This window comes from Phaseolus vulgaris, chromosome 9 (genome assembly GCF_000499845.2).
Source record: "Phaseolus vulgaris cultivar G19833 chromosome 9, P. vulgaris v2.0, whole genome shotgun sequence".
NCBI lineage: Eukaryota > Viridiplantae > Streptophyta > Magnoliopsida > Fabales > Fabaceae > Phaseolus > Phaseolus vulgaris.
Window position 1 is genome coordinate 5,752,820 of NC_023751.2, and position 111,302 is coordinate 5,864,121.

Consider the following 111,302-nt stretch of genomic DNA (forward strand, 5'->3'; position numbering starts at 1 on the left):
AACTTCCATCACTCTCAACCAAATCTTCCCTTTTACATTGCTCTTCGTTTCTTTTAACAATTTTTTCATCCCTTTGCTACATTAAAGAAACGTATTCAAATATTATTTATTGAACTTAAATTTGAATTATAAACATTCAACGTGATGCTTGAATTGTAATAGTCTTCAATAATAATAAAAAATATATACTTTGATCGGTAAAACGTGACAATATTAGTGATGGCATCATCACATATGATGGAATAAATGTATTTTACTTAATTTTTTCTGCTCCAATTTTAATACTTAATTCATCACTATACTTTTTTAGTAATGAGATGTATGATACAAGGATAATTATGCTGATTTCTTTTCTTATTATTATGTTCGATCTTCACTATATATAAAAATTTATTGACTCGTTCTGATTCAATGCGCTTAGAAAACCATAAAATATAAAACAAGATTAATTAAGTCTATTTTTTTACGGTTCAGATATTTGTTCTTCACATATATTTCTAAATACTTCTCTTTATATATAAACATTTTACGTTTTTTTTCATGTTAATGTCACATAAAATAAGAAAAAATGGAGTGTACTTGTTAATTGAGAAAAGTATATAACTATACTTAGCATTAAATTTAAGAGGAATGATATAATTAGTTTCATAAGAAAACGTGAAACGTATATTATTTACTAAGATTTACCAGAGTTTCGCATAATGATAGAACATTTTTCTTTATCATGCACCAAGTGCATACGTTACAAAATAAAAAAATAATAATTTCAAAAACCGTAGTGTACCAAACTCATGAAATATTGTATGAAAATATTTTTTAACATATTCAAATATGAATGTGGTAAATAAAAAAAGTAGATAATATATATGTATTGAAAACAAATACATTTGTTGACGTTATTTTGTAGCTTATTAAAACTAATTTTAATATGTACTTTAAGTATATTTTATTTTTAACATAGCCATTTTATAACTCAATATTAAAATAAATTTTATATTTAAAATTCAAATAGATTAAATAGTTAAAATTTTTAAAATGAAATAAATATCACTAGCCTGTTTTAAATAAATGTCTTTTATTTCTAACATGCGTTTATAATTATTAATATTTTTTTATATCTTTTAATATGTCAAGTGTTATTTTTTTCAATTTTATTTTCTATAATTTAAAAGTAAAATATTAATAATTAAAACATTAGAATATCATAAAATAAAATCATTACATAAATTCAAAATATTATTTATATCTATAAATAATTATTTATTATAAATTTTGATAAAAAGTAATTCATCTTAAATAAATAGATTTTCATAAATTTAAATATATAAAATAATTTTTTGTATTTTTAATATACCGTCTAAAATATTTGTGCCTTTAAGGTGACGAGTGCTACCTACTCTCGTTTGGTTGTAAATCTAAAAAACGGTTTTAATGGCGGCCACAGACACAGAAAATTAATAATAGCATTATTTTAATCCACGACGCTTACTCTATATACTAATTGTCGGTCTTCAAATCTTTCACTTTTATTTGTATACTTATAATGTCACATTTTAAAAAAAATAATTTATTTTTTATAGAAAATTTAAAATAGTTTATGTTAAAATATATTATTTAAAAGAAATTTTTTTAAACATTAAAATTCTAAAAATTAGTGAGAATAATTTAATTGTCCAAAATTATAAAATTTTAAACTTTATTTTAAGTAAAAATAAGAATAGGAGTTTCTTTTATTTAAAATTTGGTTTAATTACCTTATTCGTCTCTACATTTAGGACCAATAGTCAATTTAGTAGTGGTTTTTAAAAAAATCAATTTGGTTCCTATATTTTTTTAAAATGTATACAAATTGGTCATTTTTGTTAAGTTGTTCCTTACTATATTAAATGTTGTTTAGAGATGTGGAATCGAGAGATGACGTGTCAAGTGGGGCATCCCCTAATGCCTTAACCCTGCTCCTCCACCGTTATGGTTCCTGCTCCTCCAACTAAGCCTCCAGCAACGTCTCCTCCAACTGCAACGTCAATGAAATCCAAATGTTTTCCCAACAGGGGGCTTGCGAGTTCGTGAACGAGACCCAAATGCTCTCGCAACTTCGTCACTGGTCTCACTCATGGATTACAACTACTATAACAAAGAGATAAAGATGTAACATTTTAGACCCAAAAAAAACATAAAGTCACTCTAAATAGAAGAAAAGGTAGAGCGGCGGTGGAACGAGGAAATAAAGAAGTGGGAAATGTGAGGGACGATGGTGGCGGTGGTGACGACAAGGGTAGGGGAGGGTTGTCAATACAAATTGGGGCTTTACAATTTACACTATAAATCCTTTTTCCCTTTTTTATTCACTTTTCCTACTTGACTTGGGAAATTGGATGACAATGGATGCATAAGAAAACATGAAACTGGACATTATGATAATGAATAATAATTTTTTATGATTGGAAAGGTAGCCTAAACCTCTCACCACATGTATAAAATGGTGCGAGATTCTTTGACCAAATTCTTGGAAGATTTAATGCCTAAACACAAAGAAGAAAAAAATCAAACATGTTGTGTTCGACTTAAAAGAAAACGAATATGAGCATGGAAGAGCTCACCGGAACTGGAGGCGGAGGGAGCGCCGCAGTTGGAGGAGACGCGGGGTTAAGGCATTAGGGGATGACCCACTTGACACGTCATCTCTCGATTCCACGTCTATCTGCCACGTAAGCAGCATTTAACGTCGTAAACCGCAACTTAACGGAAATGACCAATTTGTATACATTTTAAAAATCATAGGGACCAAAATGATTTTTTTTAAAACCACTATACTAAATTGACTATTGGCCCTAAATATAGGGACGAATAAGGTAATTAAACCTTAAAATTTAGATAGGATTGTGTTTGATTTATATTAATTATTTTTATTCAATAATATATTTATTTTTATTTATATAAATTATATCTATTATTAATACTATTAAATGTAAATTTTAAATTTAATATATTATGAGATGTTTTATATGAAACGTTTTATATATAATTAATCTGAGGTCTTCAATGACATTAATTAAAATTATTTTTTCTATCTCTATTCTTATAATAATAACTTTTTAATGACTGTTAGGTAGATTTTTTTTTTTAATATTCTCAAATGCATAAGACGGTTTTATTTGTTGTCGTTTTTTAGAGTTATATTTTGTTAATATTTATGAGATTATTTTTTAATCAACTTCATCAACGCTATTTTAAAAAAGTCCTTCAAAAGTTTGTTTCTAATATTGATTAGCTATTTTTTTACTGACCTTAATAGTTTTCGTTCAATGTTAGTGGAAGGAATTTTTAAACTATATTAGGTTAAAAATTTATCTAAAAATAACTTAAATCAACCACATTAAAAAAAGCTCTAACTAATATCATTAAAAATAATTATTAATTAATATCAAGTAAAAAATAATCTAAATTGATGTGAGTCAACATAAATTCTTATTAACAGAGGAAAAAATCTTGATAAATTTTGGTAAAAATGATCTAAAAAATATTCATTAAAAAATACCAATTAATGTTTTTTTAAATATTAAATATAATTTGATGTTAAAAATAAAAAGTATATTTAGTGATAATTGAAATACTTTATGAAAAAATAATTATTTATCTAAATAAAAGACTTAGAAGTAAAATAATTAGAATTTAATGTATTTGAATTTTCCTAAATTGAGAATTTTTTATCCAGATATATTATTAATATTTTTGGAATGGAATTATCAGACACTTACCATGGGACGTGTGATTGATTTAGATGTAAGATGTCCTTTATTGGGGTGAGACAAGGGAAGAGTGGTCACCTACTTGCATTCTGCCCTATTAATTGTGACCCTTTTAAACCACTTCTGCTCATTTTCATGTCTATGCTATCATACATTTATATAATAATGAGGATTTTAGTGAAATCAAACACTGGTCCACATTGATGTGATAATAAAAATATTCAGTTAATTCATAATTCACATAACATAGCATTACTATAATACTATTGCACTGCGTTTAGTGTTTATTAATTTTTTAAAATTTTTTTTACCGCTAGGACCCAACATATACCACTACCTTAATGAATAGCGTACAATAAGAGAAGTCAAATTAAATAAATATAAATTAACATAAGTTAAATTTAGTATCGAAATGAATCATGATATATTTATTTATCATAGTTCAATAAAATTTTATAACTAAAATAATTATTATAACATTTATTACATCAGATTACAAAATATTTACTTGATAACATCTTATGGATAGACTTTTTTTATAGATTTTCGACTGAAAATCTTCAATTAAAAATCAAACATAAAAAAGTAAAGAGTTGAAGGAAGATATATCTTATTCTATAAAAAAATTATTAAATAATAATTAAATTTAAAAATAAAAATAATTAATCATTATATTAATTTAAAGATTAAAAAATTATTTATATTTATAATAGTTTTTATTATTAATAAAATAGGTTATAAAATTATTTTTAAATTGATATTTAAATTAACTACTAATATTTTGATTATTAATATTTTAAATTTTAAATTAATATCTAAAAGATTAATAAAAAATAATTTAAAATATAAAATAGTAAGCGATTAAAAATATTAAATAGCAATTTAAAAATTATTTTTAAATACTAATAATTTTTTAATTTATAAAATAATTTTTAATTTAACTAAATAATAACTCATTATTTTGATTTTTTTAAATAATTTTTATTTAATATTTTTTAAATGTTAATTAAGAGATATTAATATAGTCCGAACCCTATAAGAAAGTTATTTTATTGGTTTCTGAAGGTACACCATCATTGCTTCTGTTTTATACATCTATAACTCTTTGTTAATAATACTTATCTCATCTAACATGGTGCCAACTAGTTGGACTCATCTCTATTGAACTACTTCCACCATGATACCCTGCATCTTCTAGAATCTTAATTATGACTGCATACTTTACTTCTAAAGTTTATCATACACGAAGACACTTTTTAAATTCACATGCTATTAAACAGAAGAGGAAGAGGAAAAAGTAAACTATTCCAAGAGGTGATACAATATTCATTCATTCACCTACCTACAACTAAGAATCAACTTAATAATAGAATACATTTTCTCACTAATTTAATAACTTAATAATAGGGTCTAATTTTTTTATACAGGGATTTAAGCATCTTTCTTTAATAATTTATTTTTTATCAATTATTATGAAGTGTTTATCACAATTCAAAACTATTTTAAAGATTTAATCATAAAGTTAATTAGTACACTAATTGAATGCAACTCATTTAAGTCAAACTGATTCAATAAATCTTTTGGTCTCTCGGAAAACTGGCCAGAACATAAATACCTAATGCGTTTCAAATTTTATTAAAAGATTTATTTTCTTTTATTAATTGAATGGGCGTTTATGGTTCTCAAATCCCCATTCATCTCATTCAAATATTTTTAGAAGTTCATCCAATTTTCGCATTTATACCTGCCTACGATCTAATACCATTCATAAATTATTATCAAATCACATTTCCTTTACTAAAGTTTAATGATAAAAGTTAAGAGGAATAAGACAAAATTAGTTACAATGACGATGATGTTAATATAAATACACATTATTATTATATATTTTTTATAAAAAAATAAATAAATAAATATGAATTATTTAAGGAGACTCAACTCTTATTAAAAAATAAAAATAATATATATATATATAGCTTATTAGTATATCTCAAATTTCCAATAAATCCTTAATCCAAAAACATCCAAAAAAAATTCATCATTGATAATAGTTAGGTATATATCATCACATCAAACTTCAAAGTACATTCAAACATAATCAGTTCACCAAACATTATCCTCCAAAACTAAATGCATTTTTTTAACCCGTTTACAAAAACACAACACTTTAACATATCATGTACACAACAATTACAAAAGACGTACATAACATTTGTGCGACACAATTACTCATCCAAAGAGTCACATTATTCTAATGTAAGAAGCAGATGCTTCTATTGCAAAATATCTCTTTACTTCATCCAGAGAGTGAGACTCCATACAACCAATATGCAAACACACACAACTTCTTTCTTCCTAAAACAAGGATTTAGCAATACATACCGAAGTAATGGAAGCAAAACTATTTAACAAATTTCATACATACCATGGGTTTCAAACACCAGTCAGAATAAGTGAACTTTGCATCTTTTTCTTTACTAGTAATTAAAGCCTAATTTTTTTTTGTTGGTGTCACCGTAAACACCTCTATATGGTCTACTCTTTCATTCTTAAAGACACACATGTTTCGATGTTTTCAAATTTCACCTACAATTGCAATCCACACCCATCCTCATATTTTGGATATTGATCATTTACCATTTGTTGGGCCGATCATCATGAAGTGTACCCCAGATTCTCCAAGCAACCTTACATTTAAGGAATAAATGGCAAACAATCTCCTCTTCCTCACCACACAAGCTAATTACCGGTAAGATTCATTGTCTCAGTAAATTATCTTTGTTGTTATGGCAGCACCCTCTAGACTGTAGTTTGTGCAAATGAAATAACCTTACACACATTATTGTATACACGTTGTACCAACACATAAAAGACCTACTAAGTTAGAATCACAATAAAAACTTAATATAATTTTCTAAAACTACATTCAATTAATAAAAAATATAATTTTTTTAATTAAATTTGAATTGAGTAAAAAATAATTCCTTAAATAAACAATATTTAAAAAAACTGTTTGTCTGAACACAACATTTATTTACATTATTTGTTAAAACTATATACATATCATATAACCAATAAAGAAAAACACAGAGAAGACAAAGATACATACATCTTATTATAAATTTGTGTGTTTCAACCAAGATTTTTCTACATGCGTAATTTTTTAAAATCTATCCATTTTAATAATTTTCTAAAAAAATTACACCCATTTAGAAAATTTGAGGAAAAACTCATTGGAATTAGTTTAATATAAAAATAGGTATAAAAATCATATTAAAACCTAACATAATTATAAATAATTCAGTACTGAATGGAGCAAATCGACAAATAAATGTTTATAAACCAAACGTTTGTTCTTTTTTAATAGAAGTAATATAATATAATTGAAAGACAAATATACTAATAAAGTAAAAATGTAAAAATATAAATATGTATATTACTTTAAAATTTATACAGTGAACTAATAATTATATTCCTCTATATAAAAGATTTTAGAGTTTAAGCTTTATACTAATTCATTATATCAAAAAAAAAAATTAGCTGAAACATTATTAAAAAAAAAAAACATGGATTATGTGGACATAAAATAAAAAAATAAAATGTGTTGGTCAAATGGTCACAACTAAAACTATAAATAATAATAAAAATTTAAAATTTTGAAGATTAAGCCCATGCAAACATATTATATATATATATATATTAAATTAAATTTAGATATATAATAAAATTATGAAGGTTCAACTTACGCAAAGGGGACAAAATTAAAAAGTGAGTGTTAGTGCACTGTTTTTAAGTAATTATTGTAAAAAAAAATATGAATCGTGAGTGTGAGACCGTAATTATTGAAAAAAAACTATCGTGAGTGTGAGAGTGAGACCGGCGAGAGCGTGAGAGTTTGAGCATGAGTTAAACTCTAGATTTTGCTTCTTTTTTCCTAAATGTATGTTAATTCCTTCTTTTTTCAATCTATGCGAGCGTGAGTTAAACCCTAGATTTCACTTTTTGTATTCTATTGGTTGAGGTTTGTGTTGTGTTGTCTTTGATTCTCACTACGAATTTTATTTTTGAAGGTCTAGCCCTAACGATCCAGAATGATTACAATGGACTGAGGGTTCTTGATTTCAGTGGTCTGAGGGGGCTTGAGGTTAAGACAATTTTGTGAAGGTCTACGACTTGAGGTAAATTCTTAAATATTTTTTACTCCATTTTTGAGTGGTGTCTACTTTAGAATATGAATTTGACTAGAATGCACTTTATGAACTAACCAACTATTGTATCAAAAGGATATAAAGTCATTTATCATTAACTTGAAATTTTAGAGGCAAGTTCCGAATGACTTGATTTCTGTTCTAATTGTTAAGAGTTGTAGTAATGGTTTACTACTTATCCAACAGCCTAGGCATTTTGGATTTTGGTTGTTTAGAGGATTGATAGAATTATAATTATTGTTATTTGATCTGAGTGGAATTTTGAGAATGGTATTTCAAGCATGTGTGGATTGTACTGGCAATAGGTTTTATGTTGTTTAGAGTTAGGTTTTATGTTGTTTAGAGTCAGAACAAAAAAATTGTGGTATTGTTTAAAGTTTATCATTTGGATAATGAAGAAATTGTTGTAAAACAGAACCTAATATAGCAAAATAAAAACGAAAAACAGAGTGTGTGAAACAAAAAATAGAGTGTGTGGAACGGAAAACAGAGTATGTGGTAAAACCCTAAAATTCTTCAGTGATGTTGGAGGAGATCGTGGAGGTTCGGCGAAGACTGGATCTACTCCGAGGTTATCGCACGACGTTGCCCCTTCCACCCTGAATCGTAGCCGCACGACTGGGAACGCTCACGCCTTTGCACTACTGGTCGTGTGGAATCTTGAGAACGTTGCGAGATCCGTGGGTGGTTGGCTCCTCCATTCTCGCGGGTCTTCCTCCATCTCCGACGGCCATGACCGCTCCTTTAGGGTTTGAAGATGCGGCAGTGTGTTTTCTCCATCTATAAATACTGCATCCCATTTTCTTCAGAAGACGCATCTTACACACTCACCTCTTCATCTTCTTCAAACCCACTCCGCTCACCATCCTCTTCCTTTCTCCATTTTTCACTTTTCACTTTCTCTCTCCTCATTATTTTATTATTATAATATTTTTGGGTTCTATTGGGTATTACTCTTTTAAGAGTAACTTGCTAGTTCTGATCCTCAGACTTTAACGGAAATTTCCTGTTATATCCTGAGGGACTTGCACAATACACCACAGATAAGTCCTTACGGACAATCGGGAAACCAATTTTTGTTCGTTTAAAACCTATTTTACTAAAGAAATAGATGGCGGCATACATGCAATCTTTTTTAGCAGCTTCGTGCTTAGAAAATAAAATGGAAATGACCGTTTTAATGGCTAATGGTTTATATATACTTAATTAGTCACTATAGATAGATTTTGTGATCACCTTCACCAGCTAAATTTGATAAAATTGTCATGCTTTGTATACTTTTGCAAAATGTGCAAAGTGTGACATTGTTTGATAGTTTGAGTAAAACTGGCTGTTGCATGATGGTTTGTTTCCCTACATACAGTTGAAGCATCAGTGACTCATTGCTATTCAAACTTTATATGACACAAATTTATTGAATAAAAGGTTACCTCTTTGGTTATAAATTAACACTTTACATTAGCAAATCAGCTAAGTTGCTTCACTCCACATGGTGAATGCCACTATTTTTTTTAGAAAATTTTAAAGATCAATGAGAAAGAGAAGTTAGAAAATGAGAAAGAGAAGTTAGAAAATATTTGTGTGGTAGGTAACCATATTTACTTTTAAGGGAAGCTCTCTTTCTTAAGGAATGTAATAAACTATAATGTCAAATAATAAAAACTTCCATTGATTAACCAAATTCTTGTTGTAATAAATGTGTCCTTGCCAACTACTTCTACAATGATTATAAAATACCATCACAAAAATATGATGTATCCTAACTCTGCGCTTACTTAGATAAATAATATAAAATATAATTTTGTGTGAAAAATATATAGATTAAGTCCATGTTTATTTAAATAAATAATATAAAATATAATTTTGTATAAACACTACGTAGGTTAGAACTATGTAAAAAACATATCACTTATATCTCACGTCTATCACTAATTTTACGTCAAACTAAATTATATTAATTACATTTTTATGTACATTATTTATTGCTAGTGTAACTTTTTGTCCATCCTCCGGATAAGTATATTCTTTTTAGTGATTTAAAGTAAAAAAAAAAAATTGTCAAAAATTCATTTATCATTAGAATAATATTCTAATTTTCTGTATATGCCTATTATCTATAAAATAAAATATGAATTTTATAATGATAATAAGAATTAAAAAAATCTGAAAATTAATACTCAAAAATATTAAAATATTATAATAACTTTTAATAGATATCAGTTGTTGTTAATTTTAATTAATATGAGAAATATTAAAATGCAATAATTTAAATATGAAAGGATCATTGTAGATATAATTTTAAGTTAGTTATTATGAAAAAAATAATAAATAACAGTGTTATGCTTTTAGTGCATAAACTCTTTAGTAAAAATATATAAATGTGTGGAGAACGACTTTATAAAAAGAGAGTAAAGAGACAATGTTAGTGGTACATCTCAGCATTACTTTGATGGGATGTCAGCAGCCAAATCATGATTACGGATATTGAATTATAGGTCTAACTGTATATCACATTAATACTAGGTGCCGATTTCATAATAAATTGCTAGACTTAGAAAAAACTAATTTAAAAAAAATAAAAATATTTAAATAAATTACAAACATAATTTAATAAAAAATAAATATGACTTTTTAATTTTTTTACCATTTAAGTAAAACTGGGTATAAATTTATCAAAAACTATTTTATGTATTATATTGTAAAATTATATAATGTATAATAACAAATGTGTGTGGTATTTAGATATAATAAGAATGAAAACTTGTACTATTTATATAATTTAGAATAAATTTATATTAAACATAATTAGTTTTTTTAATTAAGTAATAGAAGGGTTGCTTCTCCGTGAAATTTTCTCTGAAACAAGCTATTAATATATGTGTGAGTAATTTAAGAAAAGAATAAAATATTGATTACTTGATTGAATTGATCCTCTCTGTTCAACCACCAGTAAACAAATAAATAATAGCGTCACTGAATTGGAACAAACTTTTTATGAACTCATATTATTATTTTTTTGGTTTTTAATGGAAATTAGAAATGAGATGGAGTATCATATTTTATTTTAGAGTATAGTTTTATGAAGTATATAATCTAACCCTTCCATGTTTTTATTATTAGGTGTTAAGTGAGATTACAACACATCCACTTCAATTATGCATCTCTAAGTAAGATTACGACTCTCCCAACACAAATCACCCATTTCTTAATATAAATACAAAATTCTTTCACCTTTTTCCTAATTTTATCACCAAAGTTTATGAAGGAATTTAGAGAAATAAATTAGTTAGGTGGTTGAATTAATAAAATGCTAGAAGCTAGGTCGGAATTTATTGTTGTTCAAGTCGAATAAGTCTTTTACGTGCGCGAAAATTTCCTACACAAAAATTAAGTAATATTTAACTAAAAAATTAAGCTAATAATATTATCTTACCCGAACAATAACCAATTAGTCATCTATTGGTTTAATTGTAACTAACATGCTTTTAATATTTTTCTCACGCGCTATTTAACTGTATTATTATAATTTTTTTTCCATGATTTGATCAATTTAATATGCTTAGCTCATTTATGTAAAAACAAATGTTACGAATGAGCGCATATTCTAGAAACTCAACGCTTTTGATAACAATGGTCAAGCTCCTTTGGTATACTGATTTTTCTTCAAAGAATATTTTTAAAAGTCCTATGAAAATGATTAACAACTATAAGGTGTTTGGATTCTTCTCTATTTAAGGGATAGATAATCAATTTTGGTGAGTTTATTAAAAGAAAATGACATTAGAACTTTAAATGGATTTTTTAATGTCTTTTTTATGATTTTTTTTTCAGTATATACATTGGTTGAGTGTGTACTTATAAGTTTAATTTGATATTTGGAATCTGAAATCTATGTACAAAAATGGAAGTTATTGAAATTAATTGCATGTTCCCCATCTTCTAAATTTATTACTTCCCATTAATATATTATAAATATTTAGTTTTGTACTTTGCCTACTTCTTAAATATACAGGTCAGTTTTTTTATTTAGATTTTATTTAAACAGACTTCATTAGTTTAATTATTGTTAGAAAAAAAAAACTCCATAGTAGGTTTCAGACCTTCTAATTTGTTACTTTGGTTGATACATTAAAATGGTTTGGTTTTGGATGTTAGTCTCCCAATCTATTCATATATAATATAATTTGATATTACTCTTAGTTAATATAATTAATAATAAATTATTTTAAAAAAATACATCATTTGATAAATTATTAAACACAATTTTAAATAATGATTTTTTTTTATAAATATAGTATAATTTTATGATAATTATTTATTCTTAAAAAGTTGATTTAATATTACAAAATCAGTTTATAAACTAATATAATTGATGTTATCATATGAGATTTCAAATTGTTTTTATATTTAAGTATTGATATACGGTAAATTGACCATTTGGCTCAAATCATTATTAACACTAATCGACATGATGAGAGAAAATTCATAACAAAGACTAATCATAATCTAAGTAACTAATCACTCCTTAAGTAAGATTAAGGAAATATTAAGCTTTCATGGACCTGGAATAATCCTTCTGACAGAAAAAAGCTCATAAGAAAACTATAAATAGAGAATGACTTCAAAGGTAAAAGATAATAATTATTTGACTATAATACCTCTAATATGGACATATTCATCGTTGAAATCCAAAAATAAAAGTTAATGATTCTTTTATTATAATACCTGTAATATATACATATTCAATGTTAACTTGAATGTTGTAGTGTATTTACAAATACTCTGAATCAGATCGCAAGATAAGAAATAGAGAAACTCAAAAATCGAGAATATTAAAAAAAAATCTTAATAAAAAAAATCCGACATTGTAAAAATAAAAATTACTTAAAATTTTCATATATTGATCTAAGAAAAACCCATGATTAGATTCATCTACGTTTATGAAGTAGTAAATATCTTAGGTTGTAAGTCTATATAAAGCAAAAAAAATGAGAATAGTTGAAGTTTGTAAGAATGGTGTACTTTGGCGCGCAAATGTACAGGTTCTGAAGCAAGGTCCCATGATATACTATGTAACACAAAACATAACTATACGTGAGACAAAAGTTACCACTCAGCCACACGTTCTCTTTTATTCACTCAGTATAAATATATTTTACTATTTATCTGCAAAGGGGAAAAAACTTAATGAGTCACGCGGCTAAGAAAACCTTTTCCCCATAATACAAAAAAAATAAAATTTCTTTACCATTTTTGGACCTGCACTATCGTCCATAGCAATTTTGTCGATTTCAGTTTCAGACATGGAAGATACCATCACAAATCAACCACAATAACGGAGTTGACTTTTTAATGGACGTTGACTCCGATACACAACGTTCACAGCTTCATCATTGTAATAATCATTATCCCATTTCCTTTTTGTTGACTTTTATATATCTATCTCTGTATTTTTTGGACATATATATTTTTTTTTTTTATGGTCTTATATAATATAATGCTATCAAGAATGGTTTCGTGTTTTAGAAGTCACCAATTGTTTGACCAAAATTTAATGTGTAGATAACTATTGGCACCAGAAAATAAATTAAACAAATTATCAAGCTTTCTTCAACACACAAAGTCATTAATTTCGTATACATGAGAGAGCATTTGCATAAAGGTGGCATGGTTTTAATTAAATAAACTGTTTTAAAAATTGACTTCATTTATTCCATACACAGGTTTACAATAAACTACTAAACCAAATTTAGACTAGGCTATAACTTGAAAGGAAGACAGAGGAAACTTGTTTTGTTTTCTTGTTTCAATTCCTTGAAAATAAATATATTATTTTACAAATCATAAATTATATTTTATCTTAAACAAATGTTTTCATATAAACTAAAATAACTGGGAGTGTTTTTCGGGCTGTGTTATTTTACAAAATGATTTTTTAGAAAAAAAAATCTTAATCTCTTATTTATTTTAATTTATCATTTACAATATTTTTTATTTCTAATTTTTTTCAATATTTAAAAATATAATTATATATATAAATTATCAATAATTTATATTCAAAATATTTATTATAAATATAATTATAGTATATTTTATAGTTATATAAACTATTAGTAATAATTTATATTAAATATTTTTTTGGATAAACTTATTTTTAATCCGGATTAAAATATTTGTTTTACACTTTCTTACTCTTTTACTTCACTCCTCTAAACAAGTAAATATAAATCTAAGTATTTTTCTTTAAATAAGTAATATGATAAAAGGTAAGCTTTATTTTTTAATTTGTCTCATGAAGTGCATGAGAAAAACAAGTTTTGTAAGATTCAAATTGGTTTTTCTCTGCACATGTAGCTGTGCACCTATATAAGCTATTGTCTTTAACAAAGCAGCTAAAATCATGAACCATGAACCATGAACCATGCATACACTTCTAATGCAAGAATTCAACTACTCAATCATTTACTTATACGCGTTTCTACATCATCAAGTTCATCCACACGTTCTCCTCATTATGAGATCATTTAATTTCCTTGTATTTTTCCTTGTGGATTACTAGTGTAGGATAACAATGATGGTGGGAAAATACTAGGGTAATTAAGGTTTAAGGAAAGGATTATTGCACTAATCACCACTTAGGATAAGGACAATTGTTTTGTAACCCTAATTGGAGTAAAAGGTGGGGGAAGACGAAAACAGGAAGATCTGATTAATTATTTGTTAATAGTAACAAGTATAGCATCAATCCCTATGTATGATACTATACTAGTATTATAAACAACTGGATTATATTCCAGCCCTAAAATATTAATGCGGACCACTGTGCTATTAAAAAATTTAAAAATCCTTTTCACATATTTACTTCTAATAATGTAGTCATTTTTATTTTTAATCTACCAGCCTTTATTAAAGTTCGAATTGGAATATTTCTATGAATAACTGATATTAATTTCCACATGGTATTTCAAATTTTATGGCAAGGGGATATTCTAATTAGATTTCAAAAAGTATAAAATTATTAAACACAATAAAACGAGTTATAACTTTGGGAGAAATATCTGAAACAGTTGAGGCAAAAGCACGGAAATACGACAATTTTTGTCCCAAAATTATAAAAACGAGTAAACAAATGTTTTATTACGAAAAGAGTTAAGTACCCTATATAAAGACAATTTAAAAAGAATTGTGAAGAAATTGTGCAAGCATAACACAATTTTTGTAGAGAAAAATTATAAAGAAGTCGTCATATTTTACATAATTTTAGTTGTATAAAATTTATGTGGTGCATATAACAAGACATTTGTGTGAAAAAAAATTGTGAATAAGTCGTAATATGCTTATATGAATTTAGTTGTATGAAATTTTATATGGTGCAGAACATTATTTTTATGTGAGAAAACTTTTGAAGAAGTCGCCATACCTTATACGATTTTAATTGTATGAAATTTATGTGATCATGTAAAGTATAACTTTAACTTTGTTGAATTTGTTTTTGGAAAAAAATGTTTATTTATTGTCTTTTAAAAAATAAAATAATTAATTGAATTATTAATTTGATGAATTTTATAAAATTAAGAAAGATTTAGTTATTTTTTAATTAAAAGTTAATTAAAAAAATGGTATTAAACCCCTAATTCTTAAAAGTCTAAAATATAAAAAAAAATGTCTTAAAAAAATATTAGTAAATGATTGATTTTTCAATATTTTGATATCTCAATCCCTTTTAAAATTGGTCGTCACATTTTTTACTTCATTTTAAACAACTTTTATTTGTTACAATATTTATATTTGTATCTCAATCTCAATCTGAAATTTATATTAAAAGTTATGACAATTTAAAAAAAATCAACAAAAATTTATAAAATTTGTCAAATTCTTAATAATTTTAATAATTCAATTAATTATTCTAGTTTAAAATAAATAAATATATTTTTTTTTAAAAATAAAAATTTATGTTATGTATACACTATTAGTGTCCACAAATTTTTTTCAAGATTGTTTTTCTGTTAGTTACCTGTTTTTATAATAAAAAAAATCATTCTAATAATTACAGAACAACCTGTTTTTGTAATAACAAAAATTCCATTCTAATAATTACGGAATAAACGTGTTTTTTTTTTAAGTTGAAGGCTAAACATTTTTTTTATTAAATGACTACACAATCTCATATTTCTATATTTTTTTTAACCAAAAGAGCATATACATGAGAACGGGACAAATGAAGAATAAGCTTGAAAGTTATACAAAAGCTGAGGAACATAATCCAAAATTCTAACACCTAAATTTATTGGCTTCTCATGTGTGAACTTTCCAATTTTCTTTTTCTTGCTACGGGTTATATATGCATTTTAGCGAGGTTAAATAACTCTTGATTTTCAAGATTTCATGCTTAATATAATTTATTTTATTTATGCTTTATTACTTAAACTTTTGAGATAGGGCAATTTTAGCTTATTTCTTCTTACAACCTTCATACTTTAATTATAATACCATAACAATTAAAAGTACAATGTTATTTAACCACACAGTATTATCAGGTGTGGCAAGTTTTTGTAATTGCAAGACTCGTATATGCAAAATTAACGTTTTATAGAATTGATTACTTTATATCTTCAATTTTATTTTGCCTCCATATTTTGGTTTTTTTCACCTAAAATAGTATAATCTTATCATGAATTTTCTGATTTGCCTAAAATTTAAAAAATTATGCATTTTAATGAATAAGTCAACACTAAATTGATAACTTTATTTCTTTTACATTAAGTGATGATTTTATATATTTTTAAATGTCAATATCGACTTCTCTATTTTTTTATATTTTTATTATTTATAATGGGGTAACATTATTATAAATATAATAAATAAACTTTATTTATGTTTTAATTAAAAAAATTATTTATATTTTTAATTATATTACGTATATTACTAAAAATAATGTTTTTGTATTTAATTATTCTTTATCGGATGATATTTTTTTTAATTAAGATTAATTTATTATAGTCGATATAAATAAATAAAAATTAAAGTATATAAGTGAGTGTAAACCTCACCTTATATAAGCTGCGATTTTATAACGTTGAGTTAGACTTAAAGTTCACCCCTTAATATGATATCAAAATCATTTAGAGTCTATCATAGCGAAAGTTTGTTGGACTTATCAAGTCACCTGCTATCAAACCACTCATAAAATGTATAATCTCACGCATGTAACATGTTGATAGTTTCGGCGTGAGGGAGTGTGTTGAATATCCCATATCGATTAAATAGTATGACATTTCATAGTATATAAATAGGTGCAAACCTCACACAGGTAAAAAAAAAGATGAAAAACGGCAATCATTTAAGCATTAAAACAGCGGTTTTCTGACTGTTGTGTTTCAACGCGTATTCTATTCTTTTCAAGCAAAGAAGACAACTATTTGACCGTCATGTTACATGCAGTCTAAAACGACGAATTTTACCATAGTCGCCGTTTTAGACCCTCCTTCAAATATGACATCTATATGTCCATAGGGTTTTGACCAATTTCTTTAGCAGTTGTAGCTAAGAAGCTATAGGATCGTCAATGGGAACCTCGTGATTCCTTTTCAAACTTGGTGAAGAGCTTGTACGTGAAGGCAACAGTGAAGAGCAGCGGCGACGACGACTAAGAGCTACGAAGAACCAATGGAGGTACAAGAAAACCAACAATGAAAACAACAGTGGTGGAAAACAATGAAACAATAGGCAATGAAAACCTTCACCAATAATGGAGTACAAAAATGAATAAGAGAAACAAATAAGCAATGGTGAGTGAATGAAAGAAACTTACAATGACAATAAAAAAACTCAAAGATGAAGAAGAAGCAAAGAGAACACGAAGGCAAAAAAGGAAGACGAAGCACAAGAAGACAAAGAAAATACAAAAGCGTAATTGACGTGCTAGGAATTAGGATAGTTAAATGAGTGTAAAACGAAGACTATGAGGTAAATTTGTCGTTTTAGACTAAAGCTAAATAGTTTCTAAATTGGTATCTAATTAGCAACCAATGTTTTAACTACCAATTATTTAGTTTCTAAATTTGGTCTTTAAAACCTTGGTTGCTAATTAGATACTAATTTAGAAATTATTTAACAATAATAGAAACTAATTTAGAAACCTTTTTTTTTTTAGTTTCTAAAATAGTCTCTAATTTAGCTACTATTGCAACTAATTATTTTGGTATCTGAAAGTTAGTTTCTATTTCATGATTTTCTTGTAGTGTGATCAAGGAAAGGTAAATGTTTATTGTGTAGAGGTGAAACACGAAAACGAGACTATAAATAATAAAAACACGAAAAAAAATAGTTATACATTTCAAACTTTATTCGCAATGTAGAAAAGAATTGCGAAGAAAGTTATATATATATATATATTTATATAATTCATTATTTATAATTTACTTAATTAATCTTTATTTTAAACTTAAATTATTATTATTTTTATTAAAATAAAATTACAATTCAAATATAAAAAATAATTAATATTATAAAAAAATAATTATTATAAAATAACATAATTAATCATTATATAGATAGTAAATTATAAATATAAATAATAAATATATTTTTTAATAAAAATAAATAAATTTATATAATAATTATTTCAATTATAAAAAATAAAGATAAAAATAATAATGTTATTTAATATAAAAATAGTTTTTTTTACCAAATATTTATAATTATAAATATTTAAATATTTTTTTTCAAATTTTATATCATTTTTTATTTTTTTCTAAAATTATTTCTAATACATTATCGAAAATAATATTTAAATGGAAATACTTTTTTTAATTAAAAATAGTTATAATTTATAAATAAATCAATCAAACTAATATTTAACAAATTTTAAATATAAGGATAAATTGGTAAATTTACATTTCTATCAATTAAACAAATATAATTTTAACCACACCTATCACACCACTCACAAATTTTTATAAACTTTTTCTACATTTTTTACTCTATTTACCTTAATCTAAACAATTCCACTTTCTCCACACTCTCAACTTTAAATTATCTCAAATTTATTTTCTAATGCATACAAAACAAATAAAATATATAGAATTACAAAGTTGAGTTAGAATTCATATCTCCTTCTTATTATAGATATAGATGTTTGTAGTTTTGTAATTGCAATACAAGTATATGCATAATTAACGTTTTATAAAATTGATTACTTATATCTTCGAATTTACTGTGCTTCCATATTTCGGTTTTTTCACCTAAAAAAGTATAATCTTATCATGAATTTTTCGATTTGCCTAAATTTTTTAAAATTATGCATTTTATTGAAAAAGTCAACACTAAAGTGATATCTTTATTTCTTTTACATTAAAGTCCTTATTTAAGTGATGATTTTATGTATTTTTAAATGTCAATAACGACTTATAATGCATTTATTTCTAAACATAAATTTTTTGTATTAATTATTTTTTATTAGATGATAAATTTCAAATAGTTTTTTTCTTTAATTTAGATTAGTTTATTATAGTGAGTTTTATTGATGTAATTTAAAAAGGCAATTTAAAATTGAAATAAATTATGGTAACATTTAAAATTATGATTTTTAAATAACGATGAAGTGTAAATAATATTTAAATATATCATAATTGAAAATAAAGTATAAAGTAATTAATATGTATATTAAACTTATTTAACATTAATTAGAACTATTGATCTAACTTATTAAATTGATTTGAAATTAACTGAAATTAACTGAAATTTGTATATATTTATTATTTGTTATGTAAATTAGAAGTAAAAAAAAATGAATTAAATTATGATAGAGTCTAGATTAATTGACTATGGAAAGAAAATAAAAAGGTTATAATGTATGTAAACTTCCTTAACCAGGTAATACAGTTAACCCAAGCCCAAATTAAAAAATATTCAAAATTTATCATATAAAAAACTATTAAGTATATCTTCAAAATAATTAACTACTTAATCATTATTTTTAAAATAGAATTATTATAATTAAAAATATAAATTATAATATTTTAATTAATAACAACAATGATTTTTTTTCTTTTATAATTAATTTTTATGAACGTAGATGATAATGTGATAATAAATTATAATTATATATCATGTGATAATGTTCATCACTAAGTTATGATTTGAGATTTGAGGAATAATGATAATTAAATAATTATATTTTCTTCCGAAGTCTCGTCACTCAGTGTATTAAAAATTTTGGAAGTTTAAAGAAATAAGTTATGTTACCCAAATAATTGTGTAGTTTTTGACTGAAAGAGTTAATATTAATTATTTTCATTGAGAATTGTGACACAAATACTAGTTTGAACTCTCAAAGAAGAAAAAACCATATTAAGTATCTCTTTTTTAAAGGATATATCATTCAAGCAATATAAATTGACGCTGAAGCAATGTGTAAGCAATTTGAGTGAAATATTTTGTTTATATGAAAATATGTCGCTCAAGTAAGATCGTTGTGTTCAAATGATATATCTTTGATTGTAACTATGTGATTTAATTAAGATGTTGTATGTGCATAAATATATAAATATAAATATATCCATAAATATATGAATGTGAATTATATTATATAATGATATATATATATATATAACTTTTTAAATTAGTTTGATCTTATATTTTATATTATCATTGTATTTAATATAAAAATATGTGCTATTGGATATGGAGACGTTGAAGTTCCAGAAATATGATTGTTATTTTAAATTTCAGAAACAACGTTTATTTCAAAAAAAAAAATGTATACATTTTTTTAAAAGGAAAATATATTTTAATATATTGCGATATTTTAGTAACATCTGTAACCTTTATGATAAAATTTAATATATATTTTTAACCTTAATTTTGTAGTAAAGTTTTTAAGTTTTTAATTTTTGTAATATTGTTTTTATTAAAATGTTTTTAATCATTTATGGAATTGTTCTAATACATATTAAAATGATTGAATTCTGTTTGAAATATTCTTATTTTCTTATGAAGGTATTAATATTAAATAATATAACTTTTTTAATTATTTTCTCTTTTGTAATTAATACTTTAATTTATTTAATTGATATGGTATATAATCAGATATTTTTAAATTACTTCTAAAATGATGATATGGATATAGAAATTTGGTGTAAGAATACAAGTTAGATGAGAAAAATATGAATATTTTATTAATTAAACTAGAAAACTTAATCATTTATATTTTTTTTATTTAAAGCACTTAATTTTACACCAAATTATCGGAACCTAACTGTTATTTTGTTATTATTTGAAATAATTTTTTATATTTTAAATTTTAAATGGACACTTTTTTATTTTATTTTGATTCATTTAAATAAACTCATGCTTAAAAAATTAAGTTTACATAATATTTTAGTTTTAAACACGTTTAACATTTTTTTTTCTATCAAAAGAGCTCTGAAGATGGATTAAATAAAAATTGTCAAAAAAAAGTTGTCTTTATTTTTAAAACTCTCGTTTTAAACTTTAATTTTAAAGTGAGTTTTAAGTAAAAAAAAAAGAAGGAGAAAGTGAGGCAGACATAATTTAAATATAAAATAAAAATATCTTATTTTTTTTAGAGACATTTAAATTTCTTAAACATGTTTTGTTAACATTCATATTAGTAATTAGTACCCATTTAAATGATATAATATATGGGTAATAAAAAAGTACATTAATTGGCGATTTTCTTTTTTTAAGGTTTAACGTATTCTTTAGGGATAAAAATGCGTAGTTGGACATAACAAATCAACGACAAAACTCTGTTTTCAGGTAAAAATAACACCCAATTCTGAATTTGAAATAACTGTTACCGTGGAAGAGTACTATGTTTGGTATTAATAGTGGATTTGCTATTAGTTAAATTAACTTTTTTTTCACCACTACACATGCTTATATAAGTTGGATTCAAGGACAATTAGTAGCTCAACTAAGTAGGATTCTTTTGACACAAAAGTTAATTACGTTGACTCCATAACTTTTGAGAAAAAAAATATGAAATCAGCTTAAGTTTGAACCCTGATTAAAGTACAAAACCTACTTTTCTTAATTACTTTAATCCTTTTCTTTCCACAATGATTAAATGGCATCAAATGCTTCTTGTTTAAGATGGGTCAACAGTCAAATTTAGGAGAGACAAGAATAAAAGAATAATAAAATTAACCTTAAACTTCATATTTGTCAGCTTGTATTCAGTTTAAGAAATTCTCAGAGAGTTTACCTAAATTAATTATACAATTTTAAAAATAAATTACATATCAAATCATTAATATATAAACATTTTTATCATTCACATTCCACTATTAGTAAAGAGAAATTTAAAGCATGTAATTTTTTTTTATCTGTAATATTTTTATTTCTCACTCAAAACCAACCTTCATACAAGACACCGAGTTATTGTTCACATTCCACTATTAGTAAAATAAAACATTAATCTTGTTCAAAACTCTTTTATTTCTCGTTAAGAGTAATTAACATGTACTGAGAGAGGTAAAATTATGAGTGAGTTACATTTGTTTTCAGTAAGAGCTTCACTAAGCACACCTTTTTATAGCTTCCCTTGGGTGAGTAAAATGTGAATTAGTGAAATGCACTTAAAGAGGCACACACAATTAATTTCCCAAAAGACTATTGTAATAACACTGCAAAATAAGGAGTGAAACAGATTTTGATGATCAATAACAGTAAATTAGACCTGGTAAAATTAGTGATGGAGCGTTGAATATATATAAATTGAAATTGGCTTAAATTTATATACCAAAAGGTGGAGAGAGAGAGAGAGAGGGGGGGGGAGAGGGAGAGAGAGGGAGAGAGAGAGAGGGAGGTTAGAAGAAACTGGTGTCCTGAAACAGAGGGTACAATAACATTAACATATAACAGAGAGACAAAGGTGGAAAAGAGAAGAAAAGGGAAGAGAAGAGAGAAGAGAAGCTTGCAGATTAAGGGAAGGGATTAGAATAAATACTACTCTTGGCGGGATATCCGGTGCCGGATTCAGTGTCGGCTTGCATTCCTCACTCACTGCAATTCTCTCTCTCCTTCTCTCTCTTTCTCTTTCTCAAACCTCACAGAGAAAGAAGAAAGCAGCCGCAGCCGCAACCACAACCGCAGAGAGCTACCTACTACACTTGTGTCCGTGTGGCTAAACTATTCTCTCTCCAATTTTTTTTTTAATTTTTTTTATTTCAGGCCCCCATCGTCATAGTTATAATATCTTTCTCTTTTTTTTTTCCAAATTTAAAAATTTCCTTTTCCCTCTGTCTTCCGTCAACGGAAGGAGGATTCAGACAGAGTGATAGATAGATAGATAGAGAGAGAGAGAGAGTAGGTAGAACAATATAACCTCAGATACGGAAGAAAGGAAGAAGCACAGAAAGCGATACAGATTTGGTAGGCGTCGAAACTGCGGAGAGCCGAAATAGAACAGGCCCTGTGATTCCGGTAAGACTCGTTGGGTATTTTGTTTTTGTTTTTGTTTTTGTCCTCTTTTTTTATTTATTTATTATTTTTATTTGGGGGTATGTGATATATTAGAAATTTGAAGACTTTTCAGAGAAAGGGAAATGTAAATGTGTTGGGTGTGTGTGCAGACATTTGATGGAAATGGATGGATCTTTGGGTCAGCGTTGGTAAGAGATGGGGATAGTGTGGTTTGGGTTGTTGTTGTTGCTGGTGGTGAGTCAGGTGACATTGGAGCAGATTGAGCCACTGAGTTCCTCTGAGGAGCGAGAATCGTTACTTGAACTGAGGGCTTCTCTGGGGTTGAGGAGCAAGGAATGGCCAAGAAAACCAGACCCTTGTTTACTCTGGGTTGGCATCACATGCCAGAATGGTCGAGTCGTTGGGATCAATATCTCTGGGTTTAAAAGAACCCGAATTGGTAGGAGGAACCCGCAATTTTCAGCGGATGCTTTGGCCAATTTCACTCTCTTGCAGTCCTTCAATGCCTCCAATTTCCTCCTTCCTGGCCCTATTCCTGATTGGTTTGGTCTCTCCCTTCCTTCTCTCAGAGTGCTTGATCTTCGTTCTTGCTCCATTGTTAATGCTATTCCCTTCACTCTTGGCAATTTGACCAACCTCACTAGTCTCTATCTCTCTGACAACAACCTCAATGGGAATGTTCCCGAGTCTTTGGGTCAACTCTCTGTCCTTTCGGTTCTTGATCTTTCCAGGAATTCTCTTACTGGCTCCATACCAACGTCTTTTGCCTTTCTTGGGAATCTTTCCTCCCTTGACATGTCTGCCAATTTTTTGTTTGGGCCGATTCCCCCTGGCATAGGGTCTCTTTCCAGGTTACAGTACTTGAATCTTTCCAACAATGGACTTGCATCTTTGCCTGCTCAATTGGGGGGTCTAACCAGCTTAATTGTCCTTGATCTTAGTCAGAATTCTTTTGCCAGTGGCGGACTGCCTCTGGATTTGGTTGGGCTGAGGAACTTGCAGCAGATGATACTCTCAAACAGCATGCTCACCGGAGTTCTGCCGGGGAGTTTGTTTACTGGTTCATTGCAGTTGCAGTTCCTAGTACTGAGGCAGAATAATTTTAGTGGTTCATTGCCTGTTGAGTTGTTATCTCTGCCAAGATTGAGCTTCCTTGATGTGTCTGCAAATAATTTCAGCGGTCTGCTTCCTAATTCGAGTTTGGCTGCTAATGCTACTGTTGCGGTGCTCAATATTTCGCACAATAAGTTTTATGGAGGCCTCACTACTGCTCTAAGAAGGTTTGAGTTTGTTGATCTTTCAAACAATTATTTTGAGGGCAAGGTTCTGGATTTCATGCATAATGCGTCTCTAGATAGCAACTGTCTCCAGAACTCCACAAATCAGAGGTCAACGGTGGAATGTACATCATTTTATGCAGAGAGGGGGCTAAATTTTGATAATTTTGGACACCCGAATACAACAAAACCTCCTGCCTCCGAAAGCTCTGGAAAGAGCAATAAAACTAAGATTATACTGGCAGCAGTCTTGGGTGGATTGGGTTTAATTGCACTTTTGGTGTTGCTAGTGGTTCTGTTGCTTCTGTGTGCTCGTAAGAGGGGTAATTCAAATCAGAGAGGAAACGGTGTCGGTCCTGCTCCTGTTGGCAGCAGTCCTCCAAACCCTGGTGTACCAATCCAATTTCCAAATGTAGGTGACTCATTTACATATCATCAGTTGCTCCAGGCAACTGGAGATTTCAATGATGTAAATCTTATCAAACATGGCCACACTGGGGACTTCTTCAATGGTGTTTTGGAGAGTGGGATTCCTGTCATCATCAAAAGAATCGACATGCGTTCAGCTAGAAAAGAGGCTTACCTCTCGGAGTTGGACTTCTTCAATAAGGTTTCTCATCAGAGATTTGTTCCATTCTTAGGTCATTGTTTAGAAAATGAGAATGAGAAGTTTCTGGTTTATAAAAATATGCCAAATGGGGACTTGTCTAATTGCTTGTACTACAAAAAGACTACATCTGAAGATGGTACTTTGCAATCACTGGACTGGATAACCAGGTTAAAAATTGCTACTGGAGCCGCAGAGGCCCTGTCGTATCTACATCATGAATGTATGCCACCCATTGTTCACAGGTATTTTCAGATTTCCTTCTTGCTTGAATTTTATTTTTATTTCCCTATTGATTACTTTAACGATCCGTTGTATCGTGGAGCCTGATGCAGTGCCTAATTTCCTGAACTATGAACTCTCAACTGCTCATTCCCACTTCATCCCTGGATGCATCTTTGCTAAGGGTTCAACCTTCTGAACTGATCCCCCTTTATAATTTATATGGATCCATACTCTTATGAAACAATTCGGCCAAAATCACCTTTTTTCCATACCGTTTTGGTTATTAAATTTGAGGTTACTGTCATAAGTTTTGGCATTTGTTTTTATATCTTTTGGGCGACTGAATATAAATTTCCCTTTAGTCTGGACTTTGTCATTATTAAGTGTTACTGTGCATTTTCCATCTAATGAAGCTGTGAAATAAATGTTGTGAGAAAGTCCCACTTGTGGGTGCATTCCCTCTAATTGATTCGGGCATCTCAACCCTGCATGGGACGAGTTAGTCACAAGTTTTCATATCAAAAGTTCAATCTAAAACCTAAATGGTATCCTAGAACTGACATGTCTATCTTCTAATTATTGTAGGGATATTCAAGCAAGCAGTATACTTCTTGACGACAAATACGAAGTTCGGTTGGGTAGTCTAAGTGAAGCCTGTGCTCAAGAAGGTGAAATTCATCAAAGTAAGATCACCAGGTTTCTGCGGTTGCCTCAGTAAGTACTACCAACAACGTATTCAATGAATCTCATGAGAAATGTCTGTCAGGTCAATGAATTACGCATAGACAATATTGTGCTTCTTTTTGACTTAATCCTTTTGGCTGTTTGTTAGAAAATGCTTACACGTTGAAACTTTTTCTTTTGGATTATTTATCTATTTCAGACCTGTCATATTGTCATTTTTAATGTGGGTGTTTTTAAATAATGAATGTTTTCACTCATTTGGTTTTCATTAATGACCGTTCCAAACTTAAAATTGACATTTTTGGTCTCTGCAACTAAAAAGTCCTTTACCCTGTTCGTTCTCTCTCAGATTCTTCCACTATGTCATTAATTCATAGTTTGGTTGCATTATGATTTTTGAACAAGTTTTGTATTCCTTATTTCAAATTACAAATGCATATTATTTGTTATACATTTTTCTAATTTCTTTTTTTTTAAATGTGCAGGTCCTCTGACCAAGGCCCATCTGGTAAGTAGAAACTCAATTTTAGGTTTTGGTTTAGATTCGTGATCGGTTTTGTCCTTGATTGCATGTTTTTTCATTCATTATGCCTATTATTACAAATATTCCCTGCATGCTAAGAAAATGTTGTCACCTACCCGAAGCTCTCCAGCATTGATTCTGAATATAAGTTGTTTTGAAAACAATAGACTAATCCTAGTACATGCTTCGCATGTTGAATGGTGTGAGCGATTTCAGGAGCACACATTTTTTTGCAGCAGAAATTGTTGTCAATTAGTTTATCTTTTTACTTTGTTTTTTTTATGGACTATCAGCCTATCACCAAGGTGTGGACAGCAAGTCTCAGTAGAAATATGGGGTTTTAGTGTCAGTCTCAGAAATCCTTTTAAGCATCTAGAGTCGAAAGGGAAAATGTTTTGGCCTTACCACTTTTCCCTGATAGTTTTGTGCTAGCAAACTAGCAAAATTCATTTTCAGTAAGGCAGCTGGAAGCCGTTCTAAATTATCTAGAATTATGAGATTCTATTCATTCTGAAGTAGTTCAGTGTTCAATATATATGTGGGGTGATTGTACGTATCAAACCAATTCCTGTTGTTTTGAGAAGTTCTGCTGCTTCTTCATACGAAAAACAAAGTAGAACTCCGAGTGGTTTGTGTTGTCTTTCACAAGTGCAAGTGTATAAATTTGAGTAATTTCGTGAATCATTGATATTATTAGATTGATGTTGTGGTTTATTGTATGTGCTTATGGTTAAGTGTGTTCTCCTCATTTTTTGCTCTAGATTTGCATGAGTACAGAGAAATCTATTATTTTGACACGGCTTTCATTTACTGTCAAACAGGTTTTTCAACAACAATTTGTGCGTATGACGTTTATTGCTTTGGAAAAGTTTTACTTGAACTGGTGACTGGTAGGGTGGGAATGAGTGCAGCCAGCGATGCGGAAGTAAAGGAATGGTTTGATCTGATTCTACCTTGTATTAATATGTATGAGAAGGAGCTTGTGACGAAGATTGTGGATCCATCGATGGTTGTTGACGATGATTTCCTAGAGGAAGTATGGGCTATAGCCATTGTTGCCAGGTCTTGTTTAAATCCCAAACCTTCAAGGAGACCCCCAATGAGATATATTCTGAAGGCTTTGGAAAACCCTTTGAAGGTGGTGAGGGAAGAAAACTCCAGTTCTGCGCGGCTAAGAGCAACCTCTTCTAGAGGTTCTTGGAATGCTGCTACTTTGTTTGGGAGTTGGCGTCAGAGTTCTTCTGATGTAACAACAACAACTCCAGCAGCCTCTGGTATAAAACTAGATAGAGGTGGTAGTTTAAAACTGTCAGGAACTACTGGGTCGCAGTCACAGGGTAGTTTCCACAATGGCGGCGGTGAGATTTCGTTGTCACGGAGACGACACTCGAAGGAGATATTCCCAGAGCCATCAGGCATTCATGATGTAGAGAGGTTGGAGCTGGAATAGAGAGTTGAGTCGTAAATTTAATTGTTTTGGTAATGAGACTGTCCTTTTCTTCTTCTTTTGGTATTTGAAACTGTAAAGTGTTGATTGTACATGTGAGTAGACAAAGAAGCTCCAAATTCCTTGATCTCATGATGAAACCTCTCAAAGGGGGTCATTTTTTTTCTTTTCAGTGATTTTGGATACGAAGTGATGGAGTGGAGAGATAGAGATACAGAGAGCAAGAAGGCCAAGTGTTGTGGTAGATATGGATACTTCTTTGACTTGGCTTGTTCTAAAACAAGCCCCATTTTTTCACCTGTAATTGATTTTTTTACCCTTTCTCTCGTCTCCCCTCATGGAATGTAAATTTTAATGTCTTAGGATATCTTCATTCAGATCATATTTGTTTTTATTCTGGAAAAAAAAGGAGACACCATCAAATTTCAAAGAATGAAAAAGAAAACAGGTTATACTTGAGTTTTTTTTTTGGCTTTGGAATTAGGAGAGTCTATGGTAGAATATGCTTATTTTTGGAAATTATAATTTCATAAATTATCAAGTCTTGTTTGGATGTCATGTGTATTCTTAGGGGTTTGTTTGGTGGTTAGGGTATATGATAAGATGGAATACAAATATTATGATAGACTTTAATTTTTGGTATTTGGTGATGTGACAGAGAATACATTGATAAATCGGTGGTAATGACAAGAATTATAGCAAGGTAGAATGATAATAAAAATGAGAGAGTAATAATGAAAATGATAATAATATTAATAATAATGATAGTAAAGTGTTGACAGTGGTGAGTGATAAAAATAAAGTGGAAATATGATATTTTCTATAATAACGAAGAAGTATTAGTAGTAGTGAGAGTAATAAAAAATAAGGTGAAAGTATTGATATTTTGTATGATAACAAATAAGAATTGATAGTGGTGAGAGTGATAAAAATAAAGTGGAAGTATTGATAGTGGTAAGTGATAAAAATAAAGTGAAAGTATTGATAATTTCTATGATAACGAATATAGTATTGATAATTATTAATGATGAAAATAGTTTTAGTTATGGTAACAAATGTGATGGTTGTGTTCATTTTGAAAATAAGAAAGAAGGAGATAAAAAGGTCCTACCGAGATTTGAACTCGGGTTACTGGATTCAGAGTCCAATGTCCTGACCACTAGACCATAGGACCTTGTTGAAATATTAATTCTAATAATTTAATATAATCTGTAATCCACTAAGGGACCTTAAAAAAAAAAACTGGTAGGACACTGCATCTCTGCCAAATGTTTTTTCACATTTTATCATTTGACAATTTGTGATAGGTTTATCAGTTATCATATTTTTGTTTGGGAAAAAAGGAAATTTGTTCTATCGATTATCTACAAAAAAAATCCCGTTAAATTCTGTGCATGTGAAGATTTACTCCAATTTGGGAAATTAGTATGATAATTGCCTATAAAATGATTATTTGTTCCAAAATAAAAGGAAAATTTTACAGCAATCTGTAATTAGTAATGAAGAAGTTTCTTTACATTCTCGCAATAAGTGTTACGAATGTGTTTCTTCTTTCATTTGTTTCATCTCTTTGAAATATAAACTAATTAAATACCAGTTTCACCAACGGACATTGAGTTTATAATTTATAGTTTTTATATTATTATAATTTTAAAGATATTTCTCTATTATACTTTTATTTTAGTAGGTAGATAAATAGTTATCGAAAGTAATACAATTATAAATATATTTACATGCACATATAACTAAAATATATACATAATTTTATAAGGCATGTTAATAAATAGAGATTATTTTTATTAATATTTTAATTATTATAATTCATGTATAAACTGATTTCGTAATAGAACAAAATTATTATCATCAAAATGAGCATTAAAAATATTCAAACACAAATTTACTATCATAATAATTACATAATCCTTTGAATATATTATATTTTTTTTTTAAAATTCGAAAATACAAATATTTTTATAGTTACTCTATACATTTCATGATACCTGTACTTATGGTAACATCATAATCATCTAAATAGAAAGATTAAAAATATATAGGATAAATTAACTAAAATAAATCAATTAACAAAATAAATAACCATTCAAATACATCTCATTAATAACATTTATCTAACACGTTTTATTAATTCAATACTAATTATATAGAAATAGACTATTTTCTAAAAAAAGTATGGAGTAGAGACTAAAACATGTTTGATATAGTAGTTTGTTTCGCTATTGGGTAAAGTCTCAATTTAATACTTAATGACAACCTATATCATTAAGTTAATTTTTGAAAACTTTCACTAGACTTTACACATCTCTTAAATTCTTGTAATTAGCAAAAAATTGTAACAAATCCTATTTATTAAAATTAATCGTAGAACCTGAGATTTTATTGTTCTTAAGGCAACTAAATTACACTATATTAACAAACATAACTCATCTTATTAATAGTCAATTAATTTAAATAATTCATTTGTCATATACAACATCAATTATCCACTTGTTTTTGTTGGGTATTGAGCTCCCTTTCTATATGAAGAAAAGATCCAAATTTAGAAGTTCACGTAATACCTCATTTCACTAAGAGCGTGTTTAGATTGTGGAGGGAATGTGTGACGATTTGAAGGAGTGTATGTGTGAGAATGTGAGAGAAACCTGAAGATAGTAAGATTGTTTGGATTGAGATATGTTAGAGTGGATTTGTGAGTGTTCTTGTCGGTTGACTCGATTGCCTTCGTACGTCTCACGATACTCCTACGCCCGATTCTCTGTGCCTTCCTCTCGATCTAACACATGAAATCACAAAGACAAAGGGTGCCCTAGAGGTCGTTTACACTCCGACGCTCAAGTCAATCTTAGGGCTAGAAAACACCAAAACTGTTAAGCGTAAAAGCTCTGTGTAAACTGTGTGTGTGAAGCGGCGCAAATGAATCACGTACCTTACTAGGTTTGTTACTACCCTTTATATAGTCCAGGGTTTCCACTGTTTCCATTACCCAAAATAGGCTTTCTGAGGGTGGGCCTTAGCGCCGCTATTACCCACTCTTAGGGCAATCAAGCGCGTGAGGTTCCCTTACTGGAGTGCAACCTTTGACGGGATGACCACCTGGGTACCATCTCGTGCACCTGGTCTCTGGGGTTACCTGTCCTGGAGTGCCCTAGCTGCTCACGCAGTTTCACCCCTGGAATGTGGCCCTTACTGGTTGTATCTTTTCCAGTAGCTCTTTACTTGTGTTACGCCTGAACGCGTCATCCACACCACACGCATGGACTCTCATGACCTAGGCTTCTCCCTAATTGATAACTGGTGTGTGGTCCGTGATCCACCTCTCGTGGCGCAACTCTGTTGTTCAAGTCACCGATGTCCGACCTCTCATCGACCTCATGATATTGCCGAGGACACATCAGTACATCCTAGTGATCGACGTCTGACCACTCTTCGGCACCTTGGCTCACGTGCTTTGCGAGACACTGACCCACGCCACTCGTGGGACCCCTCTTATGCGGGCCCACCATTACTAGCAGTCAAACTACTCCCGAGGACTGGTCGGTACAGTGAGAAAAATTTATGTGAGTTTGTGAGTGATGTGATGATTGTGAGAGAATTTGGAATTTTTTTTTAAAGATGTAAAATGTTACTTTATAAATTTACCCTTACATATTAAATTTTTTTAATAATGAAATATTTTTCTTTGGGTAAAACATATTCATAAATAAAAAAATTATAATTAGAAAAATAAATAAGTGGAGAGGATTTGAAGTCAACGAGAGAGTAAGAGAAAATGTCTCAAGTCATTCAGAACACCAATATTTTGAGAGATAGGAAGAGAGAAAGTCATTATCAGTTTCTCACAAAGCTGCAACTGCAAAAACATTATTGCAACTTCATTCATCGTTAGATAAATTGAAAATTTGACAGCTTGTTTAGAACACTTGATTCTTCATTTCGAACAGTTGGATCAGTGATACAAGGGCTGAGTAAAGAGATATTCAGTTTGCACAATACTTGTGTATTTGAGGTTTTTATCTTCCTTGTTTTTTATTTGTATATTTTATTGCTTTGTTATTTTGTCGAGTGTTAACATTATTTTATGAACTTTATTGAGACTCCTTTGTACCTTTATTGATCATAGGAAAACTATTTTTCGTGATTTTTACCATTCTTGTTCATTTGTGTATGTTCCTTATAGATTTTTACAACTTAGGGGATTTATTTATATTGTATTAAGTATTAGAGTGTGCTCCACATTTTTATTGTGTTGTTGTTTTCCATCAATATTTTTTTTTTATAGTTCAACACAACATTCCAGAGATTATTTACCCACAATAATATTTTTACCTTTTAATTTAAAAACAAATATTATTTTCTAATAAAATGTAAAACTAATCCCCGTACACATTAAACATATCTAAATTCATAATTAAAATTTTAATATACATTTAAATTTATTTATCATGACAAATGATTGTTGTTACTTAAGGTGTCAGCATAACTGAGATGTCAAGTTGCATAGTGATGCCTAACATGAAAGCTTTTATTTTAAAAAAATATTAAAAAACATTGCAGTAATGGAAAATAAAAAATACTATATCAATAGAATAAATGAGGGTAAATTCAGAAATAATGCATGTTGACGGGACTTTCCCTTCACATCTCTTCATTTTGAGAGGAGAAGATATTTACTGTTTATAGGTATATTCTCTCATTCTCTTCCCCACAAAACAAAACCCTGGATCCAAACAATTGATATCCCCTCACTTCTTTGTTTGTGAGTACATCCACAAAAGCAAACAAACCCTAAGTGGAGAGGATTTGAAGTCAACGAGAGAGTAAGAGAAAATGTCTCAAGTCATTCAGAACACCAATATTTTGAGAGATAGGAAGAGAGAAAGTCATTATCAGTTTCTCACAAAGCTGCAACTGCTAAAACATTATTGCAACTTCATTCATCGTTAGATCAATTGAAAATTTGACAGCTTGTTTAGAACACTTGATTCTTCATTTCGAACAGTTGGATCAGTGATACAAGGGCTGAGTAAAGAGATATTCAGTTTGCACAATACTTGTGTATTTGAGGTTTTTATATTCCTTGTTTTTTATTTGTATATTTTATTGCTTTGTTATTTTGTCGAGTGTTAACATTATTTTATGAACTTTATTGAGACTCCTTTGTACCTTTATTGATCATAGGAAAACTATTTTTCGTGATTTTTACCATTCTTGTTCATTTGTGTATGTTCCTTATAGATTTTTACAACTTAGGGAATTTATTTATATTGTATTAAGTATTAAAGTGTGCTCCACATTTTCCATCAATATTTTTTTTTGTATAGTTCAACACAACATTCCAGAGATTATTTACCCACAATACTATTTTTACCTTTCAATTTAAAAACAAATATTATTTTTTAATAAAATGTAAAACTAATCCTCGTACACATTAAATATATCTAAATTCATAATTAAAATTTTAATATACATTTAAATTTATTTATCACTTTTCAATTTATCCTACCTACTTATATCAAGACAAAAAAACATGGATTATAATTTTATGATCATATATTTAAGTAGTAAACTAGATGTGCTAATTACGATCAATGTTAGTCTATTTAAGTTATAATTATACTAATAAGATTCTCCACTTATCAAAATTGTATATTTTAGTTCTATTAAATATGTCTGGAGTAATTGTGACATAAATAATTTCATGGTTGAAATCACACAATTGTGATTCATATAGATATAATTGACCTAGTTATAATTAAGACATTAGAATCTGTGTTGTCGAGACTATATCGTTAAAATGGTCGATATGATTTTAATTGAATATAAATATGTGAGGTAATCAAGAAAATGATTGTTATTATTTAATTTGTTGTGATATTATTTTAAAAATAAACTATATGAGTGTTATTATTTAGTCGGTTACGATATTATTCTAAAGATAAAATATATGATTGTTATTATTTAGTATATTGTGATATTATTATGAAGATAAAAGATATCATTATTATTATATAAATATGTTGTGATATTATTATAATGAAAAACTCTATAAATAGAGGATGACTCCAAAAAATAAAAATAAGTATTATTTTATGCAATACATACTGTTGGGAAAAACGGGTAATTTTCCCACTAAAACAAAACCCTAACAGAGCTACCCGACAAATAATATTGAATAAATAAAGCGAAATAATAAAAGAGATAAAGAGGAAAGAACACACCAGAAAATTGTTAACGGAGTTCGGCCTGTTTAGCCTAATCTCCGAGCATAGCTTAAACAACTCACTTTTATTATTATGGGAAGATATTACAAATTGGGATATCTAAGAGTGAAGGAGGAGATGTTAATTTATAACCCTCAAACCTCATTCCCAAACAATGAACCCACCGATGTGGGACTTGGGATTAAGCCAAAATCAACAAATCTCCACCTTGGCTTAATTTCAAGTCCCACCTAAAACAAATCTTCTCAAAACATAACAAAAACAAACTTTGCAGTGCTTCAAATTTGCGCCTCCGGGCGCCAACTTCAAATGTGCAAGATATTAACCAAGTCTAAACAGTGTTCAAACTTGGTCCTTGTAACCACCTTGGTGAGCATATCTGCAGGATTCTCCGTAGTGTGAATCTTCTGGAGAATAATCTCCTCTTCTTCGAGAATCTCACGCACAAAGTGATAACGAACATCAATGTGCTTCGTTCGTGCATGAAAGACTTGATTCTTTGCTAAATGAATAGCACTCTGACTGTCAGAATATAACTCAAGTTGTTTCTGACCAACTCCCAAGTCTTTAAGCAACCCATGAAGCCAAATTGCTTCCTTCACAGCCTCTGTAATCGCCATATACTCTGCCTCTGTCGTAGACAAAGCCACCGTAGACTGCAAGGTAGACTTCCAACTAACTGGCGCTTTTGCTAAAGTGAACAAATAGCCAGTTGTAGACCGTCGCTTATCCAAATCACCTGCATAATCAGAATCACAATATCCAACTATGCATTGACCAAGTGATTCATCTTGCTCAAATGTCAATCCAACATCTAAGGTATTTTGGAGGTACCGTAGAATCCATTTCACAGCTTGCCAATGACCCTTGCCCGATCATGCATGTACCTGCTAACAACACTCACAACCTGTGAAATATCTGGTCTCGTACACACCATTGCATACATCAAGCTTCCAACTGCATTTGCATATGGGACTTTCGCCATGTATTCTCGTTCTTCATCAGTCGTCGGAGATAAACGGCTACTCAATTTCAAATGAGGAGCAAGTGGGGTACTTACAGGTTTTGTATCTTTGTGTATACCAAAACGTTGTAGTACCTTCTGCAAATACTGCTTTTGTGACAGCCAAAGTTTTCCCCTCTCCCTGTCCCTGTTTATCTCCATGCCGAGAATCTTCTTGGCTTCCCCCAAATCCTTCATCTCAAACTCTTTACTCAACTGAGCCTTTAACCTGTCAATCTCAACTTGGCTCTTTGCTGCAATCAGCATATCATCAACATATAAGAGTAAGTAAATGTAGGAACCATCTTCAAGTCTGCGCAAATACACACAGTGATCATATTTGCTTCTCTTGTACTTCTGATCCTTCATGAACTTATCAAATCGTTTGTACCACTATCTCAGAGATTGTTTCAGTCCGTACAACGATTTGCTAAGTTTACAAACCCAATCTTTTTTACCATCAACCTTGTATCCTTCTGGTTGAGTCATATAGATTTCCTCCTTCAAATCACCGTGTAGGAACGCGGTCTTTACATCAAGTTGAGCAAGCTCCAAATTCAACTGTGCTACCAAGGCCAACAAAATTCGAATGGAGGAATGTTTAACAACTGGAGAAAATACCTCATTATAATCAATTCCCTCCCTCTGAGCAAAGCCTTTAGCAACCAACCTTGCCTTGTAGCGAACATCTTCTTTATTAGGAAATCCTTCTTTCTTTGCAAATACCCATTTGCACCCAATTGCCTTCTTACCTTTTGGTAATTGTGCCAGCTTCCACGTCTTGTTCTTCTTCAAAGACTGCATCTCCTCTTCCATCGCACCTGCCCAATTACCACTCAATGAACTCAGAATGGCTTCTGGGTAAGTGGATGGAATGTCTTCAACAACTGGAAGTGCATAGGCAACCATATCCATGAAACGAGCAGGCTTCTGAATATCTCGTCTCTGTCTTCTAACTGCAATGGGCGCTGATTGTTGTTGAGATTCTTGGGTAGGAACCTCTTCCTCATCTGACTCTTCTTCTGCCATAGGAGAGTCACTTGTGGTATTTCGTGTTGGGATCACCACTGTCGGCTCAAACTCCACCTGCTTCCGGGCACACTCCACCTGTTGCGGAGTACTATCAGCTTCTTCTGGATTTACCTTCTTTAACATGGCAGATTCATCAAAGGCAACATCCCTGCTGATAATCGTCTTCTTTGCCTCTAGACACAACAAACGGTATCCCTTCACTCCAGGACTAAAGCCCATGAAAAGAGCCTTCTTTGCCCGTGGATCCAACTTTGATTCAATCACATGATAATATGCAATAGAACCAAAAACATGCAAAGAATCATAATCAGTTGCAGGTTTTCCAGACCATACCTCTAACGGGGTTTTGCCATCTATAGCAGATGATGGCAAACGATTGACGAGATGTTGAGCGTATGTCACAGCCTCAACCCAAAACTCTCTGCCTAACCCAGCATTAGACAACATACAACGAACTTTCTCCACAAGTGTCTTGTTCATACGCTCCGACACCCCATTCTGTTGTGGTGTTTTTCTAACAGTGAAGTGTCGAACTATGCCACAATCTTGGCATACCTTCAGGAACGGATCACTCTTGTATTCTCCTCCATTGTCTGTTCGGAGAATCTTAATCTTCCTTCCTGTCTGGTTTTCAACTTGAGCTTTCCACTTAAGGAAAATTTCAAGCACATCATTTTTGTTCTTCATAGTAAACACCCAAACTCTCCTGGAAAAATCATCAACAAAAGTGACAAAATAATGCCTACCTCCAATTGACGGAGTCTTGGCAGGTCCCCACACATCTGAATGCACATAATCCAAAATACCCTTGGTATTGTGAATTGTAGTGTCAAACTTCACTCTTCGTTGTTTTCCCAGAACACAATGCTCACAAAATTCAAGTTTGCAAACCTTCGTACCTTTCAACAATCCCTGCTTGGTAAGAATTTGCAAGGATTTCTCTCCAGCATGTCCCAACCTCATATGCCACAACTTTGCTGCCTCAGCATCCTTCTTAGAGCTAGAAGTTGCTGCCGCTACTGTCCCCACCACTGTACTACCTTGATAGTAATACAAATTGTTCTTCATCACGCCTTTCAACATCACCAGTGCTCCTGAAGTTGCTTTAAGAATTCCATCTCGCATCGTCACAACTAGGCCTTTAGATTCTAAAGCCCCCAATGAGATGAGATTCTTCTTCAACTTTGGCACGTACCGTACATCCCGCAAAATTCTGGTGGATCCATCATGATTCCGCAGCTTGATTGAACCTATCCCAGTTGTCTTACATGGATTATCATTACCCATGTAAACAACCCCACCATCAAGTTCTTGAAATTCAAAGAACCAATCCCGAATGGAACACATATGATAGGTACAACCTGAATCCAATATCCACTCATCTGGATACGATGATGCTGAAAGCGAGACAATTAAAGAGATATATGATTCCACATCACTTTTGCATTCTACAACATTTGCATCTTGTGGAGTCTTCCCTTTCTTCTGCAGTTTTGGACAATCTTTCTTCCAGTGTCCTTTCTCATGATAGAAAGCACACTCATCTTTGGCAACGACTCGACCTTTAGATTTAGACCTCCCTATTCTCCCATTTGTTTGACTTTGTTGACGACCTCTTGCCACCAATGCTTCTTCTAATGTCGTTGATTTGGTTTTCATCTTATCCCGCTTTCTCAATTCATGACTATATAAAGCAGAACAAACAACATCTAACGACACATTCTCCTTCCCGTGAAGGAGCGCAGTCTCCAAATGTTCAAATTCATCAGGAAGAGATGATAACAACATTAAAGCCAAATCTTCATCCTCAAACTTCACATCTAAATTCAACAGGTCTGCTACTAATTGATTAAACATAGTGATGTGTGCATTCATAGTAGTACCTTGTTGGTAGTCAAATCGGAACAACCTTTTCTTCATCAGGAGCTTGTTCTGACCACTCTTCTTCAGAAACTTGTCCTCCAATGCCTTCCACAGTTTGTGTGCAGAAGTCTCATTTTTTACAGCATACTTCTGCTCTCTGGACAGGCAGGATCGAATAGTTCCGCATGCCAACCGGTTGATGATGCTCCAGTCTTTCTCCTCTACCTCTTTTGGTTTCTCTCCTTCAATAGCAATATCAAGACCCTGCTGAAAAAGAGAGTCCAAGACCTCTCCTTGCCACATGCCAAAATGTCCAGTGCCATCAAATATTTCCACCGCCAATTTCAAAGTGGACACCGGGAACCTCGACGATGATGACGAGGAGCCCGACACTCTAGATACATCCTTCGCTTCTTCTTCTTGATTTGCCATTACAAACTCAAAATATAATATTCAATATTACAAATAATTTCAAACAACCCAAGGCGAACCTTCGGCTCTTGATACCACTTGTTGGGAAAAACGGGTAATTTTCCCACTAAAACAAAACCCTAACAGAGCTACCCGACAAATAATATTGAATAAATAAAGCGGAATAATAAAAGAGATAAAGAGGAAAGAACACACCAACAAATTGTTAACGGAGTTCGGCCTGTTTAGCCTAATCTCCGAGCACAGCTTAAACAACTCACTTTTATTATGAGAGAAGATATTACAAATTGGGATATATAAGAGTGAAGGAGGAGATGTTAATTTATAACCCTTAAACCTCCTTCCCAAACAATGAACCCACCGATGTGGGACTTGGGATTAAGCCAAAATCAACACATACTACAGAGATATTTTATGCTCTCACTAACATCGTCAGTCAGAGTATTAAACAAGTGAAACTGCTCTCATCTTACTGTGATCTTCAAGCATCCTAAAGTTACAATTACAAAAGATCACTTAGGAGACCACCTCCAAACTTCTGATCCAAAGTTTTGGCGAGAAGAGAATCATTCGCCTATGAAGAAGAAAAAACAATTAAAATATAATAAATTTAATAGTAAAAGCTAGTTATAGAGACACCAAAAGTGAAATTAAGAAAATAAATAAAAGAAAGACATGATTAATTTTGTTATCTATTGTTATGTTTATAATTGGGAATTTTTTTTATTGTAAATTATGATAAAAATGTACTTAATATATTAAATATTATATGGTTGAAAGACGGGGATTACGAAGTGGACTTTAAGCCTAACTCAACCCCATAAAACCGGCTCAATGGGGTGAGGTTTGCACCCACTTATATACAATGAAAGACTCTAATCTCTAGTCGATGTGGGATCTCCAACACACCCCTCACGCCGAGACTGCCAACACGCGACCAGACATCGCCTTCGCTGTTCACAATTTAAGCCAATTCATATCTGCACCCACAACTCATCATCAGCAAGCTGTCTCCCGTCTTTTGCGTTACCTCAAGGGCACCCCTGGTGAAGGACTATATTTTTCTCACACTAGTTCACTTCACCTTTGTGGTTTTAGTGACTCTGACTGGGCAACATGCCCTACCACACGCAAATCTGTCACTGGATATTCCATCTACTTAGGCGAGTCCCTAATATCATGGAAATCAAAAAAGCAGCCAACTATCTCCCGCAGCTCCTCTGAAGCTGAGTATAGAGCACTTGCCACCACCACATGTGAGCTACAATGGTTATCCAACAAGGTGCTTTCTCTTACTCTTTCTCGAACTGGTTATTGAATCCAGTCCAATGCCTTCTTTGTGTAAGATAAGTATGGCCCGAAGCATAAGGGATCATACGGGAAGATGGGCAGCTATGAAATCTTACTAAGGAGGTTGAAGAACCCGTAGATTGAATCTAAATAGTATTGAACTGTTCTGACTAATGGTTGGGTTGATGGAATTTGTATATACATGGAAGGGCTGGAACGTGTGTAGGAACTGATGGAAGGTTGAAATTTTTTTCTGAAGAAGTGGTTATAACATGGCTGGTTTATGCAGATTTCAGGGTGGAACTGTGCTCTGTTTAAGGGAAAGGCTTTCTGGACTGTTTGGTGTGATGATTTAGTTTACTGCTGTATTGATGCTATTAGTATTACGGTTCTGTTATGCAGGTGTGTAGCAAGTAAAGGTAACTATACGGAGTCACTAATGGAGTGGTAACAGGGCCAGAATTTCTGTGTGACAATACCATGCAACGAAGTGGGCTCTATTTAGAAGAAATGGGAATGCAGTGGAAATTTTGGTTTGGGGTTGGAGGCACTAAAGTAAGCAGAATGTCCTGTTATGTGATTGGTGTAAATTTTGTTGGGGTTGAATATTCTTTGCAGGGAGCTAGGTGTAATATAGCCTTGGAAGCAGCTGGTTGGTGCTAAAGTGATGGTGGAAGTGCCGTATGAGCTCTCTTTTGTCATATAGTCTAAATATGACGCAGTTGGGTGTATTTCTGGTTTTGGTACGTGGGGTTTATATCAAGTAGCTGAAGTCTTTGCTTAGTAAGGCCTAGCCTTTTTGGATCTTTAGACGTTCCAATTTACATGTTTTATGCATGTTTAAGCATCTATATTCCCGTTTGGGGACTTGGCCACGGTTTACCCATCTCTTGTTTTACTAGTTTTAGGGTTTTACCTTTTATCTGGATTTATCTTTTTTGTTTTTAAGATGATTTGTGTATAAGGGTTGAGACATCTTTAAAGTGTTTCTTTTAATTTATTTATTATTTGTTAATAAAAAATAAATAAATTAAATATTATATATTTTTCAACAAATTAATCTTTTATTTTTTTAACGATAAAAGATGCACTAATAATATTAAGTATATTTTTAATAAAGTTTTTTACTATTAATTAGTTGTTATTTTTGATGGGGGCACGAAGAAGAAGAGACAGCATAGATGATTTGAATTATTTTGAAAAATGTGGTTGAAGGAATGGGAATGCAATTCATACCAATACATTTAATATCTATGAACAAGTAGCTAACCACACCCAATTTTTTCACGTACTTCCACTTTCCTTAATTATTTGGTGACGCGCTCAATAACTTCTCCATTCTCCTGTCCCTAATATTTATACCAAATACAAATATCACTGGTATTTTGAAGCCAACCCAAATTTATACTAAATACATATATCACTGGTATTTTAAAGCCAACCTAAATTAATTATGTATTATTTATCATTGTGTTACTTATTATTTTAACTTTATTTCAGAGAGTGTGTATAGCAGCGAAAATTTAATATGTTCTAACTTGGTTATTTTATAAATACGTGATAGATGAATAAAGAATAGAATTAGCATATATATGAGGAGGAGTAAGAATTGTTTTCATGTTGTGAATATTTTATTAGTATTGAGAGAGAAAAATATCAGAATAAAACAAAAATTTACTTGAAAGAAAACAATATCAAGAAATTAAACACATTTTCTTTTTCCTTTTTGTAAAAGCATAAACATTCCTTGTGTTTTCATATTTTATTATTATTCATTTATCAATTAAAAAAGGTTAATTGTACTGGAATAGATAATGAAACTATTTACCATAATATAATATAATATAATATTAAATGATCACGTTAAAAAAATTAGATTATATATATATATTAATAAAAGGTGTGTTCTTCGTGTATACTAAGATAGTATTATTAGAATAAATTACTAGAAAAAATATGTATATAAATTGTTATTTCACTTAAGTAGAATTGTTGAAAAGATAAAACAAGTTCCTAATTAAGAATTAATGGGTGTATAAAGATTTACTTTTAAAATCTCTTTTTTATGGTGATTTGTCTCATTGTGATTCGTTCTGCATTTGATCTGTCAAAAATTATCCAGTTGATCCGCATAAGACTTATGGATTAATAAGTCTCACATTCCGTTTATAAGTGAGTTTGTGGACTAAATAAATAAAAATATCTAGAAAGTTCTTTATATTTTTTAATCTCAAATTTAAGTATCTTTTAAAAATAAAAATTTACTGCAAGAAGTATAGTAATTGAGAAAAAACTTAAAAAACTAATTATTTACAATTTCTTATAAAAGATTATAAAAAAATGAATGTTATATTAAAATGAACCATGAAATAAAATTAACTAAATAAATATATGATATTCATAAAATAATAAATGAAAATATTTAATTATATTCAATACATAAACAATATTACATAATAAAATAATTAAAAAAATAATACGAGTTGCGGCTAGTGACCAGCTCAAATGTCGAGTCTTCCCATGATCCATCTTGCATTGCTATCCAACTATTTTTATTTTTATATGGTATGTTAATATTTTAACTTTAAAAATTGTTTTATTACTTTAAAAATTGTTTATTACTCTTGAAAAGTTGTGTATCTGAAGTAAAAGAGAAGAATGCATATTGATTCATTGTAGATTATTTTAAAATTGTTAAAATTGATGCAAATGCGAGCAGGGTGTGTTAATAAGTTTTAGTTGCATTTCCATTGGAAGTTAGTTACTGTGGGTGGAGCTAGTTTAGTTGGTGGAAGTAATAGACAAGTATGAAAAGAGAATGAAATAAACAAATGGTTTGGTGGTGAGTTACATTGGATAATTACGTTTACGTGGAACACCGACCCAGTCAATTTGTCATCTACACACACCATCAACCCTCATCCTTTTCACCAAATCACAATAGATAATTCCGTTTCAACTTCCACCACCTTTTTCATTCGCTCCAATTCAAAGCAAACCATACCCATTCTATTCATTCTTTATCAAATAAATTCCCATCTTCCTATCTCATTCTACCTTATAAATACACAATACATCTTTTGCATCAATTGCATTAAAATAAACTCTAACTATCACTCTGTGTTTCTTCAAAACTGATTACAATCACCACAATAGAGAACACATACTTTAAATACGGCAATGCTTTAGTTTCCAAAGCAAGCTACTTTTATTTTTTAATTTATGAAAATATGTTAAAGCTAGTTTATTATCCTTTTTAAAAATTGCCCATTTTTAATTCGTTATTTACGAACACAAAAACAATGGTTTTTATAAAATAAGACAAAAACATGATTTTGAATATGATATGACAGTGTAAAGTAATTTAAAATAAACGAATTGTTTTTTATTATAGTTATTTCTATCAATTCATCATGCACTTGAGTCGTAATTACATTGCAGTCCCCACGGTGATGACGTGAGTGGGGAAGTTGAGGGAGCGTGTGGGAGTGGCATTTATGTAAATACAGTTCCATTTGGGCCCAAAAAGCAACAACTATAATCCTGGGTCTGTCGTGCTTTGCTTTACTTTGGTATCCGTTGATGAAAGTTGAAACCTCACACTTTTCCCAATATTCTCGCTTCTTTTCTTTTTCTTCTTTCGTTTTTCAATTCTGAAGCAACCACTTCACTCCATCACAGTTTCCTCAGCAACAACACCCAAACGCCATCAACACCGCATTCTCACATCTTCACTCCATTCCAATCTCGCCCGGAAATAAATATCAGCAATGGCGGCATCCGCCACTGTCTCCGGCGGTGCGATGCCGGATCTAACTCATCGAACCTCCTTTCTCGGCCTCAAACTCTACACCCTGCTCCTCATTTTAGTTCTAATGGTGGTGACAACGGTGCTCCTGATCCTCCTCTGCGTCCGCCGGAGCTCCAAGAAGAGGAAAATGCGAGTGAAGCACAGCTCCGGCGCGATCCCGCTGGTGTCGAAGGAGATCGTGGAGGTGAATACTCTGGAGCTGAAAATCGAAGAGGTGGAGGAGGAAGATCCGAAGAAGAAGGAGACGAAGCTTGAAGAGAGTCCGTCGGTGGAGTCACCGAACATTGGGTGGGGACGCTGGTATAGCCTCAGAGAGCTTGAGACTGCGACGCAAGGGTTCGCCGAAGGGAATGTGATCGGAGAAGGAGGGTATGGGATTGTGTATAGAGGAAATTTGCTCGACGGTTCTGTCGTCGCCGTCAAAAATCTTCTCAACAACAAGTATATATTTCTCTCTATGTTTTCTGTTTCTCATTTTCATTTTTTTCTGACGTTGCTGTGTAGTTTTTCTTATATTCGTGGGTATATAATGCAAATAAAAAAAAAAACCTGTGATGATCAACTGTTTTCTGTTCTGGGATACTACACGTGAATTATGGAATATGAGTTTCGTATGTGTTTCTAAACATAACTAGACAGCAGTTCCTTAAATAAATCTTAATATATCAAGAAATTAGAATCTGAATATCGATTAGATTAGAATTGGAGTAAACAATGAGTAGTTTTTTAGTCTCCGACAAGGATTGTCTCGAATTTATAATTATGAGTTGTTACTTGTTTTGGGGAGTATTAAGGACTAAGGTGAGTGGATGGACAATGTGCTCTTCTTCTTTGCTTTTTTCTTTGGGGGACCTGGGTGATGTTATTTTAGTATTTTACCTTTTTCTTTTGTGTACTTTTGCTTTTTGTTTATTTATTTATTATATTGTTCGTGATTTCTGATTCTCAACCTTTTCTTTTCTAGGCATGTTAATTTAGCTTAATCTGGATAACACTTTAGTTTAAAGTTTAAACAAACGTGTCAGTGGCTGTGAATTAGGTGGGCCAGCGAGAGAACTGGTGGTAATATTAATTAATAGCTTCATATTACTCTCTACAAAAATGAACTTGGATCTTCTCTCTTTTTTTTTTTCCAATTAACGTGCGATAATCACGTCAGAGAATGAGAAATCTAATTGTTGGATAAAATCTGTGTTTCTTTTCAATCTATATAGAAGAGATCTTAATCTAACAAAAATGGAAGTTACAAATTTGCATGACTTTTGAATTCGCTGTAATAAATTAAGTAGTATTGTAGAACTCTAGACTATAGGAAAATATGCAAGTTTTACCACCATAACTTTGCTATCTCATACTATAAATCTCTTTCCTGAAGTGACGGAACGTTTTTAATATTCTTTCTCCCCCACCAACCTGCCATGGCTTATTGAAATTCATGTGTTATTGTATTGTAACAAAGGGGGCAGGCAGAGAAAGAGTTTAAGGTGGAGGTTGAAGCCATTGGAAAAGTGAGGCATAAGAATTTGGTGGGGCTAGTTGGATATTGTGCAGAAGGTGCTCAAAGGTGAAATATTATGTTTAAGCATATGGCTTTAATTATTTTCTTTGAACGTCTTTCTAATGAAGAAACTTACTTTTGAATATGATACTTCTGCTGACTATTCATTCAGGATGCTTGTTTATGAATATGTTGACAATGGAACATTGGAACAGTGGCTGCATGGTGAAGTAGGACCTGTTAGCCCCCTGACATGGGATATACGAATGACGATTGCTGTTGGGACTGCGAAAGGGTGTGTTTATGGAGTCTCCTGTCTCGTTTTGTTGAACTTATAGCTCAAACCTTCACTCATGCTAGCTACCTCTAATTGTAGTATAATGCTTGTCAACTGATATATTACTATTTTTTACAATACGTACAACTCTTATCATGCTCCGGTAATATGACATTTTTATTACCTTAAATATTTTTTTGTGGAGTATTAATTAACCTTCCTACATTACGAAACAGGCTAGCGTACTTGCACGAAGGATTAGAACCCAAAGTTGTCCATCGAGATGTAAAATCCAGTAACATTCTTTTGGACAAAAAGTGGAATGCTAAAGTATCAGACTTTGGACTAGCCAAGCTCTTAGGGCCTGAGAAAAGCTATGTGACAACACGTGTAATGGGGACATTTGGGTTAGTTTCATTCTCAAGTAACATTCTCTTACATGGAGGTAGATACTATTTATCTATTTTATTCAACGGCACAAATTTTGTGCAGATATGTGTCACCTGAGTATGCAAGCACGGGTATGCTTAATGAGGGCAGCGATGTGTATAGTTTTGGGATTCTACTTATGGAGCTAATTACGGGAAGGAGTCCAATCGATTATTCTAGACCACCTGGAGAGGTGATTCAAGGATTTCTCTATATTTTATTTACTGTCTCCCCTGAAACTCCAATGACTCTTATGTGTGTGTTTTGTCTGGTGAGCTTCAGATGAACTTGGTTGATTGGTTTAAAGGAATGGTTGCAAATCGTCGTGGTGATGAACTAGTTGATCCTTTAATAGATATTCAACCCTCTCAAAGATCTTTGAAACGAGCTTTACTTGTATGTCTGCGCTGTATAGATTTGGATGTTAGTAAGCGACCAAAGATGGGCCAAATTGTTCACATGCTTGAGGCTGATGATTTTCCCTTTCGTTCTGTAAGTCCCTTATGCTTTCATCCTCTATGCTTTATAAGAAAAAACACTTGTGATGCAGCGGTACAACAGTTTTGATACTAAATGTCACATCCTAATCTACCTACCTCACTGAAAGATCCAAAGTAAATTGTAGTATAGCGTCTACCAACCGAAATGGCTTGCTTTGCTGAAATGACTCGCTTTCCTTTCTGAATAGGAACATCGAACAAATAGAGAGAAAGATCCTGTTCATTCTAAAGCAGCTGCTCCCAGCAAGATTCCATATCCAACAAGGCATGTAGAGCCCATAGATAAATCAAGCTGGAGATGATATGTTGTGTTGCTCATGACAAACCCTGAGATCAAATTATTTTTCCAACGATTTTCAATTTGTTGTAAAACGCCAGAAGCCATTGTGCATATCTTATAATAGTGTAGTTTCATCTTTGTAGGAGAGGTCTTAGCATATTCTGATGTATGGCATTTTCTTGTGAAGAAAACGAGCCTTGTAAATATGAATTTCCTAAACATATAATTTTTATTAGTCTGCATGCAGCATAAGATAATATTTCGGCAATATTGCTGATATTTATTAATATATTTGGTTGCGACTCTTGCGCTCATTCATGCATGTCTTTGATATTACATATTTTGTAGACGCATGCACTGACAACTAGAACATGTATATGGTGGTCAAAATAATAATGACCAGTTAATTTGTTTCATATGGTTTTTTTAATTGAAGTTACTTTTAGAGTGTAATGGATTTCACACATTTCTTCTTTAATTAAAAGGAAGGTAATGGTTGTTGTATCCTTCACTTCACCTCAGCTTCCGATATTTGCTTTTGTAATCACTGCATCTACGCTTGCTAGTCACCCCGCACTATGCTGTAATCTTTTTTTTCATTATGGTTATATCACATTGTATTACGTTGTAGTAGCGAGGTTTGATGAGTTTATAGTACCTAGACTTATACACTAGATGTACATATCTCGGCGGTACGAGGAAGGGTGTTTGGAAATCTTATATTAAGTAGAGATAAAGTAAATTTACAATAATTATATGCAGTATGATGAACAAGGAAGGAAAAACAAATTCTGCGAGATAGGAATAAAAGGGTGTAAAGATCATTTAATATTTTTTAAAGCATACAATAATCGAAAATTTATATACCACCGGTCACCTATCTCCACATAGTCATACCTCACTTGATAAACATGTAATGCACTTTGTTTTTTCTATGAGGCACCTCCTATTCTCACGTTGGGTGCAACCACTGTTACGTAGGTGAACCATTAATGAAGTTTTTTTTTTTTTTTTTATATTAGCACTCTCCACAATGTAATGTTCTCCACTGGCACGTTGCAATACATGTGAGGGCGGGTAGTTATGTAATGAATATCGAATGTAAACTTCTCTTCTGGGCACTTCCCATGCTCTTGTGAACTCACGTTACATTCCTCTAAAAGAATTCTTCATACATGATATCCGGCCTACTTGCTGTTTTTAGAATTGATGACTTAAATAAGAGGGGTGAATTATTTCTAAAAGATTTTCGCAATTACTTTACTTTAGAATGAATCTTTAACAATCAACTCAGATAAACATTTCAAAAAGTCAATCAAATAGTCTAACATAAACAAATATCAGAATTTCAATCGGTTAAAACACAATTTAATCGGTTGTTTATGGCAGCAAAAATATCAAACAGATAAAGTTGAGAGAAAGAGAGATTTACACATAAGGTTTATACTGGTTCACTCAGTCCCTGAGCTAGATCCAGTCCCCAGTCAAACCACTGAGCATTCCACTATGTAACCAAACACAGATTACAAATACTCACAAAGAGGTGATCCTGAAACCACAAGACCTACTCACCCTTTTGGCACACAGCACACACCTCAAGCCAAAATCACACTGACTTTACAGGATTTTACAAATACGTTTACAGAATGTAATATGAACAATTACAAGAAACTAAGAAAGGGTAGAAAACACCAGGAATAACAGTACACCAGAAACCCTATGATCAGTTCTTGAATCACAACAAAGCTCAAAAGCAATCTTGCTAAACTTTGAAAAACTCCTTTTCACAAATAGATTGTAATCTCTCTTTTTGATCTCAAATCAGAGTGTAAAACTTCTATATTTCTCATGTTTGAAACATTTTAAAGAAGGCTATATTTATAACCTTTGAAAAACTACTGTTTAAGGAAAATTTGAACAACTAAATAAGTTAAAACAGGTTTTCAAAATACTGTTATGAAAACTCACTTTTAACCGGTTGAAACCACGATTTAACTGGTTGAATGGTTTCAGCAGTTACACAACTGATTCAAAAAACAGTTTTAAAACCCCTTTGCCAGCTAAGTGACAAACAACCGATTGTCTCGAAACTTTAATCGGTTGTTTTTCCCTTTGCATGGAAAAAACACTTAGTTCTTTAAAACAAATTGAAACAAGCTTTCTGTAGGAATCAAAGACTGATCTTACAAAGATTCTAAACCTCATAACTAAACCCAAATCTAAAACGCAGCACAACTTCAGGTTCCATGAGGATTTGAAACATCAAAGCTTCCGATTCCTGCCGGTTGACTCGCTTCGCCGGTTGACTCCAACGGCAGCCTTTGGCCCTTTTATCTCCGCCTAAGAATCGTACGTTCTTGGTCAAAGAATCTCTCACCTGCAAAGACAAAGGGCGCCTTGACGACCGTTTGCACTCCGACGCTCAAGTCAGTATTAGGGCAAAGAAACACCAAGTGTATAAAGTAGTTTCAGTCTTAGAAATTGTGTACCTTGCTAGGGTTCTTAGCACCCTTTATATAGGTTGAAACTAGGGTTTACCTTTGTGCTGTTGCCCTTATCTAGGGTTCCTTGGGGAACGTCCTTGCGTCGCTATTCACATAATCTTAGCGTATCTTGCACATGAACTTCCCTTAACTGGAGTGCAACGAATAACATAGTGGCTGCTTGGGTACCAACTTGTGCACCTAATCTCTAGCGCCATCTGCTTTGTGGGTGCCCTAAGTATTCATGTGCCATGCATGCAACTTTCCATGGAAACCCTAACCCTAATGGGCCTTAGCGCCCCTCAGGGTTATTCACTCGTGCCGCGCCTTCATGTACACACCACATGCATGGATCCTTCGTGACCTAACTCATATCTTACCTGTTAACTTAACATAACTCTAGGGCCCACCTTACGTTCAGACCGCCGATGTCCGATTTCTCCCTCTGTTGGTGAGGTCCGATGTCGAACTCCAACATCGGGGTCTATGATACCAATATCCAAAGACTAACCAATCCCTTGGTAGGTGCGTTTGGAGCCCACCTTATGTGGCCCCCTTCCATTACCTAGCATCGGTGCGCGATGTCTGAGCTCAGTCCCTGGGTCGATGACCGAGGTCTGGTCGGGACACTTCCCATCTTCAACAGCTGTGAGATAGAGTAAGGAACCAATCAACCCTCTATATTTGGTTTGATCTACCTCTTTTCCAGCCACATCAACATTCATATAGCAACTTGATGGCATAGGTGTGCTAACTTCTTTGCAACTTTCCATTTCAAACTTCTTAAGAATTTCTTTGACTTTGATTGACTTAGGAAAATCCCATCTTTGGATTGCTTGACCTACAGTCCAAGAAAGAATGAAAGCTCCCCCATCATTGACATTTCAAACTCTCCTTGCATGGTAGCCACAAACTCTTCACATAAACTATCTTTGGTAGCACCAAAAATCATGTCATCAACATAGATTTGGACAAAGATAATTTCAGAATTTGACTTCTTGATAAAGAGAATCTTGTCAATCATCCTTTTCTCATAGCCATTGGATAAAAGAAAGTTACCCAACCTTTCATACCACTGCCTTGGAGTTTGTTTAAGCCCATACAAGGTCTTTTTTAGCTTATATACATGGTTAGGATGTTAATGATCTTCAAAGCCCGGTGGTTGTTCAACATAGACTTCCTCATTGATGATTCCATTGAGGAAAGCACTCCTAACATCATTTTGAAACAATTTAAATCCACTTATACAAGCAAAGTTCAGCAACAACCTTACAACTTCTAATATTGCAACTAGAGCAAAGGTTTCACCATAATCTATGCATTCCTCTTGATTATAACCTTTAGCCACAAGCCTTGCCTTATTCCTTGTAATCACTCCAGATTCATCCAACTTATTTTTGAGAACCCATTTGCATCCAATGATGTTCTTCTTATCAGACCTTGGAACAAGAAACCAGACATCATTTCTTGTAAATTGATGCAGTTCCTCATGCATGGCAACAACCCATTTATCATCCTTGAGAGCTTCTTCAATTGACTTAGGTTCAATTTGGGAGACATAAGCCATATGCTTGCAGTAGTTAGGGAAAGCACTACGTGTAGAAACACCCTTCTGGATCTGGCCAATGATGTTCTCCACTAAAAGATCCCTTGGAATTATCCATTCCTTTGGCAGCTCTTCCTGTTGCGGAATTTCAACCGGTTGTTTCGCAGAATCAATAAGTTGTTTTTCTGGACAGGATTCCAACTTTAGCATAATGATGTTTTGCTCATCTTCTTCTGCATAATCCTTTATGGAACCCTGATTTGTATGAATGATTTCATTGAACACCACATGGACGTACTGCTCCACAGTCACGAGTCTCTTGTTTTAGACTCTATATGCATGGCTAGTTGAAGAATAGCTAATAAAGATACCATTGTCGGCTTTTTCATCAAACTTGCCCAAATTTTCTTTCCCATTATTTAGAATGAAACATCTGCATCCAAACACTTTTAGGTGACTAATGTTTGGCTTCCTTCCATTGAAAAGCTCATACGGAGTTTTCTTCAAGATTGGCCTTATAAGCATTATATTCATCACATAACAAGAAGTGCTCACTGCATCAACCCAAAAATACTTGGGTAAGGAAGATTCACTTAGCATGGTTCTTGCTAGTTCTTCAAGAGACCTGTTCTTCCTCTCCACTACACCATTCTGTTGAGGAGTTCTTGGTGCAGAAAAGTTGTGAAAAAATCCCAACTTTCCACAATAGGTGCTAAATTTTTCATTTTAGAACTCCCCTCCATGATCACTTCTAATTGCAATGATGTTGCCGCAGCAAGAGTTTTGCAATCTTTTGGAAAGCTTCTTGAATGTAGAGAATGCCTCACTCTTTGACTCCAAGAACAACGTCCATGTATACCTAGAAAAGTCATCATCAACAACATGTGCATAGTACTTTCCACCAAGACTCATGGTTCTTGAAGGACCAAATAGATCCATGTGCAGCAGCTGAAGGGGTTTTGAAGTGGAAACAACATTTTTCAATTTGAAAGAATGCTTAATTTGTTTCCCTTTTTGGCATGCTTCACAAAAGTGGTATTTCTCAAACTTGAGTTTGGGTAACCCTATTACAAGATCTTTAGATATCAATTTATTCAAATGATGCATGTGAATATGAGCTATTATTCTATGCCATAACCATGACTTATCATATTTGGAAAGAAGACAACCAATATATGTAGGAGAAGAGATATCTAAAAGATAAACATTGTTGATTCTTTTACCAATCAACACTACTTCCTTTGAATTGAGTAGGCATATCTCACAAGAGTTGGGCTTGAAGGTTACTTGATAACCCTTGTCACATAGCTGGCTAATGCTAATAATACTGTGCTTGAGACCTTCCACATAAAGGACATCATGAACCAAGAAGTTGTTCTTGTCTCTAGTGATGCCTCTTCCAAGAATCTTTCCTTTATTGTTGTTTCCACAAGTCACATGTCCTTTTTGCTTGAAATTGTTGTTCACAAACTTAGATTTATCTCCATTCATGTGTTTGGAACAACCATTGTCTAGGTACCACATCTCCATGTTTTCCATCAAGCTTACCTACAAAAGAGAAATTCAAGCAACAAGATTTGGTCCCCGTGGGTCCTTTGGCATTAACTTTATCATGTGGAACCTCAGAATTCTTGGGAATCCATCTCATAACACCTTTAGGAACAAAATATTTCCTAATATTGTAGAATCTAACTGAGTGGCCTCTCTCCATGCAAAAAAACATGTAACAACCCGTTGTTTCGATTCTTCAATTTGTTGTTTTTCTGACAATTTTGAATAAGGCTTCGGAAACTCATTTTTCTTGCTCTTTGGATTAAAACTTAAACTTGCTTTTCCAAAAACACAATTTTGAGATGCCAAGACAATCTCAAAGTTGGATTTACCCTTTGAAAGCCTATCCACAGTTTTCACAAGGTAGTGAACCTTCTTTTCAAGAGATTCACAATTTTCACAAACAAGTGAGTCACACTTGCAAGAAAAGTTCTTGTAAAGCATTCTAGATTTTCAAAATCAGTTTTTGAATTCTCCAACTCTTCTTCTAGTGCCTTGACTCTGTTTTCAAGCCAGTTATTCAACCCTTTTAACCGGTTGTTCAAGAGTGCCAATCGGTTAGCTTCCTCATGTGTTTCTTTAAAAGCTTGAAGAAGTTGACTATAATTTTCAGCATTTAAAGAAGTACAAGAACTTACACTACTTGCATCATCCTATTCCTTGGCCATCAAACACAGATTAGCTTCTTCATCTTCGCTTGATGAGGAGCTTGATAAGAGACATCATTTTCATCCCAAGCAATGTAGGCTCTCTTTGATTTTGCCTTCTTTTCCTTCTTGCTTGACTTCTTCTCTTTATTTGGGCATTCAACCTTTATGTGCCCCTGTTCTCCACAACCATAACAAGTATAAATGTTAGCATTAACATCACTAGTTTTCTTGTTGCCATACCTTTCTTTATTGGAGTCTTTGTTGCGGTTCTTCTTCAAGAATTTGCTGAACTTTTTGGACAGCAAACTAAGAGTTTCTCCTTCACTCTCATCACTTGAAACTTGGTTGTTCTTGTGCTTGGCAGTTTTCAAGGCAATGTTTCTCATATGTTTTTCTTCACTCTCTTGAATGTTGAGTCTATTCATCTCCAACTCATGCTCCCTAAGCTTTCCAAACAAGGAGGCCGTAGTCAAAGATGTGAAGTCCTTTGATTATGAGATAGCCGTGACTATAGGTTGCCAAGATCTATCATGACATTTGAGAATCTTGATATTCAACTCTTCTTTGTTAAAGACCTTTCCAAGACTCTTGAAGTGATTGCCAATATGAGTGAACCGCTTTTGCACATCCGCAATTGATTTTCTCCTTTAAGCATTCTGAACATCTCAAACTCTTGGATTAGAGTATGTTTCCTTGCCCACTTTACATCGTTCGTTCCTTCATGAGTTACTTCTAGAGTATCCCACATTTCCTTAGCCGATCCGCATTGAGAGACCCTGACAAACTCATCAGAATTTAAGGCAGAGATGATAATATTTTTTGCAATGCAATCAAACTTTGCTCTTTTGTTTTTTGCATCAGTCCATTGGGACCAAGGCTTTTCAATAAAAAGGTGGTCTGTTTATTGATGCACCCTCCCCAAAGGGTAATTTTTCAACCATAAGAAAAAGAATTTTAGGACCAAACTTGAATATTTTTCAAGTACCAAGCTCTTGATGCCAATTGTTAGAATATATGGCCTTAAACAAGAGGGGGGGGGTGAATTGTTTGTGAAATATTTTCGCAAACTTTGAAGGTATAATGAAAGCCAATGAAGAATCACAGAAAAGGAAAGTATGGAAAGAAATCCACAAAGCTGTTTTAGTTGATTTCTAGAAAATCAACCGGTTGTTTTTGCTATTCAACCGGTTGTTTTTGCTATTCAACCGGTTGTTTTTGCTATTCAACCGGTTGTTTTTATCAACAGTTAATAAAACAACTTAAAATAGATATATATGAGATCAGGGAAAGAGAGAATCAGACAAACAAATTTATACTGGTTCACTTTTATACCAAAAGCTACATCCAGTTCCCAGAAATCACTGGACATCTACTATGCAATCAAAATCCAGATTACAAACACATCACCTAAGAAGTGACCATGAACACCTCAAGTCACACACTTCCTTTGGCACACAAACACTACATAAATAAGAACACCCTCTGATTCTGCACTTACACACCAGTATTCAGAAATTCAAGAGATACAGAAAGGATTACAACTGATAATGATCAAATCAAGAGATTACAACAATCCTATTCCACTTCTTTGAGAAAACTCAAAAGCTTGAATGCAAATCTTGAAAACTCAAATACGTTTTCACAGTTTCACAAAAAATCTCTCAAAATTGTATCAAACTTTAAAAGAGTGTAACAACCTCTTTAAATACTCCAAAATCTGTTAAAAAGATTTAAAGCAGGAGCCTATTCAGTTAGAAAACATTTAAAGCTAATTTGCAAACATAACAAAAATTCAGTTATGGATTTTCAACAAACAATCGGTTGAATTCTCGAAACAACCGATTGATTTGGTTTGATAGCAAAGTCAACCAAGTCAAACAGCTTCAAACCCTTATAAAAAACCTCTAAGTGTCAAACAACCGATTGAAACGATAAAACAACTGGTTGTTTTTTCACTTCTTTAGAAAACAATCTTTTTCAAAAAGGCTTTGATTCCAAACTGTTTTAGATTCAAACAAAGAGTGGATTACACATCATTCTACCCAAAATCCACCCACACAAGCAGCAACTCCAACCTTCCATCAAACACCATGGATTTTGAGACATCAAAGCATCTAGATCATCCTTGATTAACACTAGTAAGGCAATGAGCAAAAGTTGTGCAGTGGCCAAATCGGTGAAAGGAGAGGATGGTAAGTTGAGGTTTTTGGAGGGAATGAAGAAGGGAATGCTTTTGGAGACATAGAAAATGTATATTTCTGCTGGTTAACCTAAAACGTATTTGTGCGTCTACGTCACTCTCACGTCCAGAATCCTTGCGCTCGCACGTGCTTTTCCTTTGATGAATGCCTAAAAACACAAAGGCAAAGGGTTCCCTAGAGGCCGTTTGCACTCCGACGCTCAAGTCAATCTTAGGGCTAGAAAACACCAAAACTGTATAACTGTCACTGTATGTGTGTTAAGCGACGCAAATGAATAGCATACCTTGCTAAGTTTGTTGCTTTCCTTTATATAGATTGAAGCTAGGGTCTCCTCTATACCCAAAATGGGCTTTCTGAGGATGTGGGCCCAACACTATTGTTACCTACTCTTAGGATAACCTAGCGCGGGTTCCCTAACTAGAGTGCAACCTCTGACGGGGTGACCACCTGGGTGCCTCCTCGTGCACCTGATCTCTGGGGTCACCCGCCTTTGGGAGTGCCCTAGCTGTTCACGTGCCATTCATGCAGCTCATCCCTGGAACGCGACCCTCACAGGTCATATCTTTCCAGTGGCTCTATACTTGTGTTACGCCTAAACACGTCATCCACTCTACACGCATGGACTCTCGTGACCTAGGCTTCTCCCTTTCTGATAACTGTTGTGTGGTCTGTGATCCACCTCTCGTGGCCCAACTCTACTGTTCGGTCCCGATGTCCGACCTCTCCACATTGTCTAGTGGCACGTCGGTACATCTTGGTGACCGATGTCTGACCACTCTTTGGCTCCTTGGCGCACGTGCTTCGCAAGATACTGGCCCACGCCGCTCGTGGGACCCTGCTTACCTGACACCAATATTACCAGTGGTCAACAACGCCCGAGGACTGGTCGGTACATAGAGGTTTAGTGCTTTTCTCAGAAACCTAACGAACCGCAAAGAAGATAAGAAACAGAAAACGAAGAACATCAAAATAATTGCAGAAAGCACAAAAAAGAAAAACATTTTACCAAAAAATATGAAGAGGTATGATATAAATGCACAAAAGATGCAAAGGAATGATAAAAGGCTAACCTTTTATTCCGAACAATGAAAGACGAAAGTATAAATGAAAGGGTTTCTGTTTCTGAGAACTTATATAGCCTCAGAAACCCATTTTAAAATTCAAAAATCGCGTCAAATGAAACATACCTAAAAAAAGATATATGCGATGCTGGTAAGGCAAAATGACCAGAAGTTGTGTAGTGGCCAAATCGGCGAAAGGAGAGGAGGGTAAGTTGTGGTTTTTGGAGGGAATGGAGAAGGGAATTAGAGACGTAGGAAATGTAGAGGTTTAGGGCTTTTCTCAGAAACCCAAAGAACCGCGAAGAAGATTAGAAACAAAAAACGAAGAACATCAAAATAACTGCAAAAAACACAAAATATCTCAAAAAATGATTAAATAATTTCCTGTTCTTTGAAAAAGTTAAAAGTTGAGAGCTTTCCTCAGAAACCCGAAGAACAGAGAAAAAGATAAGAAACAAAAAACGAAGAACATCAAAATAATTGCAGAAAACGCAAAATATCTAAAAAAAAAAGATGAAATAATTACATGTTCTTTGAAAAAGTTAAAAGTTGAGAGCTTTCCTCGGAAACCCGAAGAACAAAGAAGAAGATAAGAAACAGAAAATGAAGAACATCAAAATAACTGCAGAAAACGCAATGAATTTGTAACTGTTGTGGACATTTTCTGCTACACACCTTTGAATATAATTGATCGTTATGGCTTCATCTTCTTCGTGTATTCTTTCTTGCTTCATCTTGATAACTTGTGTTTATGCTTTTATTCGCCCTTTCCTGCTCTGATCCACGCCTTTGCTCTTCGAATTTCTTTTGCTTCTTTGACTTGCTCATCTTGCTCTTCGCCTAATCTTCTTCAACTCTGAGGCACTTACTACCAAAGGTATTGCTGGCCTCGTCATCACTTAAGATGAAAGAGGTCTCATCTCTTCTATGGCCTCGACATCACTCAAGGGCGAGGGAGGACTTTAGCTCTTCTTCTATGGCCTCGACATCGCTCGAGGGCGAGGAGGGCTTATCTTACCTGCACTGTGTGTCCACGCTCGAGGAGAGACCCGTTGAACGCGAGGTCGTATCGTCCTCAGCGTGTCTAAACACTTGGGACAAAGTCACACTTTGGTGCCCACGCTCGTGGAGAGGCCTACTACAGCAGTGCCGTATCGTCCACGGGGTGTCTAAACACCAAGGCAACTTAGCCCCTGTCTCTGCACACTTGGTGCCCGCTCCCGAGGAGAGGCTTGCCCGAAGGCAGCGCCGTTTCGTCCTCGAAGTGTCTAAAAACACCAAGGCGGTCAGTGTTCTTGGTGCCCACGTCCGAGGAGAGACATGCTGAGAGCAGTGTCGTATCGTCCCCGGTGTGTCTAAACACCAAGATGACCAGGGACTTTGGTGATTACGCCCAAGGAGAAGGTTTCCCTAAGGATGGCACTTCTCCTACATGACGTGTCTCTGCACCAAGTCATCTGGCTCTACATTGCTCCAAACTTTCTTACTGCCTGATGACTTTTTACGGCAAGTGCACCGCGTTTGTCAAAAGTAATAATTGTCCCTAAGGACGGATATCGATCCCACAAGGAACAATGAATTATCGAGTACAATAATCGTTAAATATAAAAATAGAACAATTAAAAGAGTTTTGAATTAATTGTGTTGGCACTGATCAATAAGAAAACAGACAAAGAATTAGTTGTTTCAATTGGAAAAATAAAGATTAGTTTCATCTTTCTCACTCTCAAGTATTTTGATTAGCATGTCAATATTAAGTTCTTTGATTGAAATTGATGCCCGTATAAAAATAATTTATATCGATTCCTCGCATATAAAATCCTTAAGAATGTCCCCTAACTATAGATCCTCGCATAATTATAAGAACAACTTAGAACGAAGCTCAGACGTTTAATAGCAATTAACATTTCAAGTCTATTCCTAGCACTCAAATATGTTAAGTATTGTTGTTTAGGTCTGAACCCTAAAAATACTTCTCGGTTAGATTTAAGATTCTCAATTTGTCACGGAAAGTTAAAAGTAAAACAACAATACCAATAGTCAACCAAGAACTGAATATTAATATATAAGATATCACCTCAATACATAAGAGTTTGAGCAGATTACTCCCAACCCCAAAGGGTAGAATTAGCCACGCATACTTCTAGCACCTTTCATTCTCCCAATTGGGTTACAATTCACTCTATGGTGTTTTCCTCTCAATTTGGCACCCTAAGGTTGAGCCTCTAGCCCTCTATTTATCCTAGTTTTCTAGGGTTAGGTTGTTTATTGTGTCGCGCTAATGGGCTAAATGATAAAACATAAAAAAGGCCCAATCTTTCTTTGCATCTTTTTCCATTATGGGACCTTCTATCTTTATCTTTTTAGCTCAAATCATTCATCTTTAATCCAAATCTCCAATCTTCCTTAGAAATCTGCAATTAACACCAAATTTGGGAATAAAATACTCTTATTCAAATAAAGATCATAAAAAATGTAAAAAGGTATAAATTCATAAATTAGGGATTATTTTATATGTAAATTAGCAATAAATCCTCATAAGTGCCTATATTTTAATATGAATTATTACTGAAATTAGACACTTATCACTGCCCGACGCCCACACTCGAAGGAAACGCCTCTCGCCACTTCCTTGCGAGGTGTCTAAACGTCGGACACCGGGGCTAGCCGTTCTCACCTGGGGAGGGGGCGTCCCGAAGGAATCCGTTAACCCCTACCCAAGGACTAAACGCCCGAATTTTTGAAATTTACTATACGTACCTTCCTAACGTGTCGCCCACGCCTGGAGAGTGTGTTCCTGCCACTTCCTTTGGGGTGGCGACGCGTCCAAGCTGGCTCGTGCGCTTGGCGTCCACACCTACACCTGGCGTCGCCTGCACCTGGCGACGCCTACACCCGGCGACGCCCAAAGCAGCGGCCTTTCCCTCTAGCGTTTCCTTATATTACAAGAAGAAAGGTAAAGGGGAGATGAGACAAAGTATTCTTTGAACTTCTTTTTTACTTGGGTGACCTCATTAAAAAACCCCCGAAAGGGAAAAAGAGTGTCCCCTTTGATACTGTGTACTACATAATGTCTTTAGCTGAAATAAAACTTTAAATTGGTTGCGTTCCAGCTGCGTGGGATGGGACCTCCTTCCAGAGTCTCAAGCTTGTACGAACCATTCCCCTTGGCTTCGGTTACTCGGAAGGGTCCGGTCCACTTGGGAGACAACTTGTTCTCCAACTCATAGGGATGAGCCTTCCGCATAACCAGGTCCGCCACTTGAAACTGCCGCGGCTTCACCTTAGAGTTGTATTGATGCTCTACCCTTCTCTTCACGGCTTCAGCCTTTATCCTCGCCTCTTCTCTGGCCTCGTCCAATAGGTCTAGATTCACCCTTCTTTCTTCGTTGGACTCCTCTGCTACAAAACTTTGAAAACGGGGCGAGCTTTCGTGAATCTCTACCGGGATCATGGCGTATGACCCATATACTAGGTTGAACGGCATCTCCATGGTGGAAGATTGAGGCGTGGTGTGGTAAGCCCACACAATCCTTGGTACTTCTTCTGCCCACACCCCTTTAGTCTTCTCAAGTCTTCGCTTCAACCCCCTCAACAAAATTCTATTAGCGGACTCCACCTGTCCGTTCGTCTAGGGGTGCTCGACAGACGCGAACACCTGCTTGATCCCTACTTCTGCACATAACTTGCTCATTTGCAGGCTGGCAAACTGAGTGCCATTATCCGAGATGAGATGCCTTGGCACCCCAAAATGACATACAATGTTCTTCCAAACAAATTGTTGTACCTTGTGCGCAGTGATCTGGGCCACTGGTTCTGCCTCTATCCACTTCGTGAAGTACTCGATGGCGACTATCAAGTACTTCATCTGCCTTATCGCCAGAGGGAAAGGCCCCAGAATATCAATTCCCCATGTGTGGAAAGGCCACGGGCTGTAAATCGATCTCAGCTCTTCTGGAGGCGCCTTGTGCCAGTCAGCATGCATCTGACACTGCTTGCATCACTGGGCGTACCTTACACAATCTTCCCTCATCGATGGCCAATAAAACCCTGCGTGAATCACCTTGGAAGCTAATGATCTTCCTCCTACGTGGCTTCCGCAAACCCCTTCGTGAAGCTCCGACATGATCCTCGTACACTCGTCGCCACTCACACATGTCAGAATTGGGTGTGTGAACCCATGTCTGAATAGCACTCCATCAATGAGAGTGTACCTTGCAGAATTCTTCTTTATCCTCTTGCCTTCCCCAGGCTCCGCTGGGAGAATCTCATATGCTATGTATCGCCTATAAGGCGACATCCACGTGTCCCCTTCTTTTAGGGTACATACTTGCGCACACTTCTCTTCTTCGGGCGAGGCCGCATAGGCGCTGACACGGGGTACCCTCGCCGTATCTTGAATTAACGACATGCACCAGCTCAAACGTAGTGAAAGCTCCCTTCAACACTTGGACATACTTCAGATACGCCGCCATCTGCGGGTCTTTTGCCGGATACTCCCTAGTCACCTGCCCTGTGACCAACTGCGAATCACTCTTTGCCAAGAGGCTCTGCAACTTACCACCATGTCATTTACGTAGGCCTGCACATTCCTTCCCAGCATGGGTGCAAGGACCTTATCCATTAGTCTCTAGTAGGTGGCGCCCGCTTTCTTCAGCCCAAACGGCATCACCTTATAGCAGTAACTGCACGTCTCCGTCATGAACGTCGTCTTGCTCTCATCCCTTGGATGCATCTTTATCTGATTGTACCCCGAGAATGCATCCAACAAGCTCAGCATCTTACACCCTGAACCGCTGTCCACCAACGCATCGATGCTAGGCGAGGGGTACAAATCTTTAGGGCACGCCTTATTCAAATCTGTGAAGTCCACACACATTCTCCACTTTCCATTCACCTTCTTCACCAAGACGACATTGGCCAGCCACTCAGGGTATTGGATCTCCCTGATGTGCCCAACACTTAGCAATTTCTGCGTCTCCTCCTGCACGACGAGGCGCCTCTCCTCGTTCAACTTCCTCCTCCTCTGTCGTACAGGGCGGACCTTGGGATCCATGGTGAGGTGGTGGCATAGAAAGTTTGGGTCGATGCCTGGCATGTCCGAGGCGGACCATGCGAAAGCATCTAGGTGGCGCGAGATCACCGCCGCCACTTCGTCTTGTTCCTCCTGGCTCAGCAAATGTCCCAACTTGAATACCTTGCCACCTATCTGCCTCTCCACCACATTGTCTACTGGTTGGGGTCGCCTGTCTCGCACACTCTCCGCACGAGACTCGCCTCTGCTGCCTTCTCTTATAGGCATCACCCCATCAGGTGCTTCAGGCGTGGCCTCCTCTGGCGCTTCTTCCATGGGCGAGGCCCACTCGGATACTTCTTCCATGGGCGAGGCCTCCCCATGTGTTTCTTCTAAGTGCGCGTCTTCCCTGGGCGTCGCCTCCGCGGGTGAGGCCTCGACAGGCGTTGACTCCGCGGGCGTCGCCTCTTCCAAGGGCTCTACCTCCATTGGCGTATCTGAAACGGGCGAGCGTTCCATCACCATGACCACGCCTCCTCCTGATCGGACTTGATCACGATCACCCTGCCACTAAGGTCTAGCAGTTTCATCTTCATGTGGCGCGTGGAGGCCACTGCTCTTAGCCTATTCAGTGCTGGCCTACCCAACAGAATATTGTAAGCTGAATTGGAATTAATTACCAAGTATCGAATGCTCTTTGTACGGGACGTCGTTCCATCCGTAAACGTCGTCCTTAGCTCCAAGTAGCCACGTACCTCCACTTGGTCCCCTACAAACCCATACAAGCATCCAGTGTAGGGCCTCAGCAAGTCAGGGGATAACTGCAGCTTGTTGAAGGTCGACCAAAACATGACATCTGCAGAACTGCCTTGGTTGACGAGAACTCTATGCACCTTTCTCCCAGCTGTGATAACCGAAATGACCACGGGGTCATTGTCATGTGGGACGACATCACGTAGATCAGCTTTCGTGAACACCAAGTTTGTCTCCCACGGGTCGTCCGAACCCTCTCCAGCAACTGAATTCATTGACCTCATATACCTCTTGCACTGAGAGGCAGTGGGCCCCCCTCCTGAGAAGCCACTAGAGATGGTGTGTACTTCTCCGTGGATTGACATTTCATGCGCCTGATCTTCCTCTGGTATTGGCAAGGCCGCGGTCGTAGCAGACCCGACAAGGTAATCTTTCAGGAAATCATTCTTCACCAGTTCATCTAACTAATGGCCCAGCACCAAGCAGTTATTGATGTGGTGCCCAAATGCCTCGTGGAACTCGCACCACGAGTCTTTGTGAGGTCCCAACACTTTATCTGTCTTCACTGGTGGCCTCAGCCTGCCAGCTATATTGGGCACAACAATAAGATCTTTAAGCTCCACCACGAAATTGTGCCTTATTGGCCTATTTCCTTCCCTCACCGGCTTGTTCCCCTCTGCTCGCCCCCTCTCCTGAGACCTCATCGCCTCGTATGGGCGTCTCCTGTCCTGATTCTTCCTTCCTGTCGTGGCTTCGTTGACCCTGGTAGGTTGTGCACGCGACGGTGCTCTCGGGCGTGTGGGTGCAACACTTGTGCGCTTCTCGCACACGTCTCCCTCAGTGGCGATGTGTTCCACAGCGCGACGCCTTATCTCAGCAAAGGTTCGGGGACGGTTGCGGATGATTGACTCGCAGAAAGGGCCAGGGCACACCCCCTTTCTGAACACGTAGACGATCATGGGCTCCTCTGTGGTGCCAACCTTCACCAACTTGGCTCTGAAGCGATTGATATATTCCTTCAAGGTCTCGCCTTGATACTGCTTCACGTCAAACAAGTCGTACGAAACTGGTGGTGGAGCCCTGTTCGCTAGGTACTGCTCCCTGAATAGCTGGGAAAGTTGTGCGAAAGATGTGATATGGCCATTTGGAAGGTGATAGCTGTCGTTTTGCTGTCAAATTAATATGATTCTAGCGTAGACTTGTCTAACACTAGAGAGATGATAGTATAATTGTGGACAAATGTCCCCAAGTCGTCTCCCAACGAATCCAATAGTAAAATCAGTTGATCAGGGTTTAAAATCTATCTGCAGACAATACAAGTTAGCAATAACAATAAAGATAAAAAGGGGGTTTGAGATAGTTGTGCAGAAAATATAAAAAAAAATTAAAATAACAAATAAAAAGCGGTTGATCCCAAGTTCTTCCACCATTGAATTCTTCACAGGTTCTCTAAAGATTAATCTTTTCTCAATCCTCCAACAGAGCTAAACCAGATTGAACATGCGCCGATCTGATTCAACTGAAACTCACCAGTAAAGCATGCGTCTACTGGTTTAATCAATACCCACTTTGTTCCATGCGTATACTCCATGGGAATGCTTACCTCCTCTCCCTTGAATCATGCGCCCAAGAAATTAATTAGAACAATGCGAACTAACTAAGAAACCAAAGTTTAAGATAAGGAAGACTCTCAATCATGCGTTCAAGTACAACCTCTCACAAAAACCAGTTTTCCAGGAGATTAGACAATAAAAACAACTGCTATAGAGAATTAAAAATCGAAACTTTTATTGAACAAAACCTCAGAACTCAATGGGGAATTACAAAAGAATCAACCAAAAAGGTTTAGCCTTCCATGCGGAGGCAAAACAAAAGAATTGCAAAGAAGAAAAGAAACTAAGAAAACCCTATGAAGCTCTCCCTTCTCTCCTTGATGCTTGTGTCCTTTTATAGGCTTTTCTGCTCCAAGGATCTTGAGAAAATATTGCAGTTTAGATTTTGTAAACAGTTTCCACTTTCCATAATTCTTTTTATTTTGCAGAAGATTTGTTTCCAATTCTGTTTCTGGAATCTTGTAGCTCTTATTTTCTTTTTCTTCTCCTCATAATATTTTTTCTGTTTTGGTTCAAGAAAGCAACTTGGACTTTTGCATATTTGGCCCATTCACAATGGTAGATGCTTCCTCCGGATAATTTACTCTAAAAACACAAAATTAACAATAATAATAGTTAAGGCCCAAATAAACCCAATTATAAGAATATTAATTAAAACAATGGATTTATTTATTATTATAGTCCAATAATCTATGATTAAGGCTATTGTGTGTGAATAAATATATGTTCATCAGAAGGCTGATGAACCAGTCCATGGCCATCCCAGTCAACGTGCTCATAAAGAGCTTGCACCTTACAGCGTCGGAGCCGCCTACCAGCATCATTTGCGTGTGAAACGCAGTGAGATGTGCATCGGGATCTTCCATCCCCGTGAAGATTACCTTAGGACCTACGAACGTGTTGGGGATTACCGCCTCCAGGATCGACTGCGAGAACGGCGTAGAGAACTCACTTGGTGGAGTGAAACACTCGCGCTCATCTGCATTGCGTAGCCCTGAGTTATTGGGCAACCCGCGGCACAACTCCTCATTTGCGCGGCATAACTCTTCATTTCTCGCCTGAGACACCGCGAGATCCGCTTGCATGAGTTCCTACTAAACCTTCGATGCTGCCATTGCCTCCTGGAATCCCTGCATCATATCCATGACTTACTGCATGGTCATGTCTTCGCTCTCAGCGCGTCGAACTTTGCCTGGTGGTCCTCATTTTCAACGGTTTCTTCAAACTCTTCTAACTGTTACAACGGTTCTGACAAACTCTCTAGTGGAATCAAGCGAGATTGCGAACGAACGGTGAAAACTTGGTGAAACTAAAGAACGAACGGTTGAAACCTCAAGAAAATGAAGAAAACGATGGGAACCCGAACTGGACAGATGAACAACTGGCGAAACTGAGTTCAATCGGAAAACAATCGGTGGAAACCACGAGCAACAGCGTATCACCAGCAAACCTCAAACAAACACGAACAAATGGTGAACTGAACGGAACTTCACGATGAACTGTGGATCTTGGGCGATTCTTGAAACCTAATCTCGAAAACTGCGACTGAAAAACCTCTAACACTTGCGGTGGGAGCTGATGTTTTAAATCGGCCCCACGGTGGGCGCCAAATGTTTCTGCCGGTTGACTGAGAAAGTCTTCGTGCGTGGCTCTAACTCGCGAACAAGGAATCCTTCGTCTTCAACTCAGATATCCGCCTTATGTCGCCGTGAGTACCTGAAATAAAGTGAGCAAAGGGCGCCCTCGCGGCCGTTTGCACTCCGACGATCAAGTCAGCAAGCAAGAAACATCAAAACCTCCGTATCGGAGAACCATAACTGAATCGTAACTAACTTCTCTCTCCAACCACTCGTGCATACAATGAGTAAGCGAGCAAACGATTAGAGTGTGTGTGTAAAACTGAGTAAAACGTGCAACTGATAAAGCGTACCTTACTAAGCTTTCAGAGAAGCTTATATACCTTGTTGTTTCAGTGCTTACTGCCACGTGTCCTTCTGACTTAACCGCGGTTCCACGTGGAAGGCCTTACAACGCTGTAACCCAACTTAGGGAAGCTCCAACCTGTAAGTCTTCCTTCCCCGGAGTGCATCTAGCGCGAGGGGTGACTACCTGGGTGCCAATTCATGCGCCCAGCTTCTAGTCATTCGCCCTGGGAGTGTATCTGCCTTCCTCTCGTACCATGCACATGGTTTACCCTTAGGCGTGGCCCTCTCCTGGGTCGTATCTGTCCCAGGGATTCTCTAGAGGTGGCATGGGTACTTCACGAGTCAGGTTACCCCCTATTGGTACTAGGACTATGGCCTTGAAGCCACCTTTCTCTTCTCTTTGTTACTGTTCTGAGGTACCGGGGCCCGAGGCCTCCTCGCCTGTACCGTGACCTCTGGCTGTGCCGCCCCCTCCACGGTCTTCCCTTTCCATGGGTATCGAGGGGTGACATTATCGACGCCTCAACCTGGCGACGCCTGTCGACGCCCATACCTGGCGACGCCCAAAATAGTCAACCTATTGACTTTCTCCCCTGGGGCCCCTTGGTGGGTCCCACCATATGTTTGACTTTGACTTTGGTCAACGCTCGGGGACGGGACGGTACAGGTACCATCAGTGTTGTTGGCGGAACAATACTGATGGTACCATCAGTGTTGGTGGTGGCAACAATACTAATGGTACCATCACTATTGTTCGTGGTAACAATACTGATGTTACCATCTGTGTTGTTGGTGGTAACTATACTGATGGTACCATCTGTGTTGTTGGTGGTAACTATAGTGATGGTACCATCAGTGTTGTTGGTGGTAACAATACAGATGGTACCATCAGTGTTGTTGGTGGTAACAATACTGATGGTACATCGACTTTCCCTTGCTTGTCTACAGTTAATTCCCCATCTTCATTAATCCATTGAAGTTTGTAAGATTTTGGAAGAGGAGCTACTTGTAGATTTAGATTTTCAACCATCCTAGCGCTACAACAATTGCAACAAGAGCCACTATCCACAATGAGAGAACATATGTTTTCAAAAACTTTGCATCTTGTATGAAAGATGTTCTCTCTTTGTGTTTCTAGGTTCACGCTAGTTTGGTTGTTGAGGGTCCTCCTAATCATCATTAACTCCCCCTCATAAGGATATACTCTCTCGTTATTCTCCTCCTCTTCTTTCCCACTAGGTGCATCATCACAACTAGTATACTCATCTACCCCCCTTAAAAATAAAGTTCTTTGATTTGGGCATTGAGCTTGTACATGGCCTCTTCCAAAACATTTAAAACACTTAACATCCCTAGTGCGAATGGGTGGAGTGAGCGTATCTTTTCCTACACTTTTGGGAGTCTCTTTTGGTTTTTCTTTAGGTGTACTTTCCTCCCTTTTAAAGTCTCTTCTTGGATAGGAGTTGAAGTATGAACCTTCCTTACGACTTGAAGTTTTCCTTAAATTTTGTTGTTCAACCTTGATACATAGTTGAACCAAATCATTCAAGTCTTGGTAAGGTAAGAGTTCAACTTTATCTCTAATCTCAAGATTAAGCCCAGTTAGAAATCTTGCTATGGTAGTGGATTAAGATTCCCTAATGGAAGCTCTCATCATATATAGTTTCATTTTTTGCCTATACTCCTCTACACTCAAGGTTATTTGTTGGAGTCTTTGGAGCTTGTCCATTAACTCCCTATTATAGTAGGAGGGAATATGGCGGCGTCTTAAGGCTCCCCTAAGATCATTCCAATATTCTATGGGAGGATCCTTATGAAGACGCCTTTCTCTCTCAAGGGTCGTCCACCAATACATAGCATTGCCTTGGAAAATTAGACTGGCTAAGGATACTTTGTTTTCTTCACTCACATTGTGACAAGCAATCAATTGTTCTACTTTCATCTCCCAATCTAGATAGGTTTCTACATTCTCTTTACCATGGAAATGAGGTAAATCTATCCTAACCTCTCTAGGGCTTTCTTTCTTTTCTTTTCTAACTCTTCTTGGGGGTGGTTGATAATATTCATTGATCCTAAGGCTTTGTTCTCCATATGATTCATTACCCCTAGAGCTAGATGTATGCGAACTCTTTTTGGATTTAGTTTATTCATCTTTAACCATTTTCAAATCATTTTGCATTAGAGCAAATTGAGCATCCCTTTCTTTAAGTTGGGCCTTATGATGCAATCGTCTAAATGAAAGTGCTAGAACATCTTGGGCAATTTTTTCCAAATGATTTTTAAGAATTGTTCCTTCATTTTTTATTAGAATTGCGAGACGGAGAAGACATGCTTAAAGACTTGTGTTCTAAGTACTTCACCTTAAAAAAGATAAGGATAGTAGTGAAGGTAGCTTCCCAGAAAAGAGAGGTGAGTCACTAGGACTTCTTAAGTACCAAGTCTTTCCTTGTCAAAACCTATCCCTCAAGACTTGTCACAAACCTTTTTCTAAGTAAACTACGTAAATCACAAGTAGAAATGAAAACACAATTTTATGCAAAGAAAACAATGCAAAGCAATTAACAATACAAAACAAGTAATTAAAGCAAAACAATTAACTAAGCACAAATTAAAGATTACTAACTAAAAATATTTAAACTAGACGAATCCTAAGGTGAGGCTTCTAGACACTTAGAGCCATTAAAGACACACTCACCATCTAATACGTAATTATTTCACTAATTAATCAAAGTTGAATATAATTACAACTCAAAGGAAATACAAAAGAAATTGAAGTACAAAAAATAAAATTCAAATTTCCTAAACTATGCACTCCTTGGCTTACGGTTGATCTTCCTTGATGTGCTTTACAATGTGTATGTGTTTGTATTTCTATTTGCTGCAGCTCCTTGCCTTAACCTCTTATGGTTAGTCAATTAAAATATTCAAAACAGTACCTACTAAGTAGGGATGGACTCACCACAAAGGTTAATTCCAACTTAACAAGCAGCAATTTGAATTTTGTTCACCAACAATTAGAGGTCAACAAATTTAAGCAAAGAACAATTCAAATTTAGAATAGTACAACAGCAAATGCATTAATTAGCAAACTTTTGGCGCAGGAATTACACCAAATAATTGTGATAAATTTTTCAAATATCTTGTCAAATTACCGTCTCTGTTGGCGCAAGGATGTACACTTTTTTTTGTTTGATTTATCATTTTTTTTCTATTTTGTCTTTTGATTTGATTCTTTTTTTCTTGTTTTTCTAATACATCAATCTGTATAAATCCAGAGTTTCATAATTTTTCTTCAACAGATTTTAATTTCATAAGTAAAATTAGCCAGCACAGAATTGAAAACAGAGTGATCCTAATTCTGAATTAAAAATAGTTTGAAGAAACTTCAAAAACACAATGGAATTGATGTATATGAATTTGTATGGATCTAACACACAAATATGAACTCAAATCTAAAAAGAAAAATGTACCAAAGGATCAAACAAACTCATATTAAAACTGGACTCAAATCAAATCAAGAAACCAAAATTATCAAAACCAGAATTACATGAAATTGATGACAATTTAGGAGGAACATGACTAGGCAAAACACAATTGGATTCAAAAATCAAAATGACTCAAAACACAAAATATGAACCGATTAGAATTGCAATAAAGACTCAAATAATCAAAAAATAGAACATCAACACAAATCTATATGGATTTGTTCCTGCCGGTTGACCAAACGCATCTTCGTGCGTCTACGTCACTCTCACGTCCAGAATCCTTGCGCTTGCACGTGCTTTCCCTTTGATTGAATGCCTGAAAACATAAAGACAAAGGGCGCCCTAGAGGCCGTTTGCACTCCGACGCTCAAGTCAATCTTAGGGCTAGGAAACACCAAACTCTTTACGTGACTCTTGGTAACCTACGTGACTCTGCATGACAGGACGTGAATAGTGTGCCAATGTGATGTCTCTCTGAGTCTGCCTTAGCTGCACACACGTGTTTTGATCAACGGTCAGGGTTTAACGTCACTTACGCTTCTTTGTTTACGTTAAATATTCGAAAACGCGCACGTCTAATCATTGTTCCATCATTCTCTGAAATGTCCTTGATTGCTTCGTCTTCTTCCTCGAGCCCTCTCGCGTTTTCCCTACGAATTCCAGAACCTTCATCCTACCTGATCAAAGTGATGTGATTCAAATAACATGATAGAGATATAATATGAACATGTTATGGATTCAACAAGAATATGATTAGGCAATTTTTAAGAATTGGATCAATGTTCTTAACAATCAAGAACTCACCAAAACACAAGTAATCAAGCCAAACTCATATAGAAACCTATTATATGGGATAACACAAATGAACCGATTAAAACACAAGGAAACACAACCTAAACCACAAGAACAGCAAACTAGAACAAACTACCAAACAAAAACACAAAACAAGCAAGTTCTACCGATTGAAATGACTAGAAACATCAAAGACATGTTTTAGAGTTTGTTTTGGAATGGAAATGGATGAAGAAGATGAAAAGACTAGGAAACTTATGTGGTTGGAGCTCTTGGAGATGTGCACGCCACTTGAAGGATGAAAGGCTTCAAGATGAGTGTAATTGCCGCCACTTGAGAGTCCAAGAATGCACTCAAGATAAGACTAGAAAAGAAGAAGACACAAGTCTCTCTCAATTTCACTCACCAATTTGGGAGAGGTTCTTTACTCACAAAATCAATTCTATTATTTCAAAGACCCAAGCCTTCCTTTTATAGGGAGGATGACCGGTCACCTATTACAAAAGAAGCTTACAAGAGAAGCTTTACAAGGTAGCCTTCAAACTCTTCCAATTCTAACGCCTAAATGGAGAGTGAAGAGGCACCTTCTAGATTTTTCCTAAAACTAATGCCTATAGGTTCTATACAAAGGAGGTGTCTTTAAGGTTTCCCTCTTTAGCACATCCTAAAGCTATTCTATATTATTTACAAATTTATACAAAAGAAACTATAAAGAGAGATATTAATTGGAGCCTATTCTTGAATGCTTGTAGTCTTCTTTTGGCTTTAGGCTTAGTCCTCTCTTTATTTAATTTTTTAGAAGACTAGAAGGAAGAAATTTAAATGTTTGGGTGGATGGTCTCTTCCTCCATTAGTAAAATCCTCTCTTACTTGATCTCTATCATGCTCCCCGAGTTGGAGAGAATTCGTCCACGAATTCTGAATCCCTGCATATAACAAAGTCAGTTTACTATCAAATTTAACAATTGAATAAGAGAAAGGCAAACATGACTTAGAATTTGAAAGTAGTGGGAGTTCAGAAAAAGAAGTCCTATAGATAGACCAAGATGGAAAAAATTGTTTGGGAATGATGATATTTTTGGGAAAAAGTCCTCTTAAATGGTGAAAACCATTAGGAGGTATGAAAAAATCATTCCTAACATTTTTTAACCAAGTTGGTGTTGAAATAGGAACCTTGGGTAATGAAAAAGATAAAGAAGAAGAATACCTTTGAGGTTCAACTTGAGGTATAGCACGAGTCAACATGATTGATTTAGTGGATAAAGTGGTGTGACTCGGTTTAGTACTTACTTCTTTTACTTTCTCATTTTCTCTTTTAGTTTTTATTTTTATTTGGTCCTCATGAACCTCTTTGGGAGAGAGGGGTTTTAAGATAACCTTGCGCACCTTTGAAGGAAAAAGACATTGTATTGGATAGGCCATCATGTAAAACATGTCTATCATATTGCCAAGGCCTTCCTAAAAGAAGATGAGTTGCTTCCATGGGCACAACATCACATAAAACCTCATCTTTATACTTTTCTATTGCAAAGTTAGTGAGGACTTGTTTATTAACCATGATTTCACCTTTGGTACTAAGCCATTGCAATTTATAAGGCTTGGTATGATAGGTAGTGGGTAAGGCTAACTTCTCCACAACTCTTGTACTAGCCACATTAGTGCAACTATCCCCATCAATAATCAAGGAACATAACTTGTTGGTGATAAGACAGCGGGTGTGAAAAATATTTTCTCTTTGGGTATTATCATCCAAAGATTTTGGAATTGTTCCCAACATTCGCCTTATCATCAATAAGTCACCTTCACAAGGACTTTCACTCTCAATCTCACTTGGGGATTTAGAAGGTGAGGAATGTCTAGAGGTTTCAGAATCATGCTCACTAACTATTACCCCATCATGTATAAACATATTACGTTTAGAAGGGCAACTAGAAGCTATGTGACCATATCCTAAGCATTTAAAACATTTTTTACTAGACGATTTGATTGGTGATTTATGAGTAGAAGTAGAAGGCTTAGACTCCTTAGGGTTGAAAGAAGAATCTTTAGAAGGAATGTTTGAAAAAGTGTTTTTATTTTTCCAAGAGTTGTTGTAGTAGCCATCATTGGGAGAGTTTTTTAAAGCATTTTTCTTTGCAAGTTGGGATTCAACCTTCATTGCAAGGTGAACCAAAGATCCCAAACATGAATACTCTTAAAGTTCAACAACATCTTGAATATCCTTTCTTAGACCACTCACAAACCTAGCTATCTTAGCTTCATTACTCTCATCCATGTCTACTTTAAGTAAAAGCGTTTCTAACTCCTTAAAATAAGTAATTCACACTTAGCGTGCCTTGTTGAAACTGTTGGAGCTTCAACAATAGGTCTTTCCTAAAGTGTGGTGGCACGAATCTAAGGCGCATACACTCTTTCAAATTGTTCCAAGAAACCACGGGAGGTCTCTTGTTATATCCAATGTCCATTACAATGCTATACCACCATTTCATGGCATAATCTATGAATTCTAAAGAGGCTACTTTCAACTTTTGGTGTTCATGGACCTCATAGGCTTTAAAAATTTGTTCACATTTAGCCTCCCAATCTAAATACACATTAGGATCACTATCACCACTAAAGTTAGGTACTTTTACAAAAGGAAGTTGAGGCTTTGCTTCTTGGTGATGTCTTTGGTCACGGTGATAGCTCTCTCCATGAGAATGATGGTGATGCCTCCTTCTCCTATGTTCTTCTCCATGGTCGTGAGCATTGGAAGAACTTTTGGAAGAATGTCTAGGAGAATGATGTCTTCCATGGATGGAATGTAGGATCTTTCTTGCTTCAATTCAAGTTTTGCTAATCTTTCTTCCAATTATAGCATAACATCATCTTTGATTGCTAATCTATCTTCCAACTTTTGCATAGCTTCATCTTTGAGACCAAGGGCCTTCTTTTAACTCATTAAGAACATATGCTTTATGAGTAGAATGTGGTTTGGAAGATTCAGCACTTGAATATGTATCCATTGGACAAAGAAAACAGCAAACACAATAGCAAACAATATTAAGAAAAACAAGGTTAGCAAATAGAACAATTATATTGATGTACTGAAAATTAAAAGTCACTCCAAGAAAGAATACTTCTCTCAACCAATCTGCTCTTGAGGTCTTGGTAACTCTCAAATGAAATATGTCAAAGCAAAAGCACTATTTCTTAAAGCCAATACACCACAAAACTTAAAGAACAATAAAAGACAAGCAAGAAAAGGTGTAAACAAGAAAGGCTATATCAAAAGGAATACAAGATATATGACAAACTCAAAGAATAGTGAAGAAAAGACAAGCAAGAAAATAAGGTACTCAATTAAAGGATGGCACACAAAAGAAACCTAAAGAAAAGAACTATGATAGATGAAGAAAACAAAAGCATAACTACTGGAATATTTTTTTTTTATAAACTGTACCGACCCGTCCTCGGGCATTGACCAAAGTCAAACATGCGATGGGACCCACCGAGGGGTTCCAAGGAGGAAAGTCAATATGTTGACCGCTTTGGGCGTCGCCAGGTGTGGGCGCCGCCAGGTGTGGGCGTCGCCAAGTGTGGGTGTCGCCGGGTGTGGGCGTTGCCAGGTGATGGAAACCAAGTAGAGGATGCTCAAGCCCATGAAGCCCAAGCCCAACGAATCACTAGGAGCATGGCAAGAGCTTTGGGACAAGAGTATCAAAAGATGGCTCTTCTTATTTCTTTTGTAGAGAAGGGGTGCGGATGTAATAAATAGGTGTGTAAGTAGTAAGGGATGCTAGGGGGAGTGTAGATAGGAGTTAGGAGGTGCCAAACTAGGAAGGAAAGTCACACTTCCTTCATGCACTAGTTGGCGCCGAATTTGAGTGTCATTTGGGGCACATTTGGCTTTGCATTTCAGCACCTTATAGGCTATAAATAAAGGTGTTGCCCTTGTACAAAGGAGATTTGGAAATTAGAAGTAGAGAGACTATACTCAAATTTAGAGAGAAATTGTGAGTGTTGTTGTCTTCTTCTTCCTTTGCCTTATCTTGTGTGCCAATGGTGAGCTTCAAGTGGCGGCAACCTTGCACTTATCTTGGAACAAGGCTCCAAGTGGCGTGACTGAATTTCCAAAGTCTCAAATCCAGCAAGCTTCATTCCATAAGTGTTCCTTCCTTCATTTCTTTCATTTTTATTCGGTAGTTTCAATGCTTAGTGCTTTCCATTCATTTCCACCGATTGAAATTGTGTTTTCCAGCTTTGTTTTCAATTTTTGTTCGGTACAGTAGCTTAATCTTGCAATTCTGTTCGGTTTTCCATTCTTGTTCTTCATTCCTTGTTGTTTGATTCCATTTGACAATATATGGACTTCCATATGAGCTTTGGTTTGGTGCAAAGTCTTGGTGAGTTCTTGAATTAGAACATTGGTCCAATTCTAAGTAAAGTGCCATTTCATGACCAACTCAAGTTGCTCCTAAGAATGTCAAAGAATCATGTATTCTTGTTATTGCATTCACATCACCAGGTGAGGGTATTGACAGGTTTAAGCATCTCCCACCTTAAAGGCGACTCATTGTCCTAAGAGCGCGTTTCGGCCCCGATGGTGCCACCCCCGATACCCAAGGGTAGGGAAGACCGTGGAGGGGGCGGCACGATGAGAGGCCACGGTACGGGCGTGAAGGCCTCGGGCCCTGGTACCTCAGAATAGTAATAATGAGAAGAGAAAAGTGGCTTCAAGGCCATATTCCCAGTACCAGTAGGGAGTAACCTGACTCGAGAAGTACTCATGCATGGGGTGTAGGACGTGGCTACCCGCGCCACCTTTGGAGAATCCCTGGGACAGATACGACCCGGGAGAGGGCCACGCCCCAAGGGTAATCCACGTGCATGGTACGAGAGGAAGGCTGATACACTCCCAGGGCGAGTGACTAGAGGCTGGGGCGCATGAGTTGGCACCCAGATAGTCACCCCTTGCGCCGGATGCACTTCGAGGAAGGGAGACTTACGCGCTGGGATTTCCCTAAGTTGGGTTACAGCGTCATAAGGCATTCCACGTGGAGTTGCGCTTAAGTCAAAGAAGCCACGTGGCAGTAAGCACTGAAACCCAAGGTATATAAGCCTTTCTGAAATCTTAGTGAGGTACGTTTTACACACTCTAATCATTTGCACGCTTACACACTGTACGCACGAGTGATTTGAGCACCAAAGAGAAGTTTGTTAGAATATAGTTACATGCCTTCAGAGCACCACAGTTGAGGTGTTCCGATACGGAGGTGCATAGTGTTTTCTGCCTACTGACTTGAGCGTCGGAGTGCAAACGGCCGCTAGGGCGCCCTTTGTTCTTCTCTGTTTCAGGTACTCACGGCGGTGTAGGGTGAAGATCTGGAATCAAGAATGAGGGAGTCTTTGATACGCGAGTCGCAGCTACGCACTAACCACAATCTAGTCAACCGGCAGGAACATAAACTGTGCGTGACTTTACAGATTTATCTGGAACTGTATAATGCAAATTGGATTATGAAATTTAAACCACAGAAATTTCAAGATCTTATCTCAACAATGGCACTGGAATTACACTAAAACAGTAAGCCAATGAATTGTGATAAATTTTGCAAAATCACTGCCAGATTACCGTATTTTTTGTGCCAGAATTACACACTGCAAATGTCATGCCTAGTTCCGAACAACATTCATTTTTTATCCGACTTCTCTGTCAAAAGTTATGACCATTTGAAGTTCTTTTATGACCATTTGAAATTTGTTTATCCTAGTTACAACAAACCCTAAGCTACTGTCAAATCAGCACATAACATGCAAATATGCCACGCTTCGTTCTGAGCAGGTTTCATTTTTTTTATCTGAATTCTCTTTCAAAAAATACATCCATTTGAGGTTTTTTTATGGCCATTCGAAGTTTTTTTATCCTAATATTCTCTAAATTAAATTGCTACCAACCCTAAACTACTGACAAATCAGCACATAACATTCAAATATATCACACCTCATTCCAAGACATTTTATTTTTTATCCGGCTTCTCTGTAAAAAAATATGACCATTTGAAGTTTTTTTATTGCCATTTGATGTTTTTTATCTTAATATTCTCTAAATGAAGTTGCCATAAACCCTAAACTATTGACAAAGCAGCACATAACATGCAAATATGCCATGCCTAGTTCCGAAAACCATTCATTTTTTATCCGACTTCTCTGTCAAAAGTTATGACCATTTGAAGTTTTTTTATGACCATTTAAAATTTGTTTATCCTAGTTGCCACAAACCCTAAACAACTGCCAAATCAGCACATAACATGCAAATATGCCACGCCTCGTTCTGAATAACTTTCATTTTTTTTTATCCGAATTCTCTTTCAAAAAATACATCCATTTGAGGTTTTTTTATGGTCATTCAAATTTTTTTTATCCTAATATTCTCTAAATGATATTGCTACCAACTCTAAACTACTGACAAATCAGCACATAACATTCAAATATGTCACGTCTCAATCCGAACAACTTTCATTTTTTATTCGGCTTCTCTGTAAAACATTATGATCATTTGAAGTTTTTTTATGGCCATGTGATGTTTTTTTATCCTAATATTCTCTAATTGAAGTTGCCACAAACCCTAAACTATTGTCAAAGAAGCACATAACATGTAAATCCTAAACTACTGAGTAATATGCTCATAACATGTAAATTGGTCACTCCTCGTTCTGAGGATGTTTCATTTTTTATACAACTTCTCTGTCAAAAGTTATGATCATATGAAGTTTTTAAATGGACATTTGAAGTTTTTTTATCCTAATATTCAATAAATGAAGTTGACACAAACCCTACTAATATTCAATAAATGAAGTTGACACAAACCCTAAACTACTGACAAATGAGCACATAACATGCAAATATGTCACTCCTCGTACCGAGCAACTTTCTTTTTTTCTTTGACTTCTCTGACAAAAGTTGTCACAACCCTAAAGTACTGACAAATCAGAACATAATATGCAAATATGTCACGCCTCGTTTTGAGCAAATTTCATTTTTTATCCGACTTCTCTGTAAAAAACTATGACCATTTGAATTTTTTATATCCTACTATTTACTAAATGAAGTTGCCACAAACCCTAAAGTACTGACAAATCAACATATATAATACAAAATGATACGCATTGTTTCGAGCAACTTTCATTTTTTATCCGACATCTTTGTTAAAATTTATGACCATTTGAAGTTTTTTTATGGCCATTTAAATTTGCTTTATCCTAATATTCTCTAAATGAAGTTGCCCCAAACCCTAAACTGTTGAGAAATCTTCACATAACATGCAAATATGTCACGCCTTGTTCCGATAACTTTCATTTTTTATTCACCTTCTCTGTCAAAAGTTTTAACCATTTGAAGTTTTTTTATGGCCATTTGAAATTTCTTTATCGTAGTATTCATTAAATTAAGGTGCCACAAACCCTAAACTACTCACAAAATAACATTTAACATGAAAATATGCCACGCCTCGTTCTAAGAAACTTTCGTTTTTTATCTGACTTCTCTGTGAAAAGTTATGACCATTTGATGTTTTTTTATGGCCATTTGAAGTTTTTTTATTTTAATATTCACTAAATGAAGTTTCCACAAACCCTAAACTACTGACAAATCAGCACATAACATGCAAATATGTCACGCCTTGTTCCGAGCAAGTTTCATTTTTTATCCGACTTCACTGTCAAGAGTGATGACCATTCCTAGCAAGAATTTGTTGACTAGAAATATCCATGTGAGGAGCGTGTTGAAGATCACACGTTGACTAGAAATAAGTCATAGTATATAACTTAGTATAAATCTCATCTTGTGAACAGATTTTGAAATTGATTTATATAAATTCCAAGATTGAAAACTAAGTGGGTTATATATTTAGTTTATCAAATTTATGTACTTTATGGATAATTTGTTTCCTTGCTCTCATAAATTAAAGCTGCCATGGCCTATTCTTATTCCTTTCATTTTGATCCTTGTACAATCTGCAGGAAATACAGATAGAGTGCAATGCCTTTTATACTCTTTTATAGAATCCTTCTACTTTCTCCTACATTCTTTATCAATTATTATTCTAATTACTTATCAAGCATTTAAAATAAAAAGTATCTAATAAAAATTAGGACAAAACATCATTCCCTAATGCATCTTATACTTATTATTATGAACATTTTAATAATTATTCTTTAGGGACTTGTAGTAAAGGAATAAATAGAATAGCTTGAACATATATTAAAAAAAATCAGCTTGTTAAACAAATTAAAGTTTTAAGTATTATCTATTATTTCTCATGGGCTCTATTTTAGGTGTGACCTAATATATTTTCAAAAACTTGATCTATTAATCTACATAAAAAAACCTCTTTCAAATATAGGTGTAATTAATTTATCTAGAATAATCAGATGATAGGTCAACAGGAAAAAAAACTTTTATACGAACAAACTATAATCTATACAAATATTACAATAATTATTAGTTAAAATGGATGGATTATACTTTTTAGTCAAATCTAATTGTGTTATTAGTCTATTTTTAAAGATTGATAACAAAAACGTCTATTTCTAAAGTCAAATCTAATCTTTATTATAACATAAGTTTGCAATCATACATTTAAATATAATCAAAAATTACCTTCTTTACAGATTTTATTTATTTTTATGTACTTAATATATATTCACATGTAATATAACTCACATTTTTTGTAATATTTTTCCAATTTTTTATGTGTATAATCTGGTCTCCACTCATTTTGTCAGTACCTATACATTACAGAGTTTTATAACTTCATTTCATAAACTTTTCACCGCACATGCATCATATCCACCTCATCTGGATATTTTCAAAATACAACAGCTGATGATAATTGATATTACTGTCGAAAGTTATATTAAATTACATTTTAAAGTTAAGTTGTAAGTATATTTAGTGTATATTTGGGTGAGGATAAGCAAGATTAATTTGATTAAAATTTATGTTTGGATGTGTTCATTATAAATATAACTTGACAGTAAAATTTAAGATAATGGTATTTAATTTAATTCAACTCAATTAATTTTTCATTAAAATAGAACTTCCGAAAATTTTGCTAAAATCATGTTAATTTGAAACAGTCAACTTGAAACGAAGCTCAAATTTAAGAAGCTCTAATGGAACCACGAACTTTTTAATTACCCCACTCCCCTCCAAAGAAAAGGAGAGGTTTTTTATGCTAATTTATTGAATACAAGAAAAAGCCAGTTTTTATTTTTTGAGGGAAAAATGATTCCATATATTTAGATTTTAGTAATGTACAGTCACTTCCAACTGCAGTCTACAAGCGATGAAAAGAAGAAAGGGATTAAGGAAAAGTTTAAGACCAAAAAAGTGTTTATATTTTATAGAATTGGAAATACAAAATTTATATTCTGAATTATAAAGTTCGAAAAGCATTTTAGTATTTTTTTATGGAGGTGAAGGAAGAAAACACCTTGTTTGCATTGGTTTAAGAGGAGAGAAAAAGATACTATACCTTTTCAAGTCTTAATATAGGTTGGTATAGGTACACCAGATTCTTCTGTCAACTTTTTATAAGCAGCTTGCAATCTTCTAGTGATTGCTCCAACTTCTCCATTGCCAATTATGCGACCATCAACCTTCACCACCTAAAGCAAAATATCCAATAAACTTTAATCTCTGCCATCAGACTCCTACTATCTAAATGGGTGCCACCAAAATATCCTCATACATGCTGATTACAATGGTAAAGCCAAGAACGTTGTTTGAAACAAGATACAACTAATTGCATATGGGAACCTCATCTGCAGTATGCACTTCAGACAAACAGGTATTCAGGTGTCATCTGATACTTCTGTCCCAACATAAATGCTACAACATGTGCAGACATTAATGCTACAACATGTGCAGACATTAATGCTACAACATGTGCAGACATTGGTTTTAAAACAACAGGATGAGTGTACACAACTTATAGTTGCACGAGTAATGCCAAGAGTAATCGGCATGAGGTGTCAAAACACGGCCCTTTTTAACAACAAACTGCAGACAGAATAGCAATAAATGAGTTGAAGTATTCAAGACATTAGACCCTGCACTATCTATGTTGCAAGAAGAAAACCCTGTGATCCTTCTAAAAAAGGGGGTCTTGAACAAGATGTTGTTTCTCCCTAGACTGCAAGGTGACAACAAACCAGCAACATATTTGCTGCATCGCACATCATACAAGGATGTTATTTCACATGTTATGAGCATGCATTGAGTAGACTAATTTGTCATTGGCTCAAAGTTATCCCTCCTGACTTTTGTTTTTAAATATAGTTTTGTGTATATCAGTAGTCCAAAGCTTGGAATCCAAGAAACATCTCCGTGCTGGCTGCTACCTAGTAAGTCCTAGAACATAATTAGCACAACGAAAATAAAGACCTCTTCGACCATTAGGAAATTTAAGGACATACAATGTTAAGTTGCATTGGTAAATAACTTGGTCGAGCATGATTGCATCATCTGCTTTCGCATTATTGCGTTCAATCTGCACTTGGCCAATGATAATATTTTAGTAATGTAGTAAGATATATATATCTTTGAGGCAGGATATTAGTAAAACGAGATGTTACCAAATTATAATTTATATCAAGCGTGTGTGATAGTCAACTGAACTATAATATGCCGTAATTGCAGCTATGGCAAATAATCATCCATGTGTCTCTTTGCATACAATAATACATGGTTAATAGCAGGGGTAAATAAACACAAACTCATTTTCTTTCCCTGATACAACATTATCCACTGTTGAAAGGAATAGAAAAAAATAGATGGAATGTATTTCTGATGTGTATTACAAATGTGATTATAGTCTCTATTTATAGACTGTTTTACAACCTAATTAAGGAAAGAAATAATAGGTAATGAAAGACAATTTTAATGGTTGTTTAAAGCTATACAAATCAAATCAAATCAAATCACTAACAAATTTGTCCTAATAAATATAAAATGGAATCTGCACTTAATTACAGCATAATTCTCCTGATTATGCAACACTCCCCCTCAAGTTGGTGAATGTATATCTATCATTCACAGCTTGCAATTAAGATCTTCGAATTGTTTTGTGGGAAGTCCCTTAGTAAACATATCTGCCAATTGTAGTCTTGACGGGATGTACTCAGTGGCTATAAGACCATCATCCAACTTCTCCTTAATAAAGTGTCGGTCTATCTGTACGTGCTTTGTTCGATCATGTTGAACCGGATTGTGTGCAATACTGATAGCGGACTTATTATCACACGCCAAGCCCATAGGAGCTTCATATTTTATTTTAAGGTCATCAAGTATGATCTTCATCCATAATAGTTCACACACCCCTTGATTCATGGCTCTAAATTTTGCCTCTGCACTTGATCTTGCAACTACATTTTGCTTCTTGCTCCTCCATGTCCCCAGATTTCCACCCAAGAACATGCAGTAGCCTGTGGTGGATCTCCTATCAACAATCGATCCTGCATAGTCAGCATCAGTATATACTTTCATGGATAAGTTTTCCCCCTTTTTGAATAGCAATCCTTTTCCTAGAGAGGCTTTTAAGTACTGAAGAATTCTATCTACTGCCTGCGAGTGTCTTTCCCTTGGATCATGCATAAATTGGCTAACCACACTAACTGCATAGGCTATGTCTGGCCTAGTGTATGATAGATAAATGAGTTTTCCCACAAGTCTTTGATATTTTGTCTTCTCCACTTTTGGGTTTTCCTCATCATTCCCAATCCTATGATTTTGCTCTATGGGCACTCCAGTGGTCTTACAACTCAACTTACCAATCTCTTTGAGAAGATCAAAGATGTATTTCCTTTGAGAAATAAAGATGCCCTGTCTCGAGTAAGCAACTTATATCCCAAGAAAGTACTTCAGATTCCCAAGATCCTTCATCTCAAATTGAGCAGCTAGTCTCTCCTTCAAATTTTGTTTTTCATCTACATAGACCAAAGGTAAAGTGATTTTACCATTCTGAGAATGTTTTATAAACAGAGTATGGTCACCTTGGCTTTGTCGGTACCCCAAAGATACCATAGCTTGAGTAAACCTTTCAAACCAAGCACGAGGTGATTGTTTAAGAGCATACAGGGCCTTCTTAAGTTTGCACACCTTATTTTCTTCATTAACATTACCATAGCTAGGTGCAATCTCCATATATACTTCTTCCTCCAAGCTTCCATGCAAGAAGGCATTCTTAACATCAAATTGATGCATCTCCCAACCAAAGTGCGCTTCCATGGAGAGAATAATTTTGACTGTATTCATTTTTGCTACTGGAGCAAAGTTTCCTCATAATCGATCTCATAGGTTTGAGTGTACCCTTTTGCAACCAACCTTGCTTTATATCGATCCAATGTGCCATTAGACTGATACTTCATTATGTATATCCACCGACAACCCACTGCCTTCTTATCCTTTGGTCTCTCTACAATCTCCCAAGTTTCATTCTTTTCTAATGCCTTCATTTCTTCATTCATGGCTCGAACCCAGTTCTCATCCTTTAATGCTTCTTGTACTAATGTAGGGATTCTAATAGAATCAATAGCTGAAAGAAAACTCTGGTGGTGCATAGAAAGTTTTTCTGTAGACACAAATTGAGATTTAGGATATTTGGCACAAGATCTTTTTTCTTTTCTCAAGGCAATCGGTAAATCATCTAAGTTAGTTTCATTTAAGGTGTCCTCAAAAGTCTCATAGGTATGAGTTCTTACCTCCGGTTCGGAAAATTGAAATTGTTGTTCGATCAGGACGGGTTCTTGTTGCCTTCGTTGATATTGTTTCCCAAAGTATTTGTCCTCATTATTCTTCTCTTGTAATGATGTTGGCATAGGATCTTTGTCATTCTCCCTAAGAACGAAATCCTGCAACAAAGGAAAAGGTGGCAACTCAAGGTCCTCAGCTTCTTGAATACTCTCCCCTGAAGCTGAGAACTAGGAAAGAAAGACTCTGTTTCATGGAAGGTGATGTCTTTGGAAATATAAACTTTACGACTTTGAGGATGATAACATTTGTACCCCTTTTTGTTGGGGGCATAACCGATGAAGACACATTTGATGGCGCGAGGATCTAACTTACCTCGATACAGACTATGAACATGGAAAAAAGTTGGACAACCAAAGACACGACTCTGAAGACTAGTTAACATGGGAATAGAAGGATAGAATGTGGTCATAAGCTGAATAGGAGTAACACCCTCCAGAACCCGAGAGGGTAATCTATTAATCAAATAAGTGGCAGTTAGGACGGCTTCCCCCAGTAAGATTTTGGAACAGACATTTGGAAAAGTAAAACTCTAGTAACCTCAAGGAGATGACGATTTTTCCTTTCAGCAACCCCATTTTGTTGAGGAGTGTCCACACAGGTTAATTCATGAACAACTCCATATTCCTTAAGGAACTTTGAAAGGTTCTGGTTCACATATTATCTTCCATTATCAGAACGTAATCTCTCAATTGGAGTTTCAAATTGTGTTTGAACCATTTTGTAAAAATTTACAAACAAGTGAAAAACTTCAGACTTATCTTTCATGAGGAATATCCAGGTAACTCGAGTACAATCATCAATAAATGAAACAAACCGTTTTGCACCTGAGATATTAGGAATAGATGAAGGTCCCCCATACATCAAAATGAATAAGATCAATAGGTTTTGAACTTCTATTATTATTCGAAGGAAAAGTTGTTCTATGGTGTTTAGCAAATTGACAAACATCACAATGAAAAAACTCAACCGATAATTTTGTAAATAAAACAAGAAATAAGGATTTTAGGGTACTAAAAGGATGTCCAAGACGTTTGTGTTGAAGCCATATCTTAGAAGATGACCAAGATTCAGTGTCTTGCTAAAGACTAAAAGTGTGTGCCTGTAGTTTAGGACACTTTTTAGTTTCTTCCTGTTGTAAGTAATATAACTCGTCCTGCTCTTTAGCAAGTCCAATTGTCTTCCCCGTGGCAAGATCTTGAAAAACACAATGGGAAAGAAAAAATGTCACTGCACAATTTAAATCTTGGGTAATCTTATGATAGACAAGAGGTTATTAGATAGGTTGGGAACATGAAGCACATTTTTTAAAGAAAAGGAAGGTTGAAGGTGGATATTACCACGACCAGTAATGGGGGTATTGTAACCATTAGCTACAGTAATATGTTGGTTATAAGATAAGGTATTGTAGGATGAAAAATAAGATGAATGAGGTGTCATATGATCAGTAGCACCAGAGTCTATAATCCATATATTCTCAGTACCAGAAGAATTAAAGGATAAGAAACTAGAACTCTTACCACTCATGGTTAAAGAACAAGAGCTAGTCTTACTAAGAGAGTTCATGAGAACTCGTAAACGTTCCAACTCTTCTTTGCTGAGTGAGGGGACCTCCTCTGCTATTTGAGGGAAAGGTAGGGTCGTACATTCAGAGTCAGATGATGCTTGATTAGCATGCCTTTGTATGGTACCTTTGAATCCTCCAGTACGTTCCAAGACCTTCTCCTTTCCATGAAGTTTGAAGCACATTTCCTTAGTATGACCTGTCTTTTTACAATAATTGCACCAACGAATAGAAAGAAATAAATGGAATGTAGTTCTGATGTGTATTACAAATGTGATTACAGTCTCTATTTATATATTGTTTTACAACCTAATTAAGGAAAGAAATAATAAGTAATGAAAGACAATTATAATGGTTGTTTAAAGCTGTACAAATCAAATAAAATCAAATTACTAACAAATCTGTCTTAATAAATATAAAATGGAATTTGCACTTAATTACAGCATAATTCTCCTAATTATGCAACATCCACAATACTATGTAATGAAATTAATTCAATAACCATCATTTTTACAACTGAAACCATCTACTTCCAATAAAATTAGTTAACACATTTTGGTCAAATGCTAAGAGTGGAAAGAAATAGATTAAATATATTTCTGAGATATCTTACAAATGTGATTACAGTCTCTATTTATAGGCTGTTTTACAACCTAATTAAGGAAAGAAATAATAGGTAATGAAAGCCAGAAATAATGGGTGTTTAAAGTTGTACAAATCAAATCAAATCAAATCACTAACAAATCTGTCCTAATAAATATAAAATGGAATTTGCACTTAATTATAACATAATTCTTCTGATTATGCAACAGTCCCCCTCAAGTTGGTGAATGCATATCTATCATTCCCAACTTCCAAGTAAGATCTTCGAATTGTTTTGTGGGAAGTCCCTTAGTAAACATATATGCCAATTGTAGTCTTGACGGGATGTACTCAGTGGCTATAAGATCATCATCCAACTTCTCCTTAATAAAGTGTCGGTCTATCTCTACGTGCTTTGTTCGATCATGTTGAACCGGATTGTGTGCAATACTGAGGGGGGGTGTTGGAGATCTCACGTCGACTAGAGATTATAGTCTTTCATTGTATATAAGTGGGTGCAAAGTGGTGGTGGGGGTCAATGGAGAAAAGATAAGGAAAATAAAAAGTTGCAGCAATTAAGGTTGTCCAAAAAAAAAAGTTGCAGCAATGAAGGCTGCCAAGGAAAATTATTAGAGCAATGAAGGTTGTTAAAAAAAAAGGTTGCAGAAGTAGAGTCTCCCAGATCAGGAGCTCTAGGTAATGAAAGCCAGAAATAATGGGTGTTTAAAGTTGTACAAATCAAATAAAATCAAATCACTAACAAATATGTCCTAATAAATATAAAATGGAATCTGCACTTAATTATAACATAATTCTCCTGATTATGCAACACTAAGTGTGAAATATCTTAAGAAGAACTGGAAAATACATTTGTAAGTATGTTATTGAGAAGGTTATTGTGATGAATCTTCGAATCCAAGTTCTAGTAGAAACAAAAACAAAAACAGAAAGGGCGTTGGCATAAAGTCAGTTGATAAAACTAAAGGTGTATGCCAATCAAACAGAATATTAAAGGTTGAATGAATCTCATTCTTTTATAGGAAAAACTATCAAGTCACTCATCTCATCATCATCATCATAATAATAATAGTAATATAATGGCATTAAGTTCTTCAACTAAATAGCATTGAATACTTTGTAAGTCTTTCTTCTTTCTTTGTCAACACAAACCAGAATGGGGCAATGTAAACCAAACTAAACCAAACTGTGGGGTTTAGACGGAAAAAAAAAACTAAATAGAATTCAATGAAATTTGGTATCTCAGTTTGCGGTTTTCTGTTTTCAAATTAGGTTGGTTCGGTTTTAAGCACCCCTAATTACACTCACTATAGAGCTTCTTTAATGTAAATTGTTTACCTTGTGGAGTAGCTGGTGGAGAGTGGGATCATGAAGTTTTGATTTAGGGCTGCAATGTGGAAAGCAGAACAGGAATTCATTAGACAAAACAATAGGATGACTGTCAATATACCTCAGGTAGTGTGACCCATATGCCCATTTGTGTGGTTGTTTAACAATGGCTAAAGAATGTAGTAAAAACCTGCAAAGCCATCTATATAGATGCTGCAAAATTGAATCAGCATAAACATTTCCTGATGTCACTGTGTCTGTTAGGCACCGCGGTGTGCACAAGAACTCGTCAAAACCATTCTGATCATTCATCGAAAATGCTCCAGAATCATGTTCATGACCAAATCCTAATAGAGTGTCTCCTTCCATTTCATTAACTAGGTTGTATTTGAGTAGAGCATTTACAGCCAGGTGGTGTATCTGCAAACAAATTAATAAATAAAAGTTAAATCACAGTTAATTTTTAAATTATTGTTCACTATGGAGAAAGTAACTTTAGATCATTGAACCTTTAACTCCACAGTAACGTTTCTATAAGCTCCAGGATATGTAAGAACAGGTTGTTAGACCTATTTTCAAATACCACAGCAGTCAATTCGAGCAATCGAATATAAGCATTTTAAATCATCAAATAATAATTAATAACGAGGGAAAATTATTCTCCAGAGACAATTGTGGCACCGTTTGGGCATCTATAGTATTTATCCAAGAACCATTGGAACCCACAATTTAAAATCTTATCTTTATGTCAGAGTGGTGAATTAGTTCACTATTAGCCTGTTAACAGATAACATCTTTTACAAAATAAGAACATATTAAGCATGGTTCTCTTGTTATAAAAAATTGTTACAGAATATTCGTAAAAGAACAAATAAAACTTGGAGTGGTTGAGTACAGTACAATAACCGCAACTTTCATATCCATAGAGAAATCAATTTGATTACCAAAGAATAATAATAATACCAACAATAATACAATTATGTGAGAATAGAACACTAAGTAATTGCAAAATTTAAAAGAGGTAAATATTAAGGTCCACAAAAAATTGGGGTAATAAAGAACCAAAATAACTACTTGGCATACCTCGTCAATAAAACAGATATGTTTGTCATTAAATCCACCTAAATCTGGAAGGCCATCATTAGATATCCAAAGCACCGGCAAAATGGAAATCTCCTTCACGAATTATCATTTTAGGAACTATGTTAGGTTACACATAGAGGAGGAGTTAGTTAGAATTAGAATAGTCATGAATTAGTTACTTGATTTTCTAGTTAGATATAAATAAGAAAGAAGGAGAGGGAGAGGGGCAGTGTGTAATATTTTTGTAGAATGAGTTTTAGCTCTTTGTGAAGGGGAAGCCCTTGAAGGAGAGAGTGCTCTCCTATTTCTTGTTCTTTTCTTTCTATTCAATAAAAAACATTTCTTCTCTTCTCTTTATAATTCTTGGTTCCTAACAATTGGTCCGACCTACCGGATCTGAAAAACAGAGAGTGAGGAAGAAAAGATGGAACAAAGAATGGCGACAGTAGAGAAGTTTATCAGCAAACAGGGGAGATGGAATTCGGAAATGAGAGCGGAAATTCTGGGGTTGAAGGAAGGCATGCTGGACCTGAAAGAGATAAAAGAAATGCTGCAGGACATCAAGAAAGGGGACAGAATGTCTGAGGGAGGAGAGAAATCTGTTAGAACGGACACCAAGTTCTTGAAGGAAAGCCTTCTGGACTTGAAAGAAATTAAAGAATTGCTGCGGGACATCAAGAAAAGGGACAGAATGTCGGATGTCGGAGGGAGGAGAGAAATTTGTTAATGATGAAGAGAAGAAAACCCAAGATGTGGGAGAAGGTTCAGATATGAAGAATCACATCCTCTGCAGCGAAGAAAAAACCAACAACGAAATGAGATTTGCAAGAGAAACTGAAATGGGGAAAAAGGGGATGCATCAATAAAGAAAGTGAAGACTATGTGCTGTAAATTATAGAGCTAATCAGTAAGAAAGTTGAAGGTGGAGATGCAACCAAGCATCATTTTTTCCCAAATTCAGATTTACTTCATATGCATAAGAAATCATTGTGGGATCAAGATTTGATAATGAAGCTGGCTAGAACATCAATGACATCAGAATCTTGGAATTTCAACTTACTGGGTGCAGAGACTTTTATACAAAAGCCTCACTCATTCCCACCATCACCTAAGCCTCCATATCTGAATTTGCATGCAGTAGCCAATGGGTTCCCTCCCTAAGATAGACAATATCACAAAATAATTCCAGGAAGCGTAGATAAAGATCATGGTGTTGAAGATGAGCCACGGAGACAAGGTTCCACTGTTCCAACTTTGAGGACAAGGTTGTTGTTTGGAAGAGTCTATTGTTAGGTTACACATTGAGGAGGAGTTAGTTAGAATTAGAATAGTCATGAGTTAGTTACTTGATTTGCTAGTTAGATATAAATAAGAAAAAAGGAGAGGGGGAGGGGCAGTGTGTAATATTTTTGTAGATTGAGTTTTAGCTCTTTGTGAAGGGGAAGCCCTTGAAGGAAAGAGTGCTCTCCTATTTCTTGTTCTTTTCTTTCTATTCAATAAAAAACCTTTCTTTTCTTCTCTTTATAATTCTTGGTTCCTGACAAAATACATATAATGAATTACAAAATATTCAACCCTCTCCTCCAAAAAAACACAAACCCACATTTGAACATACCAAAGATAAAATTATTGTGCTCTAGTGTGGACACATGTAAAAACATCAAAAACAAAGAGCAATTAATTTTCATTTTGTTGAAAAGTAATATGAAGTATGTTTAAATCTTACTCAACCCTACAAAACTAACATAGTGAGATATGCTCCCATTTACAAGTTGACCATATTTTTAATCAATGTGGAACATGCAACACATCCTCTCACACCGAAAATTGCGTCATCTCGAAAGTGGGATGAGATATTTTTTGAACAGTCCAATAGCGACCAAATAGATCCAACAAGCCGATTTTGTAGGATTCATTTATACCTAAACCCACTTTCTGAGAATGATATTACAATAGCTTCAATCAAATTAAAATTAAAACCTGTTGATTATCATGCAATGCTCTTGAAAAGAAGATATATGCCATAAATATGAGCCAGTCAAGTTCAAAGTTCCCCAGCGTACCTGCAAAAGACATGCATAAAAAAACAAAATGTATGAGAAAAGTCCCTCTATTCTTCGTTATAGGTCATATTCTAAAAACTACGTTTGTTCCTTCCTTTACAGAAAAGTCACTTTATCAAATCTATGAAGCGTTAAATATTTTTTCCAAGTCTACCCTTCATCTACAATTTCATTATGCTTAATTCCTCTACCCTACACGTCCCTAAAAATGTTTCTACTTCTCCAATAACAGCATACTGAAAATTATGGGACACTAGAAAGATAATTAAGGTGAAGAGAGAAATTAAAACAATTAGCGAGATATAAAGAAGTGTAGTTCAGAATGTTCAAAAGAGTTATAGTAAACCAAGATAGAATAGATAACCTGTGACCATTTTTTGCTCTTTGCATCACTGTTTCAGCATCCTTGACATGTGCGACATAGTCCACCTGTATATAGGACATAATTATACTCAAGCATGATACAGATTATATTTTAAGTTATACTACAAAGTAAACAATCAGAAAAATGTAGTAGTACCTCAAAATTAATGTCATTCCTCGTAGGTGGCTCAATAGACATCGTTTGGCAAGCATCATGAAATTGTCTTTCAAGAAAATTCGGAGATAAATCTTTGTTTTGGTAGGGATTAACCACCACAACAGATATTGCTTTTGATGCAGGAAAATATCCAACAGATATAACCCACCCCCTCAGAGATGCTGAAGTTCATAAAGGAGTAATAAACGTAAAACTAAAGCTTTAAAAATATTGCAAGAACAATAAAAAATAACATTTAAGTTTTAAAGCAAATGCAACTATATGTTTTTAACACATAAATGATAGAAGAAAATAATCTCTGCATAATGAACCTCCACTTACCTGTGGTACAAATAAAAGAAGAATAAAGATTGTTCCAGATAAACACATTCTGTCGTAGTCTTCATGTGCAATTCACTCAAACTCCAGGGTTCTTGTAGACTACGTTTATTAGCAGTTTTGTCCACCTTACATGCGCAACCAAGCTGGACCATTGCATTAAACTCCAGTGGCACCTTAGTTTCATATATTCCCTGACATAAAACTTGAGTCTAGCAAGAATGATTTCTATTTAGAGGGTAATGCTTGATTGAATGTTTATGGCATAACTTACAAGTATTTTACCAAGAAAAATGTAAAATTAGAAGTATGAATTTAAAGAGGAATCATTTCAAAAATGTAAGAATCCAATACTGAATTGGTTTATGTATCTTGAGCTCTATTCATCCATGGCAAAGCAGCACTGAAATTATAACCACCGCTTACGCTCCGACGAACATGTCTCCACTCGATTCTAACACCGTCACTACCAACAACCGCCCGATTCTAACACCGCCACTGTCTACAACCGCCCGATTCTCCCTCCGCGTTAAAAAATTCTATGTTCTCACACCGTGCTCAAACCCTAAGTTTCTCCCTCCCTCAGTCTCTCAAAACGCTAGTCGATAACCCCCTTCCCCTCACTGTCTCTCAAAACGCTCGTCGGAAACCCCTCAAAATTCCACTTTCCCCAAGTCAAATGTTACCTTACAGTTACAAAATTGTCCTTCCCACCTCACCATCCTCGCCACGTCACCATCCTTGTCACCTCACCATCCTTGCCACGTCACCAACGGTGACCACGTTTTTTAATACTGTTTTTTTTTTACTGTTTTGTTTATAGTATTTTTTTGAGTTTTGTCGATTTTTTCATCATTTTTATCGATTTGTTTTTTTCATTATTTTTCATACTTCTGTGTTGGTTATGTTTTTTTCAACATAAAAATAATTTTTTTTAGTTTTTTTTATAAAAAATTGATTGTTTTTTATATTTCTATTGATATAAAAAAAATATGTAAGATTTAAACTATATTATAAAAGTAAAATAAAAAATTAATTTTGTAAGTGAAAAATAAATAAAAAATGAAATCTTAAAACAATTATTTTATGTATATGACATTATGACCAAAACAAATACCATAAAGAAAATGATAAGTAAAGAGTGTAATAAACATAAACATAATAAATTAAAAATTAAAAATAGAAAATAGAAAATATTCTAATTAAATTAATAAATAAATTACACATTATAAAATTCTGAATTACATACTGCCTCAATTTCTAAATTCCAGCAAAATTATGTTGTAAGTGAAATCTGAAAAACAACTTTAATATCATATAACACTTATTTTATGTATATTACATGTGCAGAACAAATATTGTAAAGAAAACCATAAATAAATATTATAATAAACATAAACATAACAGTAAAAATAAATATCTAGAATCATAAATATAAACATAAAATAAAAAATAAAAAACATTCGAATCCAAAAACCTAAAAATAAAAGTAAACATCCAAAGTTATAACCTTAATTTAACAAAAACATAAATTGTTCAAGTTTCCCGCACATGGACACAATTAGCCTCATTAGCTTTTATAATAACAACGTTGTGCGATGAGGGTTTGTTAGAACACTCAAATATTATTTTATTGCATTTCCGAAAAGAATGTACTTGACAGAAGTTCTTTCATTGAACATCTTTTATAAGTCCATGAAGAACAATTTTTTTGAATCTACCACAGTATTTGGCAAAATCCTCAGGTAGATACTTCAAGAAAATAAAACAATGTGTAAACAACTTAATATACAAAATAAGAATTGAAATATTAAATAAGACAAAAGTAAAATGTCACGAGTATTCTATAAAAAAAATGACACCTAATAAAAATAAATAAAAGAAATATTACATAACAACTAACTAATAAATAATAAAGAAATTTTACTAAAAAACTTCAATTTCTTTTTTACCAAATGTAGAAAATCTGAAGGAAAGAACTAATGAAACGCTGACAAATGGCGTAACCACATGAAGCCACGTAGCATTCATATAAACGTTCATTCCTCTCAGTCTCTTCATTGTCCGTTTCCTAAACCTCAACCCTATGCATTCCATCCAAAACTCTTTCTCACATTTCTCTCTTTTGTTGTGCTTATGTTTCACAAATTTGGAAACTGCATCATGGGGTTTTGAGTTTATATAGGTTATGATACACATATATTCATTCATTCTCATTTCTTCTTTTCATTTTTTGAATAACAGGTTATTCTTTATCATTTCTTTTCTACATTGCGTGCTTTTATTTTTTCTGTAACACCCCATAATTTACATATAACTATTACAATACCGGTTCTACATATTTCTATACAAACTTACAGTTTTTCAAAACATTCCTAATACGTGATTAGGACATATAGAAATACAAATATTTACAATATAAGTTTCAAAATCAATGCCTTAAAACTCTTCTGATCCTCAGACACCTGTAAGATCATCTGCTCGTGTACGTAGTACAGTCATCGCAGTTCAAACACAACAAGAAAAGCAAGGGTAAGCTAATGAAAATAGAATTTTATAATATACGCAATTAAATCAAAAGAGAAAACCAAGTTACATGATCAATTTCTCAAATTATACAATCTTCTTCAAATCCCAACACTAAAGCAATCACATAGATCTCACATGGATCTACACATCCAAGATATTCAACAAACAACGTCTTCCGGAAGACCCGTATTAAGTAAGTCCTACCAGAGACTAACACCTGATCCAAAGATTACCAGCGAATCCAACAGAAAGGATCAGGATAAGTTCAATACAACCCAAGTCGTGCATCTCATATGTCACGGTGTGCATGAACTCCCCCATCAGCTTCTCACCACCTGATATCTTAGTCTATGTGACTTAGATCATCAGTGAAGCTCGGAGATCTCTGTTACCACATAGGCATCAATACTTAATACACAACAAACATCAGTCCATACATTATCCCGACATCAATATTTAATACACAACAAACATCAGTCCATACATTATCCCAAATGTATGAATTCAATTCCATACCATTTCGTCATACAATATAATTCAAAAAGTGATCCAAAATATTCAAAAGTCTATTTGACGTAAAAAAAATAACACTTTAATATTAAATCATCAAAACCGAATATTTCCACAAATTTAAATAATATATAAACAAACAACCCAATAAATATAAACACACAACATCCCTGCAAGAAAAATTGAGTATTGGGACCACGTCCCTTCCGCATTCAGATCTTCTATCCTATGGTGCTATTAAAAATTAAATTTAGCTTCCCTTACCTCAATTGCTTGCTTTCCAAGCAACTTTTAAAATTTTATTCCCCACCGTTTGGATAAGCTTCAAGATTTACGGGCCTAATACAAATTATCCAAACAGAACAAAATTTCAGTATATAATAGAATAAGTTGAGAGGATTAAACTTCTCAACTGACCCCACCAAGATTGATGACTAAATCCTAAGGAAAAACAGAGAACAAAGGATATTTAGAGTAAAAATGAACTTACTCTGTTTGAAAATCTGATCGGATAGAAATGTTCCTTAACTCCTCTGCTACAGCGTGGTATGATCAGATTCTAAAATAGTTGAGGTATGATCAGATTCTAAAATAGTTGAGGTATGAAGTGAGAAATTAAGAGAGAAGAGAGAGGAGAGAAGTTGGTAGAGAGAGAAAGTGATTTGGAAGAATGAAGAAGAAAGTGATAGTGTGGGCACACTGTTTCTGCTTTTTTTTTTTAAAAAAAAAAGTGTCGTTACATTTTCTATCCATTCTCTTCATTTATTACGTTTTTTAACAACATTAATTTTATTTTTTTGGGTTCTTTACTTTTATCATTTATGTCAAATCTTTTCATCTCTTTATCAATTTGTTTGCTCCATTGTTCTTGGTATTTATTTATAAATAATAAATAATTAATAAAAATAAATAAATAGTGATTAATGATAGCTAATAATAATAATATAGAAATTATTATTATTTATAAATAAATTAATAAAAAATAAAAATAACAAAAATTATAATATTTCATTTATTAAAATATTAATAAATTAAATATATTATGCACAACTGTTTATTAGAATAAATCATTTTTTTACATAACTGTTTATTATTACTTAATTTTCTCAAAATTTATGTCAGTTTGTTAATAATTGAACAATTTATTTTTTTCCGTATATTATTTATCTTTATTCATATTAGTATGTTTAGTTTATTTATTTATTCGTATACACTAATTTTTATTTCTTATATAATAATAATTGATTTATAATTTATTTATTTATTATTTTGAAAGAGTGTATTTGGTGTTTCCAAAAAGTTGCTCGTACTTATTTAGTTATTATTGTTATTTTATGTTAAATAAGTTTGAAATTATTTGTATTCATTTTGAAGGTTAATAAAGTTACATTGATTATATTATTATATTATTATGCTTGAGTTAATTTTTTTCAAAAAAAATAAAATGTCATTTCTTCATCTATTTTCAAATTTTTTAGACAATTTTTTTATGGTATTTGACATTTTAAATTTTATTTTATTTTTTTATTACAGTTTACAAATTGTTCATAAAGAATAAAAAATTGAAAAGTTACAAATTAAAATTAAATATAGTACATAAAAAAATCAAAATAAGATTACATAAGTTTACAATATAAGTAGTACACAAACAAAACAAATTACTAAATGTAAATGTAAATAAAAAATTATAAAACAAATATTAATATATAAGAAAAAAATATCAACATATGCAAACAAATAAAAAAACTAAACATAATAAAATTAATATCAAACAAACTGCCACAGATTTTGAGGAAAGTAAGTAACAACAAAAAAAATTATTCATCCCGAATCACTCAAATTTCATTATTTGGTTTGTTAACATGTGCTTCAAAAACAATCTTATCACATTCTTTGAAATTATTTAAAATATATAAATTATTCAATCTCACTCTAAGTTTTGTTGATTTATTTAACACGTTTTCTTACACTATTTTATATAAAAATATTATATATATATATATATATAAATTTACATGTAAATAAGAAAAAATAAAAATAAAATTACAAAGCAAATAGTAATAAATAAACCATATACAAATAATTAACAAAACTAAACATATTAAAATTAATATAAAGAATGCATAAACATAAATAATACACGTAAATAAATAAATTGTTCAAGAATAACCAAAATCCTTCCATTTTGCTCCAAACATTTTTTATTTATTTATTTAAGATTTTATTTAATTAGGACATTAAATATTTTAAATTTGTATTTATTTAAGATTTTGAATAATTTAACAATTTTAATTACGCATGACATTAAATATTCGGGACTTATTTTTTTTTAAGTAACTTTTGAATAATTTAGAAATTTTATTTATTTCAGATTTTTATTTAAGTACAACATTCAATAATTTAGGATTTGTATTTATTTAGAAGTTTAAATAATTTAGAAATTTTATTCATTACAAATTTTTATTTAAATAGCACATTAAATAATTTATATTTGTATTTATTTAAGATTTTAAATAATTTATGGATTTCAGTTATTTAAAGTTTTTATTTACATATTACATTAAATAATTCAGAGTATGTTTTTATTTAGGATTTTGAATAATTTTGGAATTTAATTTATTTTGAATTTTTTTAAGTAGAATATTAAATAATTTAGATTTTGTATTTATTTAATATTTTATAAATTTTAAAAAAATTATTTATTTTAGATTATTATTTAAGTATAAAATAAAATAATTTAGGATTTGTATTTCTCTAAAATTTTGGAAAACTTATAAATTTTATATTTTTATCGAAGAAGACATTAAATAATTTATGGTATGGATATATTAGAACTTTAAATAATTTAAGAATTTTATTGATTTTAGATTTTTATTCAAAAATGATATTACAAATGTTTGGGATTTTATTTATTTAGGATTTTGAAAATGTTAGAAATTTTTTTTTTATATTTTTATTTAAGAAAGAAATAAAATAATTTCAGATTTTGTAATATTTTATAAGAAAAGAAAAAATAATAATAACAAAAATTATAATATTACATTTATTATAATATTAATAAATTAAATAAATTACGGAAATCAACATTATTCCTGTAAATATATTTACAATAAATAAAAAATAATATTAAATATTAAATATAATAAAAAATGAAAAAATAAAAGTAAAAGTAAAAATTAGATAAAAAAAAGAATTTACGTAAGATTTAAACTATTATAAATATAAAATAAAAAAATTATATATATATTTATATAGTAATATGTGTATATTTTATTTTTACTTTAAAGTTTATTATATTATTTAATCAACAAATTGAAAATAAACAACTGATTAACTATTTTAATTCAATAACTATTACATAAAGTTATTGAAAAAAAAATAAAATATATATATATATATATATATATTTATATATATAAATAAATGTAAAAGTAAATAAAAAATAAATAAAATATTTTACTTCAATGTTTACTCTAAATGCATATTATATAAATGTAAATGTAAATAAAAAATAAATAAAATATTTTACTTCAATGTTTACTCTAAATGCATATTGAATTATATGTGTTGTGATAAAATTGAATTATTTTAAAAAAAATTGGGACCAAATTTACGTCAAAGAAATAAACATCAGACATATACAAAGAAATTAAAAAAAAAACTAAAATACTAAAATTAATATAAATAATGCATACAAATAAATAGTACACGTAAATAAATTAATTGTTCAAGTATACATAAACCGACATAAATTTTGAGCAAAGTAACATACAACAAATATTTCATCCTGTGGTAAGTTTTGTTGATTTATTTGACGTGTTTTCTTTCACTATTTTGTATAAAAATATAATTTATATAATTATATATATATATCAATAAATAAAAATTTACAGAACAAATATTAATATATAAGAAATAAACATCAGCAGCATATGCAAATAAATAAAAAACTAAACATACTAAAATTAATATAAACAATGCATAAACATAAATAATACACATAAATAAATAAATTGTTCAAGTATCACCAACTGAGATCAATTTTGAGAAAAGTAACAATAAACAATTATGTAAAAAATTAATTCATTCTAAAATGTGAATAACTCGAACTTCATAACTTTGTATGTTAACCTCTCTTTCAAAAACAATTTTATCACCTTCTTTGAAGTCATTTAACATACATAAATTATTTCATTCCGCTGCAATTTTTTTTGATTTATTTGTCACATTTTCTTTCACTATTTTGTATAAAAATATAATTTATATAATTATATATATACAAATTACTAAATGTAAATGTAAATAAAAAAGTTACAAACAAATATTAATCTATAAGAAATAAATATCAGCATATGCGAACAAATAACAAAACTAAACATACTAAAATTAATACAAACAATGCATAAACATAAATAATTAAATTGTTTAAATATTAACAAATTGACCCAAATTTTGAGGAAAGTAAGTAACAATAAATAGTTATGTAAAAAAAATGATTCATTCTGAATCACTCAAATTTCTTTATTTTGTATGTTAATCTCTGTTTCAAAATCAAATTTATTATCCCTTTCTTTGAAGTCATTTAACATACAAAAATTCTTTCATCTCGCTCTATGTTTTGTTGATTTATTAGTATTTTGTATAAAAATATAATTTATATAATTATATATATATATATAAATAAATGTAAATATAAATAAATAAAAAATAAATAAATTACAAAACAAATATTAATAAACATCACCATATACCAACAATTAAATAAAACTAAACATACTACAATTAATATAAACAATGCATAAACATAAATAATAGATGCAAATAAATAAATTGTTCAAGAAAAACCAAAATCCTAGTTCCAAGTTTTTTTATTTATTTATTTCATATTTTATTTAAGCAGGACATTAAATATTTTAAATTTGTATTTATTTAAGATTTTGAATAATTTAACAATTGTATTTACGTATGATATAAAATATTCAGGGTCTTTTTTTTAGCAATTTTGAATAATTTAGAAATTTAATTTATTTCATATTTTTATTTAAGTAAAATATTAAATAATTTAGATTTTGAATTTATTTATGATTTTGAAAATTTTAGAAATTCTAATTATTTTATATTATTATTTAAGTAGGAAATACAATAATTTAGAATTTTGAAAAACTTGAAAATTTTATTAATTTTATATTTTTGTTTAAGAATAAAATTAATAATTTTAGATTATTTTTTAACTTTTAATTTTTTATTTATTTAAGAAGGTCATAAACCTTTTTTGGATTAATATTAATTTAGGATTTTGAAAAACTTATAAATTTTATTTATTTTAGATTTTTATTTATGTAGGACATAAAAGAATTTAAGATTTTTAAAAACTTAGAAATTTTATTTATTTGAGATTTTTATTTAAGTGTATTACATAAAATAAGTTAGAATTTGTATTTATTTAGGATTTTGAATATTATAAAAAAAATTATTTCAAATTTTTATTTAAGTAGAAAATTAAATAATTTAGAATTAGTATTTATTATTATTTTAAATAATTTAAGAAATTTATTTATTTTCAGATGTTTGGCATATTAAATATTTAAGTCAAACTTTTTCATGTAAACTTTTCAAATAGATCTAAATCATATATTAAACAATTAAGATTCAATTTAATATAAATAAAATTGTTAACAAAACTTTTACTTCTTTAGACAACTTCAAATAGATCCACTGCACCACTAAAGTCAAAATGAGAGAACTTTTTCTACGCTCTTGATAGGGGTGGCAATGCAGGCTGGTCCGCCCCACATAAGTCTGTCCTGCATTTGGGTGGCAAAAAACGGGTTGGGTTGACCTGTCCCGTATAGAATTTGTGGGCTGATTTTTCTAACCCGCTCCACAAAAGGGTTGGCCCGCGGGCCTGCGGGCCAATCCGCATAAGAAATATTTATTTAAAAAAATAATTTTTTAAATAAAAATTTTGAATTTTTTTTATTTAGATGCATTAGGTAAATGGTCTCATAATATTATTTTCATGAAACATGCATAATAAGATGTTATTAAAAATTTCGGAAAGTAAAATATGAGGCTACATGAAGAAAATATGAGGGTGTAGAAAAAAAATTATACATTTTAAAGTTATGCGGGTCAACCCGCCCCGCCCCACACTTGGCCCGCACAGGCTGTGGGTTATGCGGGACGAGCCTAAGCAGGCCAGCGGGTTGAAATAAGCAACCCGCCCTGCGGTTTTTTCAGCCCCACTTTGCCACCCGTAACTCTCGATCCAAAAATTTTAAAACACTTGTTATGTTATCTATACCTATATATAAAGGAGATTCCCCTCTTAACTACCATCTTATTTTATTTTAATTTTATCTCTATCTTTCTTTTTTTTTTTTTTCAGTTCATCTTCCATTTATATTCCATCTAACTTTCTATCATCTTTTTCTCCTTTTCATTAAACTTTTTATCATCCTTTTCTCCTGTTCATCTTCACTTTTATCCCATCAAACTTTCTATCCTCTTTTTCTCCCGATCATCTTCACTTTTATTCCATCGAAATTTATATCATATTTTTCTCCTAATCATCTTCACTTTTATCCCATCAAACTTTCTGTTTTCAAATTCAAATTACTAGAAGTCGCAAGTTCCAAAACCACTTCCGTTCCAGAACCAAGAAATCAATCTGTAAGTGTTGTTTTTCAACTATAAAGATGTTATTAACAATCTGTAACTGTAATTGTTAATCATTTATGAATGTCTTTGGCATGGCATTATATGATGACAATATTATAATTATTGTGCTCACACAAACAAATAGAACAATTAAAAAATTGAAAGAGAAATTAAGTACCAGAAAAAAACTGAACCAATGAGAGGGTTACTATATGAGAAAACATATAGGAAATTTCCATCCAAACGATCGTGATTGAGATGCATTGCAGTGATGGGTGAGTTGCAGGGATTATGGTTTTCTTAGGGGTTTAGTTTTTAAAAAAATTCAAAATTAAATATTCAAAATTCAAAATTTTAAATTTTAAATGGTAGTTAAGAGGAGATCCCCTATATATAGGTAATTTAAAATTTAAAATTTAAAATTTAAAATTTTATATTTAAAATTCAAAATTCACTATTTTAAATTTAAAATGGTAGTTAAAAGTAGACCCCTATAGATAATTTAAAATTTAATATTTAAAATTTATTAGTACATAAAACGTATACGAAATTAAATATTAAAACTTAAATATTAAAAATTCAAAAATTAAATATTAAAAAATTAAAATTAAAATTCAAAATTTTAAATTTTAAATGGTAGTTAAGAGGAGATCCCGGTAATTTAAAATATAAAATTCAAAATTTAATATTTAAAATTCAAAATTTAGTTTTTAAAAAAATTAAAAATTAAATATTCAAAATTCAAAATTTTAAAATTTTGAATTTAAATTTTAAATTTTAAATGGTAGTTAAGAGGAGATCTCCTATATAGGTAATTTAAAATATAAAATATAAAATATAAAATATAAAATATAAAATATAAAATATAAAATATAAAATATAAAATATAAAATATAAAATATAAAATATAAAATATAAAATATAAAATATAAAATATAAAATATAAAATATAAAATATAAAATATAAAATATAAAATTTTAAATTTTAAATTTTAAATTTTAAATTTAAAATGTTTTTTTAAATAATTTCATATTTTATATATTTATTTTCACATTATGAAAATATATTCTGAATATATTTTTTAATTTACGCTATCTATTTTTTCCATCTAAATAAATAAAATTAAATAATATGTACATAAAAATATTTTTTAAATATTATCATATTTTATGTATTTATTTTCACATTTCGTAAAATATTTTCTGAAAATATTTTAAATTTAGCTATCTATTTTCTGTCACATACTTTTTTTTTCTTGGTATATGTATGTTTGCATTGCATTGCAACAGTGTTTTTATAATTTGTGTGCTTTTAGTATTGATTTATATTTTAGAATTTTTTAAATAATTATTCTAATGTTTATTATTATTATTTTACATTTTAATACATTACATAACTAAATGAAAAATATAAGTTCTTTTTAGACATTTATTTTCACATTTTGAAAAATATTTTCTAAAGATATTTTTTTTACGCTACTTTTTTAAATAATATATTGATGAAAATATTTTTTAAAATATTATCTATATTTAATATATTTATTTTTACATTTTTCGAATTATTATATGAAGATATTTTTTAATTATATTTTTCATTTATATAAACAATATTTAATATATAGATCAAAGTGTTTTTTAAATATTTAATATTTAAAATTCAAAATTTAGTTTTTAAAAAAATTCAAAATTTAATATTCAAAATTCAAAATTCACAATTTTAAATTTTAAATGATAGTTAAGAGGAGATCTCCTATATAGGTAATTTAAAATTTAATATTTAAAATTTAAAATTTAAAATTCACTATTTTAAATTTAAAATATAGTTAAGAGGAAATCCCCTATATATAGGTAATTTAAAATTTAAAATTTAATATTTAAAATTTAATATTTAAAATTTAAAATTTAATTTTAAAAAATAAAGAAGTCACAAAATAACAAATATCTCCTCTCATATATTTTTAAAATAATAAAATAAAACATAAATAGTATAATGATAAAATTTGAATAAATACTATTAAATAATATATGGATTAAAATGTTTTTTTAAATAATTTCATATTTTATATATTTATTTTCACATTTTGAAAAATATATTCTGAATATATTTTTTATTTACGCTATCTATTTTTTCCATCTAAATAAATAATATTAAATAATATATACATAAAAATATTTTTTAAATATTATCATATTTTATGTATTTATTTTCACATTTCGTAAAATATTTTCTGAAAATATTTTAAATTTAGCTATCTATTTTCCGTCACATACTTTTTTTTTCTTGCTATATGTATGTTTGCATTGCTAACAGTGTTTTTATAATTTGTTGTGCTTTTAGTATTGATTTATATTTTAGAATTTTTTAAATAATTATTCTAATGTTTATTATTATTATTTTACATTTTAATACATTACATAACCAAATGAAAAATATAAGTGCTTTTTATACATTTATTTTCATATTTTGAAAAATATTTTCGAAAGATATTTTTTTTACGCTACTTTTTTAAATAATATATTGATGAAAATGTTTTTTAAAATATTATCTATACTGCACATTCTCGATTTAAGATACCTATTAATGTAGAAGTTGGTTGCTTTTGTTCAATAAACAAACAATCTGATCTTGCAAAGCTACTAAGAGAAACAACCGCAATTATTTGGGATGAAGCACCAATGACTAATAGATATGCTTTAGAGGCATTAGATAGATCATTAAAGGACATTCTAGATTGTGATGCTCCATTTGGGGGGAAAGTGATGATATTAGGAGGAGATTTTCGCCAGGTACTACCAGTTGTTCAAAAGGGTACAAAGGCACAAATGATTTCTGCATGTATTGTTAAGTCTCCTTTATGGAGTAACACAAAGGTATTGCATTTACAACAAAACATGCGATCATTGCAAGATCACAATTTTGTAGAATACCTCATGCGCATTGGAGATGGGATTGAACCTACAATTCTTGATGATATGGTGAAAATACCCCATGAACTAGCAATACCATGGGAAGGAGAAAGTTCAATACAAAAACTTATACAAGAAACATTTTCCCAATTGCAATTTCATACATGGGATGCATCTTATATGGTTCAGAGAGCCATATTGACTCCAAAAAATGAAGATGTTGAAATACTTAATAACATGATTATCGATCATTTTTCAGGAGAACAACATAATCTATTGTCATTTGATGAAGTTGAAGGAGACACACATAGTCTATACCAATAAGAGTACTTGCACTCCATTGCTCCAGGTGGCTTGCCACCTCATATTTTAAAGCTTAATAAAGGTGCACCATTAATGTTGTTGCGAAACATAGACCCTAAATCTGGGTTATGTAATGGGACGAGATTATTGTGTCGTGGGTTCTACATGAACATGTTGGATGTTGAAATCTTGACAGGTCAACATGTTGGAAAAAGATCTTTCTTACCAAGAATTAAACATAAAACAACAGAAAGTGCAGGTCTCCCATTTGTGCTTATTAGGAAACAATTTCCTGTGAAATTAAGTTTTGCCATTACTATAAATAAATCACAGGGGCAAACTATACCTAATGTTGGAATTTACCTTCCACGACACGTTTTTAGTCATGGTCAATTATATGTTGCACTATCAAGAGGTGTTTCTCAAGCTTCAACAAAAATTATTATTAAAGAAGGACACCTTGATGAGAATCAACTAAAGGTGGCTTTTTATAATGAAGAACAAGATCATTCGCCTTCACATTTAAAGTTTTTCTTGTTAATCTTTGCAAAAGATAAAGCCCAAGCCCAAGCCCAAGAAGGCCAAAGCCCACAAAAGCCCAAAGTCCATCCCATGAAGGGCAAGACCAAGTATTAAATAAATATTGTTTAGAAAGGTGCTTAGAGGGAAACATTAGAAACCTTTATTGTTAAAGCATCTTTTAGTCTTTAGTTAGGAGTCTTAGGGGGGGTGTTAGTAGATAGGTGTAGGAGTAAATAAGGAGGTGCCAAAATGAGAGAAAGGATCACACCTTCCTCATGCATTGTTTTAGGCGCCAGTTCTAGAAGCTTTTTAGGAGGGAGTTTTTGAATTTGTGTAGCTTGCATTTCAGCACATTAGGCTATAAATAGAGGTGCTCCCTTTGTAAAATTCAGATTGGAATTTATCTAAAGAAACTATACTCAAAATTGGAGTGAGCATTGGAGAGCTTTTGAGCCTTCTTCTCTAGTCTTATCTTGAAGGATCCATGGTGTCCTCAAGTGGCGGCAACACTCTCATCTAGGAGCAACCACACTTCTAGTGGCGAGATCATTCATCATTCTTCCATCTTCATGAGCATTCTCTTCTCCTTCCTTTCTTCTCTTGTTAATTTCCTTGTCTTAGCTTGTTTCCTAGTTGTTTTGGTTCGGCAATTTCAGCTTGTTAATGTGTAGCTATGGTTCATTTGTGTTCTTGGCTGTTCTTCATCTTTTCTTCTTCAATTCCAGCATTTTGATTCGGTACCTTGCTGTTTTGTTTTTGTTAATTAGTGTTTTTGCCTTTCCTCCATTTCTTTTGGTTCAATTTGACAATATGTGGAACATCCAAATGAGTTTGGGATTTGGTACTAGTTTTTGGTGAGTTCTTGTCTTAGAACATTGATCCAACTCTAAGAAAAGTGCCTAAATAATGTTCAGCTCAAGGTGATTCATAAGAATGTCAAGAATCATTCTCTATATGGCTAGTGGAATCACATCACACCTTGAGGGAGAAGATGGAAATTTTACAAAAAAATGTTGTTTATAAAGATATTTTGTTATCACAAAATCAGGTATTGTTCGTTTTATTTATGTGTGACACGTAAAGATAAGTATAGGTTATTATTCTACTTACACTATTTCTTATATATATATCAAAGGTAACATAATATACAAGAAGCCCTTACAGTTGAATGAAGATAACAAAACAGGGCATTCACACATTTATCTACACAAACAGGTAATTATCAATATATGTATATTGCATATATTTGTGTGTGTATTTTACAATTTATTCATAATTGACATTTTTTCGTAGGGAACAAAATATGTAAAGACGAGAACAATTATAAGGATGATCAATCATTCGCATTGGTTAAGCCAATTGACATCAAGGTATAATGATTTTACATAATGATGATGATAATATCATTTTTTTTATTCATAATGTATTATAAATTTATATTGTTAATATACATGTGTGAAAAATAACATTTTTCTTATTTTTGTTTTAATATTAAATATAAATACAATATAAATGAACACATAAAAAATGCGGATACAGGCACTCGCGCCTGTGTTCCCGCTAGTTGTGATAACGGTTCTAATGGTAATCTAAAACAATATATATAGGAGAATTGGTTGACATATTTTATTTTCCAAATTTATCCTTTAAAATGTTTAAATATAATAAATTTACAAATTATTTATTTTAAACTAAAAAAATGAATTTTAAAAAATTTATAGAAAAATTGAATTTGAAAAACTACAAATATATCAATTTTTTACAATTTTATCCTTTAAATAATTCTTCCCAATAAAAACTAACTACACAATAAAACAATTACATACAATAAAATTTAAAAAAATTATTTATTTTTATAATCACTTTTAATAAAAATATTTCCATTCTAACTTTTTTTTACACAAATTTATTCATATTTTATCCTTATATCAATATTTCATTTTATTATTTTATTTTGGATATTTATTCATCCTATAATCACTTAAATTTAAAATTTAAAAAAAGTAAGAAATAAATTTAAATTTTATTTATTTTAGATTTTTATTTAAGTAGAAAATAAAATAATTTAAGATTTTGTATTTATCCGTATATCAGTTCTCAATTTCATATTAGTCTATTTTAATGAGAATAAAAAACAATTGTATTAACAAATATCTATGATAAATCTTTCAATTTTTATAGATTTTCTTAATATCAGTATAGAAGAGGCGTATTGAGATTAAAATTACAACATTTGCTAACAATTGCCTACAACTCTTCGCTTTACTAATATAATAATTTCTATGCACTCACAACAATTATGATATTATTATCAGCACAAATTACAATCCATGCAACAAATTCAGATGATACTAATACTTCAAATCGTGCTTGCACAAGACAAATAAAAATAAGTTTTCAGTTATTACACTTTATACTTTAGAAAGCAGATGAAGAGTCATATACATTTGTATTTTTCAATCTTGTGCGCACATAAAAAAGAAAAGGCAGTCCAAGAAAAAAGAGCAATATTCCACGATGAAGAACATCTATCACATAAAAATACTTTAAAAAAAAGCTCCAAACTTTATCAAAATTCAATTCAGATTTGAAATTTGAATTTCAAATTTGATTACTGTTTTTTCTTCCCAAATTCTCAGATTTTGCAACAACACCTCACTTTTTTCTTGCATTACCTTCTTTAGTTGCTCTGTGATTCTGTAAGTTGCAGAAAACACCCAAAACATTGTCAATTGAAACTCTAATTACTCCATTATATTAAATTAAATAACATAAACAGATGGAAACAAAATGCCTCAGTTTTTGCTTGCATTACCTTTTATAGGTGTTTTGTGATTCTATTGCAAAATCTTCTGCAAAAATGATATAGAATACTGGAAAACGAAACAAACAGTCATTTTTATGTTGCGAAAAAATGTAACAAAATGAGAAACAACAATATGAAGATCAGTGGAGCAAAGAAAAAGTAAAATAGATGATGAAGAGAATAACAAAAACATCAAAAGCAAGCAACTTTGATAAGAAATCTAAAAAAGAAATCATTTTTATGTTGTGAACAACATAATAAACACATAAGCAACAATATCAAGAACAATGGAGCAAATATAAAGTGATAAAGTGATGAAAAGAATCACCAGAAAAGATAAAAGTAAGGAACTTTGATAGAAAACCCAAAAAAATCAAATTGATATTGCAAAGAGCAGATATTGTTCTTTGAAAAAAATTAAAAGTTGAGACCTTTCCTGAGAAACACGAAGAACAGAGAAGAAGATAACAAACAGAAAACCAAGAACATCAAAATAACTGCAGAAAACACAAAATATCTCAAAAAATTGATTAAATATTCACCTGTTCTTTGAAAAAATTAAAAATTGAGACCTTTTCCTGAGAAACACGAAGAATAGAGAAAAAGATACCGAAATAAAGAATCGCAACATTTGTCCCAAAGTTCTATTTACCACTTTGGTTTGACCATCGGTTTGTGGGTGACAAGTGGTAGAAAATAAAAGTTTAGTACCAAGCTTTCCCCACAAGGTCTTCCAAAAGTGACTCAAGAACTTGGAATCTCTATCGGACACAATAGTTCTAGGAATCCCATGCAAACGAACTACTTCTTGAAAGAAGAGGTTTGCAATATGACATGCATCATCCACTTTGTGGCAAGGAATAAAGTGAGCCATATTTGAAAAACGATCCACTGCCACAAAAATGAAATCCTTTCCCTTTGATGTCTTGGGTAATCCTAAGATGAAATCCATAGAAATGTCAACCCAAGGCATTGAAGGGATAGGAAGAGGAGTATATAAACCATGGGGATGCAATCTAGATTTAGCTTTGCGGCAAGCTATGCATTTTTCACACAAACTATGAACATGTTTATGCATATGAGGCCAATAGAAATGTTCATGCAACACATCCAAAGTTTTTGCAACCCCAAAGTGACCCATTAAACCTCCCTCATGTGCTTCTCTAACAAGAGATAATCTAATGGAGCTTTGAGGAACACAAAGACGTTTTCCTTTAAAAGGAAAGCCATCTTGTATAAAAAATCTTTGTGTCCTCCTTTGATACACTCTTGATAGATAAGAGAAAAATCAAGGTCATCGTGATAAAGATCCTTAATGTGATCAAAGCCAAGAAATTGAGAACCCAAAAGATTTAGCAAAGCATATCGTCTAGAAAGTGCATCGGCCACAATATTAATTTTGCCTTGCTTATGCTTGATCACATAAGGAAATTGCTCAAGAAATTCCACCCACTTAGCATGCCTCTTGTTAAGTTTGTTTTGGCTTTTCAAATATTTAAGAGATTCATGATCACTATGAATCACAAACTCTTTAGGAAAAAGATAATGTTGCCAAGTAAACAAAGCTCTAACAAGTGCATATAATTCTTTATCATAAGTGGAATAGTTGAGATGACTCCCCTTCAATTTCTCACTAAAATAAGCTATAGGGTGGCCCTCTTGAAGGAGAACAACCCCAATGCCTGTGCTTGAAGCATCACACTCAATCTCAAATGTTTTAGCAAAATTAGGAAGGGCTAAAATGGGAGCATTAGTCAATTTTTCTTTTAAAACATCAAAAGCATTTTGTTGTGCTTCTCCCCATTGAAAAACCACATCCTTTTTCATTATATCATTGAGAGGTGCAGCTATTGTACCAAAGTTGGGTACAAATCTTCTATAAAAAGAAACAAGTCCATGAAAACTTCGGACTTCATTCATAGTTGTAGGCGTAGGCCAATTTTGAATGGCCACCACCTTAGCTTGATCCACATGGACCCCTTTGCTACTCACAACAAACCCTAGGAATTCTATATGATCAAGTGCAAACATACATTTAGGAAGGTTAGCATACAAATGTTCCTTCTTAAGGGTTTCCAAGACTTGTCTAACATGCATCCTATGGTCATTCAAAGATAAGCTATAAATGAGGATATCATCAAAATAAACAACAATAAACTTACCAATGAAAGGTCTTAGAACATGATGCATGAGGCGCATGAAAGTACTTGGAGCATTAGTTAAACCAAAGGGCATAACTAACCACTCATATAAACCAAAGTTGGTCTTAAAGGCCGTCTTCCATTCATCACCCGGTTTTATACGGATTTGATTGTAGCCGCTTTTAAGATCAATCTTTGTAAAAAAATTGGAACCATGCAATTCATCCAACAAATCATCAAGCCTAGGTATGGGATGCCTATACTTAATTGTAATGTTATTGATAGCCCTACAATCCGAACACATCCTCCATGTGCCATCTTTCTTAGGGACAAGGATAATAGGCATAGCACAAGGGTTCATGCTATCTTGAACCCAACCTTTATCAATTAAAGCCTCAATTTGTTGGCGAATTTCCTTGGTCTCACTTGGATTGGTCCTATAGGCCGGACGATTGGGTAAAGAAGATCCCGGAATCAAATCAATTTGGTGCTCAATCCCTCTCAAAGGTGGAAGGCCTTTTGGAGGATCTTGAAACACATCTTGAAACTCCTTTACCAAATTATCCAAGCAATGAGGACTATCTACAAGTGGTTCTAACTTAAGAGGTATAGGAATAGCTAAGAATATAGGATTGTGAGCCACTATATCCCTTTGGACCTCATGCCTAGACACAAGAAGCGTAGGCTTAGGACTTGTAACTTTCTCACTCTCCCTCTTTTTCTTCATAAGAATTTGGTCCTCATGGACTTCTCTTGGAGAGAGAGATTTCAAAGTAACCTTGTGACCATGGGAATCAAAAGAGAGTTTATTGGTAAAGCCATCATGAAAAACTTTTCTATCATATTGCCAAGGCCTTCCCAAAAGAACATGTGTTGCTTCCATGGGTACAACATCGCATAATACCTCATCTTTGTATTTTCCAATAGAGAAATGGATGAGGACTTATTCACAATGATTTCTTCTACTTCACTAAGCCATTGCAATTTGTAGGGCTTTGTATGAGAGATAGTAGGCAATCCAAGCTTATCTACTACTCTTGTACTAGCCACATTAGCACAACTACCCCCATCCACTATTAAAGAACAAATGTTGTTTTGAATAAGACATCTTGTATGGAAAATATTTTCCCTTTGACTTTCATCAAAAGGTTGTGAAACTTGTCCAAGAAGTCTTGTCACAACCAACAAATCTCCTTCAAGTGGACTCTCACTCTCATTCTCACTAGATGCTCTAGAATGTGAAGAATGCCTAGGTGAATCCGAATCATGCTCACTCATCACAATGCCATTATGCACAAACATATTCCTTTTAGAAGGACAATTAGCCGCAATGTGACCATAACCCATACACTTAAAGCATTTCTTACTAGACGATTTAGTTGGAGATTTAGGAATAGAAGTAGAAGGCTTAGATTCCTTAGGTTTGAAAGAAGAATCGTTAGAAGGAAATTCGGAAAAAGACTTTTTATTCTTCCAAGAATTGTTGTAGTAACCATCATTGGGAACATTTTTAAAAGTATTTTTCTTTGCAAGTTGGGTTTCCACCTTCATTGCAAGATGAACCAAAGAACCCAATGAAGAATACTCTGGAAGCTCAACAATATCTCGAATATCCTTCGTTAGACCACTCACAAACCTAACTATCATAGCTTCCTCACTCTCATGCATATCTACCTTAAGCAAAAGCGTTTCTAATTCTTTGAAATAAGCATCCACACTTAGCGTGCCTTGTTGAAACCGTTGGAGTCTCAACATGAGGTCTTTCCTAAAGTGTGGTGGCACAAACCTAAGGCGCATTTGATCCTTTAAAGAGTCCCAAGAGTCCACGGGAGGACCCTTGTGATAGATAATGTCCTTTACAACACTATGCCACCATTTCATGGCATAATCACTAAACTCTAAGGAGGCTAGCTTAACTTTGTGGTCATCATGGACCTCATGGACATCAAAGATTTGTTCACATTTAGCCTCCCAATCTAGGTACACATTAGGATCACTATCCCCATTAAAACTAGGAATTTTGACCGAAGGAAGCTTAGCCTTGGCGTCTTGGTGATATCCATCTTCACGGTGACGTCTATCTCCATGAGTATGAGGTCTATATCCATGAAAGTGGGGATGAGGTCTCCTTCTTCTATGTTCCTCTTCACGACCATGATCATTGGAAGAACCTCTAGATGAAGGTCTATGAGAATGACGCTCTCCATGGATAGAATGAGAGGACCTAGGTTGCTTCATGTCAACTCTTTGCAATTTTTTCTCCAACCATCTTATAGCTTCATCTTGAAGAGTAATGGTTCGTTTTGCTTCTTTTAATTCACCAAGAACAAAAGCTTTACTAGGAGAATGCTGTTTGTAAGAATCACTGCTGGAATATGAAGCCATTTATAAAAGAAAACAACAAACAAAATAGCAAACAATGTTAAGAAAACAAGGTTAGCAAAAAAAAAAAAAAATTGGAGCAAAATGCCGAAGTGAAGTGTCACTTAAAACACTCCAAAGAAGGAATACTCCCCTTTACCAATCTGATCTTGAGGCCTTTTGTAACCTCAAATGAAAGATGCCAAAGCAAGAGCACACAATCTCAAAGCAAATCACCACAAAACCAAGGAAACAATAAAAGACAAGCAAGAAAAAGGTATAAACATGCAAAGGTTATAACAAGGAATACTAGATGTATGACAAACTCAAAGAGTAATGAAGAAAAGACAAGCAAGAAAATAAGGTACTCAATGAAAA

At 33.0% G+C, this 111,302-nt stretch overlaps 6 protein-coding genes, 1 non-coding gene and 1 pseudogene across 21 annotated transcripts; 3 read left to right on the forward strand and 5 right to left on the reverse strand.

Annotated features, from left to right (window-relative positions):
* The first annotated feature begins 22,588 nt into the window (after nt 1–22,588).
* LOC137820239 (probable LRR receptor-like serine/threonine-protein kinase At2g16250) lies at nt 22,589–28,629 on the forward strand. Of its 6 annotated transcripts, none has more exons than XM_068624203.1 (6): nt 22,589–23,407; nt 23,557–25,536; nt 26,102–26,230; nt 26,686–26,708; nt 27,545–28,202; nt 28,321–28,629. In XM_068624203.1, the coding sequence occupies exons 2-5, from the start codon at nt 23,603–23,605 to the stop codon at nt 28,171–28,173; spliced, it is 2,715 nt and encodes a 904-aa protein (XP_068480304.1). In that variant the 5' UTR covers nt 22,589–23,407; nt 23,557–23,602; the 3' UTR covers nt 28,174–28,202; nt 28,321–28,629. The 6 variants fall into 6 exon arrangements, with proteins under 6 accessions (XP_068480304.1, XP_068480299.1, XP_068480305.1 ...); XM_068624204.1 differs by having other exon boundaries at nt 22,721–23,407; nt 28,344–28,629; XM_068624198.1 differs by having other exon boundaries at nt 22,697–23,407; nt 27,545–28,629.
* Nucleotides 28,630–29,272: 643 nt separating this feature from the next.
* On the reverse strand, nt 29,273–29,344 carry TRNAQ-CUG (transfer RNA glutamine (anticodon CUG)). Its single transcript has one exon. It is a non-coding gene; the product is annotated as a tRNA-Gln (tRNA).
* Nucleotides 29,345–43,117: 13,773 nt separating this feature from the next.
* On the forward strand, nt 43,118–47,137 carry LOC137820240 (probable receptor-like serine/threonine-protein kinase At4g34500). The gene is made up of 7 exons (XM_068624205.1): nt 43,118–44,278; nt 45,297–45,401; nt 45,508–45,630; nt 45,849–46,019; nt 46,105–46,234; nt 46,324–46,533; nt 46,730–47,137. The coding sequence occupies exons 1-7, from the start codon at nt 43,797–43,799 to the stop codon at nt 46,841–46,843; spliced, it is 1,335 nt and encodes a 444-aa protein (XP_068480306.1). The 5' UTR covers nt 43,118–43,796; the 3' UTR covers nt 46,844–47,137.
* A 12,252-nt stretch (nt 47,138–59,389) lies between these two features.
* LOC137822153 (uncharacterized) lies at nt 59,390–59,806 on the reverse strand. The gene has a single exon (XM_068627056.1). It carries the CDS (start codon nt 59,804–59,806, stop codon nt 59,390–59,392), a length of 417 nt encoding a protein of 138 aa, XP_068483157.1.
* A 2,039-nt stretch (nt 59,807–61,845) lies between these two features.
* On the reverse strand, nt 61,846–62,355 carry LOC137822154 (uncharacterized). The gene has a single exon (XM_068627057.1). It carries the CDS (start codon nt 62,353–62,355, stop codon nt 61,846–61,848), a length of 510 nt encoding a protein of 169 aa, XP_068483158.1.
* Nucleotides 62,356–62,544: 189 nt separating this feature from the next.
* Nucleotides 62,545–64,778, reverse strand: LOC137822155 (uncharacterized). Its single transcript, XM_068627059.1, has 2 exons — nt 64,509–64,778; nt 62,545–63,249 (listed from the first exon to the last, which is right to left on the reverse strand). Exons 1-2 carry the CDS (start codon nt 64,776–64,778, stop codon nt 62,545–62,547), a joined length of 975 nt encoding a protein of 324 aa, XP_068483160.1.
* Nucleotides 64,779–80,261: 15,483 nt separating this feature from the next.
* On the reverse strand, nt 80,262–90,912 carry LOC137822016 (DNA polymerase epsilon catalytic subunit A-like). Of its 10 annotated transcripts, none has more exons than XM_068626889.1 (7): nt 90,189–90,912; nt 89,847–90,028; nt 89,691–89,755; nt 86,690–89,326; nt 86,371–86,600; nt 86,190–86,238; nt 80,262–80,429 (listed from the first exon to the last, which is right to left on the reverse strand). In XM_068626889.1, exons 5-7 carry the CDS (start codon nt 86,547–86,549, stop codon nt 80,277–80,279), a joined length of 381 nt encoding a protein of 126 aa, XP_068482990.1. In that variant the 5' UTR covers nt 86,550–86,600; nt 86,690–89,326; nt 89,691–89,755; nt 89,847–90,028; nt 90,189–90,912; the 3' UTR covers nt 80,262–80,276. The 10 variants fall into 10 exon arrangements, 2 of the variants coding, with proteins under 2 accessions (XP_068482990.1, XP_068482991.1); XM_068626890.1 differs by lacking the exon at nt 80,262–80,429 and adding an exon at nt 83,481–84,450; XR_011082906.1 differs by lacking the exon at nt 80,262–80,429 and having other exon boundaries at nt 84,825–86,238; nt 86,690–86,749; nt 87,264–89,326; nt 90,189–90,910.
* Nucleotides 90,913–102,434: 11,522 nt separating this feature from the next.
* Nucleotides 102,435–104,992, forward strand: LOC137822156 (uncharacterized; annotated as a pseudogene).
* Nucleotides 104,993–111,302: the final 6,310 nt, after the last annotated feature.

Excerpts from the sequence above, each read along its gene's own strand:
- LOC137822155 (XM_068627059.1), bottom strand. The coding sequence starts at position 64,778 with ATGCAAGCGGATCTCGCGGTGTCTCAGGCGAGAAATGAAGAGTTATGC. Across the intron at positions 63,250-64,508 it reads TTCACACGCAAATGATGCTG|CAAAACGACAGCTATCACCT; the intron begins GTAGGCGGCTCC and ends TTAATTTGACAG.
- LOC137822154 (XM_068627057.1), bottom strand. The coding sequence starts at position 62,355 with ATGAATTCAGTTGCTGGAGAGGGTTCGGACGACCCGTGGGAGACAAAC.
- LOC137820240 (XM_068624205.1), top strand. The coding sequence starts at position 43,797 with ATGGCGGCATCCGCCACTGTCTCCGGCGGTGCGATGCCGGATCTAACT. Across the intron at positions 45,402-45,507 it reads TGTGCAGAAGGTGCTCAAAG|GATGCTTGTTTATGAATATG; the intron begins GTGAAATATTAT and ends CTATTCATTCAG. Across the intron at positions 45,631-45,848 it reads GCTGTTGGGACTGCGAAAGG|GCTAGCGTACTTGCACGAAG; the intron begins GTGTGTTTATGG and ends ATTACGAAACAG.
- LOC137822153 (XM_068627056.1), bottom strand. The coding sequence starts at position 59,806 with ATGGAGATGCCGTTCAACCTAGTATATGGGTCATACGCCATGATCCCG.
- LOC137820239 (XM_068624203.1), top strand. The coding sequence starts at position 23,603 with ATGGGGATAGTGTGGTTTGGGTTGTTGTTGTTGCTGGTGGTGAGTCAG. Across the intron at positions 26,231-26,685 it reads AGGTTTCTGCGGTTGCCTCA|GTCCTCTGACCAAGGCCCAT; the intron begins GTAAGTACTACC and ends TTAAATGTGCAG. Across the intron at positions 26,709-27,544 it reads CTCTGACCAAGGCCCATCTG|GTTTTTCAACAACAATTTGT; the intron begins GTAAGTAGAAAC and ends ACTGTCAAACAG.
- LOC137822016 (XM_068626889.1), bottom strand. The coding sequence starts at position 86,549 with ATGGAAGGAGACACTCTATTAGGATTTGGTCATGAACATGATTCTGGA. Across the intron at positions 86,239-86,370 it reads CTATATAGATGGCTTTGCAG|CCCTAAATCAAAACTTCATG; the intron begins GTTTTTACTACA and ends TCCACATTGCAG. Across the intron at positions 80,430-86,189 it reads TCCACCAGCTACTCCACAAG|ATTGAACGCAATAATGCGAA; the intron begins GTAAACAATTTA and ends GGCCAAGTGCAG.